This window comes from Acanthochromis polyacanthus, chromosome 11 (genome assembly GCF_021347895.1).
Source record: "Acanthochromis polyacanthus isolate Apoly-LR-REF ecotype Palm Island chromosome 11, KAUST_Apoly_ChrSc, whole genome shotgun sequence".
NCBI lineage: Eukaryota > Metazoa > Chordata > Actinopteri > Pomacentridae > Acanthochromis > Acanthochromis polyacanthus.
In genome coordinates, this window is record NC_067123.1 from 30,465,488 (window position 1) to 30,601,303 (window position 135,816).

The 135,816-nt window shown below is 40.2% G+C and overlaps 5 protein-coding genes across 34 annotated transcripts; 3 read left to right on the forward strand and 2 right to left on the reverse strand.

Annotated features, from left to right (window-relative positions):
- Window positions 1-8,058: 8,058 nt before the first annotated feature.
- susd5 (sushi domain containing 5) lies at window positions 8,059-24,318 on the forward strand. The gene is made up of 5 exons (XM_022218411.2): window positions 8,059-8,598; window positions 9,762-9,939; window positions 15,406-15,515; window positions 17,681-17,869; window positions 20,125-24,318. The coding sequence occupies exons 1-5, from the start codon at window positions 8,511-8,513 to the stop codon at window positions 22,011-22,013; spliced, it is 2,454 nt and encodes an 817-aa protein (XP_022074103.2). The 5' UTR covers window positions 8,059-8,510; the 3' UTR covers window positions 22,014-24,318.
- Window positions 24,319-25,044: 726 nt separating this feature from the next.
- Window positions 25,045-34,274, reverse strand: crtap (cartilage associated protein). The gene is made up of 7 exons (XM_022218412.2): window positions 33,390-34,274; window positions 30,505-30,654; window positions 29,081-29,252; window positions 28,728-28,856; window positions 28,480-28,625; window positions 25,955-26,038; window positions 25,045-25,414 (listed from the first exon to the last, which is right to left on the reverse strand). The coding sequence occupies exons 1-7, from the start codon at window positions 33,849-33,851 to the stop codon at window positions 25,367-25,369; spliced, it is 1,191 nt and encodes a 396-aa protein (XP_022074104.1). The 5' UTR covers window positions 33,852-34,274; the 3' UTR covers window positions 25,045-25,366.
- A 549-nt stretch (window positions 34,275-34,823) lies between these two features.
- Window positions 34,824-46,278, forward strand: fkbp9 (FKBP prolyl isomerase 9). The gene is made up of 10 exons (XM_022218413.2): window positions 34,824-35,195; window positions 36,086-36,231; window positions 37,256-37,445; window positions 37,514-37,659; window positions 38,973-39,162; window positions 42,309-42,454; window positions 43,165-43,354; window positions 43,561-43,706; window positions 44,803-44,966; window positions 45,074-46,278. The coding sequence occupies exons 1-10, from the start codon at window positions 34,993-34,995 to the stop codon at window positions 45,251-45,253; spliced, it is 1,701 nt and encodes a 566-aa protein (XP_022074105.1). The 5' UTR covers window positions 34,824-34,992; the 3' UTR covers window positions 45,254-46,278.
- A 3,183-nt stretch (window positions 46,279-49,461) lies between these two features.
- LOC110968508 (uncharacterized) lies at window positions 49,462-113,232 on the forward strand. 29 transcript variants are annotated; one of them, XM_051955745.1, is made up of 47 exons: window positions 49,535-49,834; window positions 70,870-70,938; window positions 71,508-71,532; window positions 71,645-71,662; window positions 73,029-73,088; window positions 74,265-74,401; window positions 74,478-74,588; window positions 74,701-74,758; window positions 74,872-74,919; window positions 75,595-75,663; window positions 75,943-76,082; window positions 77,527-77,658; window positions 77,740-77,797; window positions 77,896-77,964; window positions 78,283-78,335; window positions 78,558-78,626; window positions 78,715-78,739; window positions 78,832-78,855; window positions 79,073-79,138; window positions 79,227-79,366; window positions 80,500-80,613; window positions 80,738-80,795; window positions 80,917-80,961; window positions 81,064-81,120; window positions 83,423-83,565; window positions 85,117-85,221; window positions 85,325-85,373; window positions 87,699-87,779; window positions 88,019-88,600; window positions 90,202-90,338; window positions 94,169-94,949; window positions 95,057-95,184; window positions 95,295-95,396; window positions 95,803-95,860; window positions 99,751-99,885; window positions 100,773-100,859; window positions 100,945-101,127; window positions 104,997-105,107; window positions 105,300-105,374; window positions 105,478-105,611; window positions 105,702-105,824; window positions 107,861-107,918; window positions 108,008-108,088; window positions 108,205-108,306; window positions 111,018-112,378; window positions 112,481-112,534; window positions 112,568-113,232. In XM_051955745.1, the coding sequence occupies exons 1-47, from the start codon at window positions 49,808-49,810 to the stop codon at window positions 112,661-112,663; spliced, it is 6,438 nt and encodes a 2,145-aa protein (XP_051811705.1). In that variant the 5' UTR covers window positions 49,535-49,807; the 3' UTR covers window positions 112,664-113,232. The 29 variants fall into 29 exon arrangements, 27 of the variants coding, with proteins under 27 accessions (XP_051811711.1, XP_022074101.1, XP_051811700.1 ...); XM_022218409.2 differs by lacking the exons at window positions 112,481-112,534; window positions 112,568-113,232 and adding an exon at window positions 109,647-109,779 and having other exon boundaries at window positions 49,504-49,834; window positions 111,018-111,136; XM_051955731.1 differs by having other exon boundaries at window positions 49,533-49,834; window positions 111,018-112,552; window positions 112,598-113,232.
- A 14,646-nt stretch (window positions 113,233-127,878) lies between these two features.
- si:ch211-199g17.2 (uncharacterized) lies at window positions 127,879-133,778 on the reverse strand. Of its 2 annotated transcripts, XM_022218399.2 has the most exons (11): window positions 133,642-133,778; window positions 133,452-133,529; window positions 133,223-133,365; window positions 133,020-133,142; window positions 132,866-132,923; window positions 132,341-132,682; window positions 131,780-131,916; window positions 131,558-131,674; window positions 131,360-131,417; window positions 130,213-130,278; window positions 127,879-130,095 (listed from the first exon to the last, which is right to left on the reverse strand). In XM_022218399.2, the coding sequence occupies exons 1-11, from the start codon at window positions 133,649-133,651 to the stop codon at window positions 128,840-128,842; spliced, it is 2,388 nt and encodes a 795-aa protein (XP_022074091.2). In that variant the 5' UTR covers window positions 133,652-133,778; the 3' UTR covers window positions 127,879-128,839. The 2 variants fall into 2 exon arrangements, with proteins under 2 accessions (XP_022074091.2, XP_051811868.1); XM_051955908.1 differs by having other exon boundaries at window positions 130,213-131,417.
- Between the last annotated feature and the right edge of the window lie 2,038 nt (window positions 133,779-135,816).

The following is a 135,816-nucleotide window of genomic DNA, read 5'->3' on the forward strand; positions in this document are numbered from 1 at the left end:
CAAAATTTATTAATAGAGGACTTTACAGCAACATAAAAGAAGACCAGAGTGCTTTCCATCAGCATGATTAAACAAAACAGTACAATTTGGTTACTACAAAACCAAAAAAACCATAAAAACCACAAAACCATAATGCAGCACAGATGAATCAGTAACATGTAATTAAGGTATTTTGGAACGACATGAAAATTAAACAGTGCTAGGAGTCAAAGATCAAAAAGATGTTGTTCAAAAACTCCTGTATCCAGTTCAACTGAGTTCAGTTTATAAAGCAGCAGTTCACAACAAGAGTCATCTCAGGTCGCCTCACATACTGAAAACATGCAATGCAGTGTGGTATTATGTGACTGTGGTGACTTTTTTAGTGTACTTATTTGAGTTCAAATGCACCAGTATTACCAGTGAAGCAATAAAAGGCCAACTAAAGACCTTATTTCTCATTTAGTGTTTTATATATGCATATATTGTACAATTATTGTCACTTAAGCTTCTCCAGAATAAAGCTGTTGAGCCAAAGTGCTTTCCATTAGTAGCTTTAAACTGACATTATAAATGAACCCAATGAGCTTAAATATTAAAGCTGCAGTGTTATTTAAGTTGTTAATAAACCTGAGTAATTTAATTCTTAAATGATATGAAATATGATTTTTTTCTGACTAAATTAAATCGTGAAGTTATGACCAGACAGTATTATTAATCATAGAGATTTATCTACTTTATAGAGCGTTGGGCAGCCTACAGATATATTTCTGTCCGCATTTGAGTTTTATTAATACTCTTATGCTGGACTAAAAGACTATTTTAATTAAATCAATGAATAATCTACAAATGAGGTGATATTGTTAATGTACTGGCAGGCTGTTTAACTCCCTTTAAGAGTCCTAATGTATTTAAAATTGTACTATAATCTGAAATCTCCCCATTATATTGACCGATCTGATGACAAAATTAAACTCTCAATAAATTTCCTCTACATAATCCTTTTCATATCTTATATTTCTGATTACACTTCTGTACTTTTACTCACTAGGATTTAAAAGCGTTGCTTTTAAGAGTGATGGAATAGATTTACAGATAATTTTGCCGCTGATTTTACTTTAATAAAACAGCCTAATGCTTGTTCAGTTGCAGGTTTAGCAGACAGGGCTGCAGACAGACTGGAGTTTGAGTTACAGATCTTGGACTAAATATCTTTGTGCGTGTTCTCCATGTCAGCAGCTAGAGGACGCCCTCATGCAACCTCATCTCACTTCATCCAGTGTTCTTACAAGAATCGCAATATCAGGGTCTTGTTTTACAGCAGAACTTAGTGGAAATAGGATGAGACATGGAATCAAATAGGCCCAAACAGGGAAATTGAGTATTCACATTTTATGCTTCTTTTTTGCTTCCTCTGAATGAAAAAAAAAAAGTACTTTTAACTCCATATCTTTCAAACAAGTGGTTGAAAGTAACTAAGTACTTTTACTTAAGTACTTTACCTAAGTATGATATTTTTATGTTATCTTATACTTCTACTCTATAGAAATTCAGAGGGAAATATTCTACTTTTTACTCCACTACATTTATCCGGCTGAACTTTAATCAGATACTTTGGATATTTAGTTTAACAATACCACATATACTATCATATGTTATAAATTTATTACACCGCAAGCTACGCGGCAGATAAATAATATAAGGTTAAATCGCCTTTAGCAGCTCCAACAATACAACAATAATTGTAATCTTTTGTTTCCTTTATTATGCTTTTATTCCTTGCATATGTTTTCTAGTTATAGTTTTGCATTGAAAAAATGAATGGCATTTACTTGTAACAATGCATTTCTCCACTGTGGTATTTGCATTTTTACTTAATTACGGGATGTAAATTATTCCTCCACCTCTGCAGACAACTTTAGGTTTTACAGAAATAGCACATGATGACTCTAGAATGGTACATTAATGTAGGTTAAACTACCAAACAGCATATTTTACCCCCAACAAATGACAACATTAAAATGTGGTTTAAAAGTGAATGTGTCAGAAATGTTAATTAAACAACCAGCTATGAATCTACTATTTTAGTAAAAGTAAAAACAGCCCAGTCTGTTACAAATTTGACTATGAGTAGCAAGTATTAGCAACAAAAAGGACAGGATTACACTTTTCAAAAAGGTTTTTCTTAAAATAATAAACTCTCAGATAATTGAGTCTGTAGCAGTCAATCACACTCTATCACATATTTTTATGAAAAACAAAAACATAAAATAATACAACAATGAACCTACAAAGAATCTGTAATTAAGTGAGATATAAATACCACATTATCTTTGGATTTGAAGAGGTATTAGTAAATTAACATACACATACAGCAATTATCATTTATAGTCCATTACAGTTAATGTTGCGCATAATAACACAAATAATGGTTCATTTAAATGCTTTAAGTAAAGTTTGTAGGAAATACCTTCACATTTTTGCAAGAAGAACTTTCACTTGCACTTCCAAGAGCATGACAGGACAGAAAATATTATCCTGCACTCTAAAAAATCATGTTTGGACTCAACAACAACAAAAAATCGAACGATTTGCATCAATTCTTTTGAGTTGTAACAACTTTTAAGAAATTATGTTCAGCCAACAAACTCCACTGAGTTGAGAGAATGAGCTTTTCTTCTGCAATTGTAGGTGTTTTTAATTACAACTTTGGTAATATTATTAGCATAAACACAGTTTTTTATGTGCTTACACAGAAAAGTAAGTTGTTCCAAGTGGCATTTCCATGTTATTTGATTTCTATTTAAGTGTTATATATTTAAATGCCATTATTATGTAGTTTAAATAAATTTTTAAGTCAGTAAAATGTAAAATATTAAGTTGCTCAAGTGTAATTAGTGGAGGGGACTTGACATCCTGATCTCAAGGTGAAGAAAAATGAAGTTATCAAGCTCATTTTATTAAGTTGCCTCAATTTAAATTAAGCTTAAATTCAGCAAATGCAAACATTTGAGTTTAAATTACACATAATATTAAATTGATTGAAATATCAACATTACTGTGTCAACTCAGCGCACTAAAACAATGTCCAATGGTTTATCTAAATCACTACATTTAATGTTTTATCTTGTAACCACACATTGAATCAAGTGGTGTTGACTTTGAGTTGCTTTTAAAAGTGTGGTGACCACGACAGCATCTGTACTGTAAAGTAAAATGATATTTTTTTTCCCAGAATAAAAATGTAAATGTCACCGTAGATAAAAGCTCAGGTGTAAAAGAAAATAGTGAATAATGTCTATGTTAATGTTAGCTGCTTCAGCTTCGTGGTCCCAGGAGACAAACTTTAATCCTGAGCTTACAGGAATTTAATCAGAACCATTTGATTGGTGCAGCTTGTTAGAGGAGGTATGCAGTCTTTGAAGGCCCTGACATTTTGGGCCTGCCATTTTCTTTCTGCACCTTATTAAAAGGATTTTGTCCCATAGATGTTTTTTTGGAAAGGTTTGTTCTTATCCAGCTGTGAGGAAAAGTGAGGAATGTTAGTGGAGAACAGAAATGTCAGACCTTTTTATGGATTTTTGTGTGTGTGGCAGCATCAGGTTTGGCCTTCTGTTCTCTTCTCTGCTGACTTTTTATACTTTATTAAAGTTTTTTCTGCATTGTGTGAGAGTTGTCTTTATCACACACAAGGTGGGGTGGCACAATTGTCAAACCAGCGACACAAACAACAACATTAACAATCAGCAAACAAAATTATAGAATTAAATACAACTTTTAGTAACAAAATCAGAAATATTAAAAAAGTGGAAGAAAAACAGACAAGAATTCTCTCTCTTCAGAAAAACACAGACATGTAATAGTTTTAATCATTAACAGCTTCAGTGTTTGCCCTCCTACGGAAATCTTCTATTTTTGTGTATTTCTCACAATTCAGTGTTCCAGATCATCAAACTTATATTCGTATTTACTGAAAATTAAAACCACAAAACGCCATTTTTAAACAATGGTTTATTAAAGATTTATTGGAAACTTATATAAATTTTCTGTATAAATTTTCACCGAGCAATTGGGTTGTGGCTGCCGGGGAGGCATCGGTCAGAACGCAAGACAAGGTGTTCCTTTTTTCTCTCTTTTCACAACAAAGCATCTCTATGTGTGGTTCTATAAATGAGAAACACATAGAAAGAAGCAAACAATAAGTACACAAAACTATGTAAACATGCAACAGCAACTATCATTATGAACTTAAAGAACATTTTCAACCTACCTGTAAAATGCACACACACAGAGCAAAGTGACAGCCCACACCAAATGTACGTCTGAACAGTCCCAGCACACACCAGAGGTCTGCTCTGCAGAGCAACAGATTGTAGTGGTCTCTGATTGGACAATGGCTTAATTGTCTATTAAGCTGGTCTGGTCCTGTTGTCCTTCCTCACACACCTGCCAAATTAATTTGATTCATGTTTTCTTGGGTTAACTTTGTCTTTCATTAAAATGTGTGTAATGATCTGAAACATTTCAGTGTGGCAAATAAAACCATAGAAGATTTACGGTATGTGGGATGGCCAATACTTTTGCACGTCACTGTATAGAAATCATTTCTTGCGCTCTATACCTCTGTACAACATACAGATGTAACAGACTGACTCAGACAAACAGCTGGTGTTTGTGTTCTGCTATGAAAACAGACATTTCATTTGGTTTGTCTTTCCTCTGCATGCACCACATTTTTATCCTTGTGCCACCCCTTCCCACTGCTTTGCCTGGTAATTAACAATCCGTCATCAACAGCCTAATTAATGAACTGTGTTCTCTGAATAGCTCCACGCCCTTCTCATCCTGACTCAGCTGTGGCTGGCAGCTCCGTGTTGAATGTGTCCTGATGATCGCACTGACTGCATTAATGTTAAGCAGGGTCGTGTCTGTCATGCACACAGTGTTTCTATAGCCTCTAAAATTAAACGTGTACCTGAGCTGTTGGTACAGTATGTTTACAACATTATTATGAGGCTGAATACTTTACTGTTCTTTGCATCATCCTGCATATTCACATATATGTTTGGAATGTTGAAGTTTTGCCATAATCTGTAATATTGCCTCATTCTGTTTTATGTTCATTCTATGTGGAGAAAAAAAAAAACGTTTTCAGTGAAACTTCTGATTTCCACATTTTCATCATTTATGGAAATTTTTTTGAATATTTTGGGTGGAAAAAAGAAATGTTAAAAAAATGTTTCTTAAGAACATTCACAACAAAACGAACCAAAATCCTGAGAATTTTGCTGGATTTTGGTTGTTTTTTTGTGAATGCTCTTAAAGAAAATATTAGAAGTTTTACTGATATATATGTAATCATTTTAGATATTTTTAGGATTTTTTTGGAAGATTTTTACTAATTTTTTGAAAATATTTACAAGAATTCTCTTGCCAAATTTGGGGATTTTTTTAAAATAAGGGAAATTTTTAAGGATTTTTTTGGAATTTTTTTTCTTCTTCTGATTTTCAGGTTTTGTACATTTTCAGAAATTTGGGGAATTTTTTTGCTGAATTTTTGGATTTTTTTCAGACAAGGAAACAATATCTTTTGGTGCCCATAAGTGAAGACAACAGGAGGGTTAAGTAAAACAAACTCTCCAAAAACCCTTAGGTTGTTGTGAAAAATGCTTTGCTATAAAGCTAAAATCTGATATGTCATTGTTCTGCAAGACACACACACAATCAATCGCTTTTCCTTAAAACACGTTTGTTTGTGTCTGGACCCCACCCCTCACTGACGTTTTGGGGAGGCTGTTGCCATGGAGACAAAGCCATGCCTCCCTCCACCATTATGACCAGTGATTTCCTCTGAGTCAGTCACACACCTGCACTACACCTCATTCTGACAGGACATGTCTCACATGGGAAGTCACTGGTCTCGCACATACTCAGAGCAATCTTGTGGTTCTATATTTGTGGGTACATGTGTGTGTGTGTGTGCTTACTTCTGCAGCACAGACTGTCTAATGGGTGTGTACTGGAAGTCCTGTGAGATTACACGCCGGTGTGATGTCTGGATGGGATGTCTGTCCCCTCGCTGAGCCCCTCCTGGACACCTGCAGGAAAACATAATTCTCACCAGCCTCTCTGAGATGCTGCAGGTGTGAATCATGTCTCTCTCCTCCACACTTTTTCTGTCCGACCCCTCGACTCTCCACAAATAACCCCTGTTCATGAGTCAGGATCCTCATCTGACCCTCTGAAGGGGACAACCATGGAAGTGTGAGAGGTGCACGAGTGGAAAAAACTGACTGACACGGAAAAAAACACTAGGGAGGGGACTGAAGTGAGAATACAGCGGAACAGGTGACTCCGGTAGGACGAAGGGAACACGGAAAATTATGAAAATGGAAACAACAGGATGTGAGAAAAGGAGACAATAATAGATGAGTAAGTGTGAATCCTTAATAAAGGTGTCACTCCTTTAGGAATATCTGTATCCCTGTTTAGTTTAAATCTCATTTCAATTGCTTTTATACATGTATTGCTCCTGTCCCAGACTGTCTGAAGCTTCCTCACACTTGAAATGTGAATTTCTGTCATTATTGAGCCCGGAAGAGTGGGGAAGCAAAATCCATGAAGGCATGTGGGTCCATGATCCAGCAGGGAGTGAATGAAAGCACAAGGCTTAAATAGGTGGAGTTGAGATGGAGAACAGGTGAATGGAGTGAACTAATTAGTGCAGCTGTTATGCATTACAGCAATCAGCAAAGTGCAGGCAGGTGAGTGAGACAAGGGAGGCAGACAGACGCAGAGACCAAGAGACACAAACAGAGGGAGGCAGAGCGACAAGACAAGGAGAGAGAGACAACAGTGAGAGAGATGACAGGATGAGTGAAAGAAATGCAAAAGAGACAGATGACAGGCAGGAAGAAGAAAAGAGGAAGAAGGAGAAAGAAAGGCAGGGGCTAGAGCAGGATCATGACAACATTTCAGAGACATTCTCAGTCACCCCAGGAGGAGCTGCTCCTTTCTTTCTCCTCTCATATGACTCTAATGCATAGACTTTCATCATTCATGTCGACCGCCCTGTTTTTTGATGTCTTTCCCATATATACAAACACAGTTTAGTTAATGTTATTGAAACACCAGCCAGTTGAGCTTTGTGACTGAAGCTCCTGCCATCAGTGCCCCAACTGTGAACCCTCTTTCCAAGTTTCTTAGATCTTTCCCACTTAGTATAAAATCAGAATCAAACTGGATCTGCTGCTCTGCACTTTTATACATATCACAGTGCCTGATTTCTAAATTGCACTATCTGTTGTGTTTCTTCACTCATTTATTCAGGCTGTTCCTTTCATTTGTCATGGTTCAAAATATATATTGATTTTTGTTGATGCAAAAAAAAAGCCTTCAACACTGACTCACAGGGGGACAGCCGTCATACTGTAAATCTAACACTGTCCTCACTCGTGATGTTTATGTCCATACATCAATGTCCAAGTCAGAAAAAAATGGACATTCGCTTTGTTCTGTGGCGTGTTGTGCATTTCTTTTCTTTTTTTTTTAGAAAAGCATATGCGTACACCATGATAACTTTTATTCTTAGCATTTCACAGCTTGTAATGTAAATTTAGGTTTACCAGCGTGGCTCCTGTGTGTATGTGGGTTGTTATCTTCACATGCAGATATACTGAAACAAAGCCTGAATGCTCCAAAAAGCTCCATATGGGCTGTGGTCTTTATCTCTCTTGCCAAATGGGACACCTATACACCCACCCACTCACTCACACACACACACACACACACACACACACACACACACACACACACACACACACACACACACACACACACACACACACACACACACACCATCCAATATATCCAATATAGAGAAGTTGGGCCTGCAATAGAGGGGACAGATCACCTTAATTAAGATTATTGTTCTCAAAGGATAAGCTCCATTTGGGTGTACTGAACCTCAGGTCCTTCATTAGCCACTGGGTGGTAAATGGACTATAAATAGTAATGCAGCTCTGCAAAATAAATGCACACGGATGGATATTTTTAAGGCTTAGGCTCACAGGGAATGAGCAGGTAGAACTGTAAGGCACTTTAGCCTGTCTCTATCTGTGCCTCTCTCTCTCTCTTTTCTTTTTTTCTCTGTAAAGGACCAGTCCGGTGGTCCTTCGCCCACCCTCCTCTCAAGATTTTGAGCCGTGACGTATTTACTAACGGGGACGCGCGAGTTTTCACACAGGTGCTCCATCTGCTTGCCACTGCGACTATTTGGAGGAGATAAACTGCGCCTGTCTCCTGAGCCGCTGCAGCCGTTTTCTTTCCGTTAACATCCTCACTTGTGAACACCTTTCCAGCCGCTCATCCAACCCTCTGCCACCAGGAGGCAAATAGCAGAAGTTTTGTCCTCCGCCGTCACTTTGACCTGCGAGTTTGTGAATACATTTCGAAGTTTTTGGAAACGTTTTCCAACACTAAACGTGAATTTAAGTCGACAGGAGAAAAACTTGTGGGGAGAGAAAAGAAAGATGTTGGATCGTTGTAACCAAAATCTTCAGGCTCTGCTCTTTGGATGTCTGGTTTGTCTTGTGGTGACCTCTGTTGTAAATGCAGATGGTAAGTAAACACTTTAAAAATTAGAATACTAAATAGATGCCATAACGACACTATGATTTTCATTATAAAGTTACTCTTAAATTAAATTAAAAAGTTTTATTCTCTCGAAGTTAGTGATGCGTAAAAGCGTTCCAGAGCGCAGCGGTGGATCCGTGCGCAAATATTTGGCACCTGCCTTGTTATCTGTGCTTTTAAGTCATGGAGCCTCTCAGCTTAAACTTTTCTTTCTTTAGCATAAATTTATCATCGCACTAACAAAATTTAACATCATAACGTCAATACCTGTGCAGAAAACAGCACTTTTACATCCAACAAATCTGTGCGTAAAGCTTCCATCAGATTTGTCACCTTTTAATTCCAGCTTTAAGAAACACAGACTCGGTTGTCTCGGTTTTATCCAAGAATTTAGAACAATCAATTCTTAATATATCAAAGCACTTTTCGTGTAATGTTTCTGTCCAGGTAATGATGCATTGTTGTGCTGAAATGAAATCACAGCTGTGGTCAATTAAGCATCACTGGAGGTGGAGAAAACAGATGCTCACACACATTAAACGTGACTGCTGAGCTCTCCTATAGAGACTCACATGCAAGTGTGATCCTTGATGATCCTTAATTGAAACACAGGTTACATGGCGCTTGTGTGCTATCACATTTTGTAATTTATTTGCAACTTATATTTATGTGATAATGAGAGGATTTAACTAGGATAGATATGTTAATTGATAATATAAATATGTATTCTAATACAATGACATGTCTGTATCATACCAGACACAATAAGGCTCTAAGGCTATTATATGCTTATGCACCAAATTGAAGAAAGAACCAATTGACTGGCTTTTTAGCAAGTCATGCCCAAATGTATTTGAATAAAAATGTGCTCCAAAAAATCTCATATGGGCCAAAGAACTTCATGAAGAAATGCAATTTGTTAAAATACTGTAACTCTCCCAACATCAGTTTCTTTTGGGGCTCCATGTTCAGTTAATTTGTCATCAAATATATCTGTCAAAACACATTTATTGATCGGATTTTATTCACAGCTCTTATTCCTACAGATCGTGCCATGATCTGGAAACACCCATGTTGTACAGCAGGCAAAAAGTCAGATTTATGAGTTCTGGCAATCCTCTAACTAATTTCTCTCTCCCTGCCCTCAGGTCGAGTTTTTGTGTTGGACCTGAGGAACTCCACCGGCCTGCAGGGCTTCAGAGATGCTGAGCGAGCTTGCGCCTCCCAACATGCACGCTTGGCATCAGCAGAGGAGCTCCGTCACGCCGTGGTGGGGTGCTACTTCTCCCCGTGCACCCGCGGGTGGCTCCATGGAGGCACAGTAGGGTAAGAAAAGGAAGCAATTGTCTTCATTGTTTGAAGGTGACATGTAGGGAAGAATTAAGATTTCCACCAAGGTCAGAGGTCACTCTGGTGTGTGCGCTTCTGTGTGTGTGTGACGGAGGTCGTGAGGATGGATGAAAGGAAGTAAAGAGAACGGTGGCGGTTACAGAGCGATAGAAGATAGAAGAGTGACACATTTCAGGGGGGAAGAGAACAAGCAGAGAGGAAGAGAGGGAGAAAGACTCTTCTGTTTCTTCCTGGAGGAGGAGGGAATTCTGAGCCGGGGTGTCATGTCGACAACTGCCTCCATTCACACCTCTCATCTCCACGGCAACATGACACACTGCTTTCAGCACCCAGAGACAGAAACAGGCACACAGACAGAGTTGATTTGGGCCTGAAGGAAGACAGGTACACTGGTGATTGACAGAGGTGATGCTGTTTTTTGGATGGTAATTCCAGAGTAGATACTAAAATTACTACAGTTTTGGTTCATGTGGTTCAACTATAAGGTAGTATGCAAACATGCTGATAATAAAGGAGGTTTAGTGTAAAGTGCTGGCAAGTTCATCTTTGCTAATTTGGTCATTCATGCACTTGATTATGAAAAATTAAGTGAACATCAGTTGGTATCTGAACAAAATTTATTAGTAATATGCTTAATAGTTGTTCGGCCAAACATATACTACATGTGCCTCTACCAGTGTGCTTTAAAGACCTGTAAACAGATACATTTCATCTAAATGATGTTTTGTTGTGTAATTAATCCAAATATTCACATATCTGTAATTGAACCATAATCCTCTTCAGCTATTATTGCGAGAAGAAACTGTTATGAAACAGAGTCTGACTCAGAATGGCAGTTTCCCTAAGAATGATCTGTTAACAACAACAAAAAAAAGCCACCTTCTTTTTTCCTACGTGCTCTCTACATGTTGCTCAGCGGACATCATCAGCTTTCACACTGACTTACCATGTTTCACAGTGTATCATCCCTCCACAGCTCCACACCTCACCCCTCTCCATTTCTGATGACTCAGTAGAGCAGCGACAACAATCGTGCTCAACCGAACTGACGTGGAATTTCACAGATAATCTGGTAGAATTCGTGATTCATGCATTTAGACATGTATGTTTCACACGAAAGGTAAAGTTGATGATTATTTTGGAATTTAAATGTTTCAAAAGTAGTATAATAGCACTTGATGATGGAGTGATCGTTTATTTATGAGTATATATATTATTATTTTTGGGTATTTTCAGCAAACTGTGTGAGGGAAATGTGATTTATAGCCGACGTCTGTCTTGTTCGAGTAGTCCTCTGATTTGATTCGATTTGGTAAATAAACAAGTTGCACAAATTGACCCATATGTTAAAGCATTACCTGCTTTATCGCCCATTTACATCTAAACAGGATCATAATGTACAAAATGAAAACTATTTTGTGTTGAAGAAGACTTGAAATTGGGAATTGAGGCCATTAACGTGTCAGCAAAATGTTTGCTTTGGTAGTAAATCAGTTGAGAAGTTGAGGAATCTTCTCATAGACTTCTATACAGCCAGAGAAGTCGCCCCCTGCCGATCATTAGATAGAATGCAGGTTTGAGTAACTACCACCTTTGTTTCACTTTTCAGACCTGAAGTCAACATCCACTTATTTTATACAGTCATTGATGACAAGTGAGCAGAAAATATCGGAGAATTTACAGACTAAAAGTATAGACAAGTCAAGTGAAGAGAAAGAAACGCTCCATCCAGAACACTTTCCATCACAGAAGAACAATTGGTCTGTTAATTATTTCTATCTATGATGTGAACTGAGCTGTTTTCCAAAAGGACATGCTCTGTCATCAGTGCTAGTTAGTTTTGAGGTCTATTGTGTAATAACAAATGTGTCTCAGGTTGACCCTCCTACCTTAACATCCTTCTCCTACCTGTCAATCAAACATCTGCTGCCCCGGTAACCAAACACAATAATACCAGCGGACTGAATTAACACTCATAGACATACTTTTGGGTTTTCCCTGCAATAGTTATGTCATGTAAGGCTGTGGATTTGAGAAGTGGGTCTTGGTTCAGGTGAAAAGCTCCGCACTGGTCAATCGTTTTACCTCTTTCACTCAGATACCTGCAGGGGCTAAAGTTGAATGTCTGAACCGTCTTTGTGTTTTTGTCTCTCTCAGAGTGTTTTCTTGGTGATTTCTGTCTTGGTCCAAATTTCTCTCCCCGTCTCTCAGACTTTTGTCCTTATAAGCTGAAGTTAGTGTGGCACAAGCATGCAGTATGAGTCACACTGCTCTCTTCTCACAGTCTCGCTGCGCTGCCAGTCAGATTCTTTCCAATTACTGATGCTCTGGCTGGTTCAGTTGCTCACACACCTACACAAATGCGCACACTCAAATTTGGGTCAATAGCTTGTCCATTTGGTTCACAATACTACCAATGAGAACTGATCTTAATGAACAGTGTAGTATGACTGAATTGTAATGATATTCGTGATGTCAGTCAGACTTTGCTTTAAATTTTCTTACATGGGGTTGATCGGCGCTGGGAGTCGCTTTGGGAACGTTGGCCTGGGAGTCAATCTTATCTGGTGTTTTTGGATGACGAATGGATTAATAATGCAATAATATGGCACTGAAAATAGACTGTTTACTCAGCACTTTTAGCCCCTGCAGCTTGTAGGCGTCGTGCACTTTCCACATTAGTCTGTCCCTGTGGATTACATATTATATTGAGTCCGTGATGTTGTGATTGACTATAAGAAGTTGGCTGTAGCTGACGGCTCCTGCTATAGGAACATCCATCCCAAATGTGTCACGATGTGATAATATTGTGTCACTCGCTACAGTTGCTGATACTGCAGCATGTCTGAGCTATGATGTGTGCTCCAGCACCCTGATGTCAGGCTGGAATAATATTTGAATAGGCAGCGAACCAGGCGGCGACCAAGAAAGCACTGTGCTGTGTGGCTGTATCTATCTCTGTGTGCAGTCAGGGTTCCCATACATAAACTACAGCTGCAGCTTTACATTTCATGTTACTCAGAGGAAACATTAAATTACTGGTATAACTCACACTCACTCCACTTCAGTCAGGCGTGGCTGAAATAGTCAGATCCTTTCCTGAAGAAAAAGTAGCGATGCATTAACTTTTCAATTTTCCATTACAAGTAGAAGACCTGCATTCAGGGTCTTACTTCAGTGCAAATACCAGCAGGGTCAATATATAACTGCGGGGCTTTTTGTCTCATAGTCCACATGGCATTTTTACAGAAATATTCTTCTAAATATTATATATATAATTGAGAAAATTGAAATTGAAAGTTCTTTCTCAAGACATTGTTGTAAACCTGTTGACATGCCATAAATCCACACTGGACTCACACTACTTTATATTAAATAACTCAGAAAGTGGAGTCTTGCCAGTCTTTTCTTCACAAGGAAGTGACATCATGTGGAGCAGGTCATGTGATCTGGAATTAACACACTTCCTTGAGAGGTGTTTTTGTAATGGGTAGTTGAAAATAATTTCTCAGACACAGATATAATTTATTTTCCATATAAAATTTGATATATTGCCAAAAAAGAAATATCTGTCATGATTATGCCAACTTAATAAAAACAACACAATCCAAACTATTTTTAATAAGTTCATTTTATTATTGTTTACCTAATTAGAAGGTGGTTGTTATTAAGTTTGGATGAGCATTGAGTTGATATTTTAGCGATATCTAGTCTTTTTTTATTAATAAGGGATTGCTTCCATAATATAGGATTATGGAATTTGTAAAAACATGATCATAGTGAGCATAAAAAACTTTTTTTTAACTTATCCCATGGATTTCAAAAATCCCTCAATTATATATATTGACCCAGCAGATGTAGTACTAGAAAACTGCTGATACTTACTGTTACTTTTGGAGCTGACGGAGGTGGAGTGCGCCAGTTTTGATAAGACAAGATAAGATTAAATAATCCTTTATTGCTCCCCATGCCAGGGGGAGTTTACATTGTTACAGCAGCAACAATATAAGCTGTATTAGTTCAGTGTTTCCCAACATGTGGGTCAGGCCCCTTTCAAAGGCTCACAAGATAAAATCTGAGAGGTCTTGAGATGAATAAAGGGAGAGGGAAGAAGAAAGTTCTTCTACACCAAATATAAATTATAGTACATATCATTATATAGCATGTATTTTTGTTAAATATTACATAATTTGACCTCTTTAGGCCTCTTAAAGTTAGTTAAATGACACCATCAGATAAGTCTAGAGAAACTGTGGTAACTAAAATATCCCATAAATTGTTGTGTCATCCCACAAACTTAATGCTGGACTTGAGGATCAACTCATTATAACTCATATATGACCTCACGTAACATATTTGCAGCCATAGCTCTATAATCCATAGGCTAATTATGACCAAGTTTTACACACGTCTGAATAAGTGACAACATGTTATACCTAAACGGTCAAAGGCCAGCTTCTACTGTGACACCGTAAGTTCTTCAAAGCACAATTGTGGCCGTCATTCATTGCTACAACTCAGGAACAGTAGAGGAGATCCATCCATCCATCCATTCTCTATACACCGCTTTATCCTCACTAGGGTCGCAGGGGGTGCTGGAGCCTATCCCAGGCAGGGGACACCCTGGACAGGTCGCCAGTCTGTCGCAGGACTCAGTAGAGGAGATGTGTCCTTTTATCATTTTAGGTCAGGTAGTGAATTGATTACATATTAAGCTCTCGGTGCTCATGTTGAAACTGTGCAGGTTGTGTTAGTTTTCTGTGCTGCTCGGTTAAAGGTGTGTATGAGGAGTTCACATTCTACAATTTGAAGCATCTTCTAGTGTCATGGCTACAGCTCTGTCTTATCTGAATCAGCTTTATTGGCCAAATGTGAACAAATACATCGAGTCTGACCAACTTACACACCTCAAAGCCTTCACCACATCTGTAATATGAATCCGAACAAACATGGATGCAAACTGAAACCTGTCTGGTTGGCGAATGCATGCACCAGCAATGTTCGATGTTTATCTGAAAAATAATTTACAGCTTAAATGATCACATCAACATTGATATGTACATAAATATACCAGAATTAAAAGCACAACACAGAAGTGTGAAGTAGCATACAATTGGAATCCACTGTAAAAATCGTACTGAAGTAAAAGTATTTTGTTATTTTCCACCACTGAGTGCAATGAAGCAGACGATTTGTGTCTAACAGAGTCTGTTTCTGTGTGTGTGTGCGAGGGAGTGTGTGAGAGACTGTGTGTTAAAAGTAAACACACTGGGTTTAATTTTCACCACCCTCAATCCCAGAATCCCTCTGGGGTTTCTGAAATGCTTCGCTGTAGGCCAGTCAGCCTCATATCACCTTGTAATTAATGACTCTGTTTGTGTGTAATTTAACTTTATATGAAGATAATAGACATTCTTAATGTGTAAATGTGTCTATTTTTAGGAGCACAGTGTGTAATATCGTGGGCAGCGCTCTGAAAGCAGTTGATGTGAGGACAGAAAACGCTACAGACGACACAACACACCTGGACGCCTTCTGTATCAAAGACAAAGGTTGGTAAACACTCACTAATACGGACACTCATACATTATAATGAGGATATGAATGAATGAGCTCTGTGTGTGCAGTATGTGTGTATATGTGTCCTTCCTGAGATATTTACTGAGGTGTAAAAGAGGCTGTGTTCCTGCCCTCTTTCCATCTACAGCTCTGCTTTCATCACTCTCCATCCTACTCATGTTCGCGTGCCATGTTTTCCTCATATCTGTCTCTAAATATGAATCCATCAATCCTCTCCTGGATGTGTGTGTGATACAACCTGGTCCACGAATGTGCCCAGACGCAGCTGAAACTAAATTCCACTGGCACTGACAGAAGACGTGGGCAAGTCTGCGGCTGGTTTTGGATCAGATTAGTATCGAACGCCACCTCCAAGAGGTCTCTAGTCTTTCCTCATAAACAGGAGAGCTACAGTGCCATGGCTGTTAATATACCACACAGCCTGATGTTCGAACAAACGCTCAGCTGTGGGAAAAATGAGCAGCACAGATCCACTTAATGCAGCAATACGGAAGGGCATAGCTTCACAGTCAGGGTTACAGTTACGGCTGCAGCTGTTAGTCAAACCTTTGTTTTCACCGGGAAGTTTGGAAGCATTACATGTCGAGAAAACCACATTTCAAGGTAACATGTACATATACATTTTTGCTAAACTTCATTAAAATAGATTGGTTTTAGATAAACACAATGGTTTAATTGAATTAGTCAGTCCTGTTGGCAAAAAGTTATTTTAAAGAACCATTCCAGGGAAATTTTTGCGACTGTTTATAGTTCAGACAACAGACATTTAAAGACATGCCATAGTTTTACAGTCTTAACTGTCACGGAACTTCAGATGAAGACCCAAGAGCAAAGAGTACAGACAGGCAGGTTGAAGCCAAAGACACTTTAATCAAATAAAGCAGAGTTAAAATCTAAATTATAAATCCAAGTGAAAAATTAAAGCCACTAATCCTGTGAAACATAATGTAAAAACAAAACAAAACTAATTCAAAAGGCACAAAAAAACAGAAAAATTAGAGAATAGAATTCAAAAACCCAATGCGCAAATTTGGAACTAAGGACAAGAATCACTGAGGACAACAAATGAAGACAAAGGAGTGCTAAAAGGACAAAAAGTCTCCAAACAAGACATTTCTAAACAAAAATCTTAATGGAGAGACAAGACGCAGGTCAGTGCGATCAATAAAGGAAGGACAACAGACAAAGGAAAGGAATAAAATGACAAGAGACACACAAGGGACTGTGGATTTCAAAATAAAACAGGAAATAGGTGCAACAAAAAACCTAGATCATGACATTTATGAATTTTTTAACCTTAAAATTATCAGTTTAGATTCATTTAGATAAAAAAATAACTGTAATAAATTACAGTACACATGGAGTATTTCTATATTTTGACAGAACAGTCATTTAGCAACTCAACTGCATTGCAGGAAATCATTTTGACATTATAGACAGAGTGCTTTAAAGACAAATAAAGAGAATAAAATGTTGACAGTATAATTAGAGCAAGACAAGAACATTTTATAATTTGGTTATACTGCAAAAAATGCAGATTCCTTTGGCTGCTTTGGAAGCTTTGGCATTGACCACCGCAGATTCAGCTTAACCATATAGATCTGACACAACATTAAATTCAGAGAAGGAAATACAATGCTTTGAAACATTTTTTGAAAAGTGGTACACAGTAACATAAAATAGACTGATGTCATAAATTCACTTAAGTCAGCAAAAATACAAAAATATCTTAAATTTATGTATTTTTTATAGTACTAAGGCTGCAAACTTAGAAGTTTTTTAATATAAATATTAGACCTTTGAACATTAGATATTCATCATTATAATAAAAAAAGCAAAATCCATTATTTCTGAGAGCAAATAAAAGACTAAAACCTTCTCCTAAGATCTATTATGCAGCATTTTTCAGGCTATCAGCATGTTAATATTCGTCAGAAACAGTGTTCCATTTGGATATTAACCATAAAAATTAAATCAGAATGAAGACAGAATAACCTTTATTTCATCCTTTTGGTTTTGTTAGTGATAAACCATGAATCATAGTTATATTGAAGAGTGATAGCATCATTATTAACTAGTAGTTTGAGCTTTTTTTAAAAATTTTGATTACATGCATCTCTGTGTTTGTTGTTGGCAGATGTGCCGTGTGGAGACCCTCCATCCTTCCCTAACGCACGTCTACAGGGACATTCTGGCTTTGAGATGGGAGACGAGCTGCTGTACGCGTGTGTTCCAGGTTATGTGATGCCCAGCGGACAAACCGCCTTCAGCCTACTGTGCGACAGCTGTGGAGAGTGGTACGGACTGGTGCAGATTTGTGTCAAGGGTAAGAAGGCGTTTAAACTGTTTATGTACGGCAGAAATAGAAAAAGGCAGAAAGAGACAGATCCCCCTTTTGCTCATCCACCTCAAAGCCCCGAGCTTTGACCTGGGCAGGACACCAAACTGAGCTCAGCCTCCTCACTTCTTGCCTTGTTAGCTGCTAGTGCCGTTAGGTGACCGGTGATTGATTCGTTACTTTTGGAAAACAGACTCTTACTTGTGAGTTGAGATGAAAATGGCTGCGATGACACCCCAGTGTGACATGCCATAGAGTTGCCCAGCTTGTAGCAAAAGGAGAAAGAGTCTATGAAGGTATAACATCAGGAATGTGTGGATGGTTATCTAACAGAGTTGGAATCATGTTTGTGCTCTAAAGCCATGGTTCCTGAGTAGTCATAAGAGGGTTTAAAGAGCAAAAATTGCAAAGTTGCATTTATTTTTCTCTGTATTTACTCAGGATTTCATTAAATCCACATTTAAAATCCACCAGCCTGAGATAAAAAGTCGCAATTTCAGTCATTAAATAATTAATTAATTGAACAGAGGGAACTTACATTGAATCTAAGTAAGAAAATAAAATTCTTGAACTTTGATGGCTACAACAATTTGCAAAGTTGGTAAAATAAAATCGTCAAATAGAGCATCTGTGAGTTAAAAACAAATCCATCTATTAAGACAAGAGCAGCTGGAAGTACAGAAGAATTAATATAAGAGACTAAACTGCCCTAATGAGCCAAACTCCAGACTCCTCTGCAGGTTATGCCAGGTCACAGGTCCACAACGAGTAAAACTGGGTTTTCTAAGCTCAGGAAAAACAGCTGTGCCTGCAGCATAATCCAATCATTTAAGCACATCAAGTCAGGGCTCACATTAAAATGCAGCAATGAAGTACTGTAGGGGGGTAACCAAGCAGTGAGTCTTATGACTTAAAAACAAATCTATTTCTTTCATGCCTTACAGAGAGTGAGGGCCACCCGGTCTTAGCGTACAGCTCACAGTGATGAGTATTATAATTATCATCAGTAACAAACCCTAATAGAGAGTGAAGTGCTCAAGGGCTTAAGAGTCGCCGCTGATGCAAGCACATATAAAAGGTCAGCATAATTAATCCAGGCCTGCTCAAAAAGTTGCCTCAATAAGCCTTTTTCTGCAGTGCAGTGGGAAACAAGATTTATTCCTGTGAAAGAAAACTATTTTTGTTTTAGTTTAGTCACCAGTCTGGACACATGATCTTTAAAAGTTTCTCTTCAGTCCAAATTCCCAGACATTTATACACCTTTCAATATTTGTGCTGATCACTGAAGACATGACCAGATTGTCATAAGTGATATTTTAGGCTCTGGTAAGGATCATGAGTTTAGTTAAATGCTTATTGTGCACAACTTGTAAGCCAGTGAAGCGGTGTTGAAAGGCTTTGACAGTATAATGCCCAGTATGCACAAACAGTAAAATTGTTTCACCAGCCTAAAGATGTCCATAATAAACTGACACAGAGGAAAAAATGCCATCTATATTAAGAGTGGCCCCAGAATTTAGCCTTGAGGGGCACCTTTAAAATCTTTCACAAACTCTGACTTAACGTTTTTTAATAACCACACACTGTGTTTGTCCATGAGGTATTTTTGAAAAACGTTTTTATTAAATACAGTTAACTGGATAAATTGACTCCATAAATTAGCCCCACATTTTTGGATATTTTTGCCATTGGTACCATTTTCATATCTTTCCATTGTATACAAGGCTACAGCTTGTATACAAATAAGCAAAGCAGCAAATAAGCGAAGCTTAGTATAAAGACTGGAAAGAGAGGGAACGACTAGTATGGCTCTATCTAAAGGTAAAAAATAAAAATCCACCCTAGCAGGCCCACTGAAGCTCAACAACAATTATTACATTATCTTGTTTATTTAATTGGTAGAAAAACTGAAGTTTTGCATGGGATCTATATGTGGGATTATTTTGTGGCTGGAAGCGATCTCATGGAGCTTTTTTATCCTTGTGAGAGTCTTTTGGAGCTAAGCTAGGCTAACCAACTGCTGGCTGTAGCTTCATATTGAATGGACAGAGTGGTATTTTTTCTCACATCTGACTCTTATCAACAACATACTTTATCAAATTTTCAGAAATGTTAAACTATTCTCGAGTATAAGGGGTCATGATCCAAAAAGTGTGGGAACCACTGCCAAGTTACTTAATGTGCAAGTCTGATGTAACTTTGTGTGTTGATTAACACATACAGCATGTTTCCTCTTTCTGCAGATGAGACTGAAAGTCACGTAGACTATGAGGACAAGTTCACAGATTCCTATGGGGAGACAGAGCATCACAACGAGAGACCAGAGGAGGCGCATGGTGAGACATATGAGGAGTCGCATGGAGCTGCATACCCAGATGGGAAGACGAGTCATGAGCAGCAAGAGACAAGCTTCAGTGTCAAAGTAGAGGAGGAGCATCAAGACCAGCATGAAGTAGGAGGAAAGGTGATTAACCATGGTGGAAAATTTGAAGAAGCTGTAGAAAAAGGAGAGAAAGCTGAGGAACGGGCTGTTGAGGACTTCACAGGTCATCCTGTGTTCGAACAGGAGAGGACGGAGGTGGTCCAGACTGATGCAGCTGCAGCCACAGAGGCACCGGTTTCTCTTCTCTCCCAAAAGCATCTGTTCTGGTTCCCCTCTGAGGCCTTCCAGGAGGAGGAACCTCCTGTTTCCAACAACCCGGTTACACAGACAACACAGAGAGCCTCAGGAGCCCAATCAGAGGAGAGCAAAGAGCACGAGAGCCAAGAAAGACCTCATCACCAACGTCCTGTTGATGCTGATGATCATCATCGTGACAGCTATGATGATGATGATAAAGATGATCATGACCACAGCCGCCATGACGACCAGGACATCCACGAGGACAGCCACTACGATGATCACTATGACAGTCACCAGGATGAAGACCATGAGGATTCTGTGAAGCTTCCAGCTCAGCATGATGATCTGGACAGTAGGGAACACCACAATGATCACGATGATCACTACGACATGGGCGAACATGAAGAGGAACGTGATCGTGTTCGCTACGGCAGTCAGAAGCACAATGATCGTGACAACACCTATGATGATCATGATGATCATGGTGACGATGATGGAGAACATCCCGATGGGTCTGAGGAACATCCAGATGATGACCATGACGACCATGATGACCATGAAGACCATGATGACCAAGAAGAGGAAGAGCATGATGACGGTGAGGAACATTATGACCATTACTCTGACCACGATGATCACGATGACCATGATCACAAAGACGACAGCTATGATGATCACGACAGCCACGAAGACGATGATGATCATCACCATTTGATCGTCTCTATGGCAACTGATGAGCGTCAGAACACCTCCCAGAGGGGAGTTAAGGCCACCACAGACGAGACCTGGCTGGACGGCTACCCTGTTGTTCCAGAAGAAACAGAAAACGGCGACTCCACAACGGAAAAGGTGAGACCAGACAGTAAAGAAAGGGGGAGTGTTACCAAGACAACAGACAGACCCAACGAGGTGGAAATTCGTCTACCTGTTTCTTACACCAGCTTGCCAGAGGAGAATGAATCTCCCACCACTGTGCCTGAATTGGATCATAGGGTTGTGGAGGAAGTGTGGCCCAGCTTTATCAGGACCCCTGCTCCCTCTGCTGACCATTTAGACCCTTCAGACTCGCCCTCATACTCAGACACCCTGGACTACGACACCCAACAGGCAGCTCCCACCCACTCCTGGATGGACGACCTCACCGAACACCCCTTCCTCGATCAAGGCCTACCTCCTCCGATGCACGACAACGATGACGACGTCTTCACCGGATCAATGGAGGAACGCAACCTGCCCAGTGAGACCGGCGAGAGGGGTGAGGTGGAAAGGGAGATGGGGGAGATGATCTGTGTGGGTGAGAACTGCCCTCCCCGTCCTCCAAGCTCCTCCGGTCGAGGTCCAACGGTGGCAGCCATAATCGTGGCGGTGTGTGCGGTCGCCACAGCAGTCATCGTCGGGGTGTGGTGTTACCGACGGCAGCAGCAGAAGAGTTCGGTGTACGAGATGAACGGGAAAGGCCAAAGTCAGAGCAGACAGGGCCAACAGATAGAGATGCAGCAGAAAGTGTAGGAGCCAGAGATGAGAAGATGCTGATGAAGGGCAGAGACATCGAGGAAGGACAGGAAGATTCAGATGAAGCTGGGAGGAAAGAACAGCTTCTCATTTTGTTAGAAACTACTCCATATTTGAAGATTTTGAATAGGTATGAACAGATAACTTGCTGCAGCTCTGCTTTCATGGCAAACCTTTGCAGAACTAGCAGAAAATATTAGTAAAACATTGAAACAAGATGGTAAGCGATATCGATTCTGTGGAAATCCACCTATCTTTCTTAACCTATTGATTATATTCAAAGCTCTGGCATCGAGCTGGACACCTAAAGGTGCTGTGACTGGGCTGGACTCAACTCCAGGAACTGAAAAAGGAGATTATAAATAAATGACCATGTAGGAAAACCACACAAACACAGGGCCTAACAGCCTGCCTGAGTACACGAACTGAGATTTCAACCTCCAAAGCTCTTGGACAATGTGGTAAAGATCCTCTGTGTTATCTTTCGTTTACTTTATTGATTGCTGTTTTAATTTTTGATGTGTACTGTTCTGGATTTACCATTCACCTTTTCTGTTGTTTTATGTTTATAAAAATTGCATTTCACTTGTTGCTCGACCACGAGAGTGTTGAAGTTAAGAACAGTTCAGACCTTTTGGACAACTCGTCCCAAATGACCAGTCTGGTGTCTGTCAGACCAGAAAGAATGGAGAAAAAAGGTGAACAGGTCAGATGAAGAGAAGCGAGAAGGGAAAGGGAAGAAAAAAGAGGTGCAGTATGATGGGAGAAATATTTTTAAGACTGGTGGTTTTGACAGTCGGCTGGTGAGACGTATGGAGGCATCCAGACTGCAGACTCAGCCCCATGTATGTGTGTGATAGAGTGTGTGCGTCTCAGCTCGACGGTCAGCGGTTCATCGTGTTTGAAGTTTCTGACTGAGGAACCGGAGTGGATGCTGATGGCATTCAAACCGAGCAGAGACTAAACACTGAGCTGCTGCCATGGCAACAGAGAATCACAACCCTAAATGGATTGAACTTAAAGTGATCTTCTGACTGCTTAGAGTGTTTTTTCCATTAAAAATCCAACAAAAAATGTATTCAGATTTTTAAAAGTCAACAATAGGGCTGGACCATAAGTCCTACAATATACTGTATATACACATAAAATAAATGTAATATTTTAATATGTCAGTTGGTGGCATTTCCTCTTTAATGTCCTGATTATTCACATAAAGATGACTGAGATGTGGACTGGACTCTGGACTTATTTGGCCATTTATTATCAGATTAGATATCCGTGGTTGTTGTGATAATTCCAAACAATGTACTGTAGTTATCTTTAAAAATCAGTGAGGAATAAATTAGACCAATAAGAAATGTATATTTTGGCCCCATAAATTAGTTTCTTGTCCAGAATTAGTCCAAAAAAAGTATCTCTGGTATGTTGTAGCAAATATTTGAAATGTTTAAAACAGAAATTTATATAAAAGAATGTAAATAGATTCAAAATAGCCACAAGGGGGTTTACATTTCAATACCAGAGTGGGTTCTTCTAGTGAAAAAAAAGATCTGTAGGGCAATAACTTTAATAGAAAGTGCTTTAACTATAATTATTGTGAGTGGTGATGAGTAGACAAGGCACTTTTGGTGTCGTCTGTTTATTCTTCTATGTTTAAGTCAACATCCAGCCATTTTAATGGTGTTATTTTAATTGGGGTGGGAAATCAAATATTTTGTCAAACTTTTGGACTTCTGAATTGACACTAATGTGGTGAGGGCCTGAGGAAAGTGGTGCCTGTTGTCTATATGTTTCTGTAAATAGGAATCTATGAACTTGCTGTACATACTGTAGCATTACTGGAGTGTGGGACATGAATTTAAGATTTAATGTAAGTTTTCTTCTTCACCAAATCATTCAAACGCAGTCAGCATTAGACACGACTTACACAGGGTACGCTCATCTCTGCAAAATCTGATCTCCTGCTTTTTACTTCATCTGCTGTTTTAAACACTTGCTCTGTATTTGCAGTCATATATAAATATATAAAGACCACAATGGAGATTATTGAGCCTCTCTAGACTCAGACTAGTCATAAAAATAATCAAGAATATTAAAATACTGGTATTCATTTGGAATTTTAATAGGAAAACCTATCAAAACTGATCATCACGTATGAAAATTTCTCACTTTCATTCGCATGATACAAAGATTCTTCCATTTCTGTTTCTTTTTCATCTCAAACAGCCTGAAGTGTCTGATGTCAGGATGAAATGTGTACTGTATATGTTTTCTCTGAGTCACAATAAACATCTAAACATGTGCTTTTACCTCTATTTTTTACTTTTGTCGAGGTCAGACACGCTGACTCATGCTACAGATCTCAGATTGCATGCTCCATTGTTTACCCACGATTGTGTAAGTGTCTGACTAATCGCACTTTAAGGTGTGACTTTAACCTGTGACCTTGACGCCCGACTATCAGCCTTTCATCGAAACATTTAACAAAAAGCTCCGTTTATCAGCCTGCTACCTTTTGCCGCTCTGACCTAAATGTATTTAAAAAGAAGAAGAGCTGAGAGTCGAAGTGCGCTCGAGGGGGAAGTAATAAAAGAGACAGGTAAATAGAGGCAGGAGAGAAGGAGGACGGAGACACAGAGACACTCAGTAATACAGAGAGAATGTTCCCTGGTGGGTTTTTAACATCACTGTGTGACAAACTGCACAGAGACTCAATGTTCAAACATTATTAAACAACCCAGTGTTTTCTCTGCTCGGCTCTGCGCTCCATTCTCCTCTCCTCTATCTTCGTTTTTCTTTTTTTATTGGAGCTCCAGTCAAAAATCAATGGACTGAAACAGAGTGTTAGGTGATTAATTAATCCTTTAAGTCATTTTTCAAAAGGACAAATGCTAAAAATAGCAGACCGTGGCTCAACTTTGTGATGGTTTACAGCGATATTTCACTATTTTCTGACTTTTTTGACCTAACAATGAATAGATAAGTTGTAAAACATGATATGATTCAAATCTAATTGATGACTAAAAGATAAAGTTTTTCTAAAATCCTTTTATTGTCAAAAATCTCCAAATGACAACATTGATGATTCACAGTGGAAGAATTATTTCAGAGAACGGTGAGTACAAATACCTCTACCTTATCACTGTCTTTAAATCATTTAGTCGCTGTGCTAGAAGTCCATACAACTGAACTGGATATTTAGTGCACAGACAGAGGGACATTAAAAAAATCTTCAAGATATGGAGCTGCAGGTTAGAAACTCAGTGATCAATCAGGGACTCTTAAACTTCAGGAGTGCTTTGAACTTTGTGTTTGTTTTTTCAGTGTTTCGGCAGAGTGTCCAACGTCGGCTATTCATCCTCGTCCAGGAACTCATCTAAAAACTCCACCACCTCCCCCTGTGGACACAAACATGACACAAAGAATGAACCGGAGACAACTCAGGAGGGTCTGTTTTGTTTCAAAGTGGATTACCACAAATCCTCCCACTCGCAGCTTTATGTGTGATTTCTCATATCACGCATTACTAAAGAGATTACAGTCAAGAACTGAATGGTATTTACCACATACAGCATGTAATCCTGGCTTATGCTAGGTTGCCCTGATGGCCACAGTCCTTGTGCTGCATCACAATAACTTAAAGAAATGCTGTGTCATACTGCCACCTCATGGCCGCCTGCAGTTCTGCAGCCCGATAAACACAGGGCACATTGTACTGCAGGGCGTCATGTGACTGCACTGAAGAATCCAGGGTTTTTCCATAAGTTACACAAGGACAGAGAAAATGAGAGATGCAAACAACTCAGTCTGAACTGTGACCGATTTCACAGGAATCTATTATTAGCAGTGGACTCTCTCTTAGAGATTTAATAACCTGCTGACTGGAATCATCCTGTGGTACTCTGAAGACGCAAAACTATGCAAACGCAGGCACACACCTCATCATCGCTTGCCAGGCGCTGTTTGGAGAACTCCAGCATCTGTAGCTGCATAGTGGTCTGATTGTAGTACCGCACTGCCTCCTGTAGCAGACACACACACACATACATACACACACAACAGTTCAGAAATGATGAGTTATAGTGAGCCGAGGACATGAAGCTTCAGATAAACTGCCAAATCACTCAATGATGTGTGTTGTCAGGCACTTTTAGGCAAAAGCAATGAGATTATTTGCTTTAAAGGAGCAGTTCCACATTTTTGCTCATACAATCATGTTTGTTTAATCTTGGAAATAGTTCAAAAATACAGTTGATCTTTACTTTTAAAGCTACAGAGACCATTTAAATGCTTTTCTTTCATTTTGCTTGGAATACTGCAACAGCCTTCTGAGCCGCCTGAACCCAAGAAGTATCGATCAACTCCAGTCTGAACAAGCTCTGGAATGATCAGCCCGAGGAAATCAGTGATTTCTTCTTAAAACACACTTTAATCTGAGAGCCTTTCCTGATTTGAGTTTCTGTTTCCTTTGAGCTGCCTTTAACTTCTTTTAATAGTAGTATTTCCTTCTCTTAAGCAGCACTGGTTTTTGTACATCATATTGTGTTCTCAATGTCTTTTAAAGCAACTTGTCTGTTGTATTTTGCTGCCCTGTGGAGCACTTTGCAACTTGGAATTTGATAGTTATGGATAAATAATTATCTGAAATACATTTATTCATCTTTTTGTTGCAAGCTATAATATGGAACACTTTCTGCAATAAAATGTCTATAAATGACTAAACCAATATAATATTTTGTGTACTGACATTATCACAAATGCAGTAATAATTTTATTCAATATAATGGTGTATTTCCTTTACGGTTGACTGTCAGTGGGAGTAAATGAAAACAGCTTATTGTTGTAAAGCAAAGTAATTTTACTTAAGTGTCAAAATTTAAGATGAGATTTGGTTCAGTTTTCCAATGTAGTAACAAAAATGACACAGATGAGTAGTTCAAGGACTGTCATAAAACTGAAAATCCAATACTTCATACTGTTTTTCCAGTTTCTGGTTCTGATAAATGGTGTAGTTTGGGTGTTTTTCAAATGATGCCTTTCAGAAGGTTTCAGTGGCACCTCTGTGTTAGCTCGGGAGGTTATGTCCATTGTTTATTTGCAGTCTATAGCCTCAAGTTAACAAAATCCACTTAGCAGTACCTCTGAAACTCACTAATTAATGCTGGTAACCACTGAAGAGCCTTTGGTGCAGAGACGCATGCTAAGCTAAGCTAACCAGCTGTTGGCTGCAGCTCCATATTTTCTACACAGACATGACAGATAGTCTCTTGTGATATTCTAACCTAACTCTGGGCAAGAAGGCAAATAGCTGTGAAAGTATTCCTCCCCTGTGCTTTTAGAGGTTAAAAATGATCACAAAACAGAAAATAAAATGTTCTTCAGGGCAGACAAGAAGGGAAACTGCATTTAAGAGTTTCTGTTTAGACATGCATAATAGTAGCAACTTAATGAAGGCTTTAATCACAATTTTACCCCATGCTCTACATGCTGCAGGATGGTCAATATATAACTGAGGGACTTTTGACCTGCTCCACATGATGTCATTTCCTCCTGAAGAAAAGACTGGCAAGACTCAAAGGCTTTCTGAGTTATTATATATAAAGCAGTGTGAGTCAAGTGTGGATTTATGGCATGTCAATAGGTTTAGTACAATATCTTTATAAATAACTTTCAATTTTACCCAATCATATATATCATATTTTAGAAGAATCTTTCCGTAAAAATGCCTTGTTGTGTTTGGTTATAGGCAGCCATGTTGATTTTAGGACTGAAAACAGCAACAATGTAGCCTAACCGCACTAGACAACCCACGGCAACGAATTTAATTCTCTACCAGGGTGGGTCTAGTTACCCTCCAAAAGGCTCGAGGCTGGATTCTCCTAAAACTGGCCGGACCAATCACCATGAGGTGTAGAGTCAGAAGGCGGGCGTAACTAAGTGACAACAGAGGCGCGACGATTCTGACAGAAACAACCGGCGCACAATAAACAGTTATCTTTCGACTCGGCTTTGGCCACAGCCCTTAAAGATCTGAAGCTAAATTTCAACTTGAAAGATAAACAAAAGACGGCACTGAAGTGTTTCATTGAGACGAAAGACGTATTTGGACTTATGCCGACGGGATATGGCAAATCCTTAATATACCAGTTGGCTCTGCTGGTTGGGAAGCTAATGGGACTTAGCCACAATCCGCCGGCGCTCTAGGAACTCCGTCAGCCTATTCGTTGCGCTGATTGGTTGTATACCTACCCAATTGCTGCAGAGTGATTTGAAAGACAACCTTTTAGCCCGCCTCCCTCTCTGTCGAGCGGCCCTAGACCCTTGTGCCTTCAGAACATGGGTCTAGCGCGGCTAGGCTAGCAACAATGTCAACTATGATACAAAAAGTCCTGCAATTTTATATTGACCCAGAATGTTTTTCCAAGCACAAAACTGTGTGCGTTTCAGGAATAATTTCACTCACCGATCTGGGGAGGAAGTCCTCCTCGACCAGGCCCCACTGGTTTTTATGGAACTTGTAATAAGCCACGTTGTTCTTCATGACTTCATCGCTGGGGTCAAACAGCATGTAGCTGACTGCACATGGAACCGCGTTCTTCAGGTCGTTCACTGGAAACAAGAATTAACAACTTTTTACTCATAAAACTCACACACATTTAAACTTAGAGACCTTGAACAGCAACAACGCTATAGCTGAAGGAAGGTACTCACTCTTGTAATAGGCGAACTGCAGGTAGTGGTACATGGTGGCCACAAACTTCTCAACAACAAAACCCCCGACAACAGGCGTCAAGTCACTTTCACAGCTCACCTTCCTCTCCAGGACTTCAATGTAGTGATCTGGAGGGGAAAGAAATCAAAAGTCTGCATGAAACTCCTCTTGAAGTCTGGAGAGGTTGCAGATAGATACAGAAAAGTGATTAAAAAATGCAGAAAGGCAACAAACGTGTTGAAAAACACAGTCTTAAATAAAGACACAGCCAGAGAAATAGCATGGAAAAAACATGTGGTAAAGGACAGATTTAGAAGAGTGATAAATGCAAATGAGACAGAAATGGACGGACCAGCTATGGAGGGGTAGAAGTCTTTAAAGTCCTTGACGTCTCTCGGGCCTTCGGATGCAGCCAGACACTCATCGTAGACCTTGAAGAAGTCCCTCAGCGCCAGCTCCATGTCTGACACCGACGTACGGAAGTTCTCTCCATTATACGCTCTCACCGCTCGCACAAACAAGGTCTGGACCATGACATGACAAAGTGGTGAGAAAACATAACAATCAGTAAGTATAACGTACTTCAAGGGAAATCCACATTGGTAAAAAACACTTTGTTGTATGTTGTGTCACTGAAAACACTCAGATTTTGTAAGATTTTTCAAAAAGATACATTTCATGAACCAAAAATGCAGTGCAAGTTCATATTTGCAGAGTCAAATGATAGTTAGAAATTTATATACCTTTGCAACAACCAAACAATATGTATATTGTGTGTGCTAATGGCACAATACTGTAGCATCCTCTACCTGTGTTTCCTAGCTGTATCTATACTATGTGCTAGTTATTTGATGTTAAAGGCTGCTACGGATGATATCTATATCATTTTAAACAAATCTCTATACATAAAACAGCACCATTCACACAGATAAAAAATAGTGCTTTACTCAATAGAAAGAGGACCTGAGGCACTGAGGGAAAGTTATCAAAAATAAATCTCATGAATTTCATAAATTTGCAATGTGGAAGAACCAGAGGCAGGATGAGTCACAAGTTCAAAATAGCAAAACAAGAAAAAAATCCATCTCATCTGGTGTTTCTTCATTGAACAGGATAGTGTTTCTTCAGTTCTTCAATCCCCGTGTTTTAGAAGCTGTTATTTCTAACAGGACTTTGGGGATGGGGGGTTATTTTTATTGTTTTATTCCATTTTTATTTCTGGAAAGCACTTGTGCTGCATTGTACTTGCATGAAACGTGCTATATTATATAAATAAAGTCTGACTTGTTGACTGACTGAAAAATATCAAAAGTGACAGATACAATAAACTGAAATGCATTCATAAATAGCCATATATGTGTGTATATCAACAGTTAACATGCAGTTAAAATACTGGTTCTCTCCAGGCTGGATTCCAACACTGAGACAAAGCATAATAAACATCAAGATATATCATATTTTGTCGCGCTGAAGAAAGGATATAAAACCTCCATGATCCCTGGCTCTTTATTTTGTGGAGACCATGAAGGACGGTCCGCAGACCAACACTAAAAGCTCATAATGCCAGATGAGACTGCCAGTGACAGGCCGCTACACCCACAGAGCCAATAATAGGACGGCCTGTGTGTGTGTGTGTGTGGGTGTGTGTGGGTGTGTGTGTGCTCTCAAAAACATGTGGGTTTGGGTGTGACACTCACACATACATATATAAAAGCCTCCAGAGATCAGAGGGGATCCACACTAAAGAGCATCTCACTGCGTTTGATGCGTTTGTACCTCGTAGGATTTGGTCTCCAGGTCTTTGAAATGCTCTTCAGCTCCAGGTAGACTCTTGTAATACGCCATGTTCCTCTGCATCATCTCGTCATCCGGGTGCTTCAGCAGGAAGGTGTGAGCCGCCGACACCGCCTTGGCCAGGTTGTCAGACTGCGAACAACAAATACGCATTATAAAGTTAAATACTGGTTCTCTTAACTCGCCGTTTGTCTATTGAGGAAACCACACAAACGAAGTGGGAGAACTATAGAGTACAGAAAATGACACAAATTACCTGATATATGATAAACTACTAATAAATAACTACACACTAGATGGTAGAAATGTTGAAATCAGTGTTTTAGCGTACTCATTAGTAGAGGAGGGAATCACAGAATAACTCATGATTGAACCACATCATGACACACTGCAAACAGAACCTGCAATATATTGACCTTTAACTTCTTTGTGTACTTTTTGTAATGTCCTTTTATTGTGACCTATTGTCCTTTTATCGTGACCTATTGTCCTTTTACTGTGACTTATTGTCCTTTTATCGTACGCTATTATCCACTGTTATGATTTTTTTCATTTTTTTTAATCTGCCTAGGGACTGCAGATGTAATGCAATTAGAATTGTTGCTATAATCTGTCATATTTAAATCTATTGCCGTCTAAAGAGATGTTCATTAATGTTCACTGTCCCTTTCAAATAAACAAACAAACAAACATTGCTATAGAACACTATATAGCCCTAAAACAGTAAAAAGTAACAGTTGTGTGTGTATTCACTGCGCTGGCTTGTCCCTGTGTGTGTTATCATATTGACTTACAATAACGTAATATTGTCTTTTTCACTGCAGATTAGTTAACTTCTGTTTACTTTACTCTCACTCATTTGATCATTCTGTTTGTCCTGAAATCGTGAATCGGTTTATCAGCCTGCAAATTCAATCAAAAACATCGATATCTGGCACCAGTGTATCCTAACAGAAAGTAATACAATACATTGCTGTGTCAATATTTGGTAACACTTGTCATCCAGCAGCTGATTTAGAGCTATTCAGGAACAGTTGTTAAGTTGTTCCCTATTTGCCCGTGGCTCATTTACTCAGTAATCTGTTTACTTTGCTGTTAAGTGGCAGAAATTTAAGTTGTGAATTCCGTTCTCTGCACTGGATGAAGCAGTAAACAGAGGTTGTTGTGCCATAAAATTGAATATTATAGTGAGATGAGGACCAAATGTTCCCCTGAGCCCACTCTGTTCTAAAATAATCACTGTATGACATTGGTGATAATCTGTTAGAGTAAAACTGAGACGAGCATCAAATTAAAAGCACGTTTTTCTTTCATTGTGATATTGGTGTTTTACATGTCAGTCAAAATCAATCAGCGGTTGAATTGAATGTTGTCCGAATTCCATATTATATGATTTACTTTTTAATTTTTTTTTACAAGAGTTAAACCATTTAGGTACCTCTTGTCACTTGTAATTTAAATATCAGTCTGATTGTGATTTGTCCCATCATTTCAAAGTTAACTGGATATAATCAAAGCATTTCAAAAACAGATAATACAAAACATGATTTCTATATGCTGCAGTTAAAGTACAAGCAAAAGTACATAACGCTCATCTCATTATACATAAATTCATTCAAATCCCAAACACTTAATTGAATGAATGACTGCAGGACAACAGCTTAAATTCAGTGATTGAGACAAACCTGTTAAGTTACAAACTTTATTGTGATGAGTTGGGCTGACACAACAATAATGCAGCAATCTAATATTGTGTGTAATTGAAACTCAAATTTTTGCATCAGTTGATTTTAAAACTAAATTTAAGTTGAGATAACTTAATAAAATTGGATTGATAACTACATTTTTCTTCTGCTTGTTGTAATTTTTCTTTATTTGCCAACTCAAAAACTTTATGTTTAGAATTATGGTAAAAAAAAAAGTACATAACAATTTTATGAATGTCATTTTAAATAGCATGGAATGACTAGAATTTTTATGAGTAACCAAAGTAAACTCTTGTGTTTATGCTGTCAATCATTAAATAAGAGTAAATGCTAATTTCCACAAATCAGTGTAATTTGTTGACCGAACACAATTTAATTACCGCAAAAAAGAGGCACACAGTTACATTATTTTTTTTCTGTTGTTGGGCCCAAACATTCTTTCTCAGAGCGTAAGGAACAGATTTGTACAGATGACAATGACTTGTGAGGTCAGATAAGATGCCAGTTTACAGAAATTTAGTTGCATAGTAAAAAAGCATGCGTATATGTGTACATTTTAGACAGATAGGCAACAAATATACACACACACACATATATATATATATATATATATATATACAGTTGGGGGGCATCTAACCCCTGGTGACGAGAACATAAGTGGGTTTAATTGTGTACAAATGGTCCCCATCTGTACGGAGGCATCTACATTACACTACTCATTAACAGCATTTTAAAATTCCTCTCAGGTTGACTGTTATGTTGCTTCTAAGTAAAGCAGACTATAATCTGAACTTTAATCTGAGTTTTAAATCCTAGATTAACTAATCCTGGATCAAGTTTGGAGAGGTGATGAGCAGGACAATATCCACGTGTCCTGACCAGTGCTTCTTAATTTGCCAGGGTTTTACTTCTTAAAACAGAGAAGAAGAAGGTACAATAACTTTTTTTTTTTTAAAAAAAAGTTAAAACAGTTTTTCCCTACAACAAACCCCCAGTGCATCCGTGGCACGTAGATGACGTCAAGACGCAATTCAGGAAAAAGAATCACAACATGAAATGAGAAACCCCTTATATGGATAAACCCCCATTACGTAAAATAATATATAAACCACTGATCTGGGTGATTTGCGTCAGCCCCACATATTTAAACTTTCTACCTACCTTGAAGTAGGCATACTGCAGGTATCTGTAGGGCTCCCTCCGATCAAACTCATCTATGATGTCTCTGCTGGGCATGGTCTGTCTGAAGGCAGGCAGTCCCTGCTTGCAGCGCTTAAGGCACTGCGCTCTCTTCATAACGTTCCCAAAGGAGCGCAACTCTGGAAACTCTGCAAACTTCTGCTCGTCGTCCAGCCTGACGGAGCTGCAGTTGAGGTTGCAGAAGGCCTCGCTGTCCCTGAGCAGCCGGTAGAGCCGCAGGGACACCTCCATGTACTCCACTGTCTCCTTCCACTTCTCCCCGGTGTACTGGTCCAGCGCGTATTTGTAAGCGGACTCCAGAGGCATCAGCTCGTGCCTGGGGAAGCTCCTGAAGCTGTACTTTTCGTACTGAGAGTTCACCACAGAGAGGAAAAAGGCGACTAGTAACGCAGAGAGGAGTTGGGAAGAAGTGGAGGCTGCCATTTTTTTGTGGAAACTCTAAGCAATGGTGGAAGTGGAGGGGCTGGCTGGGATGATCCAGGGCTGTCTGTCGGTGTGCGTGGGTCTCTTTAGGACCGCCTCAAGTTCCACCACGTATCCGGCCACAAAGCCTCCCCTCCCCCGGGCGCAGGGCAGGATCAGTGGCTGCAGAGAGTTGGTTCTGCGGCAGCTCCTCCTCCTGCTAAATCATAAAATAAATCACTGCTGTTGTTCTGTCAGTGCGTGTAAATAGTCTGACAAAAGGCAAACTCGAGTTGTCTCCATAACTGAGAGAGAGATTCCTACAGGATGCATTTAAAATGACTGAAAAGTCAGTTTAAACGTTTAATTTGGCTTCAGGAGGCTTCCTCTATCAAATGCCGCTCTTAAAAAAGTAAACCTGTCCTCCCGTTCACTAATTAAACCCCTGGTGGGTGTCCCTCCCCCTCCCACTGCCACGTAGAAACATTCCTGCGTGGTCTGCCCCCACTTCTCCAAAGGCCCAAATACCACCACCGCTGCTTTATCCGTGCGTAAAATTCAAAGCAAACTTTTACGTATCGTGCTCATTGTCAAAATTTGATTCACGTAACTCCGAGGCGCAGACAGATGTGCGCGTTATTCTTATTTAAATGACTCCAGAGGGGATGTGCCTGCGCAGAGCCCCCTACGTTAACACGTGGACACATCTTGGAGGCCGCACTGCGCAGGAGCAATACGTGGTGCCCAAACTTTCCCATTCAATCACAGAAAGCGTCAAGTTAGCGGGAAAGAAACGCAGGAAGCGCAGGTCACAGTTAAAGTAAGAGCACAGATAGCTGCTAAAGTGGCGCTTGCGCTCGTTAGTGCGTCATACAGAATTTGTATTGTGTGTTATATACATGCATGTCAGGGTTTTAGTGATAAAACGTGCCATTTAAGTCACCAGTGGAGGGTTTAACTGTGAAATTTAAACGGAAGTGATGTTGTTTCTCTCTGACTTGACACGTGATCATTCCTGAGCTGGGACCAGGGGCAGGACTTTTCTCTCCAAGTCGGAGTAAAGGAAACCAAAGTACCGGGGAGCAGGGAGCCAGCGCGCACACACACAAACAGGCCGAACCCACAGATATCTCCATCGTGTCAAAGTCTGTCGACGGCGAAAATGATCAAGTGGGTGCAGGGGGTGTTGTGTCTGTCGGTTCTGGTGGCGTTCGCCGCCTGCAACGCTCCTCCGGTACCGTTAGACGACATCCTCATTGAGAAAACTTTCGAACCGGAGCAGTGCGTGCGCGCAGTCAAAGTAGGGGACTTCGTCAGGTATCACTACATCGGCATGTTTCCGGACGGCAAGAAGTTCGACTCCAGGTGAGTATCTGACGACGGGATGGTTTTATTGCCACTTTAACGTCTCCAAAGTTGCTGCACGGTGCGAACAGCGTGCGCGATGCGTAAAAGTGCGCGATGCGTAAAAGTGCGCGTTTGTTGATTCGCTCCAGTGAGCCACGCAGGCAGACTGGGCTCTGAGGTTTCATGTGTGCGTTCCCAGATAGGTTCATGTCAGCGAGCATAACAGGGGTCACACAGATGACCCCAGTCTGATTATGAAATGAGCCTTTATATTCATATCAACCACACTGGAGCCACTGAAACACAGATATGGTCTTTGAGCCTAATGTGAAACCTTCTTCCAGAACGTCTGAAGATCTCTGGACTCCTTTTGGAAACCACTAACAGTGCATCATGCAAAATGGTCAACTAGCAAGACACCCAGGGGCCTCTAAAACAGCAGATATTGACCACAAATGGCAGTTTTTTAGGCATTATTGCACATTTAAATCCAAATTTATGGACTACAATCTTAACCAACTAAAGTCCTGCTGTGTTAGTGGATATCTGGCCTTGCTGTTTAAAGACCTACAAGATAGTCTGGAGAAAAAAAAATCTAATTGTGACATTTGCAGCATTTTTAATCTGGTCTCAAGTGCCTTCATCAGATATCTTAAATGACAACAAGCAATTAAGATGTTGAAATACCAGTCCTTCACTCTTATTCTTCCCTAAGCGGCTTTTTCTGAATTAGTAGTTCTTCAGATGCAAATAAAATGATGTTGTGATAATATGTGCACATGGATACAATATTCTGATGTTAAAAACTTACATCCAGGCTTCAAGGGACCTGTGTTGCTTTTATGATTAAATGATGAAACAAATAAAGACAGATAATTATGATAAAGTTGTATTTCTTTATGTTTCAGTTATGACCGTGGCAGCACCTACAATGTGTTTGTTGGCAAGAAGCAGCTGATTGAAGGGATGGACAAAGCCCTGGTGGGGATGTGCATCAACGAGAGGAGGCTGGTCAAGATCCCACCTCAGCTCGCCTACGGAAAACAAGGATACGGTGTGTATATTTGACTCTAGTAACAGTTTGGAATGACAGTCAAACATCTCCTGCAAAGTTTGGGCACAGCGTGGCGTTGATCTCTGTATGTAGCTACTATAAATACACAGATGAATTAGAACACAGCTCACTGGAACAATGAGAGAACTTGGCAGAAGCAGGAGGGACAAACCTTTTTGAGACTCAGTTTAAGTAAAGAGGAAGTGGGCTGCTCCAGAGCGTCCATGTTGAATGATGTCAGTGGGGCATCACAGACCAGGAAGTGGAACAGAGGACGCTGCTTTGGATGAAGTTTGTCAGCTGTTAGAAGCTGCAAATGTTGATGCCTCAGCTGTAACCTTGCAGCTGTTGATGTGCAGCAATCTGGGCCACTGTTCAAAGCTGAGCATGTCTGAAATTATTAATATATTTACCTATAATGGTAGTAATTAGAGGGGATATGTTGAGGCCAATTTGTTGTGTGTGTGTGTGCATGAAATATTCAGAGAGCAAAGAGGGGGCATGTGTGGACAGGTAAGAGCTGATGCCTCCACCGGCAGTCTCTATAGTAGAGGGATTACAAGAGGGAAAAAGAAGAAAAGAGAAGATGGATGGAGTTTGTTTTTTAAAGAGGTAGAGAGATATTTACACGAGAAAGAGAATGCCACCTCACTAGTAGTAAAGGTTCAAAGGCTCACACCCACACAGCCCCTGCTGCCCCTTAGCTTCACCTTCTACACCTTATCTTCATTGTCTATAGCCCTGTAGAGCTTCTGTGAGAGATCACTGTAGGAAACATTTTCTAACCATAGATTATATAAGATGTAGGGCAGCATGGTGGGTACAGTGGTTAACACTGTCGCATAACAACAGGAGGGTTGTGGGTTTAAATGTGTGTCACCAATACCTATTGTCCAAAGTCAGCTGGGATACAAGCTAAATTTACTGTAAAATTACAATAAAATACTGGCAGCTTTGGTTGATTTCATATCAGAGATTTTAAACTACTCTTTGCTGTTTGAATGACCTGCTCTTCCCTCTGCAGGCGACATCATCCCTCCTGACTCCATCCTCCACTTTGACGTCCTTCTGCTCGATGTGTGGAACCCGGAGGATGGCGTCCAGATCAACACGTACCACACACCCTCCGTCTGCTCCAGAAAGGTGGAGGTGTCCGATTACGTCCGCTACCACTACAACGGCACCCTGCTGGACGGGACCCTCTTTGATTCCAGGTTTGTTTCAGTCAAGCAGTCCCACAGACGTTCACCTGCTCTTCTATAATTCTCCATTCTCACTGCAGTCACACCCGCATGCGAACCTACGACACCTACGTCGGGATTGGCTGGCTGATCGCTGGTATGGATCAGGGCCTTCTGGGAATGTGTGTCGGAGAGAGACGCATCGTCACTATGCCTCCGTCACTTGGGTACGGAGAGAATGGAGACGGTGAGTGTTTACAGCTTCATAATGATTATTTTGCTCAGTGGCTATAAAGCCAACTTCAGACACGCTCTTTATTCTGCTAATCTGACAGCATCTGAACGTGTCTGCTTCATGTCTGAATGAGCATCTTGTTCACTTTTCTGTAAAAGTCACAAAAACAGTGTCACTAGGTAGGGCCAAGTAACATTTCTGGCACAAGTCTGAACTGTATGCCGTCACATTAACAGACAAGAATACACAAGCGACGCACTTTGAGTTGTGTAAAGTGATTTGAGGAAGTCTTTTTGGAGGGATTTTTGTCTGAAAACATTACAGAGAGCAATAGACACAACTTGCCTGTAAAAATCACAGGTCAGATTCAAAAAATGCAACCGGTCAGATTCATTAGATTTACCAATAATAAATGTAATCCCGCTTTTAGACAAATACTAAGAAGGATTTGTTGCATCTAGTTGTTTAGCAGTCTTTCCTGTGACTTTATTAACCCTTAAGTTGTCCTGCGGGTCAAAATTGACCCGTTTAAAAGTTTGAAAATGTGGAAAAAATATATATTTTCACAGTAAAACGTCTGATGTCCACATTTTCAACACATTTTGGGGAAATCGTTGAACATTTTTTTGGTGGAATAAAGAAATCCTAAAAGCGTTTCTTAAGAACATTCACATAAAAATCAACCAAAATCCAGGGAATTTTGGTTGATTTTTATGTGAATGTTCCTAAAGAAAATACTAGAAGTTTTACTGATATATGTAATCATTTTAGATATTTTTAGGATTTTTTTTTGAAGATTTGAATTCATTTTTTGAAAACATTTACAACATTTTTTTTTGCCAAATTTAGGGGATTTTTAAAAATAAAACTTTTAAAGGAAACTTTTAAAGAATTATTGGTATTTTCTTCCTGAAGGTTTTGCAAATTTTCAGAAATTTGGGGAAATTTTTGGCAGAATTTTTTTTTTTCAGACAAGGAAACACTATTTTTTGGCTATAATAAATCTATGAAACAACCTAAATAAATAAATGCTTTGGGACAAGGATGGATGTGTTTTAATGATTCCACCACAGAAAATGAAAAGTTGCAGAAACCATTGGAAAGTCAACTGTTTTGGTATACATGTCTGTTACAAGTGCATAAAAACTTGTGTTCATGACTTATAAAACTAATAATAGAAATAAATGTTGGTTTTCAGAAGGTTCCCATTCTGGTAAATCTTTTCACAATTTACGCTAGAGCTTAAAAAGCACCAGTTTAGGAATTGATCCTTGCAATGATTATAAGAAATGATAATAAAACTCTAAATCCTCTTCTCTTCTCAGGTAGCGACATCCCAGGCCAGGCGTCTCTGGTGTTTGATGTCATACTGTTGGACCTCCACAATCCCAGAGACGGGATTACAGTGACCAATCAGGTGGTGCCCGAGCCCTGCACAAGGAAGACTGTTGCTGGAGATTTTGTCCGATATCACTACAATGGCAGCCTCCTTGATGGGACATTTTTTGATTCCAGGTACACTCACTATTTTTTATGTTAATTACACAGAAAGACTCAAACAAAACATTCAGACTCTCAACAGAAATCAGTTTTTTATGCAGTTCCACTAGCAGCCTCAGAGTGGCAGCATCTCTCTGTGTGCTGAAGACAAGACTGAGCAATGAATCGAAACTTAAGCCCACAAGTGCAAGGTTCCTGTTTGGCATTGATTGCATAAGGTTGCTGACTGTGAAATATTTGGCTTTAGTCAGCACCGACTTCTTGAGCTTGTATTCAAACACAAAATTGTGCATGAGTGAGTCACTGAAATATTATATCATCCATTCATAAATCTTATTCTCTGACCATGCAGGCACTACGCATCCGTTTTTAAAGTACAGAGCAAGGATATTACTGCAATCTGCACTTGCTTGTTGTCTTGAATATGAAGGAATTTTTCCATATTTGATCGGTATTTTCACAGTTAACATATTTGTGAGACACTTCTATCCAAAGCAACATACGTACATCTCCAAGTAGATGCTGTTTTTGTATTGTTGAATGCAGTCCACTGTTTCTGTTTCGTCTGATGTCAGCAGAGAATAATTCAATCTATATTTAAACACTTAATTCTAAGAAGATGGAGTGAGGCCTGATGGATTCAGGGGTTACAATCAATGAAGATTATTGGACACAAACAGATTCAGTTGCAAACTTGAGCTGTTCACAGGAAAAAGCTAACTTGAGCTGGAGGCCGTCTTCATATACAAGTTCTTGTCCAACCCCCATATTTGTACTTCGTTTTACTGTTAGACACGCATCTGTAACTGTTTGTGTCTGCATCCTGCACAGTTGTCATGCTATCGTGATGACAAACAGAGACACAGGCAAATGAACACCTGCCAAAGTACTCAGAAATGGCTCTGTGGTTTCTGCCGCCGTAGATATCTGCAGGACCACATTCTTCTATGATGATGCACACACAGATACACTACTAGGTGAAAACCATATCGGCTACACTATCATAGCTACTAAATAATCTATTCATTATTTATTATGTAATAATTAATATTTACACCCTACATAAAGACATGTATGTATGTATGTATATATATATATATGTATATATATATAAACGTAGTATTGGGATGTAAATAGACTCTTTCACATCCATATTTCTAGCACCTCTTACCCTGTACTTGTGGAAAGGGCAACATCCATATTCAAACTTAAACTTAATTTTTGCTCTCAACTACACATCTGTAAAGTTTAGTTTCAAAACCCAGTGACAGGCACACAGTTTTATGAACACCTGCTAAAAGTACTCAAAACTGCCATGTCTTACTTCCCACTGTAGTAAGTGAAGCTCAGACTCAAGGAAAATTCAGAGACATTATCAAGATATTTTGTTCACTGTAAAAAAGATCTGAGTGACACTACCAGTCAAAAGTTTGGACACACCTTCTCATTTGATGGGTTTTCTTTATTTTTATGACTATTTACATCCTAGATTCTGACTGAAGGCATCAAAACTATGAATGAACAGGTATGGAATTATGTAGGAAACAAAAAGATAAATAAATCAAATCATGTTTTATATTTTAGATTCTTCAAAATAGGCACCTTTTGCTTTGATTGCTGATTTGCACACTCTTGGCATTCTCTCAGTGAGCTTCATGAGGTAGAAATCTGAAATGGTTTTCCAACAGTCCTGAAGGAGTTCCCAGAGATGCTGAGCACTTGTTGGCCCCTTTTTCTTCACTCTGCGGTACATGTCATCCCAAACCATCTATATTGGGTTTAGGTCATCTGACGCAGCACTCCATCACTCTCCTTCTTGGTCAGATAGTCCTTACACAGCCTGGAGGTGTGTTTGGGGTCATTGTCCTATTGAAAAATAAATGATGGTCCAACGAAATGCAAATGGATGGAATGGCATGTCGATGCAGGATGCTGTGGTAGCCATGCTGGTTCAGTGCCTTCAATCTGGAATAAATCCCCAACAGTGTCACCAGCAAAGCACCCCCACACCATCACACCTCTTCCTCCATGCTTCACAGTGGGAACCATGCATGTGGAGACCATCCGTTCACCTTTTCTGTGTCGCACAAAGACACGGCAGGTGGAACCAAAGATCTCAAATTTGGACTGATCAGACCAAAGCACAGGTTTCCACTGGTCTAATGTTCTCATGAAGCTCATTGAGAGAAGGCCAAGGGTTTGCAAAGTTGTCATCGAAGCAAAGGGTGGCTACTTTGAGAAATCTAAAATCTAAAATAAATTTAGAGTTATCTCAAACTAGTTTGTGTGCTACATAATTCCATATGTCTCGCTTCATAGTTTTGATGTCTGCGGTATGTATCTGCAATGTAGAAAGTAGTAAAAGCAAAGAAAAAAGTAACTAATTTCTTAATGTGCACATATATGTTTTTATAATATTGGTAGCATCTCATTCCTCTTTACAGTGTCCTCTCCCTCTGAAGCTTCCTGCCAGTCGGAATCCACCAACTATGATTCTTGATTGATTTAGTTTCCCAGTGGATAACGGAGTCTCTAATTCTGTTTGTTTTGGAGGCCTGGTTGAGGTGTTAGGAAGTCTTGGAAATCTAAGTTTTAGAACTACTATTATTCTTACTATTGATTCTTACCACTATTACTGATAATAAATAAATACAATAATGAGCAACTGAACAGATGAATAGAACATGCAAACATGCAGATGGCCTTTTCTACCACACCTTTTAATCTTTCCTGTTGTTTTTAATGCTGACAGAAGATGAAACAGGAACGCTTTATGCTTGCTTTGCTTCCGGCCACACACATTTTCTATCTCTTTTACATACGCCTATGCCAGACATTTGGCGTTCTCGATTCGTCAGTCAGCTTTATGTTCACGTAAACCAAAGACCACAAATGCTCCCTTCAAAACAGCTTGCGAGATGCAGCTCGTGTGCAGTGGTTTGGAGGGTAACGTTTTTTTTTGTACTTGCTTCCCACAACAGACATTTGAGCGTGTGTTGTCGACTCTTTTAAGTGTGATTCATCTGTCCCCTCCTGATCACCGCTTAAGCTTCCTGTTTATTCATTTAAGTCATTGTGTAATGTGAAAAACCCAGTGTGTTGAAATCACCGCATGTGGCCAGATTTTTAGTTTGGTAATATTTTGTTAATATTTTGCACAGCTACTCTCGTAATCGTACCTACGACACCTATGTGGGTCGAGGTTACGTGATCGCCGGCATGGATGAGGGTCTGATTGGCGTCTGTGTTGGAGAGAGACGCACCATCACCATCCCCCCACATCTCGGCTATGGAGAGGAAGGCACAGGTGTTACTCTTATGTGCATCACAGATATTTATTTGTTCATTTATTTATTTATTAGGATCCCCATTAGCTGTACCTTTCGGCCAGCTATGTTCTGTCACGCTTCTTTGTTCGCAGCATTTAACCCTCATGTTGTCCAGCAGGTCAAAATTGACCCGGTTTAAAGTTTGAAAATGTGGGGAAAAAAAAATAATTCACAATGAAACTTCTGATGTCCACATTTTCAACATTTTTGGGAAATATTTGAACATTTTTACGTGGAAAAAAAGAAATGATAGAATGTTTCTTTAAGAACATTCACATAAAAATCAACCAAAATCCAGCGAATTCGCTGGATTTTGGTTGATTTTTATGTGAATGTTCTTAAAGAAAATATTAGAAGTTTTACTGATATATATGTAATCACTTTAGATATTTTTAGGATTTTTTTTTTGAAAGATTTTTACTACATTTTTGAAAATATTTGCAAAAGTTTTCTTGGCAAATTTGGGCAATTTTTTTTCAAGCAAAACTTTTACGGGAAACTTTTAAGGAATTATTGGAATTTTCTTCCTGAAGGTTTTACAAATTTTCAGAAATTTGAGGAATTTTTTTTTGCTGAATTTTTGGATTTTTTTCAGACCAGGAAACAAAATTTTTGGTGCCCATTAATGAAGACAAAAGGAGGGTTAATATTGAATGTATTTATTTTTTGCTGTCGCCACATCTCTCAGGCTCAAAGATCCCCGGATCAGCCGTGCTGGTGTTTGACGTTCATATCATCGACTTCCACAACCCTTCAGACAGCACTGCGGTTGTCGTCACTTTCAAGCCGGAGGAGTGTGAAAAGCAAACCAAGAAGGGAGACTTTGTCAAGTATCACTACAACGCCTCTCTGATGGACGGCTCATCCATTGACTCTACGTGAGTGAACTTCTGCTGCACGCTTTAACCCTCGCGTCGTCCTGCGGGTCAAATTGACCCGGTAATCCGATATAAACGCTCACAAATCGGTGAAAACAGGAGATATGTGATACAGTTAGAAGGCACATAAGACATATGCTTATTTAAGGTTCATGACTGTAAAGACGAGTGCTTAGTATGTTTTTGTTTCATTTAATGTATTTCAGGTATAATTATGGAAAGACATACAACATCGTGTTGGGAGCCAATCAGGTCGTTCCGGGGATGGAGGATGGACTGATGGACATGTGTGTTGGAGAGAAAAGGCACCTTGTTATTCCTCCTCACCTGGGCTACGGAGAGAGAGGAGTCAGTAAGTTAAATCCAAAAACACACACACATACATGTCTGCTCTGCCAAAAGTGGCACGTCGATGTACGCCACCCAACTGTGGACCAGTGCTTCTGGTCCTTTCAAGGGAAACAAAGATGAATTGTGTCTTCTCAGGCCTGCAAATATACATTTTAATTTTTATTCTTAAATGAAACAACAACAAAAAAGCAAAGCGGTGACCGGCAACCGTGACAGAAGGCTGCCTATCAAACGGGTGATAGCCTGCAATGGAGCCGTCTGTATTGACGCAAAGTCACTTGATACTAAATGTTTAAAGCGTGTGACTCCAAAGTTTTATCATTTGAACATCTCATGGTAACTTAAATCTTCTTAAAGCCACCTTCTCAAGCATGTACTTTGTTAGTGAAGCTTTAGATAAGAAGATTAATACCCATCAGCACACCCGCCACACAATATACTGCTCACCACATTGTTTTGTTTATTTATGCTGCATAAAAAACAAAAATCTAAAAAGAGGGTCAGTCTAATCCAGGGGTGTCAAACTCAGTTCCTGGAGGGCCACTATCCTGCATGTTTTAGATGTTTCCCTCTTCCAACACACCTGATTCAAATGATCAGCTTATCATCAAGCTCAGCAGAAGCCTGATAACGAGCCTGATCATTTGAATCAGGTGTGTTGGAAGAGGGAAACATCTAAAACATGCAGGATAGTGGCCCTCCAGGAACGGATCTTGACACCCCTGGTCTAATCGTTACCACTCTTTGTGTTAACTCAGTGGGTTACTGTCTTTACTACTTTACAGAAATGAGTGCTATCTTCTCATCTAATTCCCTTGAAACAAATAATTGTGGCACCCAAAATGTCAGACTACAACAAAATCACTTTGTTCTTCATGTCTGATTTAAACAAAGGCCTAGAATCAGGATACATCCTTTCTTGACAAAAAACAAGTCTATTTTTTACCAATACCAAGCCTCATTGACATTTTACCACACAGTAAACACACATAATATACCACATATTTCTCTTTTCTTTTCTTATCTTTTCTTGGGCTTCTGGAATATAATCATTACTTCACTTTTGATCCCGCTAATGCTGTTTGTGTGTTGTGCAGCTGATGAAGTTCCAGGGAGCGCTGTGCTGGTGTTTGACGTCGAGCTGGTCGAACTGGAGGAAGGACTTCCTGAAGGCTACATGTTCATCTGGAACGACGAGGTGTCTCCTGACCTCTTCGCTGAGATGGACAAAGATCAGAACAAGCAGGTGGAGGCCTCTGAGGTATGTGAAAACCTTCTTTTTTAACACGTAAACATACATCTGAAACATTTTTGCTTCTAGCTGTGTACCTTTAATTTACCCTCTTTGGTCCTCCTTTGTTTCCACAGTTTACTGACTACATCATACAGCAGGTGAACGACGGTAAAGGCCGCCTGGCTCCGGGCTTCGATCCATATCGTATCATCGACAACATGTTCTCCAACCAGGACCGCGATGGAGACGGAAAGATCACAGAGGCCGAGTTCAAACTTAAAGCAGATGAAGCTGCTGCTCATGACGAGCTATGACGGGACTGAGTGCAGAACTCAGATCAGGGTAAAAGGCGAAGGGTCAGACAGTCGGGGTATGGGGGTTTTAATAAACATGTGCGTGGTAGTGTAGGGGGTTGTATATGTAAAGTGAGCAAGTGTGGAATGAAAACTGTGCTGAGAGAGTTGTTTTATTTTTATTTCATGGACTGAGTTGATGGTCAAAACGGCATCTTCTCCATAAAGTGCCAAATGAATCTGAAAAGAAAGAGGGAGGATTTAGGAAGATGGTTGTTTGGGAATATTGGAATGAAAACACCTAATTTGAGGACTGCGATGACAGTGAATGACTTTGTGTTTACCTCCTCGCTCATCAGGTTTTTTATGTCTTGGTTTATGTGACTTCTTTTGGTTTTTTTTTTGAAGGGTATAGAAGCACTCGTGTGAGAGAACAAACTTCACGCTCTCTACGTTCAACACTCCTTTGACTTTGCAGCCATGTATTGTTGTGTTAAACTTTATTCCATTCTCGTTTGAGTATTAATTTGCCTGAAATATCTGACAGTCTTCCAGCATGTCACCGCAGTCATCACCTACTTTAAGATACTGTGATGGAAGGAAGTTACATTGGTTCTGAGAGGAGAAAATGAGAGATTATTTTAAGTGAGAGTAGTAAATTATAACATTTTATTTCTGTGGTTGTAGTCAACGCCTTCCGCTGTCCCTTTTAAATGTCAAGACGTCTTCTGTGTTTTCTGCTGTTACCATCCATCACAACATTCTAACACTGGAAGGTCCACAATCCTTAAATCTTGCCTTTGCTTTCCAGTCCTGCATTCACTTTTGCTCAACCGTTGCTTGTTTGTGTCTTCTCCATATGTCGGCCATGGTTTAAGACTTTGATCTTCGGTTTCTGTGTGTGCATGTCTGTTTATGTGAGAAAGACAGAGAGAAAAATGTGTGAATGTTGTTTTTTTTTTGTATTGCTTTTTCATTCAGGAGAGGCTAATGTCAACTAAAAATGACCAATTAATTAAATGGCCTGACCTAAATATGTGCTTGGATTCTGTTCTTCCTTTTGTGCTTCTTTGCTACAAACCACCATCTTCATATCAAGTCCAAGTATGTTGCTTTTTCTTCTGTTGTTTTAGAACAACTTGTTCGTTTTATAAGACATCCTTAGCAGTAGTAACAATCTGCATTTTGTGCAGTTGAAGTAGTAGAAGGATAAATCTCTGGTTTGTCTTGCATGTATAGACAAGATGACATAATGGAATGAGGTTTCATTTCCTCAGTGTCACTGCACATCTCTCTTCCCCTGCAGGTGCACGTCTATCTTAATATACAGATTTTTATTTTATCCTTTATTTGTTAATGCTACATTACAACAATGTCTCATTTGGATTCAAAGTTGAGTTGACTTTGCTGCCAATACAACATAAGTTTTTTATACTTACGGTAGGACAAACACTATACTTATACTAAATTTAAGCAAAAACATTAAAATACACAATTATAAATTTGAAGCATAAGCCAATCTTTTGTGAATTCTTTGAAAACACTGGATTTTATTCAACATCAGTGTAATTGTCAAAAGTATTAGAAATTCTTTTAAGCTCCAGAAACACTGGTTGGCCAAAGTATATGCTTTGATTTTTTTTTTTACACATCTTTGTTGGGCTTGGATAGCTTTTTCACTTTCATAACATCAGCTGCTGCTGTGACTGCTGCTATGCCAACACAGTACTGACGGCTGAAACCACTTCCTGGAAGCAGTTATTTACTTATTAACATTTCATGTGCCTTCAGTTCAGCAAGCTGTCAAAGGGGCAGGACTTGATAATATGTCATGTGACAGGAGGTATTTGAAAACAAAGTGAGGTCTTGTGTTCATCCATTCTCTGTACAGCGCTTTATCCTCACTAGGGTCACGGGGGGTGCTGGAGCCTATCTCAGCTGACTCAGGTGAAGGCAGGGGGTACCCTGGACAGGTCGCCATTCTGTCGCAGGGCTACATATACAAACAATCACACTCACATTCACACCTACGGGCAATTTAGAATAGGTTTTCAACATATAGGAGGGGTTAAAACAAATGGTTCTTTATTGCCTACCATATGGGGAAAGCAGAGAGCATCCCCAAACAACTCCCCCTTGTCTACAACAGCTGAAGAATCCCTAGCAAACAGGTAAACAGGAAAACACTTTCCCATGGCATGGGTTGAATATAATGCAGGTTCCATCTGTGGTCAGAGACACCAGAGCAGACACTACATATAACAAGCAACTCATGTCAGATACTAGAACAAACAAAACAGATTCTATACTACTAACTTATTAAGTAATACATGTAACAGATCAGATACCACACTTTCACCCCTGGTGGCATCTCCCTCAGACAGCGGAATAAACCGTGGCATCTCGCCCAAACAGCGGTAAAAGTACTGGCATTAACCATGGCATGTTCCCTAAACAGTGGCATTAACTGTGGCATCTCTGCTGGCATCTCCAGAGGCCACTGGAAATGCCGCTGCGGCAGTGGCATCTCGCCCAAACAGTGGCATTAACCGTGGCACCGCGGCGGTGCCACAAAAAGTGTCACTGCTCGCTGCCAGTGCCACAAATCGGACCTGCTGTCTCTCCAATAAAAACAGTTTCATCCACCCAGCTCTGGTTGTGTGATTCTCTGCCCAGGTCCCCACTCCTGAAATCGTGACACAACAATCATCTCGCAGATCACACAAAGACTCCATCACTCTGCCTGCTGATTAAGCCACTGTTGTAACCTCTTGTGTAGCGATAATGTGAAGATGGTGAAGAAATTTTCCACAGACACCGATTTGTTTATATATAAAAGGTTTATTAAAACAAAGACAGCATCACAGACACCATGGCATGCCTGTGAGAGGGTTCAAGATAGAATCACTCTGCAGAACAACTGTTTCTCCTAGCTTATATAGGTGTGTTCTTTGCATCAAACCAAGCAGATGATGGGATGTATGGTTAACAGCGCCTTGTTGTCTGCATTAGCAATAAAGCAATAAACTCATTTTAAGAGATCTGATGGTTAACTTAGGAATTTTGAAACTTCTGACCTAAGGCTTTTTCACATTTGTTCTGAGGCTTTTAACATCCCCATCCCCTAAGACCACCTGGAACAACAGATACCACTTTACATACTGGACACTTTACATTCTAAAAGTCATTCATTATATCTGTAAACATATCTGCACCTATTTGTGTCATTTGCACATCCAAGCACATTCTCATTTGCACATTTCTGTATCACTCTTGTGCATCCTTGTATATTTTGTTGATTTTTCTTTCTAATTTATATTTTCTATATTTTTATCTTATTTAATTTGACCTTCAATTTAAACTCTACCCCAATATTCTGTGTTGTCTTATTGTTTACCTGTGGCAATATATAATTGTGGGATGTTTTGTATCATAGTTGACAGTTTTTCTGTTTTCAGGCCTAAAATTAACATGGCTGCCTCTAACCAAACACCACATGGCATTTTTACAGAAAGATTCTTCTAATTATTATATACACAATTGAGTAAGATTGAAATTGAAAGTTTTTATTTATAAAGCTGTTGTCGTAAACCTGTTCCACACTTGACTCACAGCTACTTTACATTAAATAACTCAGAAAGCCTTGAAGTCTTGCCAGTCTTTTCTCCAAAAGGAAGTGACATCATGTGGAACAGGTCATGTGATGTGGAATTAACACACTTCATTTAGAGGTGTTTAGTTGAAGGTGATTTCTCAGACACAGATACAAATTGTTGTTTTCCATGTAAAATTTGACCAAAAAAAAAGAGAAATATCTGTCATGATTATCTCAACTTAATAAAAAGAACACAATCAAAACAATTTTTGAATAAGCTCATTTTATTATTGTTTAGCTGATCAGAAGGTGGCTGTTATTGAATCCAGAAGGTTATTTAGTTGACATTTTAGTGATATCCAGTCATTTTTTTAAATTAAAACGTGACTGTTTTCATAATTAATAACTATGGAATTTGTAGAGAAATGATCATAATGAACTTTGAAATGTATGCAAGATATATCCCATGGAATTCAAAAGTTCCTCAATTATATACTGACCCTCCCCTTTGCTGAGCTGCTGAACAACTAAATTTTCCTCGGGGGATGAAAAAAAAGTCAAAGTCTAAAGTCTAATCTATTGGTAGGCGGTGCTGTCTAAAGAAATGTTCTAAAAGCGCGGGAGTAGAAGAAGTGTGCAGCCCATAGATTTCTATGGTGCAGCCTCCAGACACACTTTTGGATCCTCTGGACCTACAGTCTATGCTCTGGACGTGCGTCCTGTGCGCTGGCGCTCCGCCCCAGTGGTCTCTGCTGGGAGGAGTTCTCCACTTTACGCGCTGAAAAATCATCACGGGTGGAAGCTCCTCTTCATTAACTCGGGAACTGGAGACTCGCGGACAAGCTTCACCATCTGGTTGTTGTTTGGGAATTCCTGCTTTGTCACATAGCTGTTTTGAGTTTTCTGCACAGGAGCCAGTGACAGCTCCATGTGCGTTTTGTTTTTTTTCTGCTCAGAGAAGTTTCTGCTCAGTTTGAACAATGGGGTTCGTCAGCTTGGAATGTCAGGTACGTGCTTCGATCTGTGGCTTTCTCATATTTTGACCTGGTTGTGGAGGTATGAGTCCCAAACACTTTCCACGGAGGAACCCTGGGCGACATATCTAACCAGTAAAACCAAGTTTTCCTGCCGTGGCAACCGCCCTGACATCGACGCTGCGCAGTTAAAATGCAGCTGAAGTCGTCATTTCCCTATTTGTTGATGAAGAAGCACATGGACAGGCAAAAACATTGCGGAGCTTTCAGAGCCGCAGTTGAGTTTCGATTTCCTGAAAGCAGGAATTCTCTGTTTTTTTGCACGTCCAGCGATGCAGGTTAAAAAATGTGTAGGTAAAACAACACTGCTGTTAGAAAACCACTTTGAAAGTTGTGCTGTTTGTGGAAATGTCATGAAAGAAGCATTTCACTGCAACAGAGAAGTTAAATGGTTGAAATGGAGAGACAGAAGACATAGTTGAGAAGTTTTTCTGGAGATAAAAATCCAGGGCAAGATAATCCAAAGAGTTATAGTTTATATGAGGTACTGGAGAGGCAGAAGAAGTAGTGATGTGTGTGGAAATGATGCTGGTTGAATCGCATGCAGATCTACTGTTTCACCACTAGACTCTGCCAGACTCAAGAGCATTGTTTAGACTTTTCTGCTCATTTTTGAAGCTTATTTGCTGAGAGGCTGTGGACAAATTCTGTTTGGAGTCGGCTTTGGTGGAATTTTGGCCACTTCAGCACATAAACAGACAGGCGGACAGCTAGACAGATACACAATTGCTGGTATTTACAGAGTATTTTTAGGAAATAAGAGTATTTAAAAGTGTAAGTACAGGAAAAAATAGGAATAACAATAAGAATATAGGAGGGGTGCTTGGGTTCTGGTAATTTGCAAGGTTTGTACCTTAGGTGTGATGCTGTTGAGGACGGGCCAGTTGTCCCCAACATAGGATCAATATTTAAACTAATAACGCTATGTACTAACCCTTAAAAAGCATTACTAGGTTCTTGCTGTATGATCATCTAAGTCTCACCAGAAAAGATGAAAAAGGAGTCCAGGAGTCAATCCTTCAGATGCCAAGACAAAGTGTTTATTTCTGCTCAAGACAGGTCAAAACACTGAGAATCACCCCGGGGATAGATTTTGATTGTCTGCCAGAATGTACAGCCTTTTATACTATCTGGGCTGAGGATGTCCACTCCCTCGGTCCATCCTACTTTTTTACCTGTGCCAGCTTGCACCTGCCACCATTAGCTCATCGTTTAACTTTTTAATAGAAGCTGATACTCCCTAAATTTTAATTAAAAATTTAATATTGGACTGGCAACTCCTCAGAGGGAACGATCCTCCCTTTGCCTGCATGCCCCCAATCCAGTACAAGGTACAGGCTAGCATGTCAGTTCTACTCAATGCAGTACAGGTTACAGGCCGGTATATCAGTTTTAACACGCATATATATGGATTTTTTAAAGCAGTATATAAAATAATACACAACAATGCGAGATGACATTGTTGAAGAAATTTCACTCTTGGTTCTGCAAAGTTTGCTGTAGTGGGGTGTTTATTGGTATTCCGGCATACGGTGGGCTTACCAACACAGAGCATGAGCCTGTGAAGGTAAGCCGACCCTCAGAGGATGGATAAAAGGATTGGGAGGGGGTTGTAAATAAATGTAAAACAACAGAACAAAAGGGCAATTGGGTAACAGGAGGTAAGACAGGGGGTATGGCAGAAAGGTGTGATAACAGGAGGTAAGAGGGGTATGGCAGACAGTATCAAAGAATGAGTCTGGTGACATGTAACAGTAGTGACAATATGTGGGCTATTTCTCCATCAACATGAATCTGAATTCTTGATTTCTATTGGATGATCGATAGATGGTATATTGTGTGAAGGTGAGATATATGTTTTCTCTATAATAGTTCTGGGATGTTTATCTAAGTTTTGGGAATGTGTATGCAGGAAAGGCACTTGGGAATTGCCCCAACTGGTGCAACTTATGTTTGGACAGTGGGGCCCCAATACTGACACAAGCCATGTGTTAAAGGGGAACTTCAGTTTTTTTCAACCTGGGGTCTGTTTTCATATGTCATTTCATACATGTGAGTGATGGAGAAATGAATTTTCGACATAGCTCCAGTATTTAGCCAGGCAGGCAGCCTAGCAGCTCAGCTAGCAGCTCAGCTAGTGAAAAGTATGGGGCAGCTGGCCCCCCCGCTACTGTGCCCTAACGTGCTTTTGCCCCACACTGACCGGCTCAGATAGTCTCAATGAGTGTCCCACAACATACTAGAGATGAGAAGTGAACGAAAACCTCCACATTACCTGGCGATCGCTCTTTGTTGTGGCCTGTATCCAAATCTCAGGACGCTAGAAAGCAAATCTCGTTCTGAAATCGCGCGAGAGCTCGCGCCAAAACACCGGCTTTGGCCGGTGACTCTACAGTATTTTAGTGACTCATTAAATTCCTAAGTTTTATTGAAATGCTTTTTAGTTTTCAATAAACATTTATTTAATAGCCTATATGTGATCAATAAATACCTTTGCCTATCTAAAGAAAAACTCACTCAAAACTCTTATGTTAACAGTACTAAATAAATAAATATGTGCATACACACATAAATGAGTTAATACATTAACTGTGTTAAGATGAGATTTAGATATAGATGAAAAAATATCTGTAGATAATTTCTTTGTACAGTATTCTGCATTCAGTTGTTTATGTTTTTGCAGAATCCAGTATTGCACACTGGTTGGTCATTACATTTTATTAGTATGGTTTCACTGTTTAAAATGATACCACTTCTTTTCAGACATAACCTGTTATCAAAAAAGAATACAAAATTCTTAGTTCCATGTTAATAAAGCACTTAAAGCTTTAAGTATGGCTAAATGATTTTTTTCAAAATTAAATACGCCACTCCTTGGGTGGCAGTGGCCTCTAGTTCAGTAAAGTTGGAAAGATATTCACAGATTCAGATTTCCAGCATCTATAACTCGTTAGATATAGGTTGTCAAAAACATAAATGATGCCTCTTTCCCATCGCTGTAAAGCACACAATGTGCTACAAGCCCAGTTTTATCAAAAGTAGCTGTCTTTCAAGCTGCAGAAATAACACTGGTGTCTATGGAGTGAACAGGGACCGTCTGCAACAGCAAAGAGAGACAAAAATATTCAAAAAATTCACTCTTATACATTGTAGTGTCACCAAAATCACAGCAGCATGCAACTGGCTCCTGCTGACAAAGTGTTTTAACAGAAATGTAAATGCTGTAATTTGGTTCTTTTAACAAACGATGTAACTTGGATGGATGCAATGCTGGCGTGACCACAGTGCAAACGTCTGATGTTGCTCACAGGGTCTGCTCAGTGAGTTTGTGTGTTTGCTCAGACTCATGAAAAATTAGAGGGAACACTGGTCAAGAGGTACCCATATTCAATGGAAAATGGATGTCTCTTGACCCATGTTGTGCATCAAAGGGTTAAAGGCTGCTAGACAAAGACTACAATGCCAAACTGAGCAAAATAAAATAGAATTGGAAAGTACCAAAAAATACTAAAATCCTCAAATGTTAAGGGTAACTCCATCGACATTGGAGTTGCCACCTCGCCTCGCGGGCTGGTGAATCTAATTAGGTTTTAACTTGTCTCAGGAGGTTTCATTAGACTCAAATGAAAATGTTTGATACTGTTGTTTGTAGTGCATAAGTTTGGTTTTTAGTTCTTTCTTTGATGTATTTTTTTAATTCATTGTAATTCCTAATTGGGTTCACTGGGCAGCATATGTCTAAACTAGTTACATTACTGATAAACTACTAAAATACGACTGTGACTTGAAAATAAACCTAAAACTTGGAAGGTCATTGGAGACTGAAAACCAGCTGAGAAATAATGGGCCAGCCTGAGTGATTTCATCTTTATCAGTATGAGGTCCGGATCCATTGTTGTCCGGGTGGCAGACAGCTGAATGCTGAGGCTATTATATCACCCTCCAGGAATGCATTTGACAAACTGTTGAAAAGTGGGGGAGGGCTCCATGTTGTTTGCATCGAGAGCTGGAAAGAAAGTGGACGATATTTGATAGCATTTCTCAGTGGTGATTAAGATGCACTGTTAGGAGACCTTGGAACAGTACAGCAAACATCAGCCTGCTCCATTTCAAATAAATCTTTATCTGAAATTTGATACTAATTCTCATGTGGTTCCTAAGCAAGGGGAGCAACGTTAGTTCTTTCTAAAGAAGATTGAATGTATTTCATGTAGATAAGACAACTATGTTGTTGTTTTTGCATTTATAGAACCTGTTTTGGTGACCTGAACATCCATCCATCCATTCTCTATACACCGCTTTATCCTCACTAGGGTCGCGGGGATGCTGGAGCCTATCCCAGCTGACTCGGGCCAATGCAGGGGACACCCTGGACAGGTCACCAGTCTGTCGCAGGGCTACATATATAGACGAACAATCGCACTCGCATTCACACCTACGGGCAATTTAGAGTAACCAATTAACCTCAGCATATTTTTGGGCTGTGGGAGGAAGCCGGGAACGTAAGATCCATCGGCAACAAGATGGATGAACTTATGGCTCTAACAGGACACCAGCGGGAATACCGTCAGTGCAGCATCATGCTATTCACGGAGACCTGGCTAACGGAGGTAAGAGTGGACTCTATCGCTGCGCTGGATGGCTTTCAGTTGCTGCGGGCAGACCGGACGAAGGAGAGCGGTAAGAGGAAAGGAGGGGGACTGGCTATGTTTGTTAATGATAGATGGTGTAACCCTGGGCACATCACTATCAAGGAAAAACTTTGCAGCAAGAAAATTGAACTGTTAGCATGAGACCATACTACCTGCCGAGGGAATTCTCACATGTTATCGCGATAGCTGCGTTCGTTCCTCCCTCTGCTAACGCTAATTCTGCTTGTGATGTTCTACTCTCAGTAACAAGCAAGCTGCAGACACAGCACCCACAGGCCCTCTTCCTTATAACTGGGGACTTTAACCATGCCTTTCCGTCGTCCACACTACCCATCTTCACACAATATATCACCTGCCACACCAGAGACAATAAAATACTGGACCTTTTTTATGCCAACACCGAGGAGGCATATACATCATCTCCTAGTCCACCACTTGGTAAATCTGACCATAACCTGGTTCATCTCCTTCCTGTGTACAAACCTCTGGTACACAGCCAGCCAGCTGTCACCTGCATGGTCAAGAGATGGTCCGAGGAAGCTGAGGAGGCTCTCAAGGACTGTTTCGACATGACTATGTGGGAAGTGTTTTGTGAGGACCATGGGGAGGACATCGACAACCTCACTCACTGCATCACAGACTACATTAACTTCTGTGTGGGGTGCACTGTGCCCACCAGGACTGTACGCTGTTTCGCCAACAGCAAAACCTGGATTACTCCTGATATAAAGGCTCTCCTAAAGAACAAACGGAGGGCTTTTAGGCCAGGAGACAAGGAGGAGATGAGATCTGCACAGAGAGAACTGAGGAGGAAGATTAGAGAGGGGAAATGCAGCTACAGGAAGAGGATGGAGGATCAGCTGCTGCAGAACAATGTCGGCGGGGTCTGGAGGGGCCTGAAAACCATTTCTAGCCACAAAGATCCCAAGACTGAACTGAGACGGGACCAGGAGTGGGTGAGTGATCTGAACACCTCCTTTAACAGGTTTGAACAGTCAGCCACCCCTCCCCCGGACCAGTCCACCCTGCAGCAGCCACCAATGCATCTGTCTGCACCCCCTGCTGACCGTACCACCCTTGCTGCATCCCTCCTCCTTACAGCTCCACCACAGTTCTCCTACCATCACACTTCCCCTCCTCCACAGGGCCCCACACTCACAACCAGCACACAGCCCCCCTGCCCCAATTTGTCCTTTTTTGTCCCTTTTCCCCTTTCTTTTCACCCCCTACACTGCAGACTTCTCCCATCACACCACAAACTGCCATCTTCAGAAGCTCTCTGACGACTCTGCCATCGTCGGCCTCATCACGGACGGAGATGAGGAGGAGTACAGAGAACTTAACCGGAACTTTGTGGACTGGTGCCTGCTGAACTGCCTCCAGATCAATGCAGTGAAAACCAAGGAACTGGTGGTGGATTTTAGCAGAAACAGACACTTCTCCTACACCAGTGAACATCCAGGGGATGAACATTGTGGACTCTTACAGGCACCTGGGTGTTCACTTAAACAAGAAACTGGACTGGGCTACTAACACCAGTGCACTTTACAAGAAAGGTCAGAGCAGACTCCACCTGCTCAGAAAACTGAGGTCCTTCGGGGTGCAGGGAGCACTTCTGAGGACCTTTTATGATTCTGTGGTGGCATCAGCCATCATGTATGGAGTGGTCTGCTGGAGCAGCAGCATCACGGCTGCAGACAGGAAGAGACTAAACAAACGGGTAAAGAAAGCCAGTTCTGTCCTGGGCTGCCCCCTTGATCCTGTGGAGGTGGTGGGAGACGGAAGGATGATGACAAAGCTGTTGTCTATCATGGAGGACACCTCCCACCCCCTTAAGGAAACGGTGAGATCACTGGGCAGCTCCTTCAGTGACAGACTGCTTCACCTGCGGTGTCTAAAGGGGAGATAGCGCAAGTTCTTCCTTCCTGCTGCGGTCAGACTTTACAATCGAGCCTGCTCCCAGTAGTTCAGTTCACCCACCTACAAACTGTGCAATAAAAATGTAAATAATGATGCTGTGCAATTTCATCGAAATTTTGCTGTAACTACTGCTTTTTTTCTTCTTCTGAAAAGTGTGTGTGTGTGTGTGTGTGTGTGTGTGTGTGTGTGTGTGTGTGTGTGTGTGTGTGTGTGTGTGTGTGTGTGTGTGTGTGTGTGTGTGTGTGTGTGTGTGTGTGTGTGTGTGTGTGTGTGTGTGTGTGTGTGTGTGTGTGTGTGTGTGTGTGTGTGTTGCACTCTTCTTTTATTCAAAATGTTCTATTTGCTGCTGTACACTAAATTTCCCCGCTGTGGGATTAATATCTATCATCTATTTTTGATATATTCATGGATTTGTATTTTTGTTAAAAGGAAATGTTAAATTTCATATGTATTAGATTTGATTTCATCGTTATTTACAAGAAAATCTGAGTGTATGCAGTTTTGCTCTAGAGGGCGCACTCGTGTTCTGTCATTACCCACGAAGAAGACATTGTTTCTTTGACTTGAATGAAAGAATAAATGATGGCTGATAGAGCAACACGGTCTTTGTGCTGTGCTACGATGACCGTGCTGTGGTGGCGAAAGTTGATGCGTAAAAGATAAGTCTGTGTGTCGGCCATTTCAAAGAAGAGGTTAATGAAAAAGCAAAGAACCAAAGATTAGCCTCTATATATAGGTTTGGTTGCATATGAAGCCATAACATATGGTTTCTGTTACAATAGAAGCCAAAGGTCAAAACAACGAGCCCCATCAATCAACTTCCCTGACATAGGGATCCCTTTCCAAACACAACATTGAGTTACTCCAAACAACCAAGAACATACACATTCCATTCTAATAAGTAACACGTCTCAGGTCAGATACTACAGCCGTGAAAATTTCATCGATGTGCGATGATAATATAGCTACTAATCTCTCTCCGAATCACAGTTCAAAGCTGACCAATACAAATTTGTGTATGAGAATGTAGTTTCTGACAGGAAACATAAGTTTCCAGAGGTATACGTTTTCTCTTTTAGTTCTGAGGATGTTTATGTTCAAGAGGCTCCTGCGCCTGGGAAATTAGCACTTCATTGTTAGGTGAAGTGGGGCCTCTCATGATTGACACTGTGCTTGCGCTAGCCATTCGCCACTTCTCCATAGGCGACGCCTTCCTCAGGATGGCGAAGCCATTTTTAGCATGTTTAGCCACGGTGGAAAAGCTAGTTTTGCCTAATAAATGTGAAAAAAGGGTTAACTTACAACTTTTTCGTAATTTGCCGAGCGATGGTCAAAGAAAAGAACAAACTGCGTCTTCTTTACTGAAGAGCGTTACCGAGTATAAGGGGCTCGACACATGGGAGGCGACAAGTCACGCGCTTCATTCATTTTCTATGGCTGCTGTGCGACGAGATGAACATCGCTTTCCCCTCCCAACAACGCGATGGTGACATTCGTGCATGTGAAATCTCGCACACGTTCACATAGACGTGCACCCGCTGGCTTGCGACGCAGTACAAGAAAGTTGAAAAATGTTCAACTTTTGTCGCTGTCGCCTGGAGCTTCAACCAATCAGCGAGGGTTTCACTCACTGACCATGCTTACAGCATGTTGCACAGTACAGTCCGCTCCTATACATTAATGGTCGGCTTTGGAAAAAAGTTCTGGGCTAAGGCGAAAGTAGGCCCGGAATTTTTCTGGATCTTTTCTCAGATCTGGCATCAAATGGTGGTACGAGTATTCTCCATGCTCTTTCCGAGTTTGCAATATGGCATGGACCCAGGGTCATTTCTTTCTTTTATAGGCCAATGTCAAGAGTAAAATTTCGGCTAAATCAAGCAATATCTTCTGGCTCATCATCTTTATGCTTTTCTGTCATGAAACTCTTTTTGAAAATGTAAAAAAATCCCTCCAGTTTCACAGCCAATCAGAAGTGAGGGAGACAAGCGATCTGTGCCTTTTGTAGCACTTATTAAAATAAAAATAAGGCTAGAACTAGTTATTGCAATGAGGTGTCTATGACTGCTACAGAAAAACAAAAAAAAAACCAGATTCGTTATTGGAGCTTGGCGTGAATGAAAGACCAAAAACAGAATTAAAGTGTAAATCGATTTATAGTTGAAAATAAATACTCAACATAAAAATAAAGCACATACATACATTTAACAACTGACACAATAATAACCAAAAAGGAAAAAAAACCAAACCCCTTTATCCTGAAAGCTTTTAGGTTTTTCCCAAAGTCCAGATGTATTTCCTTCCTTTTTAAAGTTCAGTTCAAAAGTAGGTCCAGTAGCTCGCCACCTCCCAAGAAGAGGAAATCTGGTTCTGGGGGGAAAAAAAACCTGACCTAAAACCAAGGTCATGGGGAAAACCCATAAGCTTCATCATCATTTAAAATCAAGCAGTTACTAGTAACACTCAATTATCTGCATTTTTAAGTTATAATCAATAACCATTTCCATATCATTTCGGAAACAAAATAAATTCAGTTGCGCAACATCAATCAACATCAGGTGTAACTTCATTCATTCAGTCTATAAGCAATGCCGACGCAGCTCAATATATTTCAATGGCAGGGTTAGCATGCTTGGTCATTAGCATTCGTATAATGCAAATACAAATCCAATAAACGAATATCAATAAATTGTCAATATTGTCAACTCATATGACCTTAGACCAAAGGTACAGGTGAACAACAAACATATTTAAGTGCCTATGTTTGACATTTTCAGTAACGGAATGTACCGCGATCCGAACGTAGCAACATTTACTATTTAACTTTTCTTTTCCCATATTCAGCAGCGCCGTTCGGTAGCAGAAAGGTTGTACTGACTCACCGTTGAGTTGGGTGTAGTTTTGGCTATGTTCTCTGCAGTTATCCGTAGGATTTGTTTGCAACAATCCGTGATCACAGCCGGGGCAGATGAGCTGTCAAGAAGCAGCTGCGCTCCCCGGATGTCACTGCCCGAGCATTTTTATAACAGCGCCACAGGTGGTTGGGCTCGGAATTAGCTCATTTTTGACAATGGGTTACAGGGTCCCCCCCTAACCTCATGTACGTCCCTGTACATGGCTGGACTGGCAGCAAGATGTCTGCTGGTCAGAAATATTAGGAAGGCTCCCTTCATCCCTAATGACAAAAGAAAAGACTTGGCCCAATCCATCAAGGAGCGATTGCATACTCTTCAGCAGCGGATTACCCAATCTGCTGTATTCAAGTCTTTGTGGGGGACGTCTAGCTCGTTTTGAGCTCCGTTTAGGGGGGTCAGTATCAAAAACTGAAACGGCAAGATCAGGATCAGGTAAATGAGGTTCAACTAAACCAATGTCTGTAACAGGTACGTCATTATCAAATGTCACAGCAGAGGAATCCATTTCTGAAGGATCAGTTAAATCAGTTTGAGGTTCTACAATGGCAGCTTCTGAAAGTTCATGAGGTTCATCTGTGGATAGCTCAGGTTCTGTTTCCTCTGCTTCAAGTTCACTTTCATATAGTGCTGTGGATTCCATGGTGGTGGATGGCACCAAAGGTAAGTTAAGCTGTGATTTTGGTATGTCCACGGTGGTAATCAATCGGATAGGTTCAGCAATGAATGGTTCATACCGACTAGTTGGTAGGATCTCATCATCATCAGGCGATTGTTCACTTTCAGGATCTGTGGCAGGTAAAATATTTCTGATTGATCTTTTGACAGATGCGGGTTGGACTTCAGACATGGCAGGTAAATATCCACAGGGTAGAAGTAGATCTCGGTGAAGAGTTCTTAGAGGTTTGTCAACATGCTCAGGCCTTACAGTGTACACGGGTAAATTTGCAGCTTTCTTGATCACCACATAGATGTCGGATTCCCATTTGTCAGCGATTTTATGTTTCCCTCTCAGTCTGACATTTCGGACAAGTACACGATCACCCACCTCCAATTCTGATGCAGTAACCTTACGATCAAACCGTAACTTGTTCCTCTGCATGCTCTTTTCTGCATTTTCAGAAGCTAGCTGGTAGCTCTTCTCCAGATGTGACCTCAGCTTCTGGACATAATCAGAGTGATTCTGGCTGGGTTTACACACAGGGAGGCCAAAAGCAAGATCGACTGGAAGTCGGGGTTGGCGACCGAACATCAGCTCGTATGGTGTGAATCCAGTGGTGTCATTTCGTGTGCAATTATACGCATGTACAAGTGGTTTAACAAAATCTTTCCAATTTGACTTTTCATGTTCAGGAAGAGTACCGAGCATGTCCAACAGAGTCCTGTTAAACCTCTCAACAGGGTTACCTCTTGGATGATATGGAGTAGTTCTGATCTTGTGGATTCCTGTTAATGCACAGAGTTCCTTTATGGTCCTTGATTCAAAGTCTGTACCTTGATCACTGTGGAGTTTTTGAGGGATACCATAATGTAGGAAGAAGTTTTCCCAAAGACATTTTGCAACAGTTCTGGCTTTTTGATTCGGGGTAGGTATGGCAACAGCATACTTAGTAAAGTGATCCGTAATGACCAAAATGTCTTTTGTATTGCTCCTATCAGGTTCCAGCGTCAGAAAGTCAATACAAACAAGCTCAAGTGGATGTGTAGTTCTGATGTTCACCAAGGGTGCAGCTTTTTCTGGTAATGCTTTCCGTTTTATGCATCTCTCACATGTCCTCACCTTGGTCTGCACATCATTGGCCATCCGTGGCCAATAGAACCGATTCCGGATAAGATCCAAGGTGCGTTCAATGCCCATGTGGCCCATTTGGTCATGTAAACTAAACAGCACGTCTGCACGACATTCCTGTGGTAGCACCAGTTGACGTTGAAGCTGGGGCCCAAGCTGCCTCCTCCGCACAAGAATGTTGTTCTGGAGCTCCAACCGATTTAAATCTCGCAAAAGGAGTGGCAGTTCTGGCACTTCTTCTCTCAAAGAGGATGGTGGTGACTCACCAGTTTCCAATTGTGCTATCGCATGTTTTAAAACAGGGTCGGCGCGTTGCTTGTCAGCGATCGCAGAAGGGCTCAACTGAGGGACCACAAAAGATGCAAACTGCTCGTCAGCAGTGTAGCTATCAGGTAGACTGTCAGCAGACATAGACAATGAGTGGACGAGAGCATAGTCAGAAGTTGAATCAGGAACACTATAGATCAATTGCCGGTCTGAAAGAGCTTTTACTGTATGCTGATCGATTGATATGACATTGGGATATTCAAGGTGTTGTTCAGTGAATCGGAGAATTCTTTCCTTTTCCTTCTGTGACATTAGGTCAGTTGTAAGTCCACCATGAGGTCGACGTGAAAGACCATCTGCGTCTGTATTTTGCTTGCCAGCCCGGTAAATGATCTTGAACGTGTAGGTGGAAAGAGCAGCCAACCAGCGGTAGCTTGTGGCGTCGAGCTTAGCAGAAGTGAGGAGATAAGTTAACGGATTACTGTCAGTCACGACGGTAAAATCTGCCCCATACAGGTAATCGTTAAATTTCTCTGTGACGGCCCATTTCAAAGCTAGAAACTCCAGCTTATGAGCTGGGTATCGTGACTCACTTCTGGACAACCCTCTGCTGGCATAAGCAATGACTCTTTTCTGACCTTCCTGTTCTTGATATAATACAGCACCTAGCCCGATGGAACTGGCATCGGTGTGTAATAGGTAAGGTTTCTGTGGGTTGGCGAAAGCAAGCACTGGGGCAGAGGTAAGTTTTTCTTTGATGGCTTCAAATGCTTGTTCGCAAACCGATGTCCATCGACCTCCAAATGACTCTTTTGGATTGAGATAAAGTTCTGGCGTCACCAAAGGCTTCAATTTCTTTTGTGATGGTGGATACCCTGAGGTAAGTTCATGGAGTGGTTTCACAATGCCTGAATAGCCTTGAACAAATCTCCGATAGTATCCAGCGAATCCGAGAAACGATCGGAGTTCTTTCAAATTTTTGGGCACTGGCCAGGATCTCAGAGCATCAATTTTATCAGGATCAGTTTCAACGCCGTTCTTCGACACAATGTGTCCTAGATAGCGTACAGAGGTCTGGAAGAAAGTGCACTTTTCTACAGAAAGTTTCAGCCCAAAATCCTTGAGACGGTTCAGGACTCTCATAAGTCTTTCCTCATGTTCTTCCAACGTTGGTGCGAAGACAATGAGATCATCGATAAACACAAGCACCTCCTTCAAATTCATTTCCCCAACGCATTTCTCCATCAACCGTTGAAATGTGGATGGTGCATTGGTAACCCCTTGGGGCATTCGGTTAAACTCCCAAAATCCAAGCGGGCACACGAAAGCTGTTTTGTTTTTGTCATTTTCATCCATTTCGATTTGGTAATATCCTGATTTTAAATCCAAAACCGAAAACCACTGAGATCCAGTAAGCGCTGTGAATGTATCTTCAAGTTTGGGGAGGGCGTATGCATCCTTGATTGTTTGCAAATTGAGCTTCCTGTAATCAATGCAGAGCCTGACACTTCCATTCTTTTTCCTCACGATCACAATAGGCGAGGCGAAAGGCGAATCAGACTCTCGAATGACTCCAGATTCCAGCAACTCTTGAAGATGTTTCCTGACGGCATCCAGGTCTTGGGGATGTATGGGTCGAGGTCTCTGTTTGAAAGGAGTTGAATCTAGAAGCTTAATTTGATGCTTCACCCGGTCCGTTTTTCCAAAATCCAGATCATGTTTTGAAAAAACGTCAGAAATACTATTGAGTTTTGCGATAATTCTGTTCTTCCACTCAGGTGTAAGAGGGGAATTTCCAAAGTTGTATTCAACCAACGGCTCTGGGGAATTGCATGACATGCACTCTGGAATAGTTTGTGCAGCACATGATACAGACTGAAAAGCACTGATTTCAGCAAGCATGGCTCGAGGAGGTAGAATCACATCGTGTTCTGACTCATTCTTGACAGGAACAGGCAAGAACACTGGATGATGGCTAGAGAAATCAACAAGACAGGACTGTACCATTAATCCTCCAGATAAGTGAAATGAGGTAGGGTGTTCAACCATAACCGTTTTTTTCTGTTTGCAGCGAGTGAGAAACTGCGATACCTTCCAGAATGATGGTCTCTCCAGCAGGAATGGCTTGTGGAGTTTTACTGTGAAGTCTGATAATTCCATGATGATCTTCACTGCTCATTTTGTGTCTGTGTTCCAGAACTTTAAGAACGGCACGGTAACCATATGGAACAGACTGGAAATCAGGACGTTGTTTACTGGACAGTTCATACACTGTATCAAGTGTGTTAGTGCCAATCAAAATGAATGGCTGGTGAGTTTTGATGTCGGGCACCACGAGAGCCAATGTAGCAATGTCAATGGGAGCTCCAACAAAGTCTGGAGGAAATGTAACATCAAGGCTTATGTAGCCCAGATAAGGCACCACTTGGCCGTTTGCCCCTTCAACTTCAAGAAGGTCATCCAGAGGCTTTAATTCATGGTCTGATAGATGAGAATTATAGAATGATTCTGGCATAGTGGTGACTTGTGAGCCTGTATCCAGCAGACAACTGACTGGTGTCCCTTTAATTATGATTTGAGCAGTACATTTAGAACCAATAAGTCCTTTAGGCAACATATTAAAGTGCTTATGAGATCGGTGCTTGGGACATTGTGATGTCATTACAGCCTCTGCTTGTCCCACAGAAGAGGCTGAATCTAGTTTGACTGTTTCTGGTTATTGTTTTTATCCCATTGTCCTTGCCGTTGTTGAAGTTGAAGCTTCTTCTGTTGTACCAGAGTTAGATTTGCTAACTGATTGCAATTTGTAGCAATGTGGCCATCCTCTCCACATTTAAAACAAAACCAAGCTCTGGGCCTCACATTGTGTGTCCTGCCACTTGATAACTGAAGTGTGGAGGGTTTGTTGTGGCTAGGGGTCCTAGAGGTGCGTGCCGTTTGCACAAGTAGTGCTGACATTTGCTGTTGCAGCTTCTTCACCTGCTGTTTCAGCTCATTGATGGATGACATGGCTGTGTCAGTGTGACTACAGGAACAAGTTTGAGCCTGCAGAGCTGCACGCTGCTTGGAGGAACCAATATGTTTTTTCATTAAACTCTCTTTAGCCAACTGTCGATCCTCTTCAGTTCGTAGAAGTAGGAGTAACTCAGCAAATGCTGGCGGATTTTCCCTCTTTTGTTCCAGCTGTAGCTTTGTAATAATACCATTATCCCAGCACCCTCTGCAGAACTGTTTCAACACATGCTTGTCAATATCTGATGCTGCGACTCCGCCTCTTTTAACGACTGTGTTCAATGTTAGTAACAGACGCTGAAGATAACTGGAGGGTTTCTCACCTGGATCCTGAAGCGTATTTAAGAACTGGGCAAACAGCTCCTCTCCATCTTGGACTGTGGAGTATGCTGAATCCAACATTTGTAAATACACAGACGGCACAGTGTCTGGCTTCAGACCCTTCACAACATCAGTAGCAGGTGACAGCAGACTTCCAATTATTCTTCTAGTGACCTGGATTGGAGGCAAGTTCACATCGGCCAGCAACAACTCAATGTGTGATCTCCATGTTTCATAATCGGTTTCATTTGCGGGTTTAGGTATTTTTCCAGAGAATGGACGAAGTCTCAAAGTAGGTATTGAGTGGATACTGTGTTCATCAGCTCTTACAACATGTTCAACAATGACCCTTTGTACGTCGGGTGGATTGAGATCAGCATGAGATAGTGGAATCCTTTGTGGTGGAGATGTTAGTCTCTGATGCTCACGCGAGGAATTACTGGGTGCAGTTGATAGTTCTGATTGTGCTATTGCCCCAGCTGGCAACCCCTGCTGGCCAGGCGGGAATGCTGCTGGGTCCACATTTTGCACCGAATCCCCTCCTTGTTCTGTGTCACCACTATGAGGCTCCCCTTCAAGTGTTACCAGGTGTTCATTTATCTGAAAAAGCACATCCTGTAACACACATTCAAATTTTTGTCCACTCCTCCGTGCAAGAAGTTTGAGTTCCTTCATGTAATCGGGGGGAAAAACTTCTGCTCCAGCTGAGCCTGTGCTCTCAATTTGTGGAAGCGTAACGCAAAATTCTAATTCAGAATCGCTCTCTGAAATATGCGTATACGGCAAAATCTTTTTAAGCTCTGCAATAGCAGAATCAGTTTTATACTCAACGACCAGGTTTTTAAAGAACGGACAAGTTTCGTCAGCAACGGTTATTAATTTATAACGACCGTATTGTTTAAAACATTAAATATTTCATCATCTTTGCTTGTGTGCGTTACACCAGAAACAATGACACTTCTCAAAACATTAACCCCAGATTTCTCAAAAAAATCCATATTCACCCTGGACGACACATCCAAAATCAATATGATGAATATTAAATAAATATTATTCATTCACTAACCAAGCTCCTGGATAGCTCGCCACTACTCAACATAAAAATAAAGCACATACATACATTTAACAACTGACACAATAATAACCAAAAAGGAAAAAAAACCAAACCCCTTTATCCTGAAAGCTTTTAGGTTTTTCCCAAAGTCCAGATGTATTTCCTTCCTTTTTAAAGTTCAGTTCAAAAGTAGGTCCAGTAGCTCGCCACCTCCCAAGAAGAGGAAATCTGGTTCTGGGGGGAAAAAAAACCTGACCTAAAACCAAGGTCATGGGGAAAACCCATAAGCTTCATCATCATTTAAAATCAAGCAGTTACTAGTAACACTCAATTATCTGCATTTTTAAGTTATAATCAATAACCATTTCCATATCATTTCGGAAACAAAATAAATTCAGTTGCGCAACATCAATCAACATCAGGTGTAACTTCATTCATTCAGTCTATAAGCAATGCCGACGCAGCTCAATATATTTCAATGGCAGGGTTAGCATGCTTGGTCATTAGCATTCGTATAATGCAAATACAAATCCAATAAACGAATATCAATAAATTGTCAATATTGTCAACTCATATGACCTTAGACCAAAGGTACAGGTGAACAACAAACATATTTAAGTGCCTATGTTTGACATTTTCAGTAACGGAATGTACCGCGATCCGAACGTAGCAACATTTACTATTTAACTTTTCTTTTCCCATATTCAGCAGCGCCGTTCGGTAGCAGAAAGGTTGTACTGACTCACCGTTGAGTTGGGTGTAGTTTTGGCTATGTTCTCTGCAGTTATCCGTAGGATTTGTTTGCAACAATCCGTGATCACAGCCGGGGCAGATGAGCTGTCAAGAAGCAGCTGCGCTCCCCGGATGTCACTGCCCGAGCATTTTTATAACAGCGCCACAGGTGGTTGGGCTCGGAATTAGCTCATTTTTGACAATGGGTTACACTTTGCACAGCACGCCGTGTGTCGCCGGCGCCTGCCACTGCCAAGTATCGCGCACCGTGTGTTGAATTTATCTCCTGTTGCGATGACTTTCGCATTCCCCCGTCAACTGTCGCTCCCCGTGCATCGAGCCCCTAACCGGAACGACCCGAATGCTTCCGATCATTAATAGATGCACACTGTCACGTGTCTCGTCTCTAACCTGGCAATAGCCAGATTAATAATTGTGTAGTACTTGATAGTACTCCACAATATCAATCTGGGACCGCTCCATGTAAATCCGTTCGGAGGAAAGAGGCACGGATTGGACAATGCAACAGTATGTCCCGCCTCTGACAGGTTTGTTTTTAGCCAATCGTGGGATCTTCACAATGAGCGGAGCCAATTGGTAGATTAAACTCTTACCAAAACCCGTAGGTAAAAAAGCACAAACATCTTTACCATCCAGAAATGCGCAAAGCGCCTCTCATTGTTCTTCCTTCAAAGAAGCGATAGGAGATTCAGCTAAAACTCACTTAACAGCCGCATCTACACGATCGTTGTCCTCCGTTGCCATGTTTGTTTTGATCTACTGGTGCTTGGTGTCGTCTTCACACCCGGATATCCCGCCCCACACACGAATACTGCTGCGTGGTTGACCCGTGCCAACTTGGCTCTGTACGAACAGTGAATGCGGGAGCGGAGCAAGATGGTTTCTTGAGAGATTTGTGAACTCGCAAATATCGCGAGAAATCAACTTGCTGGCAAGGTTATCTCGTCTCAGCCAATCAGAAAAAAGGATTCGGACTACAGCTCTCGCTCTCTGCACCTGGCTTACTTCATTTCCACCAACACCCCTCCCCCTTTGCTACACACACACACACACACATGCACGTGCACATACACTTCCCTCATCCCCAATCCCCTGGTCCTTGTGCATCCCAACTTGTTAATCCATGCGTTTTTTTCTTCCTGTATTATTGCTATTCAGGCCTTCAGCTGCTATTTGGCTGGCAATTAATTGGTCATTTCATTGTTTTTTAATCTGTCCATTACTTTCTCAATTGAATGATTAATTATTTGTTCTATAAACTGTCAGAAAAGGGTGAAAAATATATTGTATCAGTATTTCCCGAAGCCCAAGATGATGTCCTCAACTGTCTTGTCTTTTGTCCACAACTTCGCGCGCCACAGTACAGATACTGAAAAAGTGTGGCTAAAAAAAATTCTAGCACTTTAGCCACAGTGGCTAGAGACAAATTTTCCCTAGTGCAAGCACAGTGACACCATATGTTATGTTCCCATACATGAACCTATATAAATGAGTTTTGACATCTGACATTTGGGGAGAGATGTATCTGGCTGAGAGTCATCTTCCAAGCCAAATCCATGCTTGTTTGTTCTTGGTACTGGTGTCTTTTGTAATAATAAACTTTTATTAAGCAATTAAGCTGATATCAGTGGAGCTTCTTTTCTTCACTTGTACAGCATGGATGTTTGAGAAACTACAAGAAATCTCTTAAAATATGGTTTCCGTCAGTAGCAAACCCTACTTCTTTAAACAAATGGGCGCCCCTTCCATAAGTCACAGGTGCAGAGACCTCTCCTACATAAATATTCCCAGAACTTGCATGACAAGAAAAGCACTCAGAGAGCGCAGTACTCTGCCAAGATTTTTCATTACCTAACTTTGCGCTGAATGTATGCGTGTGTTATGCATGTGTACGTTATGTGCAGATACCAAATCACGCGACCTAAATATGTAGCATGCAGTGGGAACTGATTGGACTCGGAACACCCCCCACAATTTAATCAGTTGTTCCTTGTATCATTTCTGATAAGTCAACAGTAGTGGATTTGTAGTACGATCGCCATTATGAGATCAGCAGCAGGCAGCTGAGGAAGTGTTCACTTGTCATAGTTACTGTGACACTGTCAGATGCCGTGCCACTATCTCAGAAATGAGCAGAAATGAGACGCTAGGAAATCTGCTCGAGAGAACGTGTGCAGCTTTATACTCCATGCGGTGTCTGCACCCAAACTACAGGGGGCAGTGTATCACAAACACGCGTCTACCACAGTAAACGAAGTTTGCCATTGTTTGCACCAGTTACAACATGGCATTGTACCGAATAGTTGCATTTCAGCAGTTTTAATTTCACGCCATAAATTGTTCAGAATTTGATAATCACACTGATCTCTGTGTAATGAATTGTATAAATACTTGTACTTTGCTGCTAGGAGCTCCTGTTCTGCCAGTTTTCCGATTGTCTCCGTCCATGTAGTTCGAAAAATCTGGAGGTGCACAACGCAGAAATTTTTCGATGAGAAGGGCCGTGTGAGGGGGCGTGGCTGCTAAAATGACGTAATTCGTTCACACGGAGCCACGCAGACCTTGTGAATGTGCCAAGCATAAAACAAGCTTAATACAGCCACACCTTTTGAAACACAAAAAATATTTTTCCACAAATATTTCATGATATTTGAGATTATGTAAAATTTTAAGGGTGTCTGGGGGAAAAAAAATTCCACCACTATATATCTCATATCAGATGCTACATATTTTCACCCTTTGACACTACACAGAATCTGGAAAAGACAAGAGTTACACAGTCATGTTTTCAATTGGTCACATATGAGTCACACACGGAGTGCTTATGACACTCCCTCCTGTATGTGCTTGTTGAAATGATGATGATTTATTGTGGATAATTCTCAATGAAGAGATGACACAGGTAGATCAAGTTAAGGGTACTTTAATACAGATGAGCTCGTGATCCAGACATCATGCAGTAAATGGACCCTGGATGTTCTTCTGACTAAGATTATATAGGTCTTACGGACCCACCTACATATGGTTTACATTAAGATGCATAAAGAGAGGGCTCCAAGTCTCTAGACTTGCTAGTGCCATACTCATGATTAATGATAGCTAGAATAAACATTTAACATATGGTTTTTCATTCTCCCTTACATTCTTAGAAACCAGAGAAAACACGTACCCCAAAAAAACACATACCATCAGCTTGCCAAAGCATAAACTTAGAAATACAGTAGATTTGTGGAATTTGAGAGCAAAAAAGCTGTCAGGCAGCAATTTTTCCTGTAATATCCATCAAACAATCTGGACAGGAAAACGACTGTTAAAAATGTGCAAGAACCATAACAATACACTATGTATGAAATGTGTGTCATAAAATAATGGGGCTAAGTGTCCAGAAGGACTGTGGGAAAGTCTGAACATGTCTGGGCATGTTCTCTGTAAAGCATGACCTCATGATAGCCTGATGTCTTTTTGTAAAGTATGATCTAATGGGGAGATATGATAACCTGATGTCCAGATCTGACCAATAGATTTGGTAGTGTCTACGGATACGGGTCCGTATCCGTAGCCCACAGGCTACGGGTACGGCACTTTGCATTTGCCAGACAGATACGGACCCGTACGCGAGTCTCGCGAGTCAAGAAGCTGCTAACCACTGCAAACTGTTGAAAGGTAAGCAAAGGTTAAGGTTAGGGTTAGTGTTAGGGTCAGGTTTAGGGTCCGTACCTGTCGTACCGATGCTACGGGTCCGTACAGCTAGCGTCTACCGGGAGTCACGTGACCAGATCTCGCGTATCTGATTGGCAAATGGCAAGTGCCGTATCCGTAGTCCACAGGCTACGGGTACGGGTCCGTACCTCTAGCAACAACCAATAGATTTAGAAAAGTATTATGGTGTCAGAACTGTCTCTCCAACAGTGCGCTCTATAGGTGTGGAAAAATGACCAACAGCATAAAAGACGATGCACAACTCGGTTATTTCAGTATTTCTTGCAGTTCCAGCTGCTGTTAAGAATTGTTGTGGGTTTTTTTGTCAACAATAAACTCTGTTGCCCTTCAATGCTGACTTCTCCTGGTGAATTTTTGGAGATCTTGAAAGAGGCTTTTTGAATATTTGAACACTGTCAAGTCTTCGACTCTGGCCCTTGATTTGGGACTTAGTTTCCACTTCAGCTTCTGCATGTCTGTCCCTGAATCTGACTGGGTGCAGTTCAGACTTGTGCTGTGTTGAAAGTGATGCATAAACCTTATTAGGTCCAGCATAGTTCATGGCGGCTTTTGTATACAAATGCCCATTGTCTAACCGCATCTTTTCCTTCTTTTTTTCGTTCGTTTTGTAGATCTGCCTCTACAGAACTCTGAAGATGCGTGATTTCAAGGAACATATGAAGTCATCTGCACATATTCTGGTGAGCGTTAAACTTTATGTGCACTCTGGAATTAGCCCAAAATTCCCCTTTGAACCTTTCACCAAATAAAAAAAGAATAAGTGTTTGGGTGATACAGTAATTTCCCTCCAGGATACTGTGAAAAGCACGTTTTTCCCCCAAAAACTGCATGTCTGCATGAAAGCTGGAACCCTTGGATCATTGAAGTGTAAAGACAAGTCCTGCGTTTGACTGTTTATGCAGATTTCCAGTTAACTGTAATCCTATATCCAGATTTCTGCTCTGTGGTGGATTCTAGATGTCTTGATCTGTCTGAAACATATTACTAATGATATATTTCTGATATTAGCTTACTTACTAACTTCAATTGTCAACCTATGTCAACAATGACATTTTGAAATATTTAGTTTTACTACAGATGGGTTCTGACTCTACTCAGTAATTTGCCTTGAAGCCAGAGCAACTTTACATTTTGTTGGAAATCTGTAATATAAATAAGATTAATAAGAGGTAACGGAGGTAGCTGCCCATTGCACATACACACATTTGTTTCTGCATTAATACACTGACTGCATGTTCTTTATCCACAGAAAGTGAAAGATGTTTTCCCAGAAGGTAACACTCACTTTTCTGCTTTCTTTGTTTCTGCACAAAGAAATGCATAAACTCAGACTTTGTGTGTGCTTCAATAACCTTTGCTTATTCTTCAATGTCTGCCTACTTTTAGATACAATCAAGACAGTAGGTAAGGGGGCTTTTTCTCATTTCTCTGTGTTGCTGTTAAAGGTGCTTAAAATCAGTGTTCCTGTTCACAGTCTGTTATTCACTGACACTGCTAATCACAGTTTGCGAGCACATTGCTGAAATATTCATACAAGGGGGGTTGCTCTGAAAATGTAGTCTCAAATGCATGGGTGATGAACTTTGCCGTAAACAGTAATTTTTATCTGATGACACATGTAGGCTCAAGACGGTCATACATTGTGTGATTGTTTAGTTTACCCAGCTGCGGTTATTACAAAAACATCTTGAGGAACATGACAATCGCCCAAGATGTTGATTTGACCTCTAAACTCCCAAGAGCCCATTCTGATGAAGCATCAACAGAATGCAGTGGAACAAGTTTGATTCACAGAGACCCCACTGAACAACCCAGAGTACCCAAAGGATCCACCGTCAACGTCCTGGTCCAAATCCCGTAGAACCCCCTGAGAGGTCCTCTGGTCCATGCACAACGGTTCAGAGTAATTTTGATGACATAAGGGGGACCAACACAATATTAGGCAGGTGGTCATAATGTCATGCCTGATTGGCGTATAGCTTCTGCTTTCTTTCGGGTGAAGATAAGGTTATCACACCCTCCAGATGTAACAGCTTCAGATCAACCGCCACTAATGCAGGAACTTCACCAGACATGTAAAACCACAAACTCAGCCTCAATACTAAGAACTATGTAGGTGTCAAAGTAACAATGTATTCAGTGTAACCTGCCCAGCAACAGCAGGAGGTTGTCAGTCACATTGTTGTATAAGAGAACTTCTGTGCTCTGAATCGGATGGATAACCTCACCGACAGCTTGCGAGCTGTGTTTGACTTTCTCTCTCTTGCTGCAAGATAAATGACTCAAAGGCAGATCCTGTCTGGTTGAAGCTTTTGTTGGTCACCTTGAGCCTTTTTAAACAGAAAATCCCACAACAAAAAATATGACTCTCAGTGAATGTTCAGCATTGACACTGTGGGCAAAGGCGCTGCTTAACTGACTGTGTGAACTCGACTTTCCAGCAGCAGAATTGTGAGAACTGTGACAATTTTTGTAACAAAGTAGTGAATCAGACCGTCACCTGTACCTATGAGAATAGAAAGAGTTGGTCAAATTCTGCTTGTTGTTCTTACATAAAGTGTTTCTTGTTTTGGGCATACAAGACTTTAAACTAGTAAGTTACATTAAAATGCTTTAAAGAGATCACAATGCACCGTTTTTAACAAGCATCAATGCAAATCATACTACAGCATGAACAGTATTTGTGAATTAATCTGAATTTAAGACTGAATTAATGTGGGTTGTCCTGAGTAGCTTGACTGTAATCTTTACTGCTTTGTTTTCTCTAAAGGTTTACCTTTCATTGAGTTTTTGTATCCATCACAACGAGAGAGCAACGATCCCATCGTAGGTGAGTAAATTAAGTCTACATGACAAGCAGTACAGCATAGATTTATAGAAAAAGACAAGTCAAACTTTATCATCTGCAGGATTTGAAGGGCCTGTTGTTTTTGAAAAACTGCCACAATTACACAATTTATCAGAGCGCACCTTGAGAAAGAATTGGGTTTTTAAATTTCAGATGTTTGATGTTCAGTTCTATCGGAAAACTGAGCAAAATCTGAGTCTAAAATTGTGATCAAAATTAATTTATTCTACATGTCTTGTTGAACAAACCAGATTCGGTAAAAACCTCTCAAAATTCTGTGCTCTTCGGGGCAACCTTAAGCACTTTACCACTTTAGAGCTTTCCTGTAGCTGAATCTTAAGTTCTATATTATTGCAACAACTGAAACTTAGTCATCCTGGCTGAAGGGGAAAAAGTTACCATTGTTTTAAATTATTTTACTTCCGTTACTTGTGAATGTTTGATTCACCCAAAAAGCATGCTTTTGTTGGCTCATAAAAATTTGTAGCTTAGAGTATCACAAGTCTGCATTAGAAACAAACATGGACACTCCCTGTGCAGTGATATATAGTTGGCTTGGATTATTATATGTGGTTGCCTGGGGCAGATGGACTGAGTCAGTTTTCCTTTCTTGATTATTTGAAGGATATTATAGAAAGATGGCTGCTTGACAGGTTTTTTGCTCTCACACTCCACAAATTTATTATATTGCTGACGTTATGCTGTAGCAAACATGGATGTGAGGGAATGCCATAAACATTCTGTGTGTGACTCTTATGTGACCAATTAAAACCATTGCTCTGTATCTTTTCTCTTTTTCGAGACTGCGTAGTCTCAAAGAGAGGAAGTATGTTGTATCTGACCTGAAATACGTGTTAATTATTAATAGATTGGAATTTGTTTTTATAAATTCTGGAATGTTTAGGTACTTGATGTTGTTGAGAGAAAGGGTTTAGAAGGGGCCCCTGTACCCAGGGGGCAGATAGTTATCAGCTCTGTTACGAACAGAGACTATAGGTTGAGGTTTCACAAACAACCACAAACCTGTATACGTAAACTCAGAAGGTTGTTCAGGGACGTTCATATTGGCTCAATCCTTCTGAGCAGTCTACACCTGATCGATGCTGGTCTTCTTTGTAATTGAAGTAATTGTTCTGTTGTAAATGTATTTTCTTCCAGGTGTGTCTTTCCTCACTATGTGTGTATTTCTGGATGGAGGACCTTCGTTTTACCTCTGCCACACCTGTGAGAAAACGTGTGCAAAGGGCAAGATTTTGGAACACCTTTCTTCTGAGGACCATTACTTCAGTTACTTTGTAAGTGTGAGTGATCCTCAGAAATAGTCAGTGTTTGAAATCTAGAAGCCTAGCTTATTTATATTTTGTTCTGCAGAACTACACAAACCCCAATGCACTGAGTTTTTCCTGGATATCAGGAACGGACGTGACAAAGAATCTGTATTCTGAGGTCACAGAAGAAACCACAAAAGATGCACATCTGAAGGTTTGTACATGGAGGCCGTATATGTATCGCAAAAATAAACGTATAATGTGTGTTTTTTGGTGTGTGTGTGTGTGTGTGTTATGCATTTACAACACATTTTCTCTTTCTCTAGCTTTTACATTTACCTACAAATCTGATAAAGGAGCTTAGAACCAGTACCTACTCAAAAGGTATTGCATTCTAATATTTACCACTGCAGTAGTTTTTTTTTTAAATATAATTTCATGACACTGAACGTTCATAAAATGACTTTTAATGAAAACGACCTCATTCTGATTTGCAGTGATGGACACTCTAAGGGAAAATGAAAAGCTTCTCAAGCTGTTTGAAGGTGTGTGCACATTTTTAACAGTCATTATTCAGAACTTAAGGAGTTATTGCAGTTTAGTATAAAATTTAATCCAGCTCTCACAGTACTTTATGGGTTTATTATCATCATTATTTTGCATATTCATCCCTCAGTAAATATGTAAGTGCTTAAAATTGTTTGTCATTATTAAAACACCACCACTAGGCCTGTTCAGTAGCTGCTTTGGTGCTCTCAGTCATATCACACGATCTGTGTTTCAGCCATCTTCAGATCCATCTGGAAAATGTTAAGTCACAATTCATCGAATTCCATGTGTTTATAGATCTAGAGATTGCTGGGTTTTTTTTTTTTACTAGTTTTTAAAAAAAATCTTACTTGGAAAGCTATTTTAAGGTGTCAATTTCGACCGGTAATGTACCTCCCACAGGAAAAACTGAGACCCAAAACCTTAGTTTGGCATCCTAAATAAACAAACTTTGAATAAAATCTGAGTGAGCGCAGTGACACCTCTATCTGAAATGACAGACTGACACATTTTTTTATCTGGAGATTATGTGACATAATTCGAAGCTTCATAAGAGCTACTGACAAACCCTGTGGCCAGACCGATGTCTCCGTGTATTAGTGTTCATATGTCACATTTACTCTTTTTGTTTTTGAGTCTGTGCCTCTTGACTTTAATCTTTTTTCCTTCAGATACCCAGCCGAAGAGGACGACAATACAGACATACCAGAGGGACAGTAACAGGAAATACCCACTTCTTGGTCAGTAGATGTAGAATACCACTTGGTGGTCTAACATAGTGCCTCTAATAGAAGATGTTTTCATTAGGATGGAATCATCTTCCAACATGAAATATCTTTTTTTTTTTAAATAAATTGATGATATCATTTTGGCATTTATGTAGAGGAATGTTTGCATTGGAACAGTTCAAGAAATTAAATTGATCCAAGGAAGGTTTTCCATCTTTGCACCGACATAGTTTTGATGTACGTTTTGTTATGCTGTTTACCTTCCTCAACTTTCTCTCTCTGCTCTTGTAGGTCTGCAGCACATTGTTGAATGCATTTGTGTTGGGTCCAGTGAGAAGAGTCTCTTCATCTGCACACTCTGCAGCCTAACAGTGGCCTCGCACATGATCATCCAACACGTCCTGAGCTTTAACCACGTCTTTTGCTATTTTGTAAGTAACCATGACACCAAAGAGAATATTAATATTACATGTCCCTTTTAGTTAAGATATAGGATGAATCCTACTTATGAATTCTTGCCTGATGATCCTGTCAAGAATTTTGGTATTCTCTTAGATTTATTTTGCATGAAATGGTTTGCTTTTAACCTTTCTTTGCTGGGACGTCCAGTCTTGAACTAACAGACTGTTGTTTAAAATCTCTGCCCCTTAAATGGGATTTTTCTGATAGTGGATTTATTTATTTCATGTAGTTTGGAGATCCTTTAAAATCCCTTGTTGAACTCAAACACAGCCTTTATCTTCCTCTTTGGTTTCCCCAACCCCGATGTGGACTTTGAAAGTGGCCAGTGGATGGTTTGTGGTGCTGGTACTACAGATTTATTGATGATTCACATTGGTGTCCTGCAAACAGTTGCATTGCCCCTCACATCAAATCTGAGGTGTTTGTGGAAGATGCACATTCATGATACCAACACCTGTTGGGAATATTTTTTTATTACATTTAATCAATATTCTATCACATTTAGTCTACAATTAATCTCATTAATCATAACTCATGTAATCATTTTATCGTGTTTAACCGCAACTTATCACATAATCAAATTCTATTACTGTGCTATTTCTTTTAATGAACTTATGTTAACCCTGTAATCATATGTATTACTACTAGTGTGCTCATAATGTGTTACCTAAGCATTGACCTCTCACACATACAAACAGCAGAGACAGCTTAAAAGCTTAAGACAAATGGTGTTTAGCACTTACGGGGAAAGGTACACCATGCTAACCACAAGGTACCGCTCCACTGCAGTGAAGATCTCAAAATAACAAACACACCTGAAAGGTGTCGCTTACAGAAATAGATATGCTGAAGCAACAAACGGTCCAATTCACAGAAGAGTGAAGTTGCTTCATTTCAGAGAAAAATTGGCTCGGAGTACCTGCAGAAACGCACGGACGCACAGGGGGCTATGAGAGGTCAAAAGGATCATGCATAAAGAACAATGCTCAAAGATCAAATTGTGAGATGTCTTAAAAAAGGGAAACTGATGAAACATTGCAACAAAATATAACACTTAAAAATAACTAATATCTAACACTTAAAGAAACAAACTTCAACAATATCCTAAATAACGGTCAAAAGAAGGCAAACAAGGAATAAGAATTACTTAACAACTACGACAGTGCAGATATTTTTTGATAACTATGAGCTTTGAATGTCAGTGAACTTCCACAACATCTTCCAGATAGCTCCCACCAAGCAAAGTCTGCTTTCAAATCCATATGATGAAAACACATAACTGTTACTCAGAGGCATTCTACATGCAGTGACTCAGAGGTTGGAACATGCAGTGACTTTACAGCAGCTGCAGCCAAAACAGTTTGTCTCTGTAAAGGCATGAATGTAACCTACATTTTTAATTGGTTTCTGCAGAAAGCGTGGCATCCCTCTACGTTGCGGTCAAAGGAGCGCTACTGCAAGTACAGCACATTATTTGCTTCAGGGATGCTTAATTTGTCAAAGCAGGCACAGCAAATTCATGGAACTGCAAATACAGATGTTAAGGTAGGTGTAGTTTCCAAAGTCTCTTGTCCAGGTTTCGCAGCTCGGTGTATTAATTTGTGTTATTGTGACTCTCTATCACAGACAGTGAGCCTGGAGCCTGATGAATTCAAGCTGGTGGATTTCACGCTTTACACAGCAGGTTGGTGTTACACTTTTTCATGTCTCGCTTTATGTCGTCTGAACAACCTGGATCTTTAGTGGAACTTTAAATGCTGATTTTCTAATTGGTCCTTTCAGCTTTGAAGAAACTGGAATCCATCACCGGCAGCAGCTTGATAACAGATGTCACACCCGGAGAAAAGCTGGGTATGCATCGGTGTGAACGCATCTGTTTTAATGCAATTTGTCCTCAACTGTTTCTGAGACGGGCTTTTTGTTTTAAATGTAATTATAGTATTTTAATTTGCATGTTTTACTGTTTGTATGTACTGTATTTTATGTGAGGTCTTTGTCCCCATGTGTTGGCTATCTTGGGATTATTGTTACGTTTTAAAGAATTTCTGTGAATCGGCTGAAAAAAAATGTTGAAATACAAAGTAGCTATGCAGTTGATGGACTCCTGGAAAAGCTTTTTTCCCCCTGTCACAACAAAGAGTTAACAACAAATACTTTCTTCTTTTGTAGAGTCTAGCATTGCCACACTACCATCTGCATCACGACGCATACTACACTGTCAGGTAATTAATAAAAATTTTCCCAGAGTAGCCTGGATGTGTTTAGCGATTGAAATGTGATATTTTTTTTTTTTTTTTTTTTTACTACCGATACTGACATTGTTGCTCTTGTCTTATGAAGGTACACGGATGGTTTATTGCAATAAATAACTCTGATGGACACTTGTTTGTGCTTGAGGAAGTTGCGCTGGAGCGACGTCTCACGCTTGTATCTCTTTGTTGCAGGACTGCCGTTTAAATTTTAATAAGATTATTCTGTATATCCGTCATCTGTCACAGCAGATCCACAGACGGGTGCGTAAATATGAATATTTCAGCAGAAAGTCAACGATATGTTTCAGATTGTATCCTATATAACAGCTGTTCCTAATGTCTCCCCCAGAATTTGGTGAAATACTTTGGCGAAGGTACAGTTCACTTGTCTCTAATTTGTCATATGTGTTGTATTATTACACTCATCAAAGCATAACATGATTATTTATTTCCTGTTTTGTTACAGTTGAAGCTCTTCATCACAAAGCAGGTACACTTGGCCGCCTTGTATTAAAAATGTTTGGGGGGTTTTTGTCACAGACTTGATTGAGTTCCACATAGTAAGCTTTTTATTTGAGCATTAGTCATGAATATTGGCTCTGTTCTTTGTACTTTTAGTGATTTCCAAAAATATTTTAAGCACCAAAATCCAAGGCAGTTTATAATTTATTCAACTCTTGTTGTTCCTCTCACGCTATTCCTTAAAGCTGAAGTCTGCCTGGGCTTGTGCGTGTACATCAAAAATTGCTTGGCAAGAAATGAAGCAGCTGTTGGTGAGGTTGCCCACTTGTCATCATTGGTACTTCTGTTTGCCATAAAACAACAACATCTAATTCTTTGCGTTTGCTTTGTTTTATTTAGGTGCCCACCTGGTGGTGACGATCATCACCACACAGGCTGTGCTCGATCCTGTTTACCTGTGCTTTGCCTGCCAGGAGTGCTTTTCTCAGTGGGGCATTGGCCAACACTTCACCTCTCGAAAACATCTCATCCACACACTGGTGAGCTTCTGTCGGAGTTATTAGTACTTCCTTGTGTCGCTCACAGTAATGTGGATGCATGTTCGGGTGTCTGTTGCTCCAGTGCAGCTCTGTGTGAGTCAGAGTTCCACAAGAGTGTGTTTGGACTGACGTGAGTTTGAGTTTTGATTACAAACACACAATGACTCTGTCAAAGAGATAATTGTAGATTAGTTATCATTATCGCTTCTTTGATGTAAAATGACTTCAGCAGCCTGTCATAATAATAATAATAATAATAATGGATTAGATATACATAGCACTTTTTTGGCCACCCAAAGCGCTTCACAATGGATCCATTATTCATTCACTCACACATTCTCACTCTGGTGGTGGTAAGCTACATTTTAGCCACAGCTGCCCTGGAGCAGACTGACGGAAGCGTGTCTGCCAATCCGTGCCTACGGCCCCTCTGACCACCACCAACATTCACACGCATTCATACACCAGTGTGAGAGCAGCACTGGAGGCAAGGCAGGTAAAGTGTCTTGCCCAAGGCCACAAGTGCTTAGAAAAGCACTATATAAATCTAATCCATTATTATTATCATCAGAGATCTGAAATCGCACCGAATACACCAGTTATGGTCTGTGACAGAAAAAAGGGAGGCGTTCGTGTCTTGTTGGTTCTTCTCCACAAACACCTCAGATTTAATGTGTTCTTCTTCCACACTGGTCCTGATTGATCTGGTGTCAGTGACTGAGTCCAGATCATCACTCCGGTGATACTGCATTTCTTTAAAATTCTGATTTCTAAACTGTTCAGTTCATTGCAGCATTCCAAGTTCTGTGTGTTAGGGGAGATCAGAAGGCCAGAATGTCAGTCCACTTCTGCAGAGGTGTGGATTTTCTCACAGTTGGCACTTTATGACCCTCATCAGATTGTGATGGAAGGTTTTCCATCAGAGAGCAGTTAGTGGTCCTTTAGTAGTAAACATTCGATCAACAGATGTTCCATTTCGATGGGAGTTTCTTACCAAATTTACAGCTTTTTCAAAGGATCTTTGGAACCTTGTGTGTTGCTCTGGAATGTTGTGCTCCTTAGTACGCTACATTGTAGAGTGAAAAAACTGCATCTGACTTTTGCAATGACCTGCTTTTGTCTACAAATCTCAGCTGTACCAGAATCCATGGCGGCTGCCGTTTGGCTGGGAGGATGATGTGGAGGACGGAGATCTGATGTTTATGGCATGGGATGAGGAGAAGGCAAGAGAACCACATCAGATGAAGGTGAAATGCAAATTTGACATGTTTATTGTTTCCCCCACCACAATTTTCACGTGCATGCAAAGGTTTTCTGCAAGCTACATCACTTTCTTTAGTCATTACTGACTGAATATTTTTTCTTTCTTAGATTTTTGATATTCCACACAGGATTTTACAGAGCTTCATCCCCCTCAGCTACTCAAAAGGTAAGAAGTGGTCTTATTATTCATGTTCCCCCAACCTGCTCCAGAAAGAAAACTCTAAAATCCAGAAATGAGACACAAAATAGTTTCAAATAATCATGTTGTCTGATTCTTTCATCTGCAGTAGTGAAGGAACTCAGACTTCACTACAATCTCTTAAGACGTGAAGGTTTGTAATGAACACATTCATGTTGATTTTTTAAAATATTTTTTTCCTTCATTGCTTTCATTTGACTTGTACATGTTTTTTTTTTTTTTTATGTCTGTGCAGTTCCATCATGTCAGACATACAGCAAACTCCAGGAAAACAAAAGATTTCCTCTGCTTGGTGAGTAATACTACTGACACTGATTTCAGAATTTCGAAAACTACAATTTTGAATGATTACTGGAGGCTGGATCCTCATTGACCTACATGATAAAATGCACAACTTTACAGCAGAAATAAACATGTTTACAGTTACAAGAAGTAACAGTTTTGGTCTCTATTGCTGATTTCACTGTTCATGACAACTATACGGTGGGTGAATTTTTATACATTTCACCTGTTTAAATAGTAGTAGGATTTAATGTTATGCATAATTAAAGAACGTGACCTCTTTGAGTGTACATAAAAGATGATGTCACCCACTGGTTTGTGGACTGCTGTTTTTAGGCTTTTGAGTTTGCCACTTCCTGGTCACCATTTTGGACTTTTTGGAGCCAGAAGTGACTGTATTTGGAAGAAAGCATGGATCTGAATAGTGATTAGAAGGAGGGAATTTAATGGTAAAAACCGCTGTAACTTTTGGTAAAATTCCATTGACGTAGCTTTTCTCTTTTAAAGTTTTTTTGGCCTTATTTGATATGTATAGTTGGAGAGGCAGACAGGAAAGTATTAGGGCTGGACCCGAATATCCCGAATATTCGTTCGCTAAGGCACTATCCGGATATTAATTTTGGTATCCGAATATTTGTCTATGTGATCACCCCCTCCTCCCCCCCAGATGAAAATATTCGGACCTCGTCTCTTCCCTGCGCCTTCGGCCCACTTTGGCTCATCCCGCCGTGTTCTTCGGCTCATTTCGGCTCCTCCATTCGTGTTTGTAAACACCACCCGAATGGCCGAGTGGCTGCTGACTCTGACGACGTCACGCTTGACTTTGTTGCATAAACATAAGACAAGATGCTGAAGACCTCCGCTGTTTGGGAATTCTTCACTTTAACTGAAGACAAAACAAAGGCAACATTTGGACCTGGGAGACCAGACGAACGGATCCGAATATTCGGGCCGTCTCTGCCACAAGCCGCCGAATTTCTGATGCTTTCAAGACTTTGCTCGTTTTAAGAACTTTTTGCATTGAATAAACATATAATACAATATTCATATAACATCCAATAATTAACAAGACTTTTTCTTGAAGATCTTTATAAACACTAATATTTGATCCAGAAGTAATAGATTTTTTTTTTTTGAATGCGTGATGGACGGAGCTGCCAGCTCGCTATCTGCCCCCTACTGGCAGACTGAAGCACTACAAGGTAGCTAGTAAAAGAGCAGATACAGAATCACACTTCAGTATGAATCGGAACAGATTTTGAAACCATGACCCCAAGCGGAAAAAACAGACAGTATTTTTATCTGCATGTAAATGACATACGTGACCACACAGAGATCGTTTGCCTTAAAGAAAACAGGAACTAGATGTGGGGTGTCTTGAGGTCTATCCGGTTTGCGTGGGTTTTGTGGTTGGGTAAGAGTGGCTGCAGTTGTGTGTGGGTGCAATCGTGCGTGCAAGGAGCAGATAAGTACATGATGCATGATAAAATAACTTCTGTTTACAGAGATATTGGACCGTTATTCTCGTCACCACTTGTTCACCCACTGGCGGTCTTCAGTTTCTCGCTGTTTGCCAGCTACACCCACCTAACCTGCTCACATTTTCCCAACCAGCGCATTTGTTTCACTGTGACATCCTGCCTGAACTCTAGGCTCATCTCATTTGACTAATTTCAGCCTCCTAGTCTCCCCTGTCCTACATCTTCCTACCTGTGAGGACCTTTGTTCACAATCACAAAGGGATGTCTAAATTCCTGACATGTATCTCGAGGACAGTGGATCAAAAAGGCTTACTGGAGGAATCTCAGGTGTAACCTCAATGTTCCCTCGACTCTGCTTTTTCTGCATGTGTGAATATATACTATAAGTTATCATAAACACTGCTCTACTCACCAGACATAGATGATAAAAGACAGTGGTAGGTTATAACAACACAATGGACAGATAATGGAGATATTCCACATTTTGTTAAATGTCTGTCGACTTGATTCTTCTCTCTTTGTGTCTCTGGTGGGAGGGACTAATGTGAGGGGAAGAGTCGTTTTTGTGTCTCTCCATGAGCCTTGCCTTGTCTTTGGAGATACGGTTCCTGGTTTCTCTCTCAGCTTTATCTGTGTGCTTGTTTTCCTGACTGTGTTTTGTATTTTAAACCTGCTTTCATATGTAAGGCTTGCTTTTTTTTTTGTCATCCTGCTTTCTTTGATTTAGATTTGGGTCCACTTTGAATTGATCTGGAATGCAAAAGAAAAGACGGAAAAAAAAGGAAGTGTGGCACGTGCATGTTTTTGAATTTCTTTTCCGACTTATTTTAGGCTACCAGTTCCTTGTCCGCTGGTTCTATGATGATGGCGAAGCGCAGCAGTCAGGATCTCTGTGTTTGCTCTGCAAGAGGCTGCTGTCAGACAAGGAATTTTATGCTCATATTTTTAGTCGGGAACATGTTGCAGCGTTTCTGGTGAGTGTTTTTATACTTAACTTCCTTTTTCTTTAATAGAAACTCTTGCTCCTGTTGTTGCTCAGTTGCGGAAGATTTATTCAAAACAGCAGCAGTATTGTAAGCATTTAGGAAGGAAATGGGTGAACCCACTACAGTTGACAGTGACTGTGTATACTTTTTGAGAAATGTTGCTTTGATTAGTCTGAAGAGAAAAAAAATGAGAAAAGAAACAAGATCAGAGAGAGATAATGACTCCAAAGTATGAAGCACATTTTTTAGAAAGTCTGGCATTTTGTTATATTACATTGAAATTGCGTTGCTGTGGAAATTACAGCAACTTGCTGTCGATTGACAAGTTATTCAGGGGCATATATGATGGGACCTGTCCTAAGTCTTTTTGCTTACATTGAAAAATACAGATAATGCTACACACTGCATTGACATTTTTCAAAAATGTATAGTTAATACATTGCAAATTAATGACAGCAATATGTTCAATATATAATCCATATATTTAATTACAGTTCTTCTACTCTGAATAGGATGTAAAGAAAATAGAGCACCATTTATTTCCATTTGCAAAATGTAAATTGTGTGGGGTTTTTTTAGGAGAAATTTTCTAAGAAATTCATTTTGAAATATTGAAAAAAAAAGTTTAAATTTTATTTGATTGTATTTTTCAGTAATAGATTGATAGCGACAGAGGGCAAAAAGGTCAAAGGTTTAATTTTAAAAAAAAAGTGTACCAAAATAGATACCGGCAAGACTTTTCCAAATTTAAGTGTAAAATTACCCTGGTTATTATTATTAATTACTATGAAACTGTGGTGTCTTAAAGTCTAGCTTAGCTAAATTTGCACTGCTAAGTTACCTGGCTAAATGAAATAACTTGTTCCTTGACAACAGTTGTGGTGAGCTGTATATTTTTGTGTTGTTAATGTAGTTAAAATCTACAGAAAAATTACAGACACTGAAAAAGTCTGTTTTTTTTTGTTTTTTTTTAAAAAAGGATTATTATCAGAGTCTACATAATCATCTTTTGCCGTATTTTGAAAATTTGAAAGACATCTTAGGGACATGTGAGGCTGTCATTCATTTGCTTTAAAGTGGCACAATATTGGGCTTTTTAAGTGTTGCCACCTTTTTCCCTAATCCATTCATTAGACTTTAACTGACCTTAAAGGTCTTTGAATGCAGGTCAGGGACACCTGAGGACAATACCAGAGATGATAAATTCAGATTGAAATTTGAAACAGACTCAAAATAAAGGCCTACAAAGCAGTGTAAGGCTACAAAGGTGTATTAAAATACTTACAAGTTGTAGGTTTGCAATGTAATTTAGAAAATGAGGTCAGTGGTGCACTTTTACGTTGTTCCGTACCGATGCATGAAAATAGTCTACATGGATACATGGACGTGTCATCAGAAACCTTTACCTTGTCACAGGAGTCATGAAGAGACTGTGCCTGTGTACAATAGTGGCAAGAAATAAACATCTGTAGTGTATTTGATATTGTATACATGTTGTCAAGAGTGTGTGTGTGTGTGTGTGTGTGTGTGTGTGTGTAGGACCATTTCCACCCAGGCTCACTGAATTCCAGCACCAACAGTGTGGAGATCTTGTTGGACTTGGCCAAACAGGCAGCATGCATTCACCCCATACGACATGTACAGGTATTCTGTACCTGAAAATACATTTGCACCATCTTCATCTAGCATTTCCACCCCCTCCGCTCATCATCTCATGCTTTTGTATCAATGTCTACTGCTCCCTAAGGTGGTACCAATGGATCGACTCATCAGGGAGCCATGTCCCTACCACATTTGTGAGTGTTTGTTGTAATGATTGTTTCTGTTGGGATTTATTACTTTTGCTGCTAACAAGTATACAATCATTTAGTTGTTTTACTACTGATCAATATGTTATCCTTTTACTACTGTTATAACACTAGCAAATATGTAATCCACTTACTATTACCAAATATACTATTACTTACTAACACTATTTAGCATGCAGTTGGCCTAATACAGAAACATACATTGCATTGTACGCTAAATACAAGAGTTGTGTTGATCTGTGAATGAATGGGAAGGTCTTGAACATTATCTGACACTATGTGAACTGGGATAAAGCAAAGTTTAATGGCAGCACCAGGTCAAACAGAGGGCGAAGCACACCAGCTTACACTCAAGACACATCAGACACACAAACATGCACTGCAGACGTGCACACTCTCATGCACACTCGCTGCACACTCCCACATACCAGCTGCTCATTGACTTGTTTTCAGAACATCATGTGAAAGAACATAAAATGAGTAAAGTGCATATGATTGGAGACGTGCGTCACCCAAATCAATGAGAGCACTGTCATCCTAGTTTGACAGGAAGACCATCAGTAACTACATATGACTGTGCCCTTAGGCTATGGCTAACAATGAGGACTCTAAGATACAAGCAAACCTATTCATCTTTCATAGTAATGAGGATTCCCCTTCTCCTGCAGGTTGTCAGGAACTTATGATTAACTGCAGGATTGTATGACGGGAGAGAGCCGAGTCTAAACCAGGGCTCTTCTCCATCAGTTTTTGACCAATGAGATTGCAGCACTGTCCATAAATATACACTGTATACCAGGGCTCCAGACTAACTTTTTTGCTTGGAGCACAGTGGCCCCAACTTAAAATTTTAGGAACGCAAGGAGAAAATTTACGGGCACACAGCAAAATCAACTTGCAAAGTAAATATTCACATTTCCTCTCATTTTCATTGTATTACTGATAAATACTTGCACAATAAATGCAGAAACTTTGTTTTCAATTCACATTTTATTGTGCAGCAGTTGACACAACATAGCAAGAAAAGCACTCAGAGAGCGCAGTACTCCACCAAGGCTGCTCAGTTGACGTAATTTCCGACGGATGAAATCTGCAATGAAAATGACCTGGTGCTGAGCACAGGCATGTGTTATGCATGTGCATGTTATGTATTTATACCAAATCACGTTTAAATTACTCTTGTAAAGGTCTGTTGATCAGTTCATCAATTTTGGCAAGCCTTTGTTTTGCTAGTGTGAAAAAAAAAAACGTTCCCTTCAGGCTTTTATTTTGAAGGCGTATTTTTAATGCTATGGGCTTTTTTTTGTGACCATTTCAGCGACACAGGAAGTGTTTCTCTAAGAAGAGGTGTCTTGACATGACAAAGACGAAAAGTCTGAAAATCCAAACGGTTCCACTGTTGCTGTCTAGCAACGTAGAAGCAGCTAACTTAGAAGCAGCTAACTTAGAAGCAGCTAGCTGGAATTGGGACTAATTCTTACGGTGTTTCCTGAAGAAATGAGTGAAGGACAGAAAGGTGAATTTGTGTTTAAAATATGGCTGAACGTAAAAAAAAGGCTTTGTGAAACATCATAGTCCTTGGGCCAGGACCCAAAATTTCAGATATCGGTACCACCCGAGGTGACCAATTCTTTTTGGTATTTTTTAACTTGCTATAGGTCTGTAGTTTGCATTTTGATATGATAGTGCTGCCAGTGTGGAAAGGCTATCACATCTTAATGTACTTATATTAACCCAATGTACATTTTAGTATCACTTTGGTTTGGTCACCTGAGGTGGTACAAATATCTGGTGTCTGACCCATGGACTATCAGGAGCTTAACCGTCATTAGCCCCCCCCCAACATTGGCTCGCCTTCTTCTTCTTTTGGAGTTAATGTCAGTTGGTAAACCAGCCCATTTGCGCATTACTGTCTACTGGGTTGAAGTGTGGAGCAGAAGTTTGTAAGCAACAAAATATATTCCACAGTAATTACGAAAATCCGCCAATTTACTGGTCGCACATGCGCGAGTAGATGAAAAATTTACTCCACTCGCTCCAATTTTGGTCGCAGAATGCGACCATTTAGTCGCAGTCTGGAGCCCTGTATACTGAATACTTCATTACTGAGAAGATGCCTTCAGATTGACACCTTTGTGAACTTTAGTCCTCTGAACAGTAATGGTCCTTGATCAAGCTACTTGTCGCAGAACAAACAACTTTTATTACAGAAGTTGATTGCCTTCAGTCCCAAAAAGCGAACACGCTCAACATTTCCACGGACATCTGTACCTGAATGGGTTTCTTCACTATTCTTACTCTGTTTCGTTCTAGTAAAGGACCTTTTGCAAGGTGCAAAGCTGAGAGCAGGAAGTGGAAGCCTTGTACCTTCAATATTGCCTCAAATGAAGCTGGGTAAGTCACAGTAAATATATTAACTGAGCATTCTGAGAATCAAGTAGACATTTTTTGTGCATTGTGATCCAAACTGTGCTTCTGTTTAACAAATTCTTTTTTTCTGGAAGTCGACTCCCACTAGTTTCTGTACCTCATCTGTCTTTTGATGACCTGATGTGTTGCTTTTTTGTTTCTGCTGATAGAATGGATGCTTAATATTACATCACAGATAATTACATGTCCTGTGTGTTTCACAGTTCCCGGGAAAACCGTACAAGAAGGGGCCAAGAGCCACGTGAGTGACAATAGTCAGAAAAGCAGCAGCAGTAACACCACCAAGCTCTGTGTGCCAAGTGGTCAGCATCAAGAAAACAAAGGTGGAAAGACGACTCCTACACCAAGTGCAGTTCAATCAGAGATGAAAAGTGAAGGGGTTTCTAGCTCAGAGGAGATGAAGACTGCAGATAAGACATGTGAGGCAGTAAAAGTGATGACAGAAGAGCCTACAGTGACAAAACCAAGTGGAGGCATCCCAGAAAGCAGCCAAAGCATGGACAGAGATGATGGAGCAGAAACGAGTGAAAGTAGCAAAGAAGTCCCAGCACAGCGGGAGAACGGCGGCTACAAAGAGGGTGAAAGAAAACGGTCGAGCAGCATGTCGGAAGTAGCTCAGAAGACCACATGTCCTGATGAGGATGTGAGGGAAGAAATGGCCCGTAAGAGACGGCGACTGACCTGTACTGAAGACACAGTGTGTGAAAACCCCCCCAAAGTGCCAAATAGTGAACAAAAAGGAGTGAACGCAGCAGATATGGAGAAAAGACAAGAAGTGAATAAAGGTGTGTAAAGATTTTTTTCAGGTTTGTGCGAAAGTGGCTCAGTCTTGGTTGTTTGGTGTGAATAGCTGGTTTGCTATCTATTTACCAGAGTTAGCTTTTTAATATTCCAGAATGAATCATGAGAGAGGAAAAGCAAAAAAAGAGTCTACTTCCTCTTGATGTATGATTTTTTTGATATGCACTGTCAGACTGGATTCTTTGTTACTGCTAATGAGGAAAAAACACGGATGCAAGGAAGACTCAGAGTCAAAATATTCAATTAAGAATATTTAGTAAAAAATGCAAAGGATGAATACAGAGATGCATGCATGCAGATTCTATCTTGCTCAACGCTGACAGCAGATTTTTCTAGGCTAAGACAATGGTTCTTCTGCATGCAGCTGTAATCACAAGAAAGAATCAATTCTAAGCTAATACATGAGTTTTTAACTAAGAATTTGCGGTCTTCTGATTGGCCCCCCACCGAGAGAGGCCTTCCGGATGTCTTCAGTCCTCGTCCAACCACAGCCCGACTTCCTCCTGCAGAAACTGTCTCTGAATGTGTGTGTATGTGGCAGCTCCCTGTGACCTTTGCACAGATTTTTAAGAGCCCAGCTCTTCTGTGATCTGCAGATTCTGTTCCATTGTGTGCTGAATTAAACATTTTACTGATTCAGTTTTATTCAATTTAACTTTGAATAACAATTTAGTAATTTAATCACACCTATATGGCAGATTTGAATGATCCCATCCCCTTCATTGATTTACTTTAATCCTTATTAATTAATATAAGATTTCTATGTTCCTCCCCATTTTATTGTTAATTTAAGACATTGCTAATCTAGATTTCTCTTAAGTATTTTTTTCACTAACTTAATATTTTAATCTTGATCCTCAATATTTGTTTTATGGTTTAATATTTTAACTTTTTGGTTAGCTCGCACATCTCTGAAACCGCAAACCCCCTCTTTCTTCCAGGCATTGTTTTAACGGATGTTCTTCATTTTTCCTTTAAAACTGTCACCTGTCCTCGTCAAACTGCCATCCTAGATGTTATTCTTATTTCAGCTTGTCAGTTTGAAGCGAGGGGGAGGATTTTCCCCTCAGCTTTTTAAAAGGTTAGTTGTAATCGCAGGCTTTTAGCTAAGTGGACCATGAAGTATTTACCTTAAGCAACACTTTCCTTTAGGTTAAACGTTGAAACTTGCACAACCTGCTTAGATCAGCACTTCTCCTTGAGGTTACAAGCTAAAGCTCAACCGTGCATTCTTAAGCACTTTAATATATTTGATTATAGGGTTAATACAAGTTGCAAGCACATTAATATATGATTGATACATGATATGATTAAATGAAGATTAATGATGATTATAAGTAATAACTAAAAGAGTAATTAAAATGATGATTATAAGTAATAAGCAAAATAGTAATTAAATGATGATTGTAAGTAATAAGTAAAGAGTAATTAAAACATTTGATAGTTTAATAGATATGCAAAAATTAATATTCCTCACAGCACTTAAGCTTAGTTTGTTTTCTAATTAGCTGATTTGTGTGAAGATGAAGCTGTCTTGATTGAAGGTCGGTGAGACAATATTAATAGTGAACAATATGTCCTCCAGGATCAAGCACACCTCTTCAATGCAGCTGTGATCAGCGCAAACCAAACTGCCTCTGTGAGTACTGCTCTCTGAAGAGTTCAGAGACAGACGTCATCAGCCACACTGCTGGATTTGACGACCAAGGGACGTATGTGGTGGTAAGTAAATGTGAGCGGATACGCTTGGGTTGTTTTAGTTCAAGTGCATTTCTCATAGGTTGATGCTACAGGTACGGACCCGTACCCGTAGCATCTGTACTAGAGGTACGGACCCGTACCCGTAGCATCTGTACTAGAGGTACGGACCCGTTAAGGTCACTGACGAGCTGGCGCCGGTTAACTACTATTTGCTGCACATTACAGGCAGTTTATATGAATGACTTTGACGGCGAACATTGTATAATTTAACCAAAAATACACCGTCTCCTCTCACACTTTAGACATTACAGTTTTTACACTTTTAGACGCCGTGTCTACATTGTTTGAAGTCCAGTTCCTATTAATTAGTTTACCGCGTTCAGTGGTGGAAGCGGCTGACGAACTCCATTGCAAATGTTCCCATTTAATTTCGGACGCTAATTTACAAGATAAAGTTAAGGATGTCGAATATGAAACAAACACTCGTGAATGGTGAGGAGCAGCTCTTTAATTCGGCATGAATTAAAAAAACCCACAAACTCGATTTACTGTGATATTGTGAGATTTGTTTGTGGTTATGTAACTTAGCCATTCAACAGAGTCCGCTAACATTAAAGTGACTGACGTGCAGTGTCTGTGTTGACAGACGTAGAAAATACGTCAGGGTTTTGTTCAGGTTGTTAATATGTAATAGTGTGTCGCTACTTTTGAAGGTAAAAAAATACTTGTAGTTTGCTGGCTGTTAGTTCTGCCATTTGTTTTGTTTGCTGTTTGTGCTTTATTAGAACAGGGTCACGTGAATAAAAAGTTTTGCTATTTTTAATAGTAGTGCCGATTTCAACCCCCAAATCGCTGTCCGTGAAAAAGTCAGATAATGATATTTATAAGACATTATGCATGATAGAAAAGAGAACAGCAGATGACTGACATGACAGGCTCGGCACGCAGATTTACCTCGAATCACGGAAGCGCCTTCATCACTCGGATTACCAAGCCGGCTCATTAATATTTATGTGCGTCGGATTACCAGCCAATCACAAAGCGCGTTCATCAGCCGGCTCATCAATATTCATGTACGTCTCATTAATATTTATGATCCGTAGGCCACAGGCTACGGGTACGGGTCCGTATCTGTAGACACTACGTTTCTCATATGCTGTATGTAAGACTATTCTGACTATAAAAGTTATTTTGTAGACTGACAATGCCTGAAATTGCCTTCTGTGAGAGCCAGGTTTGACAATAATGGTCTTTTCATTGTAGTTTTACCTCTGTATTTATTTATTTTTGCTGTTTTTTCTTTCTGAGCTGTAGCTATTGGAAAGCTGCCTGTAGGATTGTAAATGGGGGAAAACATGTCAAACTTACATACAACTACCAGGTAGTTCCATGTTTTTACACCAAGCATCAGTACAGCAGCGTGATTGGCTGAATATTTTCCTTTTCAGCTGTGATAAAGCAGATGATTGGATTTTTTAGGGGAGGGACAGGACGTGTGTCATTCATCTGCCATCTTTGACATTTTGGAATTCTTTCATAGATTTTTATTCAAGATTCTTTAGGTCATTACCTTAAAAGTTCTCCACAAAGTGTCACTCTCTTTTTTGTTTCAGTCTAAAAGAATATCCTGTCTGGCAAAATTCTGCCAAAAATGGTCTTGGTCTGTCAGAAATGAAGAATTTGCAGTTAAGCACATGGTAGCTTCGATAGCTGTAGGAAAGAATCGTGTTTAAATTTTAACTTCAGTCGAGTTTAAGCAAGTCTATTTATTCAGTTCCTCGTTGAAGTAATAAATCAAAGTTACTGCAATCTTACTATTAGCATGATCACATGACAGATGTATGACACTGGTCATATCTTAGAGTGGCGTAATTAACTCCAGACTAAAGAGGAAGGAAGAAAATCAGATTTATGACTGCTTTGTTTCAACAGCATCGGTTTGGTTTAGCGCCTGTCTGGTTTTGCGCACAAGTAACCACCCATGAATGATTTTTATGCCTAGTTACTCCCTCTTATCACTTAAATTTCAGCTACCAGCATTTGATCAGGAAGAGGTTTGCTGCAGTCATAGTTCTAGTGATATGGCTGCATGTAGTCATATCTAGTGGTGTGAAACTGCGTGTTTGTTTATTTGAGATAGAAGACAAACTTCTTCTCTTCAGTTGTGCTGTTTATTTTCCAACATCAGTGTCTCAAAAAGTCTTGTACAAAACCTTCTCTGTTTGGAACAACCTCCTAGAAAAGGTTGAAGTCTGATGTGAACACAACATTTTATTCAGTATGGTGCTTTGTGAGTGGCTGTAGAACATAAACATATCATTCACATAGTAGAATGTGAATGACTGCATGGTGGGAAGGAACCGAGGTTTAGACTTAGTTTTTCCTTTGTTGGTTCACAGATATGTCCACATCTCCTGATGTAGTGGGAAAAATACTCCGCTCGTGTGCAGCCATTAAGGCATTAAGCCATGTACATTTATTTGCTCTTATCATGATGAAGTGCATGGTACTGAACACATAGCCCCGTTGTCATATGTGGTATGTGGATTCTGTTTCCAACTCAGTGCCTCTGTGTGCTGACACTATGTAATAAGATGCTGTGCTGAAAGACTCTGATGAGATACCCTGATGAAACCTGATGTATGCGCAGAAAAAGGCAAATAAAGTGTTTTGATTGGTTGGGCGTGGAGCCAGAAGGAGGGGGTTACCACCTCCTGGTGAAACTGCCCATCAATCATTAATTTTTGGAAAACACCGAAGCATCCAGACACCATTAGGAGGGAATCAGGTGTTGTAATGACTAAAGAAGCTTAAAGTTGTAAGGACATACATTTTCCTTCAACACTGGCACATGATTCATCCAATCTGCAGCAGCCGCATCCTGTAAATAGAATCCCCCTTTCTAGCACTTCCTGCTCTCTGTCAGTTCTTCTCCTTTGTTAGCTGTGATGTGATGCAGCTTCTGCTGATGACTCACAGGGAGGATTGTTGTGATTACCAGTCTCCTAAAGAACCTTGGGAAAGCAGTTTCATTGAAATTAGCTGTTACCTTATAAAGAAATAGGAGTATAGTGTGTGTGTGTGTGCACCCATGTTTTTGCTATATTGTGGGGACCAAATGTCCCCACAACTGTAGGAAAATTGAAAACTATGTCACTTGTGGGGACCTCATTTCAGTCCCCACAAGTTTAAACAGTGTTTTCTTGGCCATGTTGTTGTTACTGAAAAAAGTAAAAGTGCAAAAAGGTTTTTTAGGGTTAGGCATTGTTTTGGTCTGGGTTAGGGGTTAGATATGAATGGGAGTCAATGGTATGTCCCCACAATGATAGCAAGACGTCTGTCTGTCTGTCTGTCTGTCTGTCTGTCTGTCTGTCTGTCTGTCTGTCTGTCTGTCTGTCTCCCTCCCTCCCTCCCTCCCTCCCTCCCTCCCTCATGTGTTCAGCCCTTCAGGGCCTGAGACTGATGCCTGAATCCTCTTTTTCCTTTTCTTCAGATCAGCACAATTCATGCATTAACTGCACAGTAAATAGTATTAATATCAGTGTTTTGCTATATATATGTGGTGACAGTTTCAGTGTTAAGCTGGCAGTGACTTTATAAAAATAATAAATCCTAACAGTGGTCTGTAGCCAGGTTTATTTTGGTGCTGCCAAAAGGACAGATAAGATGTTTTAAGTGTGAAATTGGGAGTAAAGATACTATCACATCACCCAAGAAGACAACCAAAGCGTAATGAAATGGTGTGAAATTATTTCAAATCTCCAGATTGCAGTTTGCAGTTGATGCACAGGGAGTGTTTTTGTTGTGTCTCTCTTTCACAGTCTACTAAATATGGCTGTTTCATTTTAAAGGTGGACATGGAGATTGACAATTCAGACGACTCTCAGGGGGCTGCAGACGTGTCTGCAAAGATTGATACCACCTTCAAAGCAACCGACGCACCCCCCGAATTGAAAGGAAATTACACAACGACCAAAGTGTCGGAGCCAGCTGACAGCTCTCACACTAGTGTGACTGTTCGCCGAGGTAGTGGAGACACATTCAATCCAAATGTGTCCACAAGTGGAACAAACGCGGCCAGTTTGTGTCCTGATTCCACATTTAATGACTGCAAAGCTCATATTACTCCAAAAACAAGTGTGGCATTGTCAAAAGTGACAACCACTTTGAAAAGGGCAGACGCGACAGGATCCACCTCTAATACGACCTCAACCACAAAATCTGCAGCGGTGTCAAGACCCCCAGAAAGCAGAACTGAAATTGCAGGGACAGTGAAAGCTGCTTCGTGTAGCGTCGCATCTAAAATAAGACCCTCAGTGTTGCAGGAAGCCACAGACAGAACTGCAGCTTCCTCCAAAGCTGAAAATCCTCTGAAATATTCCGAAGCTGCGTTGCCTTCAGAAGCTCATAAAACATCAGTTAAATGTGGAAAAAGGGAAGCCTCTGCTAAGACTGTACATGTGAAGCATTCAGAAGGAGGAGAATATGCTGATGATGCGCCACGTCTGCATAAGAGTAACAAGCTTGCTGCTCCACACTTGACCACAGCCACGACTGACAGGAAGCCGCCTATGAAACGGACCCATAGCTTTGGAGATAAGATGGAGCAAAAAACAGACATTCCTGGAATTGGTTAGTATAATTTTTTTATTATTTTTTTTAAACCCTGCATTGCATCTCTGTGATTTGGCCTCTTTTTCATTTTACTCAGAAATCTGTATTTTGTCATTGCTATGTAGGTTTAAATCAGCTGATTTTGGTGTTCTGTGAGGGAAAGAAGCAAATCTACTGTCAGCTGTGTTCTGTCAAGTTGACAGAGTCGAGTAGGATTCACTTGACCGACCGGAGACACCATTTGAATTATGTGGTATGTGCTTGATGAGGTTTCATTGTAAAAATAAATAAATAAATACCTGAAGCTTTTGAAGCAGGCTATTAATACAAGTCTGAACTCTGTGCTCTCTCTGTTATTACTAGAAACTGTGTTTCCCGGGACATAGTCAGAGCATGGACCAAATTCAGGAAGCAATTAAAAACTTGGCTCAGATGGAGAAAAAACTAAATTTCCGGAAAATCCAGGTGACAAGTCTGCTACAGTTGATCTGAAATAAAACTGTCATGAAAGTATCACACCAATAAAACATGAGAATGAACAAGCATTTACATTTTTGAAGAAGGTAATTAGTGATAAGAACTCTGTGGTTATGGTATGATAATCACATTTGGTCCTTAATGTCTGGATCACATCTGCATTTCACTGAAGGTTTGTGCTGGAATGTGATTTTCATTTTTGCTTCAAATATACATAGCTTATATAATGTTACTCAGTTGTAATCAAAAATCTAAAAAAGAAGTAAGGTTTCGAAACAACAGAGATGACTTGTGGTAGAACACATACATAAACACGAGACCGTACATCAAAAGAGCAAGATGACAGCTTGCATGCATCGCTGGAAATAAATAGCATGTTCTGCTTTTCTTTTAGGAGATTAAAGTGAACCAGGATGTGTACAATGAGCTGGCTGCTCTTCCAGTGCAGAAAGGTAATGATATCCGTATAATCTGAAATAGAAAATCCTATTCTGTACAACTTACACAGTAGAATATCCAGGTTGTTTTTCTACTGACGTGTCTACTCTCAGATGTATGTCGCTTTGGTCTGCTAAATTGTAAAACTGTAGAAAGGTTTAGACAAAGCAGACCTTTGATTTGTTTCGTTTATCTTGAGAGATGAATTATCTAGGCAAAAGGATGTCACTGATGGTATTTTCAAGTTTGCAATCTAGACAAGAATGCCTGTACATTTCATGGAAAAAGGCAGAATCTGAAGATTTTCCTGCAGAAAACTAGCCTAGCCGCGCTAGACAACCCACGGCAACGAATTTAATTCTCTGCCAGGGTGGGTCTAGTTACCCTCCATAAGGCTCGAGGCTGGATTCTCCTAAAACTGGCCGGACCAATCACCATGAAGTGTAGAGTCAGAAGGCGGGCGTAACTAAGTGATGACAGAGGCGTGACGATTCTGACAGAAACAACCGGCGCACAATAAACAGTTATCTTTTGACTCGGCTTTGGCCACAGCCCTTAAAAATTTGAAGCTAAAATTCAACTTGAAAGATAAACAAAGGATGGCATTGAAGTGTTTCATTGAGAAGAAAGACGTATTTGGACTTATGCCGACGGGATATGGCAAATCTTTAATATACCAGTTGGCTCCGCGGCTCCGCTGGTTGGGAAGCTAACGGGACTTAGCCACAATCCGCCGGTGCTCTCGGAACTACGTCAGCCTATTCGTTGTGCTGATTGGTTGTATACCTACCCAATTGCTGCAGAGGGATTTGATAGACAACCTTTTAGCCTGCCTCCCTCCCTGTCGAGCTTCCCTAGACCCTTGTGCCGTCAGAAACATGGGTATAGCGCGGCTAGGCTAGCAGAAAACTGCAACAGTAGTCTGAGCTTTGTAACTACTCAATGCAGTGTAATGCTAAAATATATTTCTGAAATGAAGCACAATTTTTTGAGAATAAAAGAACTGCGGAAAAGAAAATAACCAAAATAATCTGATTGGATTTATGCAAGACACAGAAATTGCAACAGGAATACTCAGGGATAAAGGGGTTTTAGCTGAAGACTGACTGAGAGTGACCACAACTTTATTTTGTCATAACACTCCTGCGACCCAAACACTATTACCATATATTGTTCAGGGTTCTGCCTCTTATATGTCCTTATTAGCAGCACACAGCAGATTTACAAACTGTCAATTCACTTGCTGCACCTTTACTTTAATTTCAAATGGATAAAATTGACATTTTTCCATCAGTAACTGTCAGGACGGATTCTTGGATTGTTATTGAGGAACCACTCCGAAGCAGATGAAGACTTGAACTCAAGAATATTCGTTTAAGAATATTTAGTAAGCATTGGATAATCAAAATTGCACGCATGCAGATTCTCGTTTGATCTAGCTGACAGCAGTTGGCTAATCTAAGACAATTTCTGCATGCAGCTGTTCACAAAGATGAGAATGCCTGTCTAGCGCTAATACAGAGGTTTTTAACTGAAAATGTGCAGCTATCTAATTGGTCTAAAATAAGGAAGTTCTCCAGGATGTCTTCAGTCTTCGTCCAATCCGAGCTGTCTTCATCCTGTAATCGTGTGTGTGTGTGTGTGTGTGTGTGTGTGTGTGTGTGTGTGTGTGTGTGTGTGTGTGTGTGTGTGTGTGTGTGTGTGTGTGTGTGTGTGTGTGTGTGTGTGTGTGTGTGTGTGTGTGTAACCTTTGTACAGACAAGAGCTCAGCTTCTGCTCATTTATGCTGAGTTGAGTTTTATTATTCATTTTATTCAATTTATAATTTTTAAATGATTACATACAACAATATCAATAATTTAATTATTGATATAAGGCAAATTCATTTAATTTTATCCCTACTTTTAGTTTAGGATCCTCATAGGTTAATATAAGATTTCTATGCTTGTCCCCATTTTACTGTTACTTAGGTCATTACTGATTTCACTTTCTTGTAAGTGTTTCAAACATTATACTTCAATTTTCATTCTCTAAGGGTATTTACGGTCTAATACTTTTAACCTTTATTCATGTTCGAGCATGCCCTTTGCATGAACCTGCTGACCTTTCATTGCCCTCAGTATGTATGTGACAGGCGCAAGCACATCTCTGAAACCACAGGCCCCCCTTCTCTCTAAATGTTCCATCGGTTTAACTGATGTCTAACCCTCATCTGCGAACCGTTGGCCTAACCTATATCTATTCTTATCTTTGCTAACAAGCGAGAAGCGTGAGGTGTTTTTCCCCCCAAACATCAAACTAAAGAGCGGTGTAAGCATTTCTCTTAAGTTCACTCTTGATGTGAAAGGTCAAAGTTTTAAACAATGCATTCATGAGCACACTAGTAATGTATTTGATTATATGATTAATATAGGTTGTAAGCACACTAATATAAGATTGAATATATATGATTAAATGATGATTAAATGAGTTATAACTAATGAGAGTAATTTTAGATTAAAATATGATAGTTTAATGTAAAGGTAGAAATGAATATTCCCCACATAACCTGTAATGTCAAAATGAAAATTAGTTTTTAGATTAAAAAAACAAAACAAATTTACTAAAATTCAAAAGGTGAACAGAAGTATTTATACTTTTAATTCAGTATTTCCAGAAGCATCTCTCAAATATGGAGCAATAGGAGTGCCAAATCAAAATATAAATAAATAGATAAATAAATAAATGTGGAAATATAAAGAGAAATAAATAAATAAATAAATAAATGTGGAAATATAAAGAGAAATAAATAAATAAAAAGGAAAATTTTGTCTTTGCTTTTACCTTTTCTGTTTTTTCCTTTTATTTATTTATTTATTTATTTCTCTTTATATTTCCACATTTATTTATTTAATTATTTATTTCTCTTTATATTTCCACATTTATTTATTTAATTATTTATTTATTTATATTTTGATTTGGCACTCCTATTGCTCCATACTCAAATGCCAGTTGTGGTCCAGAATTATAAAATTTAACCCGTTGCGATTCAGTGTTCCGCCCGCGGTACACTTTGAGATCTGCATAAGCAATTTGCTAAATGTCTGAAACTGCAAATGCGATTATACAAACATTATACGCCGATGGAAAGCTTAGATTCTCATGAATCCACCGGTATAAACCACTTTCAGATGTGATTACCACAGCGGGTAATATAAACACGTTTGTCCGACAAACAACGAATATCCATCCATCCGTTCTCTGTACACGGCTTCAACGCACACAGCGCGACTCACATTTCCGGGTTCATTATTACACACAGATGAAAATATTCCACAAAAAACGGCCATAATCCAACCTTAGACATCCAGACGAAACAAGCCGGTAACATATTTTGTCCAAAACATGTCTTGAAGTCTGTATAAAATCCACGAATAGGTCGTTTTCAAGGAAATGCACCTCGCGATGCGCGTCCAATATTCCCTGTACTTCTCATCATATTTTTATTTACAAATAGAATATTAGCGATTTTTTTGTCCTGAAAATGGCTGGAATTGACTGCAGCTTAAAGGGTTAAAGAAGTTTCACGTTTTTGCAAGATACAAAGTAACAAAAATTCAGCTTCAAGCACCGAGGTGTCAGAAACCAACATTTCAAAGTGTAACATTTTTCTTATTATTATTATTACTGACTTTAGTTTTTGATTTAATTGGTATATTTGCTCATTTTATGATCTACAGCTACAGATTTTTTTTAAATCTGTGCCTGTAAACGTATTTGTCTGCTCTGTATTATCAAATGTGGTATAGCAGAAATGTTCAACTTGCTGGAAAATATATTAATTTTTATGGAAATGAACAATTTCTCTTCGACAAAAGGCCACTGACTTGATCTTAACTTCCTATCCGTGTCTCTTAATTCTCAGTGTTGGAAAAAATTAAGGAACTCAAGGGAAAGACATACACCCAAGCCTCATCATCTTTCGCAGCTGCTCCTGCAGAGACTTCCAAGCGGGATGCTGCGTGGGCCAGTCCATGTGAAGTCTCCAGCACAGATGATGGTAAAGTGTCTGTCATTTACGAGCAATAATTTCCATCCACTGTTAAGCAGGGAAGCATGAGGTCCCAGAATCAGCCATAAGAGCCAGACTCTGGCAGAGTAACAGCGAAATGAGGAAACACAGTGTGATACTATAACCTCAAATCTGTAAACAAATTATGTTATAACCCAATGAATGTGATTAAGCTCACTTGAATGCTTATTTTTAGAATCTTTGTTTAAAAAAAGTAACTGAATCAAAAGGGCAACTCGCTAAAAAGTTACTATGTGAAACTGATGTTTTTAACAGGTTTGATTACTATGAAACTGAGAAGTTTTAAAGAACTTTGATCACCATGAGAAACTAAAGTGTTTTTAGCTTAGAAACAAAGTAAGAAGTCCAGAGCTAAAGTGAACTCGGGTGCTCTGTAAGGGTTTTTAAACTCTAAATAGACTTTGGGGATTTTTTGTAAGTCTGTGCTCGTTGTGCAAAAGGTTGCACAGTGGAGTGCTCGTGATAGCTATACACTGACATCAGCTTCTAAATTTCCCAATCAGAGGCCTTCTCTGACTTATAAATACATAAATAAAAAATAGTTTTAGTTCTTTAAAAACACAGAGAGGTCTTACGATCGATGAGGTGGACGAGTGTGCAAGTCGGGGGGGGGGGGGGGCGGAGTATGCTGTCATCACATGTGTAAATTGAGTATGCTGTCATTGCATATGTAAAACAAGATCCGCTTTGAGGAAAGCTGCTGTTATCAGGCATGACTGGTAAATTAATTTAACCATTTAAAAGGCTACTTGTGACATTGTTAAAAAAAAAACTGTGAATGAAATGAACATCATGAAATCCATTTGCTGAACCAGTTATTATTATACTAGTTAATTCTATTTTTTGTCTCTCAGGGATCTCTATGCCCCAGAGTGAAATGTCAGGACTTTCTACCAATAACCAGACTGAGCAGGAGAACAAAAACAAGCTCCAGACGCCAAGTGAGAACTCATGTGGAAAAAGTAACAACCTGAAGACATTTCAAAATGAAAAACCGCTGAATATTGTACCGCTCTTATCACACAGACTCCCACGTCAGTAAGGAAGCCAGTGTTGCTGCAGCTCGGTCAGCCAGAGCCCAGAGCTTTGATGGTGAAGAAACACAAGCTGATGACTCGATTCAGGACCAATTTCGTCCGTCTTCGAGGTCAAGCGGAAATTATTCAGAGCCCAACCCAGGTCCAAGTATTCAACCCGAGGAGAAGCAAGGTATGATACATCTGTGTTTGTCATTACACGTTCTTGAGCAGAAAAACTGCCTAAATAAAATACGTATTTACCACAAAACTCAAATATTATCCGTCCTCGATTTAGCCTCTGTCAAGTAGGAGCATTTTAAACCAGACGAGGAGGCTCATATGAATGGCATGCCTTTTTTACTTTTATTACATACTACAACTACATACAAGTTTCATACAGTAAGTGTACAACTGAAAACTATGCTTGCACTAGGAATTTGAAATGAAGAGCCACTGTGGCTCACTCGTAAGAATAACAATGAGCCACAATGAGCGACAATGAGCCACAAATTTCTGTGTCCGTGATAGCAGAAAAAATGGAGTCATTTTCCTGCATTCTGGTGCATTTTGAGGTAAAAAATGCTCAATTAAACAGTTCTATTTTAACTATTTTATTTAATAATAATTTGGCAACGCCTTTCAGAACACCCAAGGTCACTTTACAGAGGATAATAAACACAGTACAAACACAGTACAAACACGATACTTTTTGGTCAGAAGGTTCGATATCGGTTTCAATACTTTTCTAATATTTCAGAGATATGTTGTACTGTTAAAAATAATAATTTATGCAAATAAAACTTTGATGCACTGCTTTCAAATAAATTTTGCAGTCGTACACATCACAATTGAACAGATTTTGTTTTCAAGTGTAATACATAACAAAAAGTGCAGCCAAAGTAAATAAATTATGATAACTTCACCAAAGTGCATAAAATGCAAGAAAAATGTAAACAGAAAATGGGACAGTTGCCTAATAACACTAAAAACTAGTGGTGTGCGATACTGCAAGATATGGTATTGATCCGATACCAAGTAAATACAGGGCCAGTATCGCCGATACTCAAGACTAACTTTCGCAGTAATAGATCTTTAAGATACACCCCACCCCGTTTTTGTCTTTGATAATAAAGTATGATACACATTATAAGTTCATGGCACCCATCTGGTCCCACCTGGTTGCTTAACGAGAGATATTTACCGATGTTCCCTGAACGCCTCACAGCGCAGACTATGGTACATACTGCTCAGTGGCTGAGTGATCAGACCACTGTGAGAGCAAAATTTACTTATATTTACTTATTTAAAAGAGTCAGATAAAGTGTCCTCATTTCAGATTAGTCCAATATGAAAGCGATTGATTTTGTCCCTATGTTGTTTTCTGTGAGCGGAGAAAACAGCACACGTAAGTGCGCTACGTCTTATAAAAGGGGAGCGCATTTTTACATTTTAAAGGCCGCGGTCAGTTGTTCTCTTATAGTGGTTAGAAGCTAAAAATCATGATTGTGACGAATGATTATTTATTTATTTTTACAGCATTAGTCTTTGTAATTGTCTCTGGTTTAGTATCTTCCTGCCTGCAGTTTGATCCGTCACGGCCGCTGCAGGTGATCTGTATGAATGAGATGAGTTGCAGGACGTGGCCACGCTCCGTGGATCGCCGTCAGCGCTGCCGCGTTCCCCTTTCTACTGTACTGTCGCCCCTCCGGGAGCCTGTCTCCCCCCTCCCTCTCCGGTTGTGAGTTTCTGGCCAGTGTTGGCATTATAGTAACTTGGTATTCATTCTGTGAATAAAACCTGTTTAATTTCGACCTGCATGACGCCTGCTCTGCGTAGCTCTCACTCTGGGTTCAGTTCCACCGTACCGTTAGCCTGCTAGACAACCCACGGCAACGAATTTAATTCTCTGCAGGGTGGGTCTAGTTACCCTCCATAAGGCTCGAGGCTGGATTCTCCTAAAACTGGCCGGACCAATCACCATGAAGTGTAGAGTCAGAAGGCGGGCGTAACGAAGTGACGACAGAGGCGTGACGATTCTGACAGAAACAACCGGCGCACAATAAACGGTTATCTTTCAACTCAGCTTTGGCCACAGCCCTTAAAGATTTGAAGCTAAAATTCAACTTGAAAGATAAACAAAGGACGGCACTGAAGTGTTTCATTGAGAAGAAAGACGTATTTGGACTTATGCTGACGGGATATGGCAAATCCTTAATATACCAGTTGACTCCGCTGGTTGGGAAGCTAATGGGACTTAGCCACAATCCGCCGGCGCTCTAGGAACTACGTCAGCCTATTCGTTGCACTGATTGGTTGTATACCTACTCAATTGCTGCAGAGTGATTTGAAAGACAACCTTTTAGCCCGCCTCCCTCCCTGTCGAGCGTTCCTAGACCCTTGTGCCTTCAGAAACATGGGTCTAGCGCGGCTAGGCTACCGTACCGTAACATTATCAAAAGCTGTGTCTCAGTCTGTCTCCTTCTCTGCCTCCTCTTTCCTCAGTGTTGGTTGAGGAACCGTACAACAGCTAAACAGCTCATTCTACACATTAGACAGGAACGGACTGACAGAGCCACGGAAGAAATTAAAGTTATACTTTCCACCACTATGATTTATGATGTAGCTGAGCCTGCTTGCTTGTTTGTCTGGTGCCGCCGAGTCACGTGACGGTCAACATCCAATCACAAGAGGAGGATTAGCAGCTGCTCCTCAGATGGAGGACTTCTGACAGGCAGATCGCCTGTTCATTGAAGCCGCATCAGTTCAAACATACTCGACAGAAACTGAAACTTAAGTATGATATCACAGCACTGGCATCATTGGATATCAGTACCCACGCTGGGATCGATATTATCAATATTTTGGATCGATCCGCCCATCTCTACTTTTTACAAGAAAAATGGTGTGCCGCTGTGGCTCACATGGTTCAGAATGACTGCGCCATCCAGCAAAACGATGCGCCAATGGCGCTTTGGCGATCGGCTAGCGCAAACCTAGGAAACCTACTACTTCATCATAGTAATGCGCCTTTTACTTTGACCAGCACAGTCTGTAGTGTGAAATGAGCTGTATTCTGTTTGTTTGCTGTCAGTGGCTGAAGCTTGTTTTTACTCATTTGTGACACATAAAGGATGTAGCTTCACAGAAAATTGTGGGTCAGAATGGCCAATAAGCATGCTGGCTTGCATATTACCACTACTCCACTAAATTTTTAGTCACAGGTTTCTGGAACTGAATGATATAGTGCTTTACTTTATAAACAAAACAACAAAAGTCAGACAAAAAGACAAAAAACAACAAACACAAGAAAAAAATATTAGAAAAATGAGACACAAAACGACAAAAGTGAGAAACAAAATGACAAAAAATGAGACATGAAACGACAAAAAAAGGCAAAAAATTTGACAAATAAGTTACAAAGCGACAAAACAATGGACAAACAACAAAAATGACAAAAACACAGACGACACAAAACAACGAATACAGCAAAACACAAAATGACAAAAATAAGACAACAAACACAAGCAAGACAAAAAGGAAACATAAAACGACAAAAACAAGAAACAAAACGACAAAACATGAGACAAACGACAAAACATGAGACAAAAAAAGGACAAAATATTACAAAAATGAGACACAAAATAATAAAAGAACAATGAGCAGTATAGGATTTTACTTTATGATCAAACCAACTTGTCATGGTGAAGAAATTATTTTAAAATTCAAGTTTTCCAAATTTACAATTTACAGTTAATGACTTCTCTGTAATTTTTACACTTTACAAAGTCATCCGACGGGCCGGATTGGACCCTCTGGTGGTCCGGTTGTGGTCCACGGGCCGCATGTTTGACACCGTTGGTCTACAGTATCTGTAGCATCTTTTCTTGTCTCTTTTCATGTCATTACTGCTTCTCTCTTATTATAAATATAGGTACCATTACTACTATGCAGTTTCTTGCATTATTCTTTACTGGACATCAGCATGTTTATCTCTTTCTTGCACACCATGCCTGCCTCATCACTCATTTACACAAATCCTTTTTTATCCAAACTTTCCAGTCGTCGCTAGGGAGAAACTTGTCAGTGATAGAAGCCAAAAAACTCCTGACAACACACAACAGCAGAGGAGGATTAGTGCAGAGTTACATGCAACACAGAAGATGCTAGAAGGTACGAAGAAAACATCTCTTGTAAAATTCTTCAGCCCTGACCAGCTCTGTCCAGCTGCTACAATTACACCCCTTGTCAAAAGGTCTGAGACACTTTCTCATTCAAATAAATTAGAACCCGTCTCAATACTTTTGACAGGGGGTGTACTTGGTCATTAATTGTACTAACTTGTTGTTATGTATGGCTTCACAGGAGAAAAAACTGAATTCTGCAGCCGTTTGTCCTCATACTTGAAAGTAAAGCGTCTTGATACAGAACTAATCATTGGTATGTGTTTCCTTCCTACGTGTAAATTGCTATTACCTCCAATTATTGCCTGTCATGTCACTAAAGCATGCAGCATGTTACAGATGATGTGTCTTCATCACAGGTTTGGGCTCTGTGTGGGAGTGCCAAGGGATATCCCAGGAAACATTCTTCTTATGTGAGAGCTGCAGTAAGATGCTGTCTCTCAGGGACATCTGTCAGCACATGGTCAGCTCTGATCACAAGCTCCAGTGCATGGTGTGCTCTACCTGAATAATTTATGGCAAACCTCTAAGCAAAAGCCTTTGCATTATATGATATGATATGACATATGTGTGTGTTTTTCAGTGGAGCAACCATAATGAAATTATGCGCAAGCTCTGGCCTCAAGATGATGTCACGAAGCAGGTCTTAGAGGACACTCTCTGGATGATCTCACATATGGAGCGAAAAAAAGTGATAGATGCACAGGTAAACTATTATGACCATATATTCAGGGGTGAAAGTAAGCCGGAACGGTCCGGAACTGCATACCGGCAAAAGATCTGGTGGCGGAATGCAGTTCCGGGAAAAGATCTGCTGGTGGTACGCCGCTCTTCCACCGGTATCTATGGGTACGCCGGTACGCCGCCCGGCCTGCCTGCTATCCATAGATATCGACTGGAGTTCACTCAGCAGTACGTGAGTGCGCATGCGTGTCTACTTCCGTAACACAGCGATTGTTATGGCCAGTAGCAGCCAATAGCAAATAGGTGCGCTTGATTTATTGCAGTGGGACGAGCAATAAATTCCACGTGAAATTCCCCACGTTCTTGTGATTGGCTGAAAAACTTTCAACAGGATTTACAATGGTTAACAATGGGTTGGTTAACAATGGGGTGAAAGTAAGCCGGAACGGTCCGGAACTATTACTAATAGTTCCGGCAAGAATTTAAAACTACTTTCACCCCTGCATATATTATGAATGTTATCTCAGATGTCCTTACAGCAACTGGGAAACTTCCTGGACCCTAAAGCCCATCAAATGCAGGGTAGCTTCATCTTTTTTTAAAGCTTAACTTTATACCAATTATCAGCCAGAAACCGTAAACACAGAAAGACTGTCAACTTCCCGAAGGTCCTTGAGCGGGTCATGTCATTTCGATAATGTTCCAGATTTCAGCTTGAAATTCTATTTCGTCATTCACAAATCGCATCAATAAAATCCCCAAAATACATCCCCAGTCAAAAGTTTTAGGACACTGTCTCAAATAAAGTAGAACCTGTCCTTCAACTTTTGACAGGGGGTGTATTTCATCATATGGATGTGATCAGGGCAGGACTCTGATCATACATGTGAAGTTTCAGGCAGATTGGAGCATGTTCAGGGCATTTACACAGCATTTGAAATTTCATGGCAAAGGATCAAAATTCCAGAGGCCGCCACGGACACTCCCTTTGACTTTGCAAAAAGATTTTAATAACTTTTGCTCATTAAGGCCTCCTGTATGTACTGGCCGAATTTGAAGTGAATTGGAGTTTCCCCCTAGGAAGAGTTCGCTCTAGAAAAAAATGAAAAATGGGCAAAATCTGACATCCATCCATCCATCCTCTATATACCGCTTTATCCTCACTAGGGTCGCGGGGGGTGCTGGAGCTTATCCCAGCTGACTCGGGCGAAGGCAGGGGACACCCTGGACAGGTCGCCAGTCTGTCGCAGGGCTACATATACAGACAAACAATCACACTAACATTCACATCTACGGGCAATTTAGAGTAACCAGTTAACCTCAGCATATTTTTGGACTGTGGGAGGAAGCCGGAGTACCCGGAAAAAACCCACGCTCAAAATCTGACATTCAACGCAAAATAGCTCACTTCCTGTTGGGTTTGGAATGTGGCTGTCACTGACTTTTTTGTTCAGCCTGATGTGCTGCATATTTGTACTAAATTTGGTAGTGTCCTGAAACGTTTGACAGGGGGTGTAAACCACTGACACCAGGTTCTGTAAAACCGAAATAAATCTACACCACCAAGAAGCCACACTAAGCTGTGGCTAAAATTCAAAGACTGTTTGGCTGAACTACAGGCTGACGTGTAGAAATTAATTAAAATATATAATAGTAAACTATCTATTATAATCAAAGCCAATTTTTCCCCAAATATGCATCACACCTATGGACACTTGTCTGTTGATTCCAGTTTTTTTTTGGTTGCTATTTTGCTATTTTGAGTTAAATAACCCAAAAAAAGTCATTTCTTTTTAAAATTATGAAGGCTTTTATGGTGTTATATGAGTAATACTACACAGAATACTTTTTTTTAAAGGTCTTTCTACCTCTAGCTATGGTTGTGTGTTTTTCGTATAAGTGCAGAAATTTATATTGCATTAAAAAAAACTAAAATAAGTCCAAAATGACTTGAGTAAAAATGTATGTCAACATTTCACACCTGTGCTTTTATGTACAAACTAGAAATACACATCCATTATACTAATTGTTACTCTGCTCGTGTTTTCTCTTACACAGGTTGTACTTCTGGGACACGACATGTATGAAGCTGTTCGGACAGCTCCATTCAGTGAAGGTAGTAGTAAATTTAATATACATATGTCTACTGAGTTTAAATGCAAGAAAGATGTATAGTAACTAGTGTTAACTGTGCTGTTTTTGTAGCTTTAAAAATGGTGAAAAACATCAAGAATGAAAAGAAAATGAGCCCCTGCTGTCTACAAACCAGTACTTATCCACAGAAAAGTGAGTCCACCAGCTCTCACACATTGTCTTGTTTTGTCACTCGCACAGCTCAACTAAAATGACTAAAACAGGAAGAATGCGGGGCTGAATTAGAACATTTGGTTTCTGTTCTGCAGACCAGCAGCCGGAGGATCGACAGAGTCTAGAGCAGTCTCTCCCCACAGAGATGAAGTCAGCTGAATCACTGGAGACAAACCATGCAGACGTTTTTCCCACAGGTACGGGATCGTTCCACTAAATCATTCACACTGACTAACAGCACACTGTAGAATCTTCTTTTATTGTTTTACTTCCAGAAAGTCCAGAATTGCAGAGGTTGAATCTTCAACACAGAAATCTAAAATGAAATTGTTAATTGGTATTAAAGGTGGAGTATGTGGTTCTAAACCAGTAGACTGATAAAATAAATCAGATTCAGTTGTAACAGAACTGACTTTAACCCTCCTGTTGTCCTCACTTGCAGGCACCAAAAAATATTGTTTACTTGCCTGATAAAAAAATCCAAAAATCTGCAAAAAAAAAAAAATACCCCAAATTTCTGAAAATTTGCAAAACCTTCAGGAAGAAAATTCCAATAATTCCTGAAAAGTTTTCCTTAAAAATTTTATTTTTAAAAAATTGCCCAAATTTGGCAAGAAATTTCTTGTAAATACTTCCAAAAATGAGTACAAATTTTCCCCCAAAAAATTAAAAATATCTAAAATGATTACATGCATGTCAGTAAAACGTCTAATATTTTCTTAAAGAACATTCACATAAAAATCAACCAAAATCCAGCCAATTTTGCTGGATTTTGTTTTAAAGAAACATTTTAAGCATTTCTTTTTTTCTACCGAAAAAGTTCAAAAATTTCCCAAAAATGTTGAAAATGTGAACTCAAAATGTGAACATCATGTGAAAATATTTTTTTTCCTCCCCATTTTCAAACTTTAAACCGGGTCAATTTTGACCCGCAGGACAACACAAGGGTTAAAGATTAAATTTTTGCATGTATTCATTTAGGCACCATTCTATTTATATGAGGTCATCTGAGAGACGTTTATCAAGAATATTTCAGGTTGAATATTTTTACAATTTATCAGATCCAATCATGTTTAATATTCTGCAATCAGAATGTGTGAACACTCATTGATCTTCGGTTCACACACAAAGAAATGCATGTTTGTGAGAGGTCAGAGGCCACATACCCTTAGAGTTCACTTTAAATTATTTTGTAAACGGATAATAATCCTGTTGAAAAAGTGACAAGGTTTATCTCGTGTATATATATGGTACAGTCAGTTAGTATTAAATGGTGTAAACAGGCATATAACTTGTGTGATTTCATTATACATGATAGTAAACATCTAATTAAAACTACAAGTAAAAGAAAAGTAGGAATTTAGACACTTGTATGCGAAGGGAGTGTTTGTGTATCTCTGTGAATCCTCCACACACACTTAGATTTCAAGGTGTTTTCACTGATAGTGGTCCTGATGAGCTCAATTATTTAGTCCAGTGTTTGAGAAACATGACTTTGGTCAAGATTCTGTTAATTTTTGGTTTTAATACTGTTTAGTTCAGAAGAGCGTTGTGGGTGTTTGGAGGAGAAGGTCAGGAGGTCACAGTCAGGAATTCTGTGAGATCGTGGTCTGGACTTCTGCCAACTGTCAGAAGTGACACTTTGAGACCCTTATCAGTTCCTGTAGAAGGTAGGAGACATCGTGTTGTCTCAGAGAGGCCATAAAATGTTAAGTGTTGATGTAAACATATGATCTGTTTGATGCCTGATGCAGACGCTCCATTTGCGGAAGAGTTGTGGGTTAGCCGTCTTCCCAAATAGTCTCTTACTAAATTTACAGCTGTGAGAAAGGGTCTTTGGAAATGTGCTGCTCTGTTATGCCTCATGCACCAAACTGTTGTTCTGCTGCTTGGTATAAAATACAGCAAACATCTACTCATGGTTGGCCAGCTGTCTGTCCCATGTGTGCTGGAGGAAATAAAAATCGAGTGTTGGTTCACATTCCTGGTTCTGTATGTGGGGGGGTAAAATGTCAACCTGATCCACACAACACTACTCCACTGGGCCTTGTACAAGTTCATTCTCATGCACAGGACAAGGGGAAGGAGTGAGGGGAACCTGGCACATGCTAGCCATCTAAATATGCTAATTTTTCTTTAAGTTTCTCTTAAAGACTTGACCCTCCTGTTGTCTTCACTTATGGGCACCAAAAAAATATTGTTTCCTTGTCTGAAAAAAATCCAAATATTCAGCAAAAAAAATTCCCCAAATTTCTGAAAATTTGCAAAACCTTCAGGAAGAAAATTCCAATAATTCCTTAAGTTTTCCTTAAAAATTTTATTTAAAAAAAATCCCCCAAATTTGGCAAGAAAATATTTCCGAAAATGTTTTAAAAAGTCCTAAAAATGTCTAAAGTAATTACATATATATCACTAAAAACTTCTATTTTCTTTTATAAAAAAACAACCAAAATCCAGTGAATTTCGCTGGGTTTTGGTCAAGAAACATTTTTAACTTTTTTTTTTTTTCCCATCAAAAAATGTTCAAAGATTTCCCGAAAATGTGGACATCAGAAGTTTCACTGTGAACTTTATTTTTTGTTCCACATTTTCAAACTTTAAAACGGCCCATTGGCTCCAACTTCATCTTCCACTTTAGACATGTACTCTTTAGGTTTATTGTTGATGGGGTTCTCACCTCTTGTCCACTGTCAGCTGGTAAAGGTTTCAGCCCCTCCCCCTGCAGCCCTCCACAGGATAAAGCGGAAATAGCTAATATCTTCATAAAGGGCACAATGTTAGCACCAGGTGAGATGCTGCCTCACTGTGCGTCTGACACCTGTGTGAATTGCCGATTGTTATTTCTCAAGGCTTCAAACTTGTACTTAATCATTTCCTTTTTTCTTGCGTGTTCTTCTGTCTCACCTAGAAGCCAGCCGAACAGCAGAAAAAACTCATCTGGATGAGACTCCGAACGCTGAAGATTTGAATGGCGCCAAACAAAGAAGTGTGTCGAGTCCTCTGGATGTTAGGCGTTTCTCCTCAGAGGCAGATTCTGTGGTCCCTCCATCTCCTCCTGCCGGCACTCGTCTCAGCCCCCAAGAGGCCTGCAGTAGCCTTTCTGTAAAACAAGAGTTCCCATCTCCTCCACCTCCTCAGCTCCAAAGTCCCCCCCACCCGGTGAAAGTAAAACAGGAAGAGCTGCATTCAGAAACCCCATCCTGTGCTGCCCCACTTTCTTCGAAGGACAATGACACAGAGCATAAATCTGATCAAAAAAAGATACTCATTAAAGACAATGCATTGGGTAAACTGATAGCTCTGGTGAAAGCGCATCAGAAGAAACTGTCCTCCTGCAAATTCGCTCCAGATCCCAAAGATGTCAGCTCTGAAAGTGTATCTGAAAGTATGGAAGAAAATTTTGATTTAAGGCGTGTGAAAACTGAATTTGAAGTTTGTGATTCTCCAACAACTACAGGCTGTGAAAACCAAGTCGTCCCCCAAGCCAACTCGGCATCGTCAGCCAGCAAATCATCTTCTGAGGACTATGTGATGAGAGGCAACCCTTTGTTTGGAGGGACTGAAGTCAAGACTGCTGACCAGCCTAGTTATGCAGCCACCAACTATAACCCAAGACAGATACTTCAGCCCCAAGGCGACACAAAGCCTAATATGCCTGGAGTTTCTCTGTTGCCCATTAACACCATCATAACTGATAGGCCATCATCCACTAAACACAAGTTTATGGGCAGCTATAAAGTAGAGAACCACTTTAAGATGAACACAGGACAACAGGTCGGTTTGTCCCCATTTCAGTCAGCAAACCCCAGTGACACTATGGCAGCTTGTGGAGGGTATGGTCAATCCAGCCATTCAGTTTATCTTCCTTCTCAGCCCGTTTCAGGTTACACAACACCAAGCAATCCTGTCGTCCACACTGGGAGTTTGTATCAGCATCAGGAGTATCCTACAATGCAGTTCTACACAAACCAGCTTCACCCAGAGCAGGTAGTAAACCCATATGGTTTCCAGTCATTTGGGACTAGTTTAGCAACTCCGATGCCCACAGGATGGGGGAGCCTGGAAATGCCGCTGCCTCACCCGCAGCAGCAGCAGCTAATGCAGCAGCAGCTACAACAGCTAATGCAGCAGCAGATAACGAAGGAGCAGGAGATCCAACAGCTCCGGCTGCAGGTACAGCAGCTTCAACAACAGCAGCGAGAACAGCCTGAGCAGCAGCAGGTCCAGGTCCAGCAGCAGCAGGTCCAGGTCCAGCAGCAGCAGCAGCAGGTCCAGGTCCAGCAGCAGCGGCAGCAGGTCCAGGTCCAGCAGCAGCAGCAGGTCCAGGTCCAGCAGCAGCAGCAGCAGGTCCAGGTCCAGCAGCAGCAGCAGGTCCAGGTCCAGCAGCAGCAGCAGGTCCAGGTCCAGCAGCAGCAGCAGGTCCAGGTCCAGCAGCAGCAGCAGGTCCAGGTCCAGCAGCAGCAGCAGGTCCAGTTTCAGCAGCAGCAGGTCCAGTTCCAGCAGCAGGTCCAACAGCCCCTCTCATGGGTATATACCTGGGAAAGTTGCCAGTGATGATGTCAACTAATGCAGTGTTTCATTCACCTCCTCAGCCGACAGATTGGAAACATTAGCTGACCTGAACAAATTCAGCACCAACACTGCAGTACAACACAAACATAACACAACCAACAGGAAATCTTCTCCCAAGCATGTGCAGATTGCATGCTTGCCTCTAGCAGGGGCTGTTACCGCTCAGTCTCCCTCCCCCCAGTGCTACTTTTTCAACATACTGTGAACCGATTAAAAGTGCTGGTTTTACACTGAATTTGCGATTTCTGTGCCACACCAGTGAAGTATTTTTCTGTATTTGCCCTTTGTGCACAAAATGGAGTTCTGCTTTGTTATAATTAGATGACTTGTTTAAAATCACTTAAAACTGTGGGTAAAACCCTAAAAAAGTATTTTTTTACTATGTTTTTGACGTGTTCAAAGCAGTTTTTGCATTATCCTTGAAGGATGAGTTTTGAAAAATGTTCTATTTGTTGTTTGTTTCAGTTTTTATCAGCTGTAATTTCCTGTAAATTTTGTACAAGTTTTTTATTCGTATTTTGTTCACGTTAATAAAATGGCTTTAAATCTGAGATCCTTTGAGTGTGAAGGTAATTTGTAGAGAGATTGTTTATTTAGTATGTGTTGATTTTTGTACAGAGGACCTACTACTAACTAGTGCATGAGTCTGATAGGTAATATACAGTGGATTTAAAACGTCTCCACACCCCTGTTAAAATGGCAGGGTTTTTTGATGTAAAGAAACTCAAACCAAGTTATAGCATGCCTTTTTTGCCCTATCAATTGCAGCCCATGAATAAACGTGAAATACAATAAGAAACATTTTAGGCAAATAAAGAAGAAAAAATGATGTCTTAAGTGTCCACACCCTGAAGTAATACTGGAAGCACCTTTAGATCTTTAGCACAGCACTCAGCCTTATTGTGTAAGAGTCAGTCAGTGTGGCACATCTTGGCTTGGCAGTGTTTTTTCCATTCTTCCTTGCAACAAGGGGAAATTCCTCCTCATTTCTCTTTTTTTTTTTTTTTTTTTTTATCAGAAGATTCAAGGGTTTGTGCCAGGATTTGTTATTTGGAGCCATTCAATATTCCTTCTGCCCTACTTTAACCCTCGTTCCACCAGAAAAAAGCATGATTCTGCCACCTCTGCGCTTCACCATGTAGATGTTCTCTATTTGTTTTGTTTTTGTTTGGGGCAGTGCACATCTTACCACATATTATGACCAAAAAATTCAACTCTGGTCTCTTCAGACTATATTTTTTGGCAAACTTAAGTCGTGGTTCCTTCTAAACTTCAAGCTTTACGTTCGTTCCTTCAGTGGAAAATTGTCCATCTGAGGTTGATGATAAACTGCCTGTTACCATTCATTTTAGGAATACCTTTGCATTTCAGGTGAATTCTTTAACTTTTCAAACTTTTTAATAGTCATAGGGACTGTTAAAACTCCACTAATTAAATGAGAATGTTTTTCACTGTTCACTTGTTTTCTTGGGTAAGATTCTTTAAATTATTGTTTCTCATTTTGAGAATGAGACGGTTGTTCCTGAGAGAGTCATGAATATAACGGTGGGAGTAGAGGAATGCAGGAGAGCATGTCACGGCCACTTTTGTTTTTTCCTGAAGGGAGTTGTCCGGTTTAGACTGGCCTCCTCCACACGTCTGAGGTTTACTGGAGCTTTAATATTTGAACACACCATCAAGGCCAGACCTTGGAGAGATTCATAGCGACTGCTTTGATGATAAATCATATGCAAGAACAAAGCTTGAAAATACATTTCAAACGGCCTTCACAGGCACATGTGTTATCACAGTTAGAGGAGATACGCTTTGTCTCAGATTAATATTTAACGGATGAACATGAGAACATTTCAACTTCAGTACAAACACTGACAGAAAGCAGACTAGACTCCATTACTGTATCACAGAGTATCAAGGTATTTTCCTCAGATGCCTCACTTATTAAACTGCTGTTCAGGGAATTTTGATCCATCCATCCATCCATTCCCTATACTCCGCTAAATCCTCATTAGGGTTGCGAAGGGGGTGGCTGGCCCTGGTCACCCTGGACAGGTCGCCAGTCTGTCACAGGGCTACATATCCAGGGAAACAATCACACTTGGCCTCACACCTACGGACAATTTAGAATAATCAATTAACTTCAGCATATTTTTGGACTGTGGGAGGAAGCCAGGGTACCCGGAGAAAACCCACACATGCACAGGGAGAACATGCAAACTCCATGCAGAAAGATCCCAAAGCTGGGATGTGAAACAGGGATCTTCTGGCTGCAAGGACAAAGTGCTAACCACCACTCCACTGTGCAGCCCTGTCATATCATTTCATGAAATTAATTTATTTTTTGTCATGGAGATTTTGGATCAACTGCTCATGTGATGTTGGACATGTATGAGGTATTGATGCAAATATACTCAGGATTTGTTTTTTTCAAGAGTCTGAACATCTGTGAGAATGTGCAAGTGGCCTTCAGGAGAGAGCTGCCCTCCTATGCCAGACAAGAGAGGACTTATCTGCTGCTCAGCAACGCGATAAGAAATGCTTAAATACTGACATTCCTTTACTCAAGGCACTGCTCTCCCATAACTTTGTGTTGTGTGAGTGTTGTGGAAAAAATCTCTATCTATTCTAAGTTCAGCCTTGATCGATCGATGTAAAAATAAAATCTGATGAGTCTCGAAGTGTCTTTGTCTTTTTTATTTAAAGCATCAGGAACACAGATGGCATTCAACCCAGAGCAATGGCAAATGCGCCTTCAAGAGGGGAAACAACCATTCTTATACCTTCAGCATCACATACACACCTATGGAGAGTTCCCTATCTGAAGGTCACAGACGTTGTTTTTTCCTAAAACATTGCAAATCTCAGAATGTACAGACAGTCACCCTATTCACCCCCCTTAGGTGGGAAACTTCTTGTGGTTTATCAACCATCAGAAAACCAGAAGCGTATGCATAAAATGGGGAAGGGTAAGCGTTAAGTGATACCAAGAGATGGGTTCAGTGGAGGGTGACATTTACCATTTGGGGTGTCTTGAGGAACAAACACAGACAGAGCATCTTGGCTAGGTCACAGAGAGTTCAACAGTATCAAAAGTTCAGCTGTACTTGTCACGTAGCGAGAGGCTTAGGAATCTTACTTCCTCATTTATATATGTCAAGCAGTAAACAAATTCATGTATCTTAAAATATCAAAGCAGTCTTGAATAATAAGGCTTCAAATAATAAAATTTCCATGACATGAGATTCTGAGCACTGCTTGAATAAAGAGACAGCGAGTGCAAGATCCTTGTTTTGAGAGTGTTGATTCCATTTCACCTGCAGTTTTTCAGCTTTTCATGTGCCTTGAAGATGCACATGCACAAATTATTTCTTTGTGTCACTGATATGTGCATTAATTGCTCAATAGCAATACTTTAAAGCCAGGAAACTAGACAAGGGGCTGCACAGTGGAGTAGTGGTTAGCACTTATGCCTTGCAGCAAGAAGATCCCCAGTTCAAATCCTGGCCTGGGCCTGGGATCATTCTGCATGAAGTTTGCATGTTCTCCCTGTGCATGCGTGGGTTTTCTCCGGGCACTCTGGCTTCCTCCCACAGTCCAAAAATGTGCTGAGGTTAATTGATGACTCTAAATTGCCCATAGCTGTGAATGTGATTGTGATTGTTCGTCTGTATATGTAGCCCTGCGACAGACTGGCGACCTGTCCAGGGTGTCCCCTGCCTTCACCCAAGTCAGCTGGGATAGGCTCCAGCACCCCCCGCGACCCTAGTGAGGATAAAGCAGTGTATAGAGAATGGATGGATGGAAACTAGACAAGGCCACATGGATAAACAACAATTAAGACCCGCACAATCACCAGAACTCATTTCTGCAATAGAGAATGAATGAATGGATGTTCTATTTCAGATATGTGAGAAAAAAAAGCCACAAAATATTCGAAGCAAAATAAGACTAAGCAGAAAACGATAACCCAACAAATCCGAAAAGGGGTGGGACGAAGCATAAACTTATTCACTCCTAGTTCTTCTCCATTTCTGCCATCAGTTGCTCAGTACCCCAGTCCCATAGTTATTTATGTAGATATTTACATACAAAATAGAAAATAAAAAATATAAATAAACAAATTTTAAAGGCAGACATTGAGGACATTGTTTATTGAGCTATAAACATCACAAATCTGACCTCATGATGGTAATTTGACCAGTACATGACCCAGACTTGACCCTGGGGAAAAGTATTAAATACAAAAAGCTAATGTGGATGAGGAAAACTTAATTATTTCCATTAAAAATGTATGAAGATGGTTGCTGGGTAAGCTCATTCAGCCACACTCGCTGCTTGGAGACCACTTGGTGCATCAATAAAACTCAGAAAGCACACTCTTCTGTTTGTTAGAATTTGCTTAACAGTTTCCATACACAGGCCACTTGGTCGTCTGCCTATCTTGCTAATCTTCTGTTGTCAAACAGCTTTATTTATTTCCCCCCTCGGTGTATCTGTTGTACAAATCTTTATGAGGGTTTCTCACAACACAGTGAGAAGGACAGAGCTGATAGACCAGGAATGTGTTCATAGTAGGAGTTCTTCACATCAACTGTATGACCAAAAACCCACCGATCTTCAAGAGTTTCTGTTACGGTGTCTGCTCTCTTTGAAGATAACAGGTGTGAGATGTTCCGTTAATCAATCAGGTGGTAGTGATAAATTTCCCACAAAGGCTCATTTCAACATCGAGTGCAGCTGTCGAGGGCAGATCATCTGCTTCCTCTCCATTTAGATGTAAATTCTGCTTATTCTGTTTCTATTTGCACTGGATTTTTCCTTGCAGGTGTCGTGGTTTCTCTGATGTTCGTGAAGTGCAGGCGGAGAAGAAATGTCCTTTGACACTGACTTGCTTAATAATAAGTTTATTATAAGGAAGAACAGTATCGATCAGACAGAGAGACTGTCTGGGAGAATCCGGCCAAATGAATCTCCCCGAACAGCAATCAGAGATCATATTTATATGTTTTGGACAAGTATGAGGTCACAACATATGTTTCCTAATTAGAAGACATCTGGTCATGGAACAAGACCCTACAGATCAACCCCCTATCATTAAGACACCCAAAGAGTCATTCGGGCCCCAAAGAACAATTATCATTTCCTGGACATAATGATTCCCAGTCTAATCACAGCAATGACTTCCTTCAACAACAACAAAAAAAACCCCTGCTATTCTAATAAGCAACATATATCCCAACATATATCTCAGATCAGATACTACACAGGCCTCGTGTTAATAGGATGTCCAATGTGTGCTGGTCTTCCTTTGCCAGTACAATGAACTTTTAGAGAATCTGCAATGAAAATAAATAAACGTCAGTGCATGAAAATCAAGAACAAATATGTAACATAAATCACAAGCCTATTTCAGGGATGTGAGTAACCCAACAGTGGATTATTTCCTCCACAGCTGGTCTAGACTGTTACAGAAATTCTACCAAAAACATCCCATTATCTTCGTGAATTGTATTCTTTGCAACAATGGCAGATAATCGAGTGCCGTGTAGTCTGCAGAGTGGGACAAAAACAGGAAGGAACAAGGCTTCCTTTATACCACAGAGTGCACAAGTCGAAAGTTATCAGTTCTTCTTTCACAGATTTACAAGGCTGAGCCAAAGTGGTGCAACTAAGTTCTGTGGTCTAGGCAGAAAGACAAAAGGTTACAGGCTGGCCACATGTAAATGGAAGGTTCAGAAAGGTTATTGCAACATCAGAGTAACAAACTGCGCTGAATTGTTTCCATTACATGATTTCATTTTGCTGTTAGACGAATGAAGATGCTTGCAAATTCAACTTATAATCTTTAAAATATTCTGCAAACAGAGACTTGCAAGACTACATTTGTGTAACATTTCTCATCGTCCTCCACTATGAGCCTCCGACTGACACCAGCTGCTTTGCTTTCTCTCCATTACTGCCTCTGGAGGAGACAAGGTCATGCATTGAAACCATCACAAGATAAGACAAGACAAGCAGGAACTAAGCCTCACTCCTGCTCTCCCACTCCTCCTCACAGTGCAGGTGTTGGATTTTGTTTTTTTTATTCTTACAGAGGTTACCAACATGGCATGGCCAGAGCAGCAGCATTACCAGTGTTCATACAACATTTGTGAAATCAAATTCTATTGTAAGGTCTTAGCTCATCATTTATTTATGGGTTAATCATGTATTGATATATATATATATATATATATATATATATATACATATATATATATATATATTTACTGCTTGTTTCTTTGGAAGTGAATCAATTTATAATTTTGAAAAAAACATGTATTTTTGGGTTACAGCTGACCATTGTAGTGGTAGGAGTAGAGTCTAAAACAGAGACCTCAAGCCCCTCATGACGAGGGATGAGCTTTCTGTCTGCAGAAACTCCTTTGTCAACGTATTGTCGTGGTTTCTCTTGGATGTGCCGAGGTTGAATAACACGTCCGGTGACACTGTTGCTTTTAAAATGATTTTATTATAAAAAGACAGCATCTGAACAGGCAACATGGTTTGCCTGGAAGGAACCTGCCAATTGATTCCTCCCAGAATGATAAAGACCGAATCTAAACAGGCCCCATGATTTGCCTGTGGAGGATTCCAAAGCCAAAAAGAATCTCCCAGAACAATGGCCAGCGATCAGTTTTTATAGGTTTTCAACATATAGGGAGTCACAACATATGGTTCTCTGTTACCTACCATACAGCCATGGCCATAAGTTTGGTAACAAGTACCATGACGCTTGTGAATCTTAGAAAATACCACAAAATTGTCACTTACAATACAGTACACAACCCCTGAGAACTATATTAAGTTTCATATTTAAAAAAAACATCAAAAGAGCTTGGTGTCATTTTGTTATTCTTACCAAATTCGGTTGTGAAAGTACTGCATTTTTTTGTTATTTTCTTCTAATATTATTTTTTGGGAACAAAGTTGTTCCAATTGTTGGAATTTATTGATAATATTATATCCCTTGTTGATTTGTTGACTAATTAAACTGGTGCTGTCAAAAAATATTAGTTATGTTCCGTAATAGACATCAAAGTAAGTCATGCTGTGTCCAAACTTATGGCCATGGCTGTATAGACAGGCAGGGAGCATCATCAACCAACCCCCCAAACTCTACAGCTCCTGAAGAGCCCCTAAATCAACGTCTTGGACATAAGAACCCTTATAAGGATTCCTCCAACAGGAGAACACATTCCATTCTACTAGGCCACATTTGTTTCACTCAGGTACCAAATATGCTGCACAACTCCTATCAGATACTAGAGCAAACAAAACAGATTCCATTCTACTAACTTATTAAGTAATACATGTCTCAGATCAGATACTACAGTATGAAATGTAGACTTAAAGTTTATGATATAGTCGAGAAGAACTCAAAATGAGCCAATGGAAAAAAAAAACTTTGTATTAAGTGTCATACCAATTAGTATTATATAGTCTTCTATAATAGAGATGATGGTATGTGTTTTTTTTGAGGTACGTGCTTTCTCTGGCTTCTAAGAATGTAAGGGAGAACGAAAAACCATATGTTAAATGTTTATTCTAGCTGAGTATGGCGCCAGTAAGTCTAGAGACTTGGGGGCCCTCTCTCTATGTGTCTTAATGTAAACCATATGTAGGTGGGTCCACAAGACCTACATAATCTTACTCAGAAGAACATCCATTGTCCATTTACCGCATGATGTCTGGATCACGAGCTCGTCTGTATAAAAGTACCCTTAACTTGATCTACCTGTGTCATCTCTTCATTGAGGAGCATCCACAATAAAATCATCATCATTTCAAGAGATCTTGGAAAAATTCTGCCTATCTCCCAAATGCAACAGAATGAAACTGACCAAAAACAGATGTTGTTGAATTAATACTTAAAACAGATAGCAATATAGGCATATTCCAAAAAGGAAGAAAAAATTCAACAAATATAACAATAACAAGAGCTAAAATGAACTTAAAACAACAACAATTCTCAATTAAGTGTTTTCAGCAGAGTTTACTATTGTCTTGGATTCAGTTTGGGATACCAAGATGTGTCATTTCCTGCAAACTATTCCAGTTTACAACAATGGATGCTTTCGTTTCAGTCTGCAAAGGTGAGAAAGCTGTTTGTCCAGAATTGCTTTATTAATGACAATAATGATTCAAGCAGTATATAGTGAAAGCCAACTCTGGAGCATAGAGCACTACTTTAAGCACTATATTGAATATATGTGTTAGAAGCAACATAACCTTGAGAAAACCAAATATGCAGATTAGTTATTCTGTAGTCACAATATGTATCCTTAATGTGAGGCCATGCTGACTCTGCTGTCTCTGTCACTGTGATTGTCTGACTACAGTCGTAAAAACAAGCTATAAAATAAAATTGATGGAGCCAACTCACAAAAGGTAGAGCTCCTAAGTCTTCATTTAATCACTGTAACACATGTTGCAACAAAAAAACAAAAACAACATGGAACACAAATCATTTAACTTTAATCGCGTAACTAAAACTACATTTTGGCACCAGATCCCTTTTAAAAAGCCTGGACATACCATAAAGGCCTTGTCTGTTAATACTGTGTGAATAAACAAAATAAATAAATACATGAAATAATACATTTAAAAAGTCAGTAAAATTAATATTAAAAGCTGTTTCAAGCATGCATGTAAGTAATAAAGTCCTATATACATATAAAAGAAAATTGAGATCTAAACTTAAGATTGAGTATTTTTTTCATGTTTTAATCATTAATGACTAAATGCAGTAACTAAATGTTGAATTCTGTGTTACAGCTGAATGTTTCTGTCGTGGTTTCCCTTAGATGTGCAGATATTGAATAAAACGTCCAGTGACACTGTTGCTTTAAGATAGAATGATTTATTATATAAAAAGGACAACATTGATCAGGCCCATGGTCTGCCTGATGGAGGATTCAAAAGCCAATAAGAATCTCACCCAGAACAAAGAAGTCAAGTCGCATTTATACCTTCTGGTAAAGGATAGGATTACAACATCTGGGTCGTGTTTGAGGACTCCTTGTTAGGGCTCCCTCCTCACCCCTGTCCTTCCCACCTGGCATCCCAAATACCCCTTTTCCCATCTGTTTCCTCTCCGTCTCATGCTCCTCTCTCCCTCTGTCTCTCTGCCTCTCTGTTCCTCTGTCTCCTCTGTCTCCCATCCGCTCCCCTGCCTCTGCTTCCTTCCCCAGTGTGACAACTGAGTGGAGTGTGGGCTCACACCTGCCTCCACTCAGATAATCGGCCTTCCCCGTGGGTGAAGGACAGCTGAAGGACATCTCACTGATTACCATCCCTGCAATAAGTACCGGCTCAGCCTTCCCCTCCCTGCCAGATTGTTGAACAAGACATACCTGTCAGTTCGCTCTCTCACCTGCAGCAGTCCACTGGGTTTGTTGACACGTTTAACGATTTCTCTCCTCTGTCCTCACATAGATCCAGCTGTCCGGGATTCCCTCAGCCCTGGTCCCTTGTCTGCCCTCCTGAACCATTCGGCACTGGTATTTCCCCTCCTGGACTCCCCATTCTGCCCGGACCCCCTCCCTGGAACCCCGACCAGCTCCCCTCAAGCCAACCCGGAACCCGCAGCAGCAAGCTGGCTGCTCTTCGCCTCTCGGCATCCTCCTGGAAGCCCCCCGCCTGGACGTTAGTCACCGCCTGGCCTACTGAACACCTCGGCCCCCCAGTTCGGCAGTGCCCGACGTCCTTCCTCCTCCGGCTCCAGAACCTCCCTGCCCAAACCCCACTCCACCAGCCGCTCCTCCTGCAAACCGGCCCCTCTCATCCTCCGCCATTACTCTCTCCCTCCAATAAACCTCCCTTTTCCACCTAGTTTGCCTGGTAGTGTGGTTCTCTGCACGGGTCCGTCCATTGAGTTTGTGACACTCCTACTCAAAAACAAAACCACCCTCAAACGGAGCTCCTCAGCTCTGCATGCCAAAGGGTCACAGGTCAGCTGTGTAGACATTGCACCCCGACATCAACACAGCATTGACTTGCTTGAGCAGAATAACTCATACCAATGCAATGAGCACCTTATGTCTTTCAGTTCCCTTTTGTGGTAAACAACTCATATCAAATACTAAAACAGAACAGGCAAAACAGATTCCATTCTACTAACTTTTTAAGTAATGCATGTCTCAGATCAGATACTTAATATGTTAATTGAACTATAGGTGAGCCTCACACAAGAGATCACATGAAAAGGCTTCAAAGTCTACCATATTATACAATACAATATACTATGATATTCTTAACAGATAACTTGAATGTTTTTTTGTGTAAAAAATTTTAAGTGTTACTGTCATTTTCTATACAGCTGTCAGTTCGCAAACTAATAAAATTTCTCAATCTGGCACGTACAGAGACACTACTAGTACTTCTTGTGAAAATCAGGATGAGACTTAGCAAAAACAATCAAGGTGCAACAGTATTTGTCTTTTGTATTTTATTGAAGAATAAAAGGAGCAACAATGATGATAAAGAAAAGAAATGCAGAGTGAATATTTCAGCTGAAAGGCAGAGCTGCGACATCAGGCTCGTGTTTAGAGGACTGAAACAAGATAATGCAGACTTGTAGCCTAGCCGTGCTAGACAACCCACGGCAACGAATTTAATTCTCTGCCAGGGTGGGTCTAGTTACCCTCCATAAGGCTCGAGGTTGGATGCTCCTAAAACTGGCCGGACGAATCACCATGAAGTGTAGAGTCAGAAGGCGGGCGTAACTAAGTGACGACAGAGGCGCGACGATTCTGACAGAAACAACCGGAAACAACTAGCCTAGCCGCGCTAGACAAACCACGGCAACGAATTTAATTCTCTGCCAGGGTCGACAACAAAAACAACAACAGTCGTTGAGCTCCATTAGCACCGACTCTGAATAATCTTTGTGTTAACATGTCTGTAATATACTTGAGCTTCACCCATTGACTGTATAAATAAGGCTTCACCGAACTCCCGCATCCTCTGATTTCCGGCGCTCTAGGAGCCTATTCGTTGCGCTGATTGCTTGTATACCTACCCAATTGCTGCAGAGTGATTTGATAGACAACCTTTTAGCCCGTTTCCCTCCCTGTCGAGCGTGCCTAGACCCTTGCGTCTTCAGAGCATGGGTCTAGCGCAGCTAGGCTAGCAGACTTGTACTAGCATCTTTCATATAAATAGACATATATGATAATAGCAAGGCCCGGGTTTGTGGTTAGTACATGATAAATTTGATTTGTTCGGGTCAAAGGGAAATTTTTGCTACAACAGTAATGAGACAGCTGCATATTAGAGCACTACAATTTTACATTTCATACATTGAAATATGGTTTTGAAGAAATGCTCTGCACCACTAACTGAATACATGAATTTTCCTTTGTTAAATACTGTAACTGTGTAGTATCTGACCTGAGACATGTGATGTTAGACGTGTTGCTAGACATGTGCTGTATGTTAGAATGGAATGTATCTTCTTGCTGAAGGAACTCAGGGTTGTGTTAGATATGAGTGCCCTTGTCTAAGAAATTGACCTCTGTGACCTCTGGTGTCAAAGTCTAAGGTTGATCAATGAGAACTTGATTTTTAACCAGTTGTCTTCTAATAGGAATCATATGTTGTAACATGTTTTCACGTCTTCAAAACGTATAAAAGTGACTTCCGTTTGTCGTTCAGGGAGGTTCATTTGGCAGAATCCTCCCAGGCAGTCTCTCTGTCTGATCGATGCTGTTCTTCCTTATAATAAACTTATTATTAAGCAAGTCAGTGTCACCAAACATTTCCTTCAACATCTGCACTTCATGGACATCAGAGAAACCATGACAACTGCACTTCTACAATTCTACAAATTCAATTAGCAGGACGCTTTTATCCAAAGCGACGTACATCTGAGAGTAGATACAACACAAGCAAGGATAGTCAGGAGAAAACAGCCTGGATATGAGCCACGAAACAAGTTCAAGTGTGATAATAGGACTGTGGTGTCTACAGGCTAGGCAGAGCTGGGTTTTTAATCTTTTCTTCAGGACTGAGAGGGACTCTGCAGATTGAACAGAGCTTGGTAACTCATTCCACCACCGGGGAACCACAGAAGAGAAGACTTGGCCTTGTTCAGTGGGATTATTATTACACAGCTCAACATGTCTGCGGATATAACATATTCCCACAGCTGACAATCTGTTTCCTCAAAAAGAGGAAACAAGCTGCTTCGAGGGAGATGTTTCTTACAGCTGATTTAAATCTGCTCCAGACAAAGATAGCAGTTCAGCATCAGTTACCATGGAGATCTAGCCAGGTTAAATGAGAGCAAATCTCTGACTTTAGGCCCAACATACCTATCTAGAGTACTAGTCTTGTGAAATAGACCTGAGATTTTAGGGCTGTACTAAACAAGAACCAAGCAGGAAAACATCTGTTTGCAGCTGTGATTGACTGCTGTGGTGTGGTGTGGGCTTGAGGAATGACAGAAATAATTGTCTTTATATGTTTTTTATAAAGCTTTTATTTTTATTTTATACTTCCAAGTTTCTAACAACCTCAAAATACATTCAATATGAGGGGACAGGGGAAGAAGACCACGCTATATCCCCACAAGATGAATAATTCACACACACACACACACACACACACACACACACACACACACACACACACGCACACAGCGTGAGCCGGTACTTGATTGGTCAGAGCAGAAATGACCTCGGAGCGTCGGTCACTCCCTCCAGACACACACTACCGGAGGCAGTCATATGTTGCTAAACTTTAAGCAGGCTGTCGGTACATGTGTGTGTTCACGTCACAGATTTCCGAACATAAAGAGGCTGACACCAACCTTCTAACGGTAACACCAGTTTTGTCGGCAGCGTCTTTAGCTTGTTATTTTTTTAATCATTAGTTAGCTAAACTTGTTTGAATTGTTGGTTGTGGTTACTTGGCGAAAACTTCGTGAATTAACTAATGTTCGTATTGAGGCAGGTGTGTTGAAGAAGCCAGGATAGGAAAGCTAGAATTACATTTGAGGTTAGTTAATAACGAGCTATGTTTTTTAGCCAGTTTTAGCTGCGTAGCTTGAATTAACACTAGCTAGCATTAACTAGTTAGCTTCCGCACTGAAGAAGTGGTTTCGTTCTGCTCGACTGGTAAAGTTGTTTAATGTTGTTGAACATCTTATACAGACAGCCGTTTCACTGACTTAATTTAAGTGTAACGTTTACGATAAATAAATTTTTATGTCGCCTGAAGAGTTTTAACTGTCTCCAAACCAGCTAACTTTAGCAGAAAAGCCGAACGACCTGTGTAGTCTATGCAAAACTGAACAATTTACATTCATGTCTCTCACCCATCTGTTATAATATGTCCACAGTCCTTAAATCTGTACTTTAAACTGTATATTATGTTCATATCAACCTTAAGATATTATCTTCTTGTCTAATCTGTCCATAATCTGCATATTATGTCCATATCATTAATATATATCCTTCTATTCATACATTATGTGTATTAGTATAATATGTTCAGTATATTTTTAGCATCCCAATAATCTGTATATTATGTCTATATCCATTCATATATGTCCCCTATACTATGTTTATTGGCTTAGTATGTTCATTGCACCTCCAATTGTATATACAATCTGTAAATATTGTCACAGTATCTCAATATTTGGTCCATTATGTCAATAACAAACCATTTGTCTTTCATGGTATATTAAATCTCATTCACCCTGCATATATCTTACATTTTGTAAATCTTGCATTTGCTGCTTATTGCACTTCTGGTTAGATGTCAGACTGCATTGTCCTTCTGTACTTGTATACGTGCAATGACAAAAAGGTTGAATCTAATCTGATCCAATCTAATCTAAAATAGAGATTTAATTTATCCATGTGAGCATGTTCACTCTCTTTACGGCCTCTATAGCTCCTGGATCTGCTTGATTTTGAAAATCTTTACAGTCAAAATGTGGGTGATGATCTAGTGTAACCGAGAATCACAATTAGGGTGACTGTTTAAAAAAAAATGTTAAAAAGAAGGGTGTACTAGATGCACTCTGCACAAAATGAACTAGTTATGGTAGCAGGTGTGTGCATGTCCTGTGAGCATGCTGTCAAACGTAAATACATAAACAGAAAGTTGCCAAAATCACTACAACACAAAGTGCTCCAGAGAAAGAAGAACCCACTAACAGGGACCTCCAATGCAGCTGACAAGAAGAGGGACTGTGTCAGAGCTTAACTATCTGTAGCTGTGTGTGATCACATATCCAGTGCAGGGCTGAGTGTTTGTGGAAGAGCCGCTGACAATCATGGTTTTGTGCAAACTCTAAAAATACAAGATCAATTTAGGCACTTAATTTTAAACAAAACAGCACAATTAAAGTTGATCATCAATCCTGAATACGTGTGGAGGAACAGTGTTGCGGATTATTTCAAATGCAGATTCCGACATAATGTACACAACATTTAAACTCAAACTAAACTGTGATCCTCTCATGGCTTGGATGTATTTTGGTGCTTTACAGAGGGTTTCATCAACAACAAAGCAAACTTTCATGAGTTGTTTTTCTCTTCCGGCTCTCTCGCTTTCCCTTTCTGATGACTTTAAGCACTTCTGTCTGCATTGACAGCGCACCTTGCCGTTTGCATTAACAAACCAGTGAGCTTATTTCCACAGATCTATAATGCTATCATAACATACACCATCTGAACTGTAGATGCAGCTGACAACTACAGAAAAAGGAGCTGCTAATGCACAGAAAGCCTCCAAGATTCAGTGAAAAATAAAATCACTTCTTAACCCCTATTTTTCAAGATTTGATTTTATGTGATGTCATCTCTCTACCACTTATTTTGCTTTTAAGGTTTGATTGAATTTGGTGTTTTGTTTGCATCTATTAAAGTGGCATGTTGCATTTCACATGCGAGTCCATTGTGAACCTTCGTTTTAGAAAATGTAGCCTTAAAAACCAAGTTATTATTGTTGTGGTTAATAAAATATACAAATAATGTGTACAAAATGAGTCCGATGTTTTAGGTTTCACAACAACATGGAATAAATGCCATCGTATTACATGGGGGTAATCCACGGCATTATAACGCTGATGATTAATCACAGATGGTAACTCAAACCAGATCACATACAAACTTCAGTTGTGCACAAAAGCAGCAAAACAGGTTGAAAACCGTAACCTCAGCAGTGCTTTATTCCACAATGATTAGCAAAATAGAACATTCAAACATGTTTAAAAAAGTAGAACAAAACCGTGCCTGTCATATTACAAATGTAACAACAGTAAATTCTTTGGAGTTCTTCAGGCACAGCCTATACAAAATAAATGCAGTCACAGTGGCATAACAGTGCAAAAGAAAAAAATGTTTGTAGTCCAGCATGACCTTATTGTTGCTTTCCAAACTACAACAATTTTTAGAAAAACGCAGAAAAAAAAAACAGCCAGCTGCTGTACAATGCAAAGTCTGATGGTAAATATTAATGATCATTCTTCTCACTTACTTGCAGAACATAGAACCATGAATAAATTCCGTTTTTGACTTTAAATTCTCAAATTATCCATTTCTGTCCCGCTTGGCTTGAGTCACTAATATAACTGTAATATATGGAAATCAGAGGGAGACAGAGATTTTTTAATTCAAAATCAAAAAAGATTTGTTTTTACGTACTCGTATGATGCAGCAGCTGAACATTCCCTTCTATTCCCACTAATACTTTCAAGCACATCCAAGGAGATGCTTTACTGTCTGTGCTCATTTCAGTTTATTAGACCAAAATCTAATCTAAAGACGTCATCTGACTGAAAACGCTAAATCGCTGTCTGCTGCATATAAAAGGTGTTATGTTACAAAATGTAAAGTCAAACAGAACAAAGCTGAACACTGATGTCAGATGATGAAAAAAATATCCCACCATGAGGAGACTCCCTTTATGACAGAAACTAAATACTGTTACTGCAAATGAACATCAAAAATGCCCCTCCACCCCATCCCATAGTGGACAACACAAGTGTGATTAAACAAGGATGTCAGTTATTTGTGTAGAAATCAAGTCTCAATGAAATATGGTAAATATTGACACTGAGACGAGCAAATTGAGATTTTCCATCTACACAAAGCAGTGGCTCTGATATTAAGACCTGAGCGGGCCCCGTAGCACCGAGCTTGGCCAGGTTGGATGATAGCACTGGACCCCAGCACCTCCACAGATGCTGGCTGGATAAGCATAGTACGGGTCAGGGTTTGTCCAGGTTCCAGTGCTGTGGTTAGACGTCAACCCCTGGTCTACTTGTCCGGCTTGATAGGCCTGATAGGCTGTAGACTGTGACCCATAGCTTTGTGCAGCTGTCTGGAAATGCACGGCGGTGACCTCCGTGTATGTTTGGGATGATCTCGGCTTACTCTCAGGAAACTGTACTCCAGGCTGTGATGGAACGCTGCCACTGTATGCGAGACGATCCAACAAGGGAGTTTGTAAGTTTGTCTGGGCGGCATTTGAATAAGCAACCGGCTCACCAGACAGATACTGAGGCCCCACACTGCCCGTCACAGGAGCCATGTTGTACTGAAGACCTGTGTCTGCTGTCATGTACTGGTGTTGTTGGTAATAACGTTGAAGAGCATCCAAGCTCATGTCCTTGTGGTTCTCCTCTCCAAACTCTTCCACTCTTGTGCCAGCTTGACTTTGTGAAGCTGAATTGTGCCACTGCTCAGCACCACCCTCCTCTTGCCTGTAGGAGGAGTGATACGGTGGCCAGGTCATAGTGTGGGACACAGCAGGCAGCGGTCCTTCATTGTGCGTCTGGTGTTTCTCATTTCTTGATGTCTGAAAGAACTTCTGACTTGAACTTTCCCCAAAACCATGCTGTCTGTTGTAAGCCCCTTCCCCATACATCTCATCGTCTTTTGTCCCGGTTACATCCTCTGACTGGAGGACGTACACACCATCATTGGCGTATTCTTCTGCTTCTTGTAGCAGAGTGACGGTTAAAGGTTTTTCTGGTATGTATTGAGCAGGATTTGCATTTCCACCATAGTGATCTTGCTGTAGTTGGGAGGTTTTGCACGTTGTGGGACATTCACCATGGTCAACCTCAAATGATCCACTATCACAGTCATAAAATTCAGAGCCCATTATCTGAGACTTTGGAGAGAGACGGATGTCGTCATCGGATGGAGGTGATGCAAAACACACAGGGAGGCTGTCCGTGCTGAAAGACGTCCTCTCCAGCAGAATTGAACCTTTGGTAAGAGGCAGGCTTACGCTGAACACAGTATTGGGCATCTTCCTGTTTTTCGTCTTTGGTTTCTGTCTTTTTGCTCGTTTTGGCAGCACTGGGTGGTATTTCTCAGGCATATCCCGAGCTGAGGTTTTATTCACAGTCGACCCTTAAACACAGAGTGTAAACAAGATGGACAGATTACAAAAAAGGAGCAGGAAATTACTAATATACTTCAGTACCAAAACAGAAAGTCAACTTCTCTTCATCTTCCAAAGACACACACCTTTGACACCTGTTCTCTTTTTCTGGATGTTAGTATGTGTCCATCCACTACTCAGCATCTTTATACCTGGAAAAAAGCAAAACCAGTGCAAGGGGTATACGGAGAAACATTCAAAAGCGAACCGGATTTTTTTTTTTAAATGTATGTGACACATAAAGTAGTGCTCGGAGCAGCATTACTGAAACACTGAAGGGTTTGATCACAGCTAAATTTAGAGAGACACTGTGAATAAAGAGAAAAGAAAACGAACAAAAAGATTTTGAAGTCAACAACATACAACTGTATGGAAAGTTTACCAAATTTATATTTTGTTGTTGACTATGAGAGTAAAAAGAAGTAAACACAACCTTTGCAGAAATCAGCAACGGACCTGCCTTAAATCCTTGACGCCTGAATTTATTTACAAATAAATAAAAACCTTTTTTTTGCATGTTTTTGCTTTCTAGCTGATGCTAAAATAAGTAGAGATTGTTAATTTAACTCTACACACAGAACAGATACATAATAATAATAACAGATATATAATAATTAGATCACACTCTGACTGGTCCTACCAGAAACCAGAGCTTGCAAAAGGTTCCGAGGTACGTATTGAACATGCACAAACCGGCATTGGAGGAATGGATATGCTATGTCGGCTGCAGTCTCAATGAAAGTGGTATGTTGTGAATTCACAACAACAGACATCAAGGGGTTAAATGAAGTAATGAGACGTCTCAAATTACTGTTTCCTAATCTTTTCACTAAACTTGACAAAATACGCCATTAGCTTTCACATACCCACACTTTTACTTACTAAACATGTGGCACAGCAAGTCTTAAAGCATAAATACCTGTATTGACCAGCACAGCCTCAACAAACCTGACATCAAAAGTCACTTTTGTACTACACTGAAAATATGGTAGATCCTGCATCTCATTTTAGAGGAGTGTGGTTTTTTTTTAAGTTGAGACCTTGTGGAGTTTGACTTTGATGCACAGCACAAGTATTACACCACTTTCAAGACATGGAGCCATAGACGAATAATGTGAAGTGACAAAGAGTAAAACGTTATACTTACACACAGGTCAACACGTCAAGAGCAGAGTCGGAGGAAAAGAGGTGAACGACTGACAGCCAAACAAAAATATAATCGTCTGTACTTACACCAGTGGTAACTTTTGCCTGTGAGTTGCATACAGAAGGATTCTGGTGCATTTACTACCTGGAAACATGAGATGTTTGAAAACATTAGGACCCACAAGGACAAGTGAAATCAAAGCCTGTTTGTTAAGGACATGACGGTCATCTTACATCCAGTACAACCAAGACAGGATAATCTGTGCTTAGAAGAATATCTGATACCTTCAGCTCTCCTCTGCCTTCATTTTGCTCCACTTTCTTGGCCAGTGAACAGAGAAGCTGACGGTCATCTCTGATTTCTGCAGTCATTCCCACCACTTGCTCTGGATAAGCTTCCATCTATACAAAGACATTTTCATTAAACCTAAAATGTACACATAGAATGTTCTCTACATACAGATGCATAATAGTAAAGATCTGTGTTAATGAGCACAACTAACTCACCAAGTAGTTAAGGAGATGGGAAGAGCTGGTCAGGTGATCAGTGACGTCCTTTTGGTCTGATTTGATGCGGCAACAGTGGCATAAGAAACAGTATGAGCAGCCATCCTCAGTTCTGTACTCAACCACACAGGAAAGGCCTGTTGGACATGCAGCATTTTTAAAAACAACATTTTTTGCATTTGGAAAATACACTTTTTGCTAAGTGTCCTACGAGCTTAGCACAAATTCTGGTGGTCACAGGACACTAGTTTCATCTAAAGCTTCAAAAAAATCCATCCACCGGTATCTCTAAAGTTCAGATTAATTCATTAATAATGAACAATAATTATATTGTGTTTGATTAATCCATACACATGTAAAGAAAAAACAGAATGCCGTCTGGAGCAGTTGCCATGATCCATAACCACAGTATATATAGTAGTGTCTGTTTCCAGCACTTATTACTGGTAACAATGCAAAACAATCTTTTAATGTAATAGTACTAAACTACTGTCTTACATTGCTTAAATGAGTTTTCCTTCACTCCAGCGACTACCGGCGCTGTACTTTATCTGTGCTCACCTATAAGAGGCTTGGTTCCCGTGTAGTCATCAAGACAGCTCCTGTTTTTCTCCGATATGGCTGTGGATTCGGGTAATGTCTGAGTATCGTACATCTGGGATGTTGAGACGTTTTTTACCCAGACTTCTGGTGTGACAGGGGGTTTTGCTTGCATCACGGGCAGAGACTTTTGTTCTGACTGTGCGGTCTTGTTTGATTTCTTGTCAGCCTTGAGGGATTTGTTGGACATTCCCTGTCGGTTCTGTGCAAGCAGTACCGTCCTCTGTGATTGGACGGGATAGTGTAACGATGCAGTCTCAGGCTCACTCTGTCCATTCTTTAAGGAGTTTATCAAAGCTATAACTGTGGTGTCAGAGAGAGAAAGAGACTCACATGGAGTTAAAAAAAAAAAAAAAGATGTGCATATGGAAATAATGGCAAAAAACAAAAAAAGTGCCAAAAATGTCAAAGACCATGAATGGGAAAGAAGGGGTGGGCATAACAGAGGTTGAGACACCCACTCTTCTGAAGTGAATATTCACTGACCGTCTGTTTCTCTGTGTGTTGCCATCCTCTCGTATACAGCATCTTCTACCTTTAATAACTTCATATGAGGGTGCAAAAAGACATGAGCACTCAAACTGGAACACTCAACTGTTTGCAACTCCAGACGGTGACATGCACAATCAAAGTGACATACCTGGATACGTCCTGTTCCCTCCTGTCTCTCAAGCACCTTGGCCTTCTCCATCAGGGGCCAGGCCAGCTTAGACAGATCAGAGTTCTCCTGCCATTCAGACAGTAAGTGCGGATGCCAGGTTTTCTGTCAAGCAAAAGGTCATGTGTAAAACTACAATCCAAGGCAGCACACAAATTTGCCATCACGACTCCCGTACTACTCACAATGTAGTTGAATCTGTGGAGACTTCCCAATATGTGGTTCCGCATGTCGGCTTTATTTAGCTGACAGACGCACACCTCGCACAAGTAAATTGACTCTCTGTTCTGTGGACCCACTTTCACACATTCTATTATGCTGCCCAAGCCTAAATGCATATAAAACAACAAATTATTTCAATACACACAGAGCAAAGTCCACATACATCGAAAATAGGGATTTCTTTCTACAGACCAATAATGGGTTGTAGTCTGTTCTTGTTGTTTAGATAATCCTTCAGAGACTCTGACAGCTGGCTTTTGTTTGAAACTCCTACAAGCAGAGATTGCATGATACACACACGCATTATAGAAGAAAATCACAAAAGAACATGGTTAACCACAGAGGATCATATAAAGTAAAATGTGCATTTCTTGTGCCCCACCTGGCTGCATGCTGCTGCTGTAGAAAACACCACCTGTATACAGACGTTGGAGTAATTATGAGTATTCCTAAAGAAGCCACGGTGTGCTCTAGTCCAGATGCCTCACGGTGGGGAACTCTGTTGAGTAAAGCACAAGTCAAAAAGTTTAATTTAGAAACTACAGCTGGTCTCACAAACATGATGAAATAAATGAGCAGAGTAAGTTTTGTAAATAAAGAAAGAAAAGGCCAAATGTTTTATACAACAGAGAGTCACGAAGGTCAGTAGAGGCATAAGTTAAAAGCTATCACCAAAACAGCATCTTAGAAGACAATATAACTCCCTTCTACTGCAGAAAATAACCAGGGTCAGCCAAAGAAAGTTCCTTTAAAACAGTACTAGTACTTAACAATGATGCTATTAAAGTACTCTGACTAACATCATCAGTGTACATGTTCTACCAACCACATCATTCACCACATAACTATATGTAAGCATCAGTCTTTTACCTTAGTCACTACTGAAACCAAAACACAAATAAACCAAAAACAGTAGAGCCAAATCAAATTCATGTTCAACTTTCTCATCGCATAGTGCCATGGTCATACCCCAAGTTTGGGGGTATGGCCATGGCACTATATTAAATTAAGAATATTGATTTACAGAATAATAAATGCTTAAAAGCAATACAAAATGTATGAGAGCCTTACTGTATTATATTCCATTATGTTGTGAATTGTTACCTGATGCCTGAATTTAGTGCTTCCTTCATATAATAAAAGACAGTTCCACCATAATATGATGCAGAAAATGCCAGTCACATGGAAATATTTCAGTTACAAAAAGGAAGTTGTATCAAAAATAAGTACTTAGCAGTATTTAAAAATGTGGCCATTACATGAGCAGCACGACTGTTTTGTGCAGAACCTCAAAGTTCTGTATGGGTGCAAATCAAGATCTAAATACAATCCAAATAAATCAACTATTTTGGATGCCCTTATCAGTGCTACACCATATAAGAAAGGTTCCAAACACCTTTTTTCAGCTTTTCTAAAAGAGATTTTTCTTTTCAGTGCAGATGAATGCCCCTACAATGGCCCCCTTAATCATTCTAGCAGAATTATCTCTTTCCATATGGGGTTATTAAGGTCATCTGGTGAAATTTTCGTATGTTTTTCATTGCCCAATATAAAGAGAAACAGAATATCACCATTTTCAACAATACTATACAGCTCTTATTATGTTACATTTAGGATATGTGAATATATATTCTTGTTGCATATTAAACCTATATTAATACGCGTTTTACATGGTTACCTGCTTTCCCACATTAGCTGCAGTGACATGATGTTGATCTGAAGGTGGATGTTCATCAATGAAGAGAGGACACAGGTAGATCAAATTAAGAGTACATTTAATACGGACGAGCCCGTGATTCAAGCATCATGCGGTGAATGAATGAAGAGAGTTACAATGACTAGATCTTTATAGATTTCAACATCTGGCGTACATTAAGATACATCGCGTGCGAAGGAGAAAGAGAGAAAGAGGAAGCCAGAGGGCCCCTAGTCCCTTTAGGTTAAATCACGTCAAACTATGATGGATGATAGCTAAAGTAAACGTTTCAACATATGGTTTCATGTTGTTTAACATTCTTGAGCTACAGAAAATATATGGAAACACGTACCCAGAAAAACACATACCATCACTGCAGTCTTTGCACAGTTGAGTTATATTGTCTATCTACCCTGATTTGTTGGCAGATTTGTTCATGAATTATGTACTGATTATTTTACTAAAAACGCTTTAGATTTGTCTGTTACAGACAGAAATGCAGTAATGATCTTAAACTGCAGGCTTTAGTTGTGATTTGTTTAGTTTTGTGTATATGTACCAGTGATACACTGTGGCTGTGATAAACCAGCAGATGGCACTGCAGCACCATCAGACCGTTCAAAGACAAGCGGCATAAGAATTCCTACAATGTAGTTATTAAACATTATATGTTGGTGGTTTTTCAGGCAACATTTATTGAAAGCTTCATTTGAGGTATTTAGTATTGTGACTGTGCCGTTCCAGTGTCAAAGAACTAACAAGAGATAAACATTTCTTACATCTGGAGAAATATGGACATAAAGCGTCTAACATTAGTCACAGCAGCATTAGTTGTAGTTTGGATCGACCACACTTAAGTCG

Excerpts from the sequence above, each read along its gene's own strand:
- susd5 (XM_022218411.2), top strand. The coding sequence starts at position 8,511 with ATGTTGGATCGTTGTAACCAAAATCTTCAGGCTCTGCTCTTTGGATGT. Across the intron at positions 8,599-9,761 it reads CTCTGTTGTAAATGCAGATG|GTCGAGTTTTTGTGTTGGAC; the intron begins GTAAGTAAACAC and ends CCCTGCCCTCAG. Across the intron at positions 9,940-15,405 it reads CTCCATGGAGGCACAGTAGG|GAGCACAGTGTGTAATATCG; the intron begins GTAAGAAAAGGA and ends GTCTATTTTTAG.
- LOC110968508 (XM_051955726.1), top strand. The coding sequence starts at position 49,808 with ATGGGGTTCGTCAGCTTGGAATGTCAG. Across the intron at positions 70,939-71,507 it reads AGTCATCTGCACATATTCTG|AAAGTGAAAGATGTTTTCCC; the intron begins GTGAGCGTTAAA and ends CTTTATCCACAG. Across the intron at positions 105,612-105,701 it reads ATCACAAGCTCCAGTGCATG|TGGAGCAACCATAATGAAAT; the intron begins GTGTGCTCTACC and ends TGTGTTTTTCAG.
- si:ch211-199g17.2 (XM_022218399.2), bottom strand. Across the intron at positions 132,683-132,865 it reads AACACACAGAGAAACAGACG|TTATAGCTTTGATAAACTCC; the intron begins GTCAGTGAATAT and ends CTGACACCACAG. Across the intron at positions 131,917-132,340 it reads GGGAACCAAGCCTCTTATAG|GCCTTTCCTGTGTGGTTGAG; the intron begins GTGAGCACAGAT and ends CATGTCCAACAG.
- crtap (XM_022218412.2), bottom strand. The coding sequence starts at position 33,851 with ATGGCAGCCTCCACTTCTTCCCAACTCCTCTCTGCGTTACTAGTCGCC. Across the intron at positions 30,655-33,389 it reads TGCAGTATGCCTACTTCAAG|TCTGACAACCTGGCCAAGGC; the intron begins GTAGGTAGAAAG and ends TGTTGTTCGCAG. Across the intron at positions 26,039-28,479 it reads AGGACTTCCTCCCCAGATCG|GAGGCAGTGCGGTACTACAA; the intron begins GTGAGTGAAATT and ends TGTCTGCTACAG.
- fkbp9 (XM_022218413.2), top strand. The coding sequence starts at position 34,993 with ATGATCAAGTGGGTGCAGGGGGTGTTGTGTCTGTCGGTTCTGGTGGCG. Across the intron at positions 35,196-36,085 it reads GGCAAGAAGTTCGACTCCAG|TTATGACCGTGGCAGCACCT; the intron begins GTGAGTATCTGA and ends TTTATGTTTCAG. Across the intron at positions 36,232-37,255 it reads CTACGGAAAACAAGGATACG|GCGACATCATCCCTCCTGAC; the intron begins GTGTGTATATTT and ends TTCCCTCTGCAG.